The sequence below is a fragment of the Impatiens glandulifera genome, chromosome 6, assembly GCF_907164915.1.
Source record: "Impatiens glandulifera chromosome 6, dImpGla2.1, whole genome shotgun sequence".
NCBI classification, from domain to species: domain Eukaryota; kingdom Viridiplantae; phylum Streptophyta; class Magnoliopsida; order Ericales; family Balsaminaceae; genus Impatiens; species Impatiens glandulifera.
In genome coordinates, this window is record NC_061867.1 from 46,200,064 (window position 1) to 46,344,242 (window position 144,179).

General features: G+C 30.9%; 11 protein-coding genes across 15 annotated transcripts; 6 read left to right on the plus strand and 5 right to left on the minus strand.

Annotated features, from left to right (window-relative positions):
* Positions 1–23,906: 23,906 nt before the first annotated feature.
* Positions 23,907–34,912, plus strand: LOC124941748 (putative 3,4-dihydroxy-2-butanone kinase). Its single transcript, XM_047482101.1, has 20 exons — positions 23,907–24,107; positions 24,743–24,816; positions 24,891–24,954; positions 25,162–25,274; positions 25,379–25,426; positions 25,759–25,830; positions 25,957–26,046; positions 26,758–26,931; positions 27,471–27,554; positions 29,552–29,607; positions 31,061–31,191; positions 31,325–31,417; positions 31,539–31,600; positions 32,066–32,209; positions 32,302–32,345; positions 33,829–33,912; positions 33,985–34,058; positions 34,140–34,252; positions 34,349–34,444; positions 34,528–34,912. The coding sequence occupies exons 1-20, from the start codon at positions 24,068–24,070 to the stop codon at positions 34,648–34,650; spliced, it is 1,779 nt and encodes a 592-aa protein (XP_047338057.1). The 5' UTR covers positions 23,907–24,067; the 3' UTR covers positions 34,651–34,912.
* A 5,352-nt stretch (positions 34,913–40,264) lies between these two features.
* LOC124943690 (secreted RxLR effector protein 161-like) lies at positions 40,265–41,106 on the minus strand. The gene is made up of 2 exons (XM_047484166.1): positions 40,864–41,106; positions 40,265–40,639 (listed from the first exon to the last, which is right to left on the minus strand). Exons 1-2 carry the CDS (start codon positions 41,104–41,106, stop codon positions 40,265–40,267), a joined length of 618 nt encoding a protein of 205 aa, XP_047340122.1.
* Positions 41,107–49,279: 8,173 nt separating this feature from the next.
* On the plus strand, positions 49,280–59,287 carry LOC124942326 (DNA-directed RNA polymerase I subunit 2). Its single transcript, XM_047482805.1, has 27 exons — positions 49,280–49,545; positions 49,633–49,715; positions 49,801–49,920; positions 50,069–50,145; positions 51,189–51,252; positions 52,017–52,087; positions 52,164–52,241; positions 52,398–52,443; positions 52,617–52,797; positions 52,872–52,924; positions 53,021–53,094; positions 53,194–53,311; positions 53,925–54,012; positions 54,496–54,611; positions 54,899–55,026; positions 55,108–55,187; positions 55,643–55,884; positions 55,963–56,127; positions 56,222–56,386; positions 56,472–56,546; positions 56,873–56,976; positions 57,057–57,132; positions 57,476–57,604; positions 57,685–57,825; positions 57,962–58,174; positions 58,288–58,542; positions 58,621–59,287. Exons 1-27 carry the CDS (start codon positions 49,377–49,379, stop codon positions 59,041–59,043), a joined length of 3,534 nt encoding a protein of 1,177 aa, XP_047338761.1. The 5' UTR covers positions 49,280–49,376; the 3' UTR covers positions 59,044–59,287.
* Positions 59,288–59,936: 649 nt separating this feature from the next.
* On the plus strand, positions 59,937–61,619 carry LOC124942330. Of its 2 annotated transcripts, none has more exons than XM_047482813.1 (3): positions 59,937–60,165; positions 60,269–60,390; positions 61,159–61,619. In XM_047482813.1, the coding sequence occupies exons 2-3, from the start codon at positions 60,294–60,296 to the stop codon at positions 61,380–61,382; spliced, it is 321 nt and encodes a 106-aa protein (XP_047338769.1). In that variant the 5' UTR covers positions 59,937–60,165; positions 60,269–60,293; the 3' UTR covers positions 61,383–61,619. The 2 variants fall into 2 exon arrangements, with proteins under 2 accessions (XP_047338769.1, XP_047338768.1); XM_047482812.1 differs by having other exon boundaries at positions 59,937–60,123.
* A 1,505-nt stretch (positions 61,620–63,124) lies between these two features.
* Positions 63,125–73,967, minus strand: LOC124942327 (NADP-specific glutamate dehydrogenase). Of its 2 annotated transcripts, XM_047482806.1 has the most exons (16): positions 73,802–73,967; positions 73,154–73,696; positions 72,957–73,086; positions 72,673–72,874; positions 72,062–72,148; positions 71,890–71,949; positions 71,635–71,721; positions 71,189–71,260; positions 70,981–71,036; positions 70,427–70,512; positions 69,550–69,640; positions 69,304–69,461; positions 69,130–69,221; positions 67,704–67,766; positions 65,788–65,861; positions 63,125–63,618 (listed from the first exon to the last, which is right to left on the minus strand). In XM_047482806.1, the coding sequence occupies exons 1-16, from the start codon at positions 73,950–73,952 to the stop codon at positions 63,543–63,545; spliced, it is 2,028 nt and encodes a 675-aa protein (XP_047338762.1). In that variant the 5' UTR covers positions 73,953–73,967; the 3' UTR covers positions 63,125–63,542. The 2 variants fall into 2 exon arrangements, with proteins under 2 accessions (XP_047338762.1, XP_047338763.1); XM_047482807.1 differs by lacking the exon at positions 73,802–73,967 and having other exon boundaries at positions 73,154–73,786.
* A 6,681-nt stretch (positions 73,968–80,648) lies between these two features.
* On the plus strand, positions 80,649–93,299 carry LOC124942329 (transcription factor TGA2-like). Of its 3 annotated transcripts, none has more exons than XM_047482809.1 (10): positions 80,649–80,939; positions 81,257–81,401; positions 81,841–81,963; positions 82,042–82,110; positions 82,186–82,245; positions 83,364–83,441; positions 85,220–85,271; positions 85,359–85,630; positions 91,382–91,633; positions 92,893–93,299. In XM_047482809.1, the coding sequence occupies exons 3-10, from the start codon at positions 81,898–81,900 to the stop codon at positions 93,037–93,039; spliced, it is 996 nt and encodes a 331-aa protein (XP_047338765.1). In that variant the 5' UTR covers positions 80,649–80,939; positions 81,257–81,401; positions 81,841–81,897; the 3' UTR covers positions 93,040–93,299. The 3 variants fall into 3 exon arrangements, with proteins under 3 accessions (XP_047338765.1, XP_047338764.1, XP_047338766.1); XM_047482808.1 differs by having other exon boundaries at positions 81,300–81,401; XM_047482810.1 differs by lacking the exon at positions 81,257–81,401.
* Positions 93,300–96,139: 2,840 nt separating this feature from the next.
* On the minus strand, positions 96,140–97,359 carry LOC124943691 (60S ribosomal protein L23-like). The gene is made up of 5 exons (XM_047484167.1): positions 97,347–97,359; positions 97,028–97,257; positions 96,932–96,935; positions 96,316–96,357; positions 96,140–96,222 (listed from the first exon to the last, which is right to left on the minus strand). The coding sequence occupies exons 1-5, from the start codon at positions 97,357–97,359 to the stop codon at positions 96,140–96,142; spliced, it is 372 nt and encodes a 123-aa protein (XP_047340123.1).
* Positions 97,360–108,409: 11,050 nt separating this feature from the next.
* On the minus strand, positions 108,410–108,831 carry LOC124943692 (non-specific lipid-transfer protein 1-like). Its single transcript, XM_047484168.1, has 2 exons — positions 108,497–108,831; positions 108,410–108,419 (listed from the first exon to the last, which is right to left on the minus strand). Exons 1-2 carry the CDS (start codon positions 108,829–108,831, stop codon positions 108,410–108,412), a joined length of 345 nt encoding a protein of 114 aa, XP_047340124.1.
* Positions 108,832–117,443: 8,612 nt separating this feature from the next.
* Positions 117,444–126,805, plus strand: LOC124943693 (transcription factor TGA2.2-like). Its single transcript, XM_047484169.1, has 5 exons — positions 117,444–117,528; positions 124,819–124,869; positions 125,109–125,383; positions 126,133–126,360; positions 126,662–126,805. Exons 1-5 carry the CDS (start codon positions 117,444–117,446, stop codon positions 126,803–126,805), a joined length of 783 nt encoding a protein of 260 aa, XP_047340125.1.
* A 5,428-nt stretch (positions 126,806–132,233) lies between these two features.
* On the plus strand, positions 132,234–132,940 carry LOC124942372 (probable histone H2A.1). Its single transcript, XM_047482859.1, has 2 exons — positions 132,234–132,483; positions 132,566–132,940. The coding sequence occupies exons 1-2, from the start codon at positions 132,271–132,273 to the stop codon at positions 132,806–132,808; spliced, it is 456 nt and encodes a 151-aa protein (XP_047338815.1). The 5' UTR covers positions 132,234–132,270; the 3' UTR covers positions 132,809–132,940.
* A 2,516-nt stretch (positions 132,941–135,456) lies between these two features.
* On the minus strand, positions 135,457–136,149 carry LOC124942373 (probable histone H2A.1). The gene is made up of 2 exons (XM_047482860.1): positions 135,916–136,149; positions 135,457–135,833 (listed from the first exon to the last, which is right to left on the minus strand). The coding sequence occupies exons 1-2, from the start codon at positions 136,123–136,125 to the stop codon at positions 135,591–135,593; spliced, it is 453 nt and encodes a 150-aa protein (XP_047338816.1). The 5' UTR covers positions 136,126–136,149; the 3' UTR covers positions 135,457–135,590.
* Between the last annotated feature and the right edge of the window lie 8,030 nt (positions 136,150–144,179).

Below are 144,179 nucleotides of genomic sequence, written 5' to 3' on the forward strand. Positions count from 1 at the left end.
TTAATCAATATATTATTTAGAAAGAAAATAATCCAAAAAAAAGAACCCTAAAAATCAAGATCAAATAAGTTCATAGATGCTGTCCAAAATACCTAATAATCTAGCCAAATATAAAATTTGTTCATCTCAATCTCTCAAACATGTCTCTTCAACTTTCAATACTTAGTAGAAAAAATTCAACTTCAAGTTATCTCTTTAGAGTTGTCATAAATACAGAAAAGAGTACGGAAAAAGCAAAAGAAGCTCGGAGCCACCCCACCCCGGACAAGAGAATGTCAAGGTGGTCAAAAAATTCTATATCGAAGTCCTTAAGACAAATGAAAGTCACAACGAACACGTGAATGAGAACTAAATTGATCTCGATCCCACCAAGCTTGAAACTGAGGTCCTTCTCCCACTGATTAGGTTCGAAAAGCCCTGCGTCGACGTGGATGATAGCAAAAGCCAAAGCATCTCGAAAACGGTGAGGTCCGAAAACAAAGAAAGCCGCAACGTTGTCAAAGAAATCACCTCAAGGGAAACAACTCATACGTCCAACTCCAAACTCTAGTTCAAAAGAAAAAAAACAAGAGAAGCTAGCGAAGACAAAGAAATCGGTACTCTATCCGAAAATGTATCCCAAAAATACATAAGGGTGACAAGAAAGAATGAAAGAAAGAACAAGGCAAAGACAAAAGAGATGAGTCTGAGGAAATCAACCCCTGTTGTTTTGCTTTAGTTGATTGATTTCTAGTTTCAACCCTTATTCACTTGTGTATTTTGATTTCATGTCCGTGTACATTTCTTAGGCCAACTGTGAATTTCTCATGGTCATCGTGTGTTGATTTTGAGCAAACTGTTGTAAGGTCAATTTTAGCTTTAGACTCCCCCTTTCGGGTCTTTTTTAATTAATGGCGTAAGCCATTTCTCAAAAAAAAATACAGAGAAAATAATATTACATTCTTTCAAGATTACTCAAATATTCAAATTAAAATTTTAATCGAAACAAAAGTATATAACTTGCAAAGAGTCAACTAACTAAGAGGTTAGATAGTGGGTTATTTGAATAAAATTCAGACTATGAATTCAAATATTTGATAAAAGAGTGGATTATCTAGAATTATTTAGGTTAACATGATTAATTTGGTATTTTAGTTTTGAATAGAGGGTTTTGATTGTTGAATTGATAGATGATAAAAGATTATTGGGAAGAATATCATATTTATAACTTTTCTTGTAAATATTTTTTATATTTACCATCTAACTTAAAATATATCATTTTAATACTTAACTTTTAACATTATTGTCAAATTTACACTATAATAGACGGAATTTATAAATTCCGTTAATATTTTGACAGGTGGACAACACATAATATAATTAATTTGCCAAGTCAATATTCATTTTTTTTATTTTTAACAAAATTAAAAGTTATAATTTTATTAAAACAAACAGACCGTTAATTTCTCTTCTCTCTTAGTCTTTTCTTCCACTCTATCTGATGGAAATCCACCCAAACTTTAGTCTCTCATTTCAACCCCATCTGTTTCTAGTCAAACTTCACATTCTTGTTTCAGATTTCTTGATAATTGATGATGATTTGAGCAAATTCTTCTTATTCCTGGACATTCGCCACCATTTCTACTCAAACTTCACATTTCTGATTTAAGTTTTTACAATCGATGATTATGTTCACTGTTCTTTCTATTTCTGCGACGCCACTATTTCTATGCAAATTTACATCTGTTTCAGGTTTCTTGATAATTTATGATGATGTGAACTGGTTATGTTTCAGGTTTCTTGATGATTGATGATGATATGAAAATTTTTCTTTTTCTTCCTGTGATATCCGTCATTTTGCTCTGGGTGGCGTCTTGGGGATTCTGTTCGTCTGGAATCGCGACAGGCTGTTGTTCGTCCTCTAGAGTCGTGACCTGTTTGTATTCATTGAAAACGGGTTCTTCTACTTCTTGCATTTCAAATTATAGTGAGGTGGGATTTTGGTCCTATCATTTTATTCACTACAATTAGAATTATGGATTATATCCATCTTATTCGATGCTTTGATCTTGGATTCAGTAATTCTCTATTATGTGATTCTGATACTGAAATATAATAGATATTGTTACTATTCTCAGTAATTTTATATTCTGTGATTTTGATACTAAGATATAGTAGATGTTGTTACTATTCTGTTCTGAATTTGGATAACTGTTACTGTTTTCTGAAGTTGGCTGTATTACAACTTATTCTGATAATTCAATTCTAATCGTTAGCCCTTGTTGAAGTTGCATAACGATTGCTGTGTAATTATAGCCTTACCCGTTACCTGGTTGTTCAGGTTTCTTGATGATTGATGATGATGTGAATTGGTTCTTTATCTTCCCGTGATATTCATCCCAAGACTTCACCTTAGCTAGTCGTCAATATGGACAGTGAAAAAGAAAGGTATGTCTAGATTATTTTTACAAATTTTCTATTATAGAACCGTATGTAGATAGAGTTGAAAAAACAGTTATGTCTACACATTTGGATTTTAAACATTAATTTATGTTAACTTATAAATGTTTGTCCTTATTTGTATTTAGATACTATGAAGTAATCTCATTTCTATTATCATACTCTTATTAATTTGCATAATATCACAATGAACTGAATTTTCAAAGATTACAAAATACAATATTATCACATAATAAGGAAAGTTAAGATCTCGATAGAGATTAATAAGAGTAGGATAATATGTAGATTAATAGAAATGAGATTACTTAATAGTGTTCAATTGGTTAATTAATAAATATTTAACAGTTAGGATCGATCCTTATGTTATATGTTAAATATAGGAAACATTGATTGATAGTTGTCTTTTAAATAAATCTGGACTTTATACATTCATTATCGAGCTGAAAGGTTAATATGCAGACTCAATGAAGATAGAATAGTCTTTGTAGATAGAGTTAGATAGTGAAGAAGAAAATGCGTTCTTATTTGTATCTAGAGTTAAAGTTTTTAAATTAGAATATACTTTTATATACAATAAATTACAGAAAATTTTGGGATAAACAGTTACATTGTTTAGTCTATTTTTAGAAAGAAGAATTCAATATTATAGTCTATTTTTTAGGACACATTATTGTCTTTATCATTATAATTATTATGTTTGGGTATATATTGATATTTGAATTAAATGTATTTTTTTTCTAGTTGGAACGATTATAAATTAATTATACATCATGGAGGAACACTTCATGTTATGACTAATGAAGCCACCAAATATGTTAATGGATTCAAAGTAGTTATATTTAAAACTTATTTGGATACATTGTGTATATGGGATATAATCGACGTTGCTTCGAAGGCTGGATATAAAAGTATGGTCATTTTTGAATTATTTTATTGTATACCTGATCAAAATTTAACAACGGGGCTTAAAGAGATCAAAGATGACAAGGACATATTATCAATGTCTTCATATTTAGCTGACTATAAGAAGATTGAAATCTACATAGTGTTGGAATTTTTAAACTAATTCTATAAATTCCATTAATGAATGGAAATTAGAATGTGGGTAATAAAATTAAATCAAATTCACATGAAATTCAAACGTGAATTAAATGGTGAAATTTGATCCAAATGTTTGAATTAATTAATTTAAATTAATTAATTAAAATGCCTTGATGACCAATTAACAAAATGTTGTTAATTTATAGCGTGACTTACATGAGTTTGTTATTATTATTAATTGTTATGATAATTTAATATTATTATTAACATATTAAAAAAACCATGTAACGTGAGTATTGCAAAATAAATGTCTTTATTAATTTTGGCAAACAATTACCCTTCATTAAGAAGAAATATTAAGGCAAATGAAGAGGCAAACAATGCCAACCGTTGGATCAATTGATGATTTAATTAACTGTTTATTATTTCAACAATCTAAATAGTCATTCTATCCCACACCATCCAATGGACAAAAAATACACATCACTTCATCATTTTCTTTCTTTCTCACTCTAGAATTCCAAAAGTCTTCTTCTTGTTTTGTGAGTGTTCTTCGAGTTCTTCGCTCAATATTTTCCGTTGAAACCCGGTGATAGTTCAAGTACTTTATCAAGCTCGTTGTGTAGTGATTCCGGTGCTGAATCACTACTAGATTCGTTGTACCCTGGGAGACAGCCATCTGTGATAAGCTCTAGCATACGGGGAGACGGTGGAACTGTTTTAAGGGAAATGTGTCTAACACATGCCTCGAATCAACCATCAAATACGGTGATATTGTTCTTCGTATATCTTATTTTATTTTTATTTATTTGTAACATCGTATGTATATGTATTTTTTTGTTATTTCAAGACAAGATTTCTAACAATCTTAAAACAGTTCATGTGCTAAGTTATTTAGTAGCTTGTGCCATCGAAATTTTTGTCTTTGATGTTTCAGGAATATGAGTTATGATGTTATAAACCAGATGATCGATTATTTCGACAAGATAAAGTTGTTAATCTAAAGGAATAGAAAAATCTACAAAGATAAGTCTTTATTGTATATATATATATATATAATGTTAGTTATTATTAATATTATTTGTATGAAAGCTTACCTTTATAAGCTAATATTCTAAAGAAAAATGGTGTATATTTATTATACAAAAGTTTTCTAGAAAATAAATTAGAAAACAATAATTTATTTTATTTTTAAATAAATGTTTGTTGGTTATTAAAATTATTAATAATAATGAATAAAAATAAGAAAGTAACTAATATGTTAGCTTTCAATTTTTATAAAATTTATGGTGTTAAAATTAATTATAATTGAAACATATGGTTTCAGTTTTAAAATAATTAATTATAATATATGTACATTCTTAAATTAATTAAGCGTGATAATTAATAAGAATGTGATATGTTTTATTAACGAAATATAGTCTATTTATATATGTACATATAAATTGTCTTATATATTTACCGTTTGATTATGATACTAAGTTATCAATAATTTCTTGATAGAAATCAGACTAGTTAAAATGACTTTAGTCATTGATGTTGAAACCATTCAAATTTCTTGTGTAGAAATTATGAGATGAATGGGTAGCCAATAATTTCTTGGTAGAAATCAGAATTTTAAAATGACTCTATATGTTGGAGATGAATGAGGTCGATAATGATTTCTTATAAAAAAAAAACATGATTTGTCTAAATGACATTAATCATGAATGTTGAAATCATTATAATTTCTTATGTAGAAATTATGAAATGAATTGGGTATCCTAATGATTTCTTTTATAGAAATTATGTGATTCATAATGACAGAAAATGAAGGTCATATGTATAATGAGATTAAATAAGTTATTTGTTTTAGAACTTATTCTAATAATGCATTGAAGAGACAATTATGTAAGTCAAAATATTTTCGCAAGAATTATCTCGGTGAGAATGATCCGCCTAGATTTGTTTTGAGCATTGTCGCTTCACGTGGATTATCGTTCATAACACGATAATGTAATTACTTCGATTAAGACATGAGGTACGTTTGTAGTTATGTTTTATTTGATTATATTTCTAAGTGATTATTTATATATATCATGCATATTAGCTAATAATATGATGATTCATGTTAATGTTATTCATAATAAGTATGATTATCTAGAAATTTATATATGTATAAATTAAGATTTATTTCCTATCTATTTTTATTTTAATAGATAATTTTGAAATTTGTCACATGAGTTCTTTGATTCACAAAGATTTGTTATAGAATATTAAAGGTCACCTAATTAATTAAGAAACGAATAATTGATGACATGAATATTTATTTATATAATTAGGTAGTTTTATATTTGATTAAAGATAAATGATCAACATTCTAATTAAGTGTAATAATTAATATTCTAATTAATTATCATGTATTTTTTAAACGTATATTTAATGATAAATGAAATTGTATATATATTTGTTTAATAATATATGACATATTATTTATTTGATTACGTTTCTATGTTATTGACTATATATATTATAGTTGTTTTGTTGTGGTGACAAAAATTCATGAAGCAATAATATACAATATCATATATAGATATATTAATTTTGGTTTAATATAATATATTATGATATACATTGTTCAACGCATCATTAAGACTTACGTAATTTGATAATTTTGAAATCAAATAATTACAAGGAAAGTCTTGTTTGATTTGAGAATAATGTGGCAAACGTGCCGATATTATGGGATGCAAACGTGCAACCAGAAATAAATATTTGAGCGACTTCGGTCAAAGATGCTTGAAATATTATGATTTCTTTTGTAGAAATCATGTGATACGGTGAATATTTATTTGATTAAATATTCTAATTTCTTTTATAGAAATTAAGTGTTGAAATAAATATTTTAATTGATTAAATATTTTAATTTCTTATGTAGAGATTATGTGAAGAATGATTTATATATGAATAAACATTCGAATCTCTTGTATATAAATTATATTTTATTTAATTAAATATTTATGATATAGTTATCTTATTCATTGTATGATAAGTATAACAAAAGAAATTTGTAAAAGAATTGTGTGACAATTTCTTGATTAGAAAATCATTGATTTAAATCATATAAGTGTGTGATTTAAAAAAAAAATGGTACCAACACGAATGTGGGGGCAAATATTTTTATTGATTATAACACAAAAATAATTGTGTATATTATGATAAATAAAAAGATAATTTATTGTTAGAGAAATATGTTCTCTATAAAAGATAAAGTTGCGCAACTTTACAAAAAGAAAGAAAATAACAAGAAAATGTCTTGTTTATATTTGCTGAGTTGGTGTTCAAATCAATATCTTATATTTGAGGATTTTGAAATCAAGAAATGTGTCATATTTTGACATTATTTTCATAAAACTTTGAAGAACCAATGTCTTCAAAAAGATTTTATGAAATAAATGAAAAAGAAAGTTTATAAAGTCTTGATATGACTTATAACAAATTTTATAATAATGATATGAAAATTTGATCATACTTTTATTAAAAAGTGGATGTGACAATTATATATATCATGAAGACAATGAAAATTATTTCATTACGTGTCTTTTGTATGATATTTTTATCGTTGAAAATTACGATAAAAATGATTAAATCCATAAAGGATATGAATTGCACTAAACGAAATATCATGTTGTTATCAAATGATATATTGATATTATTAAATGAAAGACTTTACGTCTTAAAGTGAATATGTTTACACTTAGAAGTGCAACCTACGTATGGAAATCTTCTAAGAAATTTATGATGGATAGATTAAACGTTATAATCTATATTTTTGACTTATGTCGAAAAATAAAATATTTTTATGTAAAATATATAATCGTTTACACGAAGGCAGAATAGTTCAAAGACATTTTGTCTACTAGTTAGTCAAGTAAACAATATTTTCATAAAAAATTAAATGATAAGCATGTATGAATGACTATGCTTATTATTAGAAGATGTTCCAAGGTTAACTAAGAATGTACCAACATAAATTTCTAATTATTATGATAGTAATTAGAAATTGGAATTTCTAATTATTATGATAGTAATTAGAAATTGGACAAGCTTAGAGTCAGTGACAAGTCTAGACATACACGTCTTAGACATAATGTCATTATACTATACTCTCTAATGGAGTTATCAAATTTGACTATGTAAGTCAAAGATAACATTGTGGATCCACTAATCAGATTATTGAATAGAGAGATAGTTTGAAGTCTTTTGAGACATTAGCCTACTATAAGTTGGTATGAAGGAAAACCCAACCTATGCAGACTGGAGATCCCAAGAACTAGGCTCAATGGGACAACCTAATTGTACTGACTTGGAAAGTTATTGTTGAGGATTAATCCTATAACGAAACAATATATATTTTGACGAGGATAAGCATATCGCTTTTAATGATTCTTTGTGAGCAAAGAGATCATCTATGTGAGGGAGAAGTGGGGCCGCTTCGAAAGAATTGCACGGCTCAATTCTAGACCCTCTCACAAAACCAGGCGCGTGTTCCATGGCCAAAATAGACACATCCATGAGAGCTTGACATGTATCAGGGAGAATTCTATGTGAAAGTGTGTAATCGTTTACACAAAAGGCAGAATAGTTCAAGGACATCGAGTCTACTAATCAGCTAGTAAAGTTATATGCTTTCACAAGGGAAGGTTCAAAGGGTTACACCTACCTATCCTATGTAGAATTCAACTATTGAACCTTCACCGGGTTAATCTTTCAATTTCCATTAATGTGGGGGATTGTTGGAATTTTTAAACTAATTCTATAAATTTCATTAATGAATGGAAATTAGAATGTGGGTAATAAAATTAAATCAAATTCACATGAAATTCAAACGTGAATTAAATGGTGAAATTTGATCCAAATGTTTGAATTAATTAATTTAAATTAATTAATTAAAATGCCTTGATGACCAATTAACAAAATGTTGTTAATTTATAGCGTGACTTACATGAGTTTGTTATTATTATTAATTGTTATGATAATTTAATATTATTATTAACATATTAAAAAAACCATGTAACGTGAGTATTGCAAAATAAATGTCTTCATTAATTTTGGCAAACAATTACCCTTCATTAAGAAGAAATATTAAGGCAAATGAAGAGGCAAACAATGCCAACCGTTGGATCAATTGATGATTTAATTAACTGTTTATTATTTCAACAATCTAAATAGTCATTCTATCCCACACCATCCAATGGACAAAAAATACACATCACTTCATCATTTTCTTTCTTTCTCACTCTAGAATTCCAAAAGTCTTCTTCTTGTTTTGTGAGTGTTCTTCGAGTTCTTCGCTCAATATTTTCCGTTGAAACCCGGTGATAGTTCAGGTACTTTATCAAGCTCGTTGTGTAGTGATTCTGGTGCTGAATCACTACTAGATTCGTTGTACCCTGGGAGACAGCCATCTGTGATAAGCTCTAGCACACGGGGAGACGGTGGAACTGTTTTAAGGGAAATGTGTCTAACACATGCCTCGAATCAACCATCAAATACGGTGATATTGTTCTTCGTATATCTTATTTTATTTTTATTTATTTGTAACATCGTATGTATATATATTTTTCTGTTATTTCAAGACAAGATTTCTAACACATAGTTCATGAGCTAGAGAACCCGTTTTCAATGAATACAAACATGTCGCGACTCCAGAAGACGAACAACAGCCTGTCGCGATTCCAGATGAACATAATCCCCACGTCACCACCCAGAACGAAATGACGGATATCACAGGAAGAGAAAGAACAAGTTCATATCATCATCAATCATCAAGAAACCTGAAACAAAATCAGTTCACATCATCATAAATCATCAAGAAACCTGAAAACAGATGTGAAATTTGCATAGAAATAGTGGCGTCGCAGAAATAGCAAGAACTAGTGAACATAATCATCGATTGTCAAAAACCTAAATCAGAAATGTGAAGTTTGAGTAGAAATAGTGGTGAATGTCCGGGAATAAGAAGAATTTGCTCAAATCATCATCAATTATCAAGAAATCTGAAACAAGAATGTGAAGTTTGACTAGTAACGGATCGGATTGAAATGAGAGACTAAAGTTTGGGTGGATTTTCATTAGATAGAGTGGAAGAGAAGACTGAGAGAAGAGAAGTTAACAGTCTGTTTGTTTTAATAAAATTGTAATTTTTTATTTTGTTAAAAATAAAAAAAAATAGATATTGACGTGGCAAATTAATTATACTATGTGTTGTTCACCTGTCAAAATATTAACGGAATTTATAAATTCCGTCTATTATAGTGTAAATTTGACAACAATATTAAAGATTAAGTGTTAAAATGATATATTTTAAGTTAGATGATAAATATAAAAAATATTTACAAGGAAAGTTATAAATATAATATTCTTCCCAAATATTATTTGGAAGAAAAATGTCAATTTACTTAACATATATCAAACTATTTTAATATAATTTTTAAAAGGTTAAATTCACGTATTTGTTATAGTTACCTAATGTATTTTATGTAATGAGAATTAAACTTCATAATTTAAATAATAATGTGATCCAATTTAAAGTCAACTACATCTCTCATTTATTCACATCTCTAGCCTTCAATGTTCATATATTTATATTTGTCTCAATTATTTTCCAATTTTATACAAAATGATTATGGTTTTCTCATAATTAATAGAATAAAACTCTTTTATATTAGGAATTATTCTATTATAATTTTAAATCAACTCCGTTCTTTATCTAAATATTCGAGACAACAACTTCTGCCCGTTTGATTTGAAATTTTGAAGTTTAAGGATTGTTTGTTAATCATGTTATTAAATGCTCATATGTATGATTCTTAGTGTTTGACAACAATAGAACTTTAATGCTGTAAAATTTATTTATTTTACTGACAATATTAATTCAGTTTTTGGACCACAATCTTGGATCAATAATTGTAATATCTATAGTGTTTGATATATATTTTAAAAGTTATAAAGAATATAAAACATATTAGTTAATTATTAAATTATTTAATAAAAAAATTAACCTTAAATTATTTGAATAATTGAATCCAATTAATCCATATCAAACAAATCATTTGAATATGAAACATTTATTTTTACAGTAATTTAGATACTCGTTATATACCCAAAAATAATATATATATATATATATATATATATATATATATATATATATAAACAAAATTTTAAGACGTTAATCATTTTATAATATAATTTATTCTAAAAAACAATTTTAAATAATATAAATTAATAAAAATATAAATATTATACTAAATAGAATTATGATAGACATTTATATTATTATATGTGAATTTATTTACAGGATTCATGAGTTGGAGAAGAAAAATTTATAACATTGTAGACATTTTTTTTCTCAAAAAACTCATTTTGTTAAATCATTATATTCATAATGTAAACATCGCGTGTTAATTTTCAGACAAAAACATAACTTTAAACTTAAAAATTAAGTAAAACCCGAATTATTTGTCATTGTCGACCTCACAACCTTACTAAGGGACATTTTGCTCGACCACGTAGTCAACCTCTAACCCTTTTTGTCGTTTATTGTATTCTGAAGCTATAGGAAGATCTTTAGAGTTTGTAGAGAACTTCTTCACATGTTTGTAAGTTCAAAAACTTTATTTTAAAATAATTTTGATTTTCACTGATTGCTTTTCTCTCTCGAGTATTAGCTTTCGTAATTGTGAATTGATCGGTCATTGTCCTTGTCATTGTTCTTTTATAATACATTTATTAATTGATCATTTCTAATTATCTATTTGAGTATTCGTAAGAAATTAAAATTTAATTGGAATTATCTTTAGCCACTGACCGTTGTTCATGAGCTCCAACTCAAGAACAATGGCCTCAGTTATATATGATTCTATAAGTCTAACTGAATGGAGCCTTTAAAGATGATAGTTTGAAAGTTCGGGGTAAATAACTACAACAATAAAGTTGTATGAATTCATAAAGACTTCATGGATAAAAAAAATTAAAATTATTTTAAGAATTAAATAAATAATATTTTGACTAAGAATATTGTGAGAATGTTGTATAAACAAAATTTTCTAGTATACACACAAAATTTTCATTTTCATTGTTATAAACAAACAAAAGAGACGTATCATCTGATAAAGTATGTGTGTTATTAGTAGCAATCACCATGCGAACATTGATAGTATAATTGTGTCTATAAGTTGTCTTTAATTCATCTTCTTTCACAATAATCATTTTCATAACTTCTACATTCTTAATTTTTTGTGATGATTGAAGTAACTTAATTAACATCTTCTCCATCCATTATTCATATGATACATTTTCATATGGTATATATAGCTCACTTTTATTGACTAAATTGATAAAATGCTTGAATATTAGAGATATGGATTATAAAAAATATATCAAATTGAGAATAACCAAATATGATGCATGCTCAATGTGAAGAACTAAGCCTATGCACACACATATATCACTATATTAATGCACGACCAACTAATTAACTATGAGCAAAACTTTTCAATCGCATCTAACAATATTTTCAATGGAATCTTACATCATATTGAAAATTTGAGGAAACAAATAGATTCATTATAAAATAGAAGTATCACTAAAACACATATAGTTAATTCAAATTTGCACTCATATATACTACAATCACATTATCCCTTCAAATACATATAATTCATTAAAATTTACCCTCACATATACCACCAATACAATATATCTTCAAACATGTATAATTCATTCAAATGTGTATCCACATATACAACCATCACACTATCCCCTTAAACACATAATTCATTCAAATTTTCACCCTTAAATACTATCATCACACTGTTCCTTCAAACACATATAATTCATTCAAATTTGCACTCAATACCACCATCACACTATCGTCTCAAACACACAATTCATTCAAATTTGCACCCACATATACCACCATCACACTATCGTCTCAAACATATATAATTTATTCAAATTTGTACCCACATATACCACTATCACACTATCCCATCAAACACATATAATTTATTCAAAATTTTACCCATATATCCCCTCAAACACATATAATTTATTCAAATTTATACTCACATATACTATCATCACACTATCCTCTCAAACACTTATTCATATTTATACCTACATATACCACCATCGCATTATCTATTAAACAAATATAATTCACTCAAATTTGCATTTGCAAATATTCGAACTTTAGTCTTAAATATGTAAGGTGATCACTTTAACCATTAGACTACTTATGACTGATGAATTTTATTTATAATTGTATATATGCATATATAAAAAATATCGAAATTTTGATTTTTTTTTATAAAATTCACAAATAACATTTCACTCTTTATAAATAAGCTAAAAATATTTTCTAACTATAAAAACACTTTCACACGGCTCTTATCTCCCAAAAAAAATCAACCACCAATGTCAATCACACTTTTACACACCTCTCTTATCTCTCAGGAAACCAACCACCGACTTGAATCGACTTATTATCCCTCGACAAACTAACCACAAATTCCAATATTACTAGTCTTGTATTCATCGGTAAACCAATTACCAATCACAATCGACCTCTCAATCGATCTCTAATCTTGTGATTTTACAATTCTTTGTTACCGACATTTTTATCCCTTGGCAAATCAACCACCAATCCTAATATTAACAACTTTTTATTCCTCAACAAACCAACTATGAATCCAAATCATACTTTCACGCGCCTCTTATTACTCGGCAACCCAACCACCAATCTCAATCATACTTTCACACACCTTTTATCCCTCGGTAAACCAATCATCAATCTCAATCGACCTCTAATCTTGTCACCTCACAATCCTTTGTTACCGGTCTCTTATCCCTTGACAAACCATATCTCAATCACACTTTCACAAGTCTCTTATCCCTCGAAAAAACAATCATCAATCTTAAGCACACTTTTACACACTTCTTATCCCTCGGTAAACCAACCACCAATTTCAATCATATTTTCACACACCTCTTATCCATCGGCAAACCAACCACCAATCTCAATCACATTTTCAAACGCCTCTTATTCCTCGTAAAACCAACCACCAATCTCAATCATAGTTTCACACGCCTCTTATCTTTTAACAAACCAACCACTAATCTCAATCGACCTCTAATCTCATGACCTCATGATCCTTTATTACTGACCTCTTATCTCTTGACAATCAACATCGTAATCACACTTTCACACGTCTCTTATCCTTAGGAAAACAAACAATCAATCTTAATCGACATTAAACTCGTGATCTCATACTTTGGTCAATCAAATATTTTATTCATATTTTTTTAATCACTATTAATTGTTATCGGCCTATTATCCCTCGGTACACCACATCCAATCACACTTTCTTAAAAAGTTATACTTATTTTTTACAAGTTCAAAACATACATATAATATTTTTAATTTTATTTTTAACTATTTCAAATTTATGGACGGGTTAACCCACGATCCGATCCAAGTATTCATTTACTCTCACATATATATCCAAATTAATCACATATTTCAACCCGACAAACCAAGCAAATTTAAATTAAGCATTATTATATATATATATATTTATTAGTTAGTTAAAAAGTTGAACATATATTATTAAAAATATCTCACGTTAATTAAATTTGGTATTGAATTTAAAATATAAAGTTTTATTAGATTAGTTGGTTAAAAAGTTGCATTTATTTTTGTTAAGTTGGAAGTTCAAAACATACTTATAGTATTTTTAATTTTATTTTTAACCGTTTTCAAGTTTATGGGCAAATCAACTCATGATCCAATCGAAATATCAATTTACTCTCACATATATATTCAAATTAACCACATCTTTTGACTCGATAAATCAAACAAATTCAAATTAAACATATATATATATATATATATAAATCAAATGATTTAAAAACTATTATTTTATGACTATAACCAACACCATCACACTCATAATCATTCTAAAATTGTCAAAATATTTTTTTTTTATATTTTTATTTAATATTAAAAATGTGATTAATTAAAGAAACTTTTTTTAAAATAAAAAGTAGATGAAAAAAGTAATTATTTGATCGAGCTAAAAAAAAATTGATAAATCAACTTTTACTAATAAACATAATTGTTTTTTTTACAATATATATATATATATATATATATATATATTACTTAAAATCTAATAAAATTTAAGCTCACTCTATTTCTTAATTAAATTTTTTTTCATATATATTTCCTTACCATATATATATATATAAAATGCTATTTAAAAATTAAGCTCAGCATAATTATCAATTTGAATAAGTATTTTCTTTCTTTTCTCTCCTGTTATATATATATATATATATATATATATATATATATATATATATATATATATATATATATATATATTTCTCTCTTCTATTCTCTCTTTTTTTAATTAATTTATTTTCTTTACCATATATATATATATATTATTTTTCATCATAGTATAAATAATTTTTTAATTAATATAAAAATTAATTAATTAGTAATAAATATTAAATATAAAATATATATACATACACAAAATAATAAAACTATTTTAACAATCTCAAGTGGTTTAGTGGTTAAAGTATTCACATTCTTTGCTTAAGAGTAGGTTTCAAATCCCCAAACATGTAAATTTAGATTTTAAGAATGCATTCTTGACTATAATATATTGTGGTGCAACTTTTAAACAAAGGATACGAGATATCTGAAAGTGTGAGATTGAAATTAGTGGTTGGTTTGGTGAGCATTTAAAAGTGTGAGGTCTCGAGATGGAGGTCGGGTGGTGGGACGTGGTTTGTCGAGTGTGAGGTTAGAATTAGTGGTTGGTTTGGCGAGCATTTGAATGTGTTGGGTTGAAATTTTTAATTGATTTAAAAATAAATTAACAATTTTGATTTGATGATTGATGAAATAGTTTTTGGATAAAACTAAGTTCAATAATTGTTAGTCATATCAAATATATAAATATATATTTAGATATCAACATTTTAAGTGGTGTAGTGGTAAGCATGCTCGCCTGTCATACAAGTGACCTAGGTTTGAATCTCACCAGGTGCAGAATTAATAATTAAAATTTTGTTAATTTGCAGGCACAGCTGAAAGTCAACGCGGAGTTAGACCGATTTTATGAAAAACGTCTAATGTTAGACATGGGGGTCTAACTAGTGGAGTTAGACGTGCAGTCTAATGAATTCGGAATTAGACGTGCAGTCTAACTCGTGGAGTTAGACGTGCAGTCTAATGAATTCGGAATTAGACGTGCAGTCTAACACGTGGAGTTAGACGTGCAGTCTAATAGATCTCGGAATTAGACGTGCAGTCTAACTCAGTGGAGTTAGACGTGTAGTCTAATAGATTGTGAAAGTTAGACATAAGTCTAACTCCTTCAGACAAGTCTGGGGTAAAACCGGAATTAGACGTGCAGTCTAATGGTTATTGGATAATTAGACGTGTAGTTTAATTAAGTAAAAGTTAGATATAAGTCTAACTCCTTCAGATTAGTCTGAAGTGATTGTAATTAGACGTAAGTCTAATTCTATTAGACCAGGCGGTCTAATAGACTCTGTTATTATACGGGGATGTTTAAATTTCATTAGACTGGTTTTTATAATCCGTCTAACTGAAATACGTCTAATGCTCAACTTAAGCAGTATGTTTGAAACTAGCATCCGCCTACCCACGTGCTATAGCTGTACCCTATTCCTGCTCCACTTTCTAGTGAAGATCAGTACAACAGCTATATGCAATCAACCATCGAATGCACGTAAGAGAATTTTCATCATATTACTTGTTTTGCAGGTACATCTCTGATGGAATATTCGGTGCACTACCAGGTTGGTACGGCCACGTTCCATATGCATAATGCCTGCAGTACTTGTGTACTATGGGCGGCCTTCCAATGGATGCTTGCCACGTATCCAAAAGGAGGATTCGACCGTTGAAGCTTTTCAAGAATATATTGCTGCCTAAGGATGAAGATGAAGAGAAGCAGAAAATAAGACAGAATCTGAAGATTTCTCTCTCATTGAATCAATAGATTTCTAGAAGCTTGATTTCTTGAATCAACTTACTCTCTCTAGATATTTTATTCTCAAGTGTATTTTGTAAATCACTACGTGAAGTTGAGAGATAAGTTATTGGACTATTTGATAGTCATTAACAGTGTGTTGTAAGTTGAACAGAGGTTGTTCTGTTCAACAGAGTGTTAACTAGTCATCAAAGTATTTGATTAAAAAGCATAGTGAATCCTTCTGGTGGTTGGAAGAAGGGGTGACGTATGAGAGTTTGCTCCGAACATCCATAAAAAATCTGCTGTGTTATTTACATTTTGTCATCTTCTCCTTCTTTGGTTTTTAGCTTCAAACCTAAGCAAACGTTTCCGCACTTGAATCGTTCAAGAGTTTGCAAAGGTTTGTGAAGAATAGAAAGAGATATTAATCCCTAACAGGATTTCTATCAAACTGTTTATCCGAAGTCGTCAACAATAGTCTGACCACCGTCTCTATTAGTGCCGCCGATCCTATCAGAATGTGTGAGGTCACGAGATAGAGATTGGGTGGTGGGTGGATTATCGACCGAGTGGATAAAGAGTCGTATGAAAAAGTGTGAGTCACAAGATGAAAGTCAGCTAGTAAGTAATGGTTGGTTTGACGTTGGATAAGAGATCTATGATCAATTGAGGATTGGTTGTTGATTTGTTGAAGTGAGGGTAAAAGAGTGGTCGACTAAGATTGTTGAGTGGTTTATCGAGAGATAAAAATGCATATGAAAAAGTGTGAGTCACAAGATTATGGTAAGTGAGTGATTTGATGAGAGGATAAAAAGACATATAAGGAGATAAAGAGACATGAAAAAATGTGAGTTACAAGATGAGGGTTAGTTGGGGGTTAGTGGTTGAGTTTTGACGATGGATAAGAGGTGTGTGATCAATTGAGAAATTGGTTATTGATTTGTTAAAGTGAGAGTAAAAAAGAGTGGTGAGTGGTTTGTCGAGGGATAAAGAGACATATGAAAAAGTGTGAGTCACAAGATTATAATTAGTGAGTGGTTTGCCGAGAGGATAAAGAGACATATGAAAAATGTGAGTCACAAGATGAGAGTCAATTGAGGGATTAGTGGTTGAGTTTAACGAGAGATAAGAGGTGTGTCATCAATTGAGGTCGACTAAGATTGATGCGTGATTTGTCGAGAGGATAAAAGAGACATATAAAAAAGTGTGAATCACAATATAAGGGTCAATTGAAATGTTAAGTGAGTGTTAAGGGGATAAAATATATGTTAACATTAAAGTTTAGATTAAACTTAATTTTTACAAACTAAAACCAACACAAGATAAGGGTCAATTGAAATGTTAAGTGAGTGTCGATAGGATAATATATATATTAATATTAAGTTTATATTAAACTTAATTTTTATAAACTAAAACTAATTTTAAGTTAATTAGATTTAAATAATATTAATTTTATCTAAAATATTTATAAATAAATAATATTTTTATAAATTAATTTTAGCAATTAATTAATTAAATTATTATTAATTTCTTTACATGTCTTAAAAAATGATGAATAACAAGCCCAAAGAAACTGCGCAAATCTGGTTCCAATTGCGCAACATCCCTCCCCACATGTATAACCCTGAAGCATTAAGTCACTTTGCGAGCCTATTGGGGAGTCCACTCTACATGGACTCAACTATAGAAAAATGTGAGCATATGACTTATGCTAGGATGTGCATTGAGATACACCCGAGATCAAATCTTCCATACCAGATGACGGTAACAGACAGAAAAGGTGAACCCACAATTATGAGAATCTCATATGAGTGGGCCGAATAGATGCTTTGACTGTAATACATTCGAACATGTCTGTTACAAGTGCCCGAAAATAATTGAAGAAGAAAGGAAGAAGAAGATCGAGAAAGAGACAAAGACAGAGACAGAAAAGAAACAGAAAGAAGAACAAGAAATGTTGGAAAAGGAAAAGGTTGAGAATGAAAGACAGAAAATGGTTACTAAAGAATCAGTATTGAGTAAACAGAAGGATCAAGATAATGAAGGAAATTCAGAACATGGTTTTGAAGAACAGGGGAAGGAAGATAGAGTGGTAAGAGATTCAGAATCAAAGGCTGAGAATGAAGAGGTAACAAAGAAACTTGAACTGGAAGCAAGAATCAATACCGAAGAGGTTGTGGAAAGGGAAAGTGTGGGAGAAAGCAAGAAAGGGGAAGTGGGTGAAGGAAATGGGAAAGATAAAGAAGAGACAGCTGAATCGATTGAAACTGTACAATCTCCAATTCAAAAAAAAGTTAACCAGAGAAACACAAAAATCCCAAAACAAGAAGGTAAGAAAATTAAGGAAAATACAATTCCTTATAGCCCTGCTATATGGGAAAAACAGAAAGGAAGAAAAAGTAAAGGAAGGGGAAGTAAAGCTGGAACATCTTCTTTTCATTAATGAACTTAATGACATAGAATATTAGAGGGTTAAATGACCCCATAAAAAGAAGAGAAGTTAGAAGAATAGCAGAAAAGAATGAAATCACAGTATTTGGAATTATTGAAACAAAAGTCAGACAAAGTCAAATAGAGAATGTTGCCCAAGGTTGCTTTAAAGAAGAATGGGAATTTATTCATAACTCTGATGAGATTAAAAGTAGAATCTGGGTAGGATGGGATAAAAGAATGGTTGAAATCAAGAAAAATTTTGAAAGCAAGCAAGTTATTTTGACAGAGGTTATCAATCTGATGACAAGGGTAAAAATATTTTTTGCGGTAGTCTATGCAAGCAACTCTGGGACAGAGAGGAAGACACTTTGGAATGATTTAAGAAGAAGCATTACGGACGAAGAACCATGGGTTATTATGGGAGATTTTAACGTTACAAGATTCAAGAGTGAAAGAGAGCCTGAGACAGACATAACACAAGACATGCAGGATTTTAATGAATGCATTCGAGACATAAACTGCATTGAACCGTCTTTCTCAGGTAATATATTTTCATGGTCAACTACAAGAGGGGCAAACAACATGAGAAAGAGCAGAATTGATAGAGGCCTAGTGAATGAAAAATGGGTGGAATTTTACCCAAGAAGCCAAATTCAGGTTTTGCAACCAGGTATCTATGATCACTGCCCTTTGAAATTCTTTTGGGAAAAGGAGAAAAAACAGAAAAGACCCTTTAAGTTCTTCAACTTATGGATGAAAGATGAAGAATTTAATAAAATCCTTAATGAAACTTGGAACATCAGAATTAATGGAACAAAGATGTTTAGAGTTTGTGAGAAACTAAGATTACTGAAAGGGAAGCTGAATAAACTAGACCGGAAAAAATATAGTGGGATTTCTAAAAGAGTAGAGGAAGCCAGAACGAAACTAGAGGAAATACAAAGCAAGACACTAAGAGCCCCAAATCTACCTTATAACAGGGAAGAGGAAAAAGAGGCTCTTACGCGATTCAAAGACCTCTATTCTAAAGAGGAAAGTTTTGCTAAGCAAAAATCTAGAGAAAATTGGCTTTCATTAGGAGACAAGAATACTTCTTTCTTCTATAAAAAATGTTCATCAAGGAATTTCAGAAATCAGGTCCTAAGGCTCACAAACTCAAATGGAGATGTTTTACAGGGACAAAAGGCAGTTCATGAGGAAGCAATAAGTTTCTACAAAGAGTTGATTGGAATAGAAACTAGCACAATAATAGAGGACAACCGAAGATTGCTTCAACAGATTGTGCAAAGGAAAATCAGTAAAGAAAGTGGTAACAAATTGATTACAAGAGTCAGTATGGAAGAAGTTAGAAAAGTTGTGTTTTCGATGAAAGGGGATAAAAGCCCAGGGCCAGATGGTTTCAACGCGAACTTCTTCAAAGAAAACTGGGAAATAGTGGGTAAAGATGTAAGCGAAGGGGTTTTGGAATTCTTCCAAAACAGGAAAATGTTGAAGCAATGGAACGTCACAGTGTTGAATTTGATTCCTAAGAATTCAATTTAGGAAAAAATTCAGGACTTTCATCCTATTTCATGTTGCAATGTTATTTATAAAATATTTTAAAAAATTATTTCGCAACGTTTGAAAACAGTTATTGATAAACTTGTAGGATTAGGGCAATCAACATTCATTCCCAAACGCTCTATTTCCCATAACACCCTACTCATGCAAAGCTTATTGAATGGATATGGAAAGAAAAACATATCGCCACGTGTGGCTTTCAAAATTGACATTAAAAAAGCTTTTGACTCGATCAGATGGGGATCAATCCACGAATTCCTCCTTGCTGCAGGTTTTCCAATTATTTTCATTGATTGGATTATGCAATGTGTTTCCACTCCTCACTTTGTTGTGAGCGTGAATGGTATTCATGGAGGTTTTTTCAAGGGTGAAAGGGGAGTAAGGCAAGGAGACCATATATCTCCTTACCTATTCGTCTTAATAATGGAAATTCTTGATTGCATTTTAAAAATGCTTCTGAGAAGTCATCATTTCAAATTTCACCCGTACTGCAAAGAAGAAGCAATAACCCATATATGTTTTGCAGATGATCTATTTTTTGTGGCTTATGCAGATGTTGAATCTGTTAGTATAATCAAAGAAGCTCTAACAATCTTTTCGAGTATTACAAGTCTATACATCAATGAGGATAAAAGTCAGGCTTTCTATGGAGGGGTTAATGAAGAAAGGAAAGAAAACATTTTCAATATTATGGGAATCAAGGAAGGTGAACTACCGGTGAAATATCTTGGAGTACTCCTGTCATCAAAACAACTCCGATACAATCACTTTAGACAACTGGTAGAAAAGGTTAGAAATTCGTTTTTGGGTTGGGCTACGAAAAAACTGTCTTATGCAGGTAGAATCGAGCTCGTTAAAAGAGTCATTTTTGGAATTATTGGCCACTGGGCACAACAGATAGTCATCCCAAAGAAAGTAATGGATGAACTCGATAGAATCATGAGAGACTACATATGGGGAACACAAGGCAGATGAGGAAAAAAAGTCAAATGGGAGGATGTTTGCACTCCCATAAAAGAAGGAGGACTAGGAATAAAAAGTTGTGTTGAATGGAACAAAGCCCTCACCATCAAGAGCTTATGGGAGTTGGAGCAAAAAGCGGACTCCCTATGGGTCAAATGGGTGCATACAAGATTTATGAAAGAAGAGCAGAGTATCTGGACACAAGCATCAACGAAAGAATGACATGGTCATTGAAGAAAATCCTAAAAACAAGAAAAGATGTCTTTCAAATGGTGAAAACCACAATTGGAAATGGAAGAGGGGTACTATTCTGGCATGATCCTTGGCTGGATAATATTCCCATTATATTCAAAGAAGAAATGCAAGGAAACAGAGTTAGAAGAGAATACATCAAGTACTCATTTAGAGACGTATATGAAGGTAGATGTGATTCACTTTTGAGGCGTATTCCAGAAGGTGATAGAATCCTAAACCTAATGAGGCAGAAGCAACTCAATGAAAATAATGATGAAATAAGCTGGAAAACAGAAAGTAATGAGAAGTTTATTACAGGAAAGGCATGGGAAATGGTTAGAACAAGAGAACAGGAGGTAGATTGGCATAATGTGGTATGGTCACCAAAGATTATTCCTCGTCACCAATTTATTCTTTGGCTGGTATACAGGAAAAGGTTGACAACAAAAGACAGAATTCGAAAATATATAAACATTCCTGATATCAACTGTGTCCTATGTTCGGGAGTTGAGGAAAGCATAAACCATTTATTTGGGGAATGCTCTTTTGTAATACAAATCTGGAGGTTGTATGCTGCAAACATGAACATCATCAACTTTCCAAGAACATGGGAAGAAATCCAAGAGTGGATGAAGAATAAAGCAAAAGGAAGATCCTTCTATGTAAGTATGTTGAAATGCTACTTTGGAGCAGTAATCTACAATATCTGGAAAGAAATAAATTCAAGAACTCACAGTGGAAGAAGTAGAACCGCTGAAGATATTTGGAGAGATATAACTTCAGATGGAAATGCACTCATTCAATCCTGGAGAGGAATCGAAAGGAATGAAGAGAATAGAAAGCTCTGCCATATATGGGATATTTCGTTTGAGAATGTCACAAGTAGAATAAAAGTAAAAACGATGTAGGCGCTAATTGATTATTGTTATTGTCTGTAATTCAATTATTGTTTCATTGTCAAATCTAGAAATTGTCTAGATCTGTTCTTAAACTTTTGTATTTTTTTTTCCCTCTTTTGGGTTTTTTTAATGAAATGACACTAATCTGTTTTTCAAAAAAAAAATGATGAATATTTTCGTTTTTAGTTAATGATTTAAAATATTTAATTAAAAAGTCATTAATTAATTTAATTAATTTTAAAATTTATCATTTAAGGATAAATAATAAATTTAGAACTCTCATTCAAATAATTTGTCAAATTTATGTCTCTCATAATTTTTTTTTTATTATAATTATTTTATTCTTTTTTATATTTAATATTCTCATTAACTCTCCACTAACCCTCTTAATTTAGTATTAGTTTATTTATGTAATATATTTTTAGTAAGGAATAATATGTTTATACCTCTAATCTGAACTATTAAATAAAAAAAAAAAAGAGTTTAAGAAGAGTAATGAAAAAAAAATATTAGGATCATGTTGATGACATGTAAACAAGTTAGGTTAAATAAATAAAATGAAAAACAAACACTTGTACATAAATTAGCGACATCTCTTAATATTCTTAAATATAACAAAATATTATATTAAAAAATTTTAAAATCCTAAATTTGACCCCAAAAAAAATTTAATAATAAAAAAAATGAGAAGAATCCTAAATTTATCGTTTATCTTTAAATGATAAATTCTAAAATTAATTAAATATAAAATTAACTTTCATCTTTATTTTTAAACCTATAACCCACAACAATTCATAAAATAATATAATTATTTTAAAATTTTCAAATAATATATTATCAAACATAACAAATAAATATATTTTAATTGACAATTTAACTATTATGACAATAAATTTGATTAAATCAAGAATTTTTTTAATAAAATAATTTCAAATAATGCAAGAAAGTTTTTTATGTATGTTTTTTTTTTAATTTTAAATAATTAAATTCTTTGAAAAAACAATATCATATAGTACTATTTTGATTAATTTTTTATAATAATATAATAATATTTTAAATGATTCAAAATACTTTAAATATAAAATGAATTGTCTGAATTATTTGAATAAAATATTAGTAAAAGTAAAGTAAAAAATAATATATATATATATATCCATTGCCTAAATAAAGTAGTTTTTATTATTGACTAAATTGAAAATAATTTTTACCGTGTCATCAAGCTACAACCGGAGTTGACTAACCTTTAAAGCTATAAAATGAACATCTTGAAGCTTTCGAATCAAAGATTACCAAGAAAGCTAACTTCTCTCTCTCAGGTTTGTGTTCAAGTTCTTCGCCATAAGCCTTCGTCGCAGCGATTTTCTGCACCAGACGACGAACCTGCAACTCACTTTGCTTCATAGAGGAAACCATCGACTGCTCGATTCATCATCATCCATGTATTTTCAAGGAAAAAAACTCATCAACGACCCCAATGGTAACCGCACTAACACTCACTCGCTATTCTCTCCTTTTTCGCAGTCAACTTTGCATGTTTGGAATTCGATTCACTTGCATTTCATTTTTCTCACAAATGTGACCTTATCCGCTTTGATTGATTCAAATGAGACGAAAACTGAAGTTTATTTCTAATCTCTTATCTCATTTCTATATTTGATTGTATTTTTGTAGTCTATTGTGAGTCTGGAATACTATATGAATAGATGGAGATATACGGTAGAAATTTGTTTCGCGAGTTTATAATATTGATGTATTTGAAGTTTGATTAGAGAGAAAACTGAGCTTATTGCTAATCTCTTACCTCGTTTCTTCATTTCGATTATTATCTTATAGTCTAGTGCGAGTCAGGAATACTAGATGATGAACACAGAGGGAGATATGTTTTTGTGAATAGTTTTACGGTAGAAATTCATTTGAAGTTTGATTGGGAAGGAAACTGAAGTTTATCTGTAATCTGTTACCTCATTTATTCTTTCGATTATATTTGTATAGTCTATTGCGTGTTAGGAACACTAGATGAACAAATGGAGATATATTTATGTTAATGCATTTGAAGTTTGATTGGGAATTTGGGAAGATTCGTGACATAAATTATTTGATATAATTTTGCAGATGTAGTGACTGAGTTCATTGAAGGTCTTGTGGAAACTTATCCAGGATTACAGTATTTGGATGGATTTCCGGAGGTGCATTTTTTTTGATAGTCAAATTATATACATCTTCTTACTCTTCTCGTGACGTTTATTGGATTTCTATATAGGTTAAGGTTGTAGTACGTGCAGATATTTCACCTGGAAAATACGGCAAAGTTGCGGTTATATCAGGTTTGATTCCTTGAGAAGTGCTGTTGTCATTCCTCTGGACCATGTTCTTTGACAAATTTGCACTGTATTATTATAGATCCAATTTGTTTAATGTTAAACACTACTAACGAGTTGTTGATCCATAGGAAAAATCAATCAAGCAGTTTTCAAATGCATGAATCTGTTAACTTTGTTACTCGTATACTAATGTATATTTTACTGATACAGGTGGTGGAAGTGGCCATGAACCTGCTCATGCTGGATTTGTAGGAGAAGGAATGTTGACTGCAGCTATATGTGGAGATGTTTTTGCCTCTCCACCTGTTAACTCAATTCTAGCAGTATAGTTCTATCTCCAATTCTAATAACTGTAAAATCACACCAGTATTATCATTTCATAGCTCTTTTCTGTCTTTGATGGTTTGAGTAGTCTAATTTGTATTAGGGCATACGAGCGGTGACTGGACCCATGGGGTGCTTACTCATCGTCAAGGTAACACATTTAACTAGTTTATAGATAAATATGTTATTCACCTTTAGAATAATGGAGGAAGCTACGTTTTTTCTTTTCTTTCTGCATTCCTGTTCTTTTCCACAAAACAAAGTCTTATCCTTTGATAGATGGAGAAAATGCTGAGGGCTTGTGTATCAACCGAAATCTTCAGATGAAAAAGCTAGTTGGTTATCTGGCGCATCTTCAGTTTGATTTCATGCTGAATGTTGTGGTCTCTTACATCACTTTGGATGGAATGTCTTCTAGATGGTTTTCTTTGTCGGGTGGTTTATCTATATTTACTGATATATTTTGTAACTTGATATTGTCAGAATTACACTGGTGACCGCATGAATTTTGGCTTGGCAGCTGAACAAGCAAAAGCTGAAGGTTTCAAGATTGAGGTATGTTTTCAGTAAAGTTTCAAACAATTTATACAAATAAAAGGATGAATAATTCCACAATAAAAGTAAATAAGGAGAATGAGTAAACTTCAATTTTTTCTCTAAATGATTTTTTTCAACCTGTAGATGGTAATTGTTGGAGATGACTGTGCCTTACCACCACCTCGTGGTATTACTGGACGAAGAGGTTTAGCTGGCACCATTCTTGTTCACAAGGTTTGAAAACTCCTTTCTCTGTAGTTGATGAAGTACTAAAGATGGCTTGCTTTTCAATATTATATTTTTTCTTGTTACTGTGGCTCTATTCCTTGTCTATGTGACTGATATTTCATTAACTACTTCAGTAGATGTTTCCAGAATTCAGCCGGGCTTGATAAATCATATGGTTCTGAAATTTAGATTTCAAGTGGTTTTATACTTCTATAGTGGAATAATCTCTAACTTTTGCTTGTATAACTTACTGACTCTACCGTCATGTGTTTGTATGTAGGGGCAAAGTAATTATCACTGATATTCTGTTTTCTGTCATAGTTTAATTTTTCACTGTTTTTTTTTCTGTTTATGTTTCTTACTTCTTCATTATGTGAGGGCTTTAACAGAGAAGATATGGATTTCACTTGTTCCAGGGCTTTTGCCTTCATTTGCTGTAATTGTCATTATGATCTTTGCTGTTTTAGTATTAGAGTATTTTTGTGAAATGAAATTCCATTAGCCCCTCACAATAGTGATTAGGAAATTATTCCAAGAGTTTTCTTGAAAAACAATAGTGAAGATGTTTTAAAATAGATTCTACTTGAAATCACAAGATCTATATATAAATGCTCCCAAATATAGTCAGCATCCATTTAGAATTTAAGCAAGGGGAAATGGTTAATATGTATGATCCATCTTTAGATACATCTGGTGCTCTGTGAAAAAAAAAAACAGGTTGCTGGAGCTGCTGCAGCCTCTGGACTCTCTCTTAAAGATGTTGCTGCAGAAGCTCAACATGCATCTGAAATTGTTGGAACGATGGGTGTCGCATTGTCTGTTTGTACACTTCCCGGCCAGGCCACATCAGAACGTTTGGGGCCAGGAAAAATGGAGCTTGGTCTTGGAATTGTCAGTACAATCTTGAATTTATTTTTCCTTGGTTTCATGTTTGAAATAATTTTGTATATCAAGTAGACGATTGTTGGTTGATGTGACTTATTTGAGATTAATTTCAAATAACCCACTATCCAATTAACAATCTACTCATTAATCACATCATTCAAATGATCAACCAAAATACCCTCTATATTTAAAATAAATAAATTATTTTCATTATATATTTATACCCCTAATGTCTTTTTACCTAAATACCCCCAAACAACCTGATTTTTAATCATCTACTCAAACAATATTATTTGGAAATAACCACTTGGTTATTCATAAACTTTAGATCAAACAAGGCCTAAAGAAGGATAAACTTCTCAAACTTTTCAATTGATATTCATACATTATTTTCCCAGTTATATATGGTAGATGTAGTTCCTGCTACTTGGATAGTGCTTTATTCTTTAGAAGGATATCATCACTTCTCCATGTCTTTCATATATCAAGGATTGTTACTGAAGGCTCATGGCTTTCTTACATTTTGTTTTTTTGTCCTGGTGCAGCATGGTGAACCTGGTGTTGCAGTGACTGATCTTCAGCCAGTGGATTCTGTAGTTTCTCATGTTCTTAGGGAGATACTTACACAGGTATGCTAAAACAGATAATAGACAAATCTTTGGTCCATTTCTAGGTTCTGATATGATTATTTGTTAAGTTCTGAATAAGGTCAACAGGCTCTATATTGGTGCTTCTACTTTGATGGATTTGTACAAAAGCTTTTACTGTTACAGAAGAATGTAAGATTAGGTATCCAATGGTTGAAAATCTGATGTTTACCAAGTCCTTGCTTATCTTTGTTCTTATCATTTCCATTGAGCATACGTTATATAAGAAGATATTTTTCTAACCCATCCCAGGTATAGCTCAAGTGGAGAGAGTTTGGACTTGAGAGGTCGAGGTCTCTCAAGTTCGATTGCCACTGAAAGCACCTTGACTTAAGTTGGGGAAGATTTGTCGCTTACCCTGGTGGATTATACAAATATAGAGTAAATCTTTGCACAGTCTTCACACCTAGAGTAAGAATTATATTGTGCCATAAAGGAATAGTTATTAGCTCTGAAGAAGTCACTAAATTATGTTAAAACTTTTGGAGAAGATCGTGTGACACCTAGGAATTATGGATATACTCTTGGACCTCTAAACTATCAAAATCACTTCATCCTGGAAGAATTTAAAATATGCATATATATTGCTTCTGAAACATATACGAGATTTAATTATCTTGCTACTGGAAGTTCTATCCCCTAGAATTTCCTCCATATAATGTACCATTGTAAATTTAGGCTTTAGACTTGTCACATTTTCCCTCATCTCTCATAGTACACTTTCAAAGTAGTGATGATACACAAATGAATTAAAAGACTTTATATTTGTGATGTAAGACTTAGTACTGTACTATCTCATTATGTTTAATATGTTGTTTGGTAGGCTTGTACAATACAATTGTACCTCTGTATAAACTTGTACCTTGTCTTCTAAGTGGTATACAAGACTTTTCTTATACCACATACTTTTATTTCTAATTATACTCTTTATTATTCTGTGATACTGATAGATAAAATAAATTCACATTTACAAATATATCTATGATATTATAATTTTTTAAATTAAAATTATTTTAATTTTAGCTAAGCAAAACTATTTTATTTGAATATGATATTTTTGTTATTAACAAATGATATTTATAATAATCTAAATGGCAGTTTAATTAATTATTATCATTATATTAGTATCATCATGTTGTTATTATTATACTTCCAATAGTAAATAATGATAATACCTATTTATTATTATTTTACACCTTTATCAACATAATAATAATAATAATAATAACTATAGCTAGGCTAGAAGAGGGGATAGCTATAGTTCTCCTTTAATTCCCCAAAAATAATAACTATAGCTATATTATTTTATTATACAACTAATAATAATGACCTTAATTATTATTATTATTGCATAGTTAAGAAAATAGTAACAACAATATTGTTATTAAAATAAATTAAAGTATTAATAATAAGATTACAACTAATACCCCATACATCTTCTACATCCTACTAATCAAGACTGTAAGTTTACAAAATGTCATTGTTATGCATGTGCATATATCTTCTTTGAAAATGCTTCCATTTCCGTCGCACCATATGAGACGACTCTGTTCAGGTGTAGAGTAAATTATTTTCAAACTATCTGAAGATTATTCTATTTGAGGTACCTACTCAAGTTGCCTTTGACATATATAGTAAATTCTCTTTCAAGAAAGCATGATTATGATGGTAAATAATTTGATCATGAGAAATGCCTGAGCCAGCATGTCCATATGCTATTCATTTTTCTAGGTTTTTTCATGTCCTATTAGTGTTTTTTATATGGATAATATCCTATTGTCGCAAATGTTTTCTTGCTTAGTTACAAAATGACCTTGGAGAGTAATCTTAAATACACATCTTCTTAAACATGGTTTTCAAACAGCCTTACTCTAGCTCCTTATGAACCACAATCTTGGGCACCAATAGTATCTAATTCAGAGGTCTTAATGATGAACAATTATAACTCCTTTTCTTTATTTCTTTTTGTCATTTCACAGGAAACTGGCTATGTTCCTATAACTAGAGGCTGTAGAGTGGTGCTTCTGATCAATGGGTATGTACCCTGAATATATTTATCATGATATATCCATCTGATGAAGCTGCATGATTCCAGAAACGAGTCAGTCTGTAGAGGATTAGAAACATGAATTCTGATGGAGTGAATTATGATTATAAGCATTATCCTTGCTAAATTGACATATTCCCAATCCCAGGAATTTACCCTTGGGAGAAAAAAAGGGAAGGTTCTGCCAAGACACAAATCAAACTAATTGATCTCATCAAATTAAGTAGATTGTGAAAATGGAAGATTGAGAACTTGGTAAAGTTCTTTTCTTAAGAACACAATTATTAACAGTAGGGGACCTGATGCTTTGAGCTTTGGAAGATGTGATAATAATTATTCTAGCCACTATTACTACTTTGAATAGAGTATGTGCGACTGGCCTTCTTAGTATGAGGCTTTGGTCACAGTGTTCCCCAAAAAATATAATAAATGAATTGAATGGAAATTTAATAAAAAATAGGGGGAAATCTGGAAAATTCCAAACTATTAGTAGCAATATCTTTACCACCTGGATTTAAGATCATGTTGTGCATGACTCTTCTGATGCAAACCCTAAATTGGGTTTAAAGAATCTTGGAAGAGAAAGGGAAGATTGAGAGAATTAAGAGAGGGAGAGACTCAGAACTACTATTTTTATTAAAACTAAAATTTATCTGTAACTCGATCTTCTTTATTTATATGCTATTACAGTATTCAAACATTCCTTATTTGTGTAACATAATATGTCTAATTATCTACTTCCAGGTGCCAGTCACAAGTTTATTAAATGACTCTATGTCAACACCCTTCCTGATTCTCTTATATCTTAATTTGTAACCGTTTCTCAGCCCTTCATTCATAATACCCTAATTTGTATAATCTTTTTTGGCTAAGATGCATTTATCATTCTGTTAATTGGACATTTTATAATGTCTTGCTCCCATTTGTCTCATATGTAAAAACTAAGCAATGTTTTCTGAAAAAGTGTACAATCCTGTGAATATTGGACAATCTTGATACTGATCCTATCTGGAAACTAGTTTTTTTTTAAAAGGTAAACTTTTCATTAAAAAGAAAACGCAAGATACGTTTAATGAATTACAGATGGGAGAAGACTGAAGAGAAACAAAAACAAAAGAACAGAAGGAGAAAAAGAAGGCTAAATGCTAATAAGATCTGGAAACTAGTATTTTGTTCTTTTGTTGTTTTTTCCATTAAACATGCCCCTTGCTTATTTTTGTTAGCCTCAATCCTTTTCATTTGCAAGTTTCCAGTTAAGCATGCCTTTTAAATATCATTGCATTAAGTAGTTATCATTTATCATACCTTAATTTCAGAACTCTTATGTGTCAATGATGCTGCAATACACACCTACAAGGCCTAACACACCTATTATTTTCCCTTAATCTTCTTTTCATCATATGCATATATGATGCTTTATATGTTTTTCCTTGAATTGCAGATTGGGTGGCACTCCTATGATGGAATTGATGATAGCAGCTGGAAAAGCCGTTCCTAGATTGCAATTGGAGCATGGACTGGCTGTTGATAGGGTTTATACAGGGTCATTCATGACGTCACTTGATATGGCAGGTTTGTGCATTCTGCAAGAGTTTTTATTTTCGGTTAATGATGTAAGATTATTTCTCAGTTCTGAACGCACATTTACTAGCCTTTCTGAATTGACTTTTATAAAATGATGCATCTATTCTCATATTTTGAGCAGGGTTTTCAATTTCTGTGATGAAAGCTGATGAAGCTGTCTTGCTACGTTTAGATGCTCCAACTAAAGCTCCAAATTGGCCTGTTGGTGTTAATGGTTTGTGAATCTTAAAATATGTTCCTTTAGGTCATTTGTATCCTTGAAATGTTGGTATAGGTAATGTATTAGGAATTTTTTATTTTGAGGAATTGGACTTAAAAAATGTTCTTTTGTGCAGGTGATCGTCCATCTGCAAAAATTCCCCTTCCAGTTCCATCTTCCCCTGCAAAGAGTGATGAGGTATACCAAATGTCCCAGAAAAGAAATCTTGTTTGATGAAATTTTGATTAAACGACGAAAACATCCTTTGTATTTGATATTTTAAAATGTTGTAAAAAAATAAAGGTATTTTAGTTGATGATGGGATAAGGGGTTATTTGATTTAACCCTTCATCAAACAAACCCTAGGTGTCAAGGGGGTTTGTACATTATTCAGACACAGGTTTTTTAGGAGTTATTCATCTGGTTGGAAGGATTGAGAAGATGCACCCCACATTGTGGTTTAACGTCGTTCATTTGGTTTTGATGGAAAGTGAAGTGAGGAACATTATATTCGGTGAAAGAAAAACATCTTTTATACGACTAACGACGGTTTTACTTTACGTTTCCACCGTGCTTGCCAGTTCTGATGAAAACTTCCCTGAAAAACAACTATATCTTTAAGTGACAGTAGCTTTTATTTTTCCTCCTTCTGTCTCTGCTTAGGAATTAAGTCGACCCCAGCTGCTAACTCAACAAGGATGTGTCCTTGAATTTGCTATTGAAGCGGCAGCAACTGCAGTTATTAATCTGAAGGCAAACCTTAATGAATGGGATGCAAAAGTAGGCGATGGCGACTGCGGGTCAACTGTAAGCATCTGTAACAAACTATATAAAGTTTTTATGTCCCTTCTATGGCATAACAGTCTGCATTATTTTTCCTATTTGTTTCATTTGTACAGATGTTTAGAGGTGCATCTGCTATTCTGGAAGACATGAAAAAGTAGTAAGTTTTGTATTCTCTCTTTTTTTAATGCTTCGTTTTGTTACAGATGCTTATTTATCCATGTTAAGAAACTTAATTGTATCCGTCTTCTAAAATGATCCTGTCTTTGGGCCTAGCTGGAAATACTTTATGTTTCCGGATCTGAATCCTAATCCAGATGGGAAACAACCAACATATTTATGAATATGTGTCTCACTAACTTTTGTTCCAAACATGATCTCATCTGGATCCACCCCATATGAGATATTTGACATAGATAAGTGTTTCCAAATGGGGGTTCATAAACTGCTTTTATCAGCCTATATGAAACTGAGATCCATATGTTGATACCAAATACTAGTTTCTACAACCATAAATTATTGTATAGAATGATATCACCTTTATGTGATCAATTACTATCTGGATTTGTAGCCTGTGTTCAGTGTGGCTTAAGCCCAAAGTACCTTCTATAAAATAACAAGAAACACAAGTTGTTTTGCAACAGTTTGTCTTCTCTCATGGATCTGCTCAAAATGAACTAAGTTGTTTGTCTGGAGCTCAGTATTTGGTTGCAAACTTGTTTGAGTTTGTGCGGTTTGAAACAAGTTGGCATGCTTGAGTTTGGCTAATTTATAAAGCTTGTAAACAGACTGGACTGTGAGCTTTACTTGTTATTAACTTGACAAGATAATGGGAATAATATTTAAGATATACTGTTATTAGTTAAATTATCTTTTCATAATTTTTTTATATCTACATTTTCTGGATACAAACTATTAAGAGCTTGCTTGAGGAAGGGATTTTTCAATATTATTATTTTTTTGAAAAACCCGTTTGATAAGGGATATAAGATAACCCATTAAGGTAGCTCAAGTGACAAGACTAGTTCCTAAGAGACCAAAGATCACGAGTTCGATTCTCACTTAGAATACTTTAAGTTGAAGTGGAGGTCATTGTTAAAAAAAAGATATGAGATGATCGGGTTTTTTGTGAGTCCAATATGCCTTTTGAATATCCTATAAAAGAATTAAAAAAAATTAAGAAGGATATCTTAGTATTTTAGTGGATGATTTGATTGATGATGGGATAAGGGGCTATTTGGGAAAAAGACCTAATTTAGGGAAAAAGAACATATTTGTTCATGAGCCTTTTGAAATGGAGCAACTTTTCCCTCAAACTATTTAAAGGGACATAAACTTCTTAAATTGGGACTATATTAGCCCTATAGAGGATATTGTTGGATATTAAACTAAAACGTGAACACTTGATTTGCACATTTGCCTGATAATTGGCCCTTTAACTAGTTTAATGGTAAATATGCTCTATTTTAAATCGTTTCTTTGTTCCATTAATTTAGTTGTATCATCTACATCTGAAAAATTTACAAACTGTTGAACACAAGCTTACAAAATACCAATTGTTAGATTGATTCTTACTCGAAATATTACAAAATTTAGGTAATATGTTTTATTATTTTTAATGCGGCAACTCTTTTTTATGCCAGTTATCCCCTGAATGATGCTGCTGAAACAGTGAATGAAATTGGATCTTCCATCAGACGTGTTATGGGCGGAACAAGTGGAATAATGTAAAAGTTCATCTGATTTGTATTTTATACCTGATGTTGTTCATCAGCTTATTAATTTACTTTTGTTTACAGATACGATATATTTTCCAAGGCAGCTTATGCGAAGTTAAATGCAAATGGCGATTCAACTGTTACAGCATTACTATGTAAGCAAATAGTTGATAAACCACTCATTTCCTAACAATTGTCAAAATACCTTATTTCTTCAAGTTTATGCTGTTACTTAGGGGCCGAGGCACTTGAAGATGCAATTGCTGCTGTCAGTAAATATGGAGGAGCTAAAGCAGGCTACCGAACAATGCTAGATGCCCTTATCCCAGCTTCTGTGGTTCTTAAAGAGGTAATTTTTTCTTTCTTTCTTTTTCTTATCTTCTTTTAATTATTAATCTATTCTCGATTATTCTCCCTGCGTATTGAGTGTGTTTTTCTTATCCAGAGGCTTATTGCTGGAGATGATCCTATCGATGCTTTTGTTCTATCTGCTGAGGCAGCAGCTGCAGGAGCTGAATCAACTAAAGACATGCAAGCTCAGGTCAGTATAAAAGTGGAAAATCTTGACAAGATTATTTCATAAAATGTGAGATTATAATGGTAAGCATAATTATTGACATACAGGCGGGGAGATCGACATATGTTCCTGCGGATGTACTAGCGACTGTTCCAGATCCAGGTGCAATGGCTGCAGTTTCTTGGTACAAAGCAGCAGCACTTGCTGTGAAAGAGAAGTATCAAACTTAACTACTAATATGAACCATATAATAAATACATGTATACACACACATATAAAACTTACCCTATAATGAATATGCCAATTTCTCAAAACCATATTTGATAGAGCTTTCCACTTGTGCGAGCAGGTATGCTTGTACAATGGTGAGAGAGTGAATTTTATTATGCGAAACAAACACGAGTAGTTTTTTTGTTACCGTGTATGTGAAAGACTGAGTTATTCTAGGTATTTTGTTTTTACTGAAGTACATTGATGATGGAATTAGATGAATGAATGAATAGTTTTATATCCCTTTGCAGTCTATAAACAAAGGGATTGTAATTCATTCTTTATTATTTGTTTAAAAAAATTATTGTTTTTTTTATTCTTGATATAGAAATCAAAGGGGTTTACAAATTGTTTCCTTTGTTTTCTATGTATTAAACCTAAACAAAATGGAAAACTTAAAGCTCGGTTTCATCAATTTTCCTAAACTTTAACTCTTAGACTAACTGGATACCAACTCTTCATATTGTTGGAAATTAGATTAAACTTTGAATTATGAAATATTAAATTTTTAACTTGATAAATTCTTAAATTAGTTACACTTTTCTAATTTACAATTTCTATTATAAATTGTTTTGATTTTATATTATTTTATAAAATTAAAGTGAATTTTATATTTTTTATATTTATAAATTCAAAAAGTAAAAAATATTACTTATCTAAGTAAATGATGCATTAATTTTGTAATTATGATTTTATTCTTAATTTGTTTATTAAATTAATATAATAATAATAATATATAACAAATATATATATATATAATAATAATAATAATAATAATAATAATAATAATAATAATAATAATAATACTTAATTTCAAAGTGTTTAGTAAATTTGGATATATATTTGAGTGAAAATGGATACTTGGATCGTGGGTTGACCCGCCTAAAAACTTAAAACGGTCAAAAATAAAATTAAAAATTTTATAGGTATGTTTGAAACTTGCAATCTAATAAAATAAGCACAACATTTTAATGAACTAGGTTAATAAAATTTTATATTTAAAATTTAACACCAAATTTAATTAAACGCATGACATTCTTAACAATTCAAGTTCAATTTTTAACTAACTAATATATATATATATATATATAATAATAATAATAATAATAATAATAATAATAATAATAATAATAATAATGCTTAATTTCAAAGTGTCTAGATTTTCGGGTAAAGAGCTGTGATTAATTTGGATATATATGTGAAGAGTAAATGTATACTTGAGTCGGATTGTGAATTGACCCGCCCATAAATTTAAAACGGTTAAAAATAAAATAAATAAATGTTATATACATATGTTGAACTTAAAACCTAACAAAAATAAGTGCAACTTTTAACAAACTCTTTAATTCATCCAAATATATATATATATATATAATAAATTTTAATAGTGAAAAAAAGAATTCATCCAAATATATATATATATATATATATATATAATAAATTTTAATAGTGAAAAAAAGAGTTGAGTTAATTAGGAAAAGAATTGACACATTTTTTTATTTTTTATTTTAATAATAAATCTAAATAAATAAAATTTAAAATTTATTTAAAACAATAATAAAAAATTAACACTATTAATATAATTATTAATAATTCATTCATATATATATATATATAAAATAAACTTTAGTAAAAAAATAATAAATTTTAAATAAATATTTATTAAATATTTAAAAAAATACAACTATTATATATATATATTAATTGTTAGTCATATAAATTATATATGTATCAAAACTATAAATATAAATCAACAATTTTAAGTGATTTAGTGGTTGAAGTGTTAATGTTACATAATGGAGACCATGATTCAAATTTCGTTAGGCACAATTTTTAAACTATTAAAAAATATTGATGGTTAATATGTGAAATAAAAAAACGATGGTTTATTGAAGTGAGGAGATGGTTGGATGTGAATGATATTAGTTAAAATATGCGATAAAATTGGTGGGTTGGTAAATGACATTCACAAAATTAGAGATCAATTGAGATGGATGCATGATTAAAATATGCGATGAAATTGGTGGTTGGGTAATGACATTCACGATATGGTAGGAGATAGTTTGTTGTTTGTTGATTTGACCAAAGTGAAAATGTAAAGTCACAATATTATAGGTCAATTGAGGTGGATAAAAATATGGAATGAGATGGTTGATGAGTCGAAGTGAGTATGTCACACAATGAGAGGTCGACTAGATCAGTTGAGGTGGATAGAAATATGGAATGAGATGGTTGGATAGTCGAAGTGAGTATGCCACACGATGAGAGGTCGATTGAAGATTGATGTGCCAAAGTGAGGGTAAAAGAGATTGGTAATGTATCAAAATAAAGTTTAAGATCACGGTATGAGATGTCTAATTAAGGTGGATAAATGTGAAATGAGATGGGTTGGTCACTCGAAGTGAAGATAAATAAGTCGGGTTGTTTATAGTAAAATATGTGAGTAGATGGATTGTTTGACCAAAATGAAAGTAAGGTCTCGAAATGAGAGGTCAATTGAGATTAGTGGGATAAAAAATGTGGAATAAAATGGTTTTGGTTAATCAAGTTAGTAAGGTCACACTATGAGAGGTCGATTGGGGGATTGATAAGTCGAAGTGAGGGTAAAAGAGATTGGTAACGTTGGTGATGGTTGATTTGACCGAAATGAAATTGTATAAGGTCACACAATGTGAAAGGTTGGTTAAGGTGTGGATAAATGTGTAATGAGATGGTTAGTTATCTGAAGTGAGGATAAAAAAGTCAAGTTGTATATTGTAAAATATGTGAGGAGATGAGTCACGAGATAAGAGGTCAGTTGGGGATTGGTGACCAAAGTGAAGAGTAAAAGAGATTGATGATGTTGGAGATGGTTGATTTGACCGAAGTGAAATTGTAAGGTCTTATATGAGAGGTCGATTATTGTGGTGGATAAATGTGGAATGAAACTGGATTGTTAGCCGAATTGAGGATAAAGAATTGTAAAATATGTTAGGAGATGATTTGTTTGAAGAAGTGAAAGCAGGGTCTTGAGATGAGAGGTCGATTGTGAATTGATGGATAAATGTGGAATAAGATGGTTAATGAGTCAAAGTGAAAGTAATGTAACAAGATGAGAGATCAATTGTGGTGGATAAATATGGAATTAGATATATGGTTAACCGAAGTGAGGATAAGAATATCGGGTTGTATACTATAAAATATGTGAGAAAATGAGTTGTTTGATAAAGTGAAAGTAAGGTCTTCGAGAGAATATGGGCCGGTTGTGATTGGTGGATAAATATAGAATGAAATGATTTTTGATTAGTCGAAGTGAAATTAAGGTAAAGAGATAGAGGTTGATTGAGAAATAAATTGATATTGATGGTTAAAATATGCGAGAAAATTAGTTGTTTGACCGAAGTGAAAATTAAAGTCACGAGATGAGAAGTCCGATTTGAATTGATAGATAAATGTGAAATGAGATGGTTGGTCAGTCTAAGTACTTTAAGGTCACGAGATGAAAGGTCGATTGAACATTGATGGTCTAAAGTGAGAGTAAAAAAGAGATTGAAATGTTTGAAATTTTTGATTTGACCAAAGTGAAAGTGTAAGGTCATGAAATGAGAGGTTCATTAGGAAAAAAATATGTGATGAGATATGTAAAAAGATGAGTTGTTTTACCAAAATGAATAAAATGTGGAATGAGAGTGTTTTATTTTTTATTTAATATATTTTTCGTGTTATTAAGAATTTTAAACATTGAAATATATATTATTATATTTTTATTTATTAATTTTTTTTGTTTATATTTTTAATCGTGTTTCTAAAATTAAAATTTACAATTTTAAATAAACTCACGATTTTACAATATTACAAATGACCAATAATTTTAAATAAATTCTCGATTTATATCGTATTATTATAATCAATTACTGACCTAATAATTATTATTATTGTGTGATTTATTTTTATAAAAACTCATTCAAATATGGAATTTTTTTCAACATGATCTAACCAAAGATGATGATAAATGTCAAATTTAAAACTTTTATGATAAATTTGGTTAAATATAGAATTTTCCTAATTTTTTTTCATTTTAAAAACTCTCCTGGTAATATTTTCATATATTTAAGAGTCCAGGATAGCTTTTGTTAATTTATGTACAAATTTTGTTAAATTATTATTTTTTATTTATTTTTTTACTTAATATATTTTTTACAACTAATCATAATCTTCTTCAACATATTTCAACCTCACCTCCATCATCTCCAACTCTTTCTTTTTTTACTTTCTCTTACATGTGCTTCTCCACCGACCTCTTTTTACAACTTTTTTGATCGGAAGTAATTGTTTTTCAGATTTATTTTCCGTTCTTATTATTGTTCAAAGAAATATAAAACTAAATCTTATGATTGAAAATTAAAAGGAAAGATCAATAGAACTTTGTAATTTTTTTAAATATTCAATTATATAGGTCTATGTTAATAAGAAAAATGATGTTAAAATAGTAAGAATAGACAAATAATAAAGGAGAAGTGTTGGTAATAAGAGGGCAAAAAATATTTCTTTTTTGTTAATCTCAAATTGATTCTAGGGGTGTTCATCGGTCTTCAAATTTTTTGTTTTTTTTCGTCAATTCGAAAACCGGACCGAATTCGAATAAATTCTAATTAAACCGAACCGAATTTTATATTCGGTTTGAACTTCGAATAATTCAAATTCAAACCGAATTCAATTTTCTTTTATTTTAAACTCAAAATAAAATGTACCAACCAAGAATTGAACCCGGGGTCTATACCATGGTAGAGTACTATTCTACCACTAGACCACTAGTATTTTTTTTTAGTTTTTTCTTTTATTATAAATCTTAATTCAAAACATTATAGTTTGATTATTTTGAACTTATTCTTAAGTTAAGTTTGGAATAATAAATAATAAAAAATGAATTCGGTTTTCGGTTTGGTTTTCAAGTTGAAACCCAAACTCGAAAACCAATTCGAAAACCGTATTTGAATTCGAATTGGTTTGAAATTCGATTCGAAAACCGAAAATGAAATTCGAATTCGGTTTATTCGAATTCGGTGAATTCGAATTCGTTCGGATATTCGGTTCAGACCAAATATTGAACACCCATAATTGATTCTTACAAGTCTTTATAGAAAAACATTGATTTTTCATATGTTTGACTTTTCAAATAGCAAAATAAATTATTGTGCATATTGAATATGCCTGTCACCCAAATCTCTTGGTTATCTCACTCACCCCAAAACCATTATTATTATTCTAGGAATACTAAACATCAAAAATAAAACCAAAAAAACTATTAATTTAAGTTTATTCAACAATCTCCTCCTTAAACTTAAATAATATTCCCATATCTCATTCCAATCAATCTTTTACAACTCTCAGTAGTGTGGTCGGTAGTGGCTTGGTGAATATGTCAGTGGTTTGAGCTCGATTTTCAATATGCTCCAACTTCAACATTTCATTCTCTGACTCGTTCTCGGATTAAATGAAATCGGACGTCGATGTGCTTGCTCCTTCCTTGATTAACTAGTTCTTTTCCAACTCAATCGTCGACTTGTTATCAAATCAGATCACGGTCCCTTCATCTTAGATCACTCTTAAATGCCTTAGTAAATCTGAAATCCATACTGCATGACACACGCTCCAAGAGGCTGTCACATACTCTGCCTCACAGGTCCATAGAGTTACAATAGGCTGCTTATTTGACAACCAAGTTAAAGTCGCATTCTTGAGTAGGAATACATAACTCAAAGTATTTTTCCGGTCATTAACATCACCACACCAATCACTATCTGAGTAACCCATTAATCGATAGTCATCTGATTTTGAATAGAAAAGACCAAGTGAAAGGGTTCCTCGAACATATCTCATAATTTTCTTCAAGACATTCCAATGTGTATAACTTGGATCCTCCATGAATCTACTTGCTATCCAACACTCAACATTAGGTGGGGTCTCGTGCTTGTAAGATATCTTAAACTTTCGATTAAGCTTCGATATCTCCCTACATCAGCTCGTTCTCCTCCATCAAACTTTGAGAGTTTAATGCCTGGTTCCATTGGAGTGGAAATTGGGTTGTAGTCCTCCATTTTAAACTTCTTTAAAATTTCAAGCGCATACATTTCTTGGGATATCAAAATCCCTTCCTCCGACTACTTCACTTCTAGGCCAAGAAAATATTTTACCAGACCTAAGTCTGTCATCTCGAACTCCTTCTTCATTACCTCCTTGAACTCCTTAATTAGTTTTGCGTTGCTTCCGGTGAATATGAGGTCGTCGACATAAAGAGCGAATACCATCATATCATTTTCTGATTTTTTTGTGTACAAGACATGCTCGTACTCGTTTTTCTTGAAATACTCATCAATTCTCTCATTCCAAGCACGAGGAGCCTGCTTCGGCCTGTAGAGGAATTTTCTCAATCTCATCACCTTCTTCTCATTGTTTGACGTACACCTCCTCCTTCAACACTCCATTTACAAAGGCTGACTTCACATCCATTTGTAAAATCGGCCATTGGTTCTAAGTATCTAACGAGATCAGAAGTCAGATTGACTCCATTCTCGTGACAAGAGCAAAAGACTTCATCATAATCGATTCCCTCATTTTGTCTATAGCCCTTCTCCACAAGTCGAGCCTTACAACGCTCAACCTCTCCCTCAACATTCATCTTTTTTTGTACACCTATTTTACTCCAATTGGTCGAGCTCCTTCAAGAAGGTCAGTCAGCTCCCAGGTTTTGTTGGGTTTAATTGCCCCAATATCTTCATCCATAGTTGATCTCCATTTCTCGTCTTGTACAACTTTCTCAAAATTCAAATCTTCTAAGTCGGCTAGGAGACATACAACGTGAACTTCATTTGTAGTGTCACATATCTCCTACTGCTCTTGTCCATTCTCGTGACAAGAGCAAAGACTTCATCATAATCGATTCCCTCTTTTTTATCTATAGCCCTTCACCACAAGTCGAGCCTTATAACACTCAATCTCTCCCTCAACATTCATCTTTTTTTTGTACACCTATTTTACTCCAATTGGTCGAGCTCCTTCAAGAAGGTCAGTCAGCTCCCAGGTTTTGTTGGGTTCAATTGCCCTAATTTCTTCATCCATAACTGATCTCCATTTCTCTTCTTTTATAACTTTCTCAAAATTCAAATCTTTTAAGTCGGCTAGGAGACATACAACGTGAATTTCATTTGTAGTGTCATATATCTCCCGCTGCTCTTGTCCATTCTCGTGACAAGAGCAAAGACTTCATCATAATTGATTCCCTCCTTTTGTCTATAGCCCTTCACCACAAGTCGAGCCTTATAACGCTCAACCTCTCCCTCAACATTCATCTTTTTTTTGTACACCTATTTTACTCCAATTGGTCAAGCTCCTTCAAGAAGGTCAGTCAGCTCCCAGGTTTTGTTGGGTTTAATTGCCCCAATATCTTCATCCATAGTTGATCTCCATTTCTGGTCTTGTACAACTTTCTCAAAATTCAAATCTTCTAAGTCGGCTAGGATACATACAACGTGAACTTCATTTGTAGTGTCATATATCTCCCGCTGCTCTTGTCCATTCTCGTGACAAGAGCAAAGACTTCATCCTAATCAATTCCCTCCTTTTGTTTATAGCCCTTCACCATAAGTCGAGCCTTATAACGTTCAACCTCTCCCTCAACATTCATCTTTTTTTTGTACACCTATTTTACTCCAATTGGTCGAGCTCCTTCAAGAAGGTCAGTCAGCTCCCAAGTTTTGTTGGGTTCAATTGCCCCAATTTCTTCATCCATAATTGATCTCCATTTCTCGTCTTGTACAACTTTCTCAAAATTCAAATCTTCTAAGTCGGTTAGGAGACATACAACGTGAACTTAATTTGTAGTGTCATATATCTCCCGCTGACTTCTCATTCTAGGTTGTTGAGGCTTGAATTCATCTTCTGAAAGCTCGGTGGTTGTTGATATATGAGGCATAACAACCTTCGAACTTGTTTCTTCCTAAATTGGGTTACTCCAGTTCCATGCCATTGATTCTTCCACATGAACATCTCGACTGATCACCAATTTCTTGTTAATATGATCAAACAATTTATATGCCTTAGATTTTTCATCATACCCGATAAATATGTACTTATTGTTTTGATCTTCTAGTTTTGTCCTGTGTTGACTTGGTACTTCCCCATAGGCCACACTACTAAACACCTTAAGATAAAAGACATTCGGCTTCATACCATTCCAAATCTCTTGAGCAGTCTTATCTCCTATCTTTGCATGTGGACATCTATTTTGCATATACACTGCGCATTGCACCGCCTCTGTCCAAAACTTTTTCAGCATACTCTTTCCTTTCAACATAGATCGAATCATATTGAGAATAGTTCAGTTCTTTAGTTTCGCTACAATGTTTTGCTACAGAGAATATGACGCATTCAAGAAACGCTTGATCCCATGTTCCTCGTAGTATTTGTTAAACTCAACAGAAGTGAACTCACCTCCTCTATCAGATCAGACTACTTTGATGACTTTGCTTATTTTTTCTCCACCATCACTTTGAATTTCTTGAAGTTTTCGAACACTTCTGACTTCTCCTTTAGAAAATAAATCAACGCATTCCTCGAGAAATTATCGATTAAAGAGAGGAAATATCTCTTACCATTGAATAATTCTAGAGTTATCGGCCCACATAAATTAGTATGGATCAGTCCGAGTTGCTCCTTTACTCAGTATTCAGAACTGTTTGAGAAAGAAGTCCACGATTGCTTCCCAATCACACATTCTTCACAAAACTTTTTTCGAATTTAATAATAGGCAGTTCAAGCACCATTTTATTTTTCACGAGCTCGGTCAACCCCTAAAGTGAAGATGACTGAAGTGATAACGCCACTTCAAGGTTTTATCTTCCAGATCAAGTTGCATACATTTATCTTGAACTATTTTAAGCTTAAGTTTGTACATGTGGTTTTTCTTTATTTCTACATGGCCAATGAGCCTTTGAATTTATCCTTCAGTTGTAGTTCTCGGTCCTTCATTAGAGCCGAGTACCCTTTCTCCATCAACTGTCTTATGCTTAGTATGTTTCTTTTGAGATCAGGTACGTAGTAAACATCTCTAATCTCTCTGATTCCCCCATTTCTCTATTGATACCTAATCGTTCATCGACCTTTGACGACTACTTTTGAAGCATCGCCGAAAGAAATGGAACTGGACTCCATATTTGAGAGTATTTTGAATAACCTCTCGTTACCACACATGTGGTTACTTGCGCCAGTATCCAAGTATCAAAATGAGTTATCATAATAGCTTAGTTTGATCTCGGTTTCTGGAATTTTTGTCACCAACAATAATCCTTCATCTTTTTTCTCAACAAAGAAGTTTTTTGGTTCCATCTTTTTTTCTCAGATCTACAATCTTTAGAAATATGACCCAACTTTTCGTAGTTGTAGCATTTTATTGAGTAACAATCTATGGCAACATGCCCATACTTTCCACAGTTATAACTAGGGATGGCAATGGGGCGGTTCGGGGCGGGAATGCAATTATCATCCCCGCCCCGTTTTAATTTCGGGGATTTTTTTAATACCATCCCCGCCCCGTTCGGTTTTTTTCGGTTTCGGGGAATCCCGCGGGTCACCGTTAATAATTTTTATTTTAAAAAAATAAATAAATATTATACAATAAAATTATATAAACGGATTTTTTAATATAATATATATTGTAATATATTAAAATTTTATATTATTATAAAGAAATAATTTTAATACTCTTATAAAATATAGTAAATAAATAAATATATTGGTGATTTAATATATTTAATTATATTTATGGTATTCGGGCAGAATTGGGGTGAAAACGGGGTGAAATCGGGGCGGGTCGGAGCGGGGGACACAAATATCATCCTCGCCCCATCCTCGTTCGGTTTCGGGGAAAAACCGTCTCAAACGGGGCAATTCGGTTCAGTTTTCGCGGGGCGGTTTCAAATTGCCATCCTTAGTTATAACACTTAATATTGTTGTTTGTGTTTGTTTGGCCACCCCAAGCTTGACCTTGGCCATACCAGTTTTGTTGGCCGACTTGTTCACTTCTTCGTCCTTCTCTTCCTCTACCACCTAGGTCTTTGCCTCTAGTAATCTGAGCATAGAGAATTTTCTTCTCTTTTATTGTCGTCTTCGCTTGAAGAGCATGTTCAAGGGACTCCTCCTTCTTATTTTTCCTTCTCTTCTCATGCGCTTCCAGGGACCTAGTAAGATCTTTAATGGTGAGCGTTGATAGATCCTTGGATTCCTCTATTGCGCACACAATATTTTCAAAATTATTTGTTAATGACCTCAAAATCTTTTCAACAACTCGGTTTGATGAGAGACTCTCACAATTTCGATTCAGTTTGTTCACCACGGTCTCCACATGAGTAATGAACTCATATATACTCTTTTAGATTATTTTAGACTCTTTCATCCTCATGTTTTCCAAATCGCCCCTTAGGGTTTGAAGTCGAACTTCCTTCACCCGTTCGTCTCATTTGTTTGTTATTTCGAATGTATCACATGCTACTTTGAAAGATTTTGCGTCGGTTATCTTCTCAAAGTCAAATTCGTCGACAAATCGATATAATATATACAAAGTTGCCTTGTCTTTGCTCGAATGACCTTCAACGCGTTCAGCTGGGCATTTGAATACCCATCTGTGTTCGTTGATTCCTCATACCTAGTCTCGACCACATCCCAGTTATCTTGGAAGCTGAAAAGGGCATTCATCTACACCTTCTAGTTGTCGTAGTTGTCTCCTTTTGTCAACTTGGGTAGCGAGTTGTCATTGGTTAGACCTGCCATTTCCGTCAAGTGTTTACACTCAATACACACCTCACAAAGCTCTTGATCGCTCCTTTTTCTCTCTCGGTCAGCGCACACTGCGTCGTTCTCTTTTGAGGCTGACAGGTTCTCTCACACTCACCTCACACACAATGACTCTAATACCAATTTGTTGGTAACAAGTGGGCAAAAAAAAAATTATTGTTCATCTCAAATGGATTCTTACAAGTCTTCATAGGAAAGCATTGGTTTTTTATATGCTTGACTATTCAAATGACAAACTAAATTATTATGCATATTGAATAGGTATCCCACCCAAATCTCTTGGCTATCCACTCACTCCTAAAACCATTATTATTACTCTAGGAATACTAAACATCAAAAACAAAAAAAAACTATTAATTTAAGTTTATTCAACAAGAAGTAGGGTTAATGATCTATAGTTGTGTGGTTATGATAGAACCTTCTAAAATCCACTCATGACATGTTTGGGTAATACTTTGTCGCCATGGATAACGGAGACTTACCGTAGGTTCTGGTGTTGTCACCGGATAAACTCACTTCCGGTAATACTCTTTTCTGGTTTCTCGCTACGGACAAACAAATAGAATAGATTGAGAGAAAATGGATAGAGCATTCATAGTCTCTTATGAGAAAATTTCCGGTAAAAAGATCATCGATTACACCTCCTTTGCTCTGATATAAGCCTCTTTGTTAAGCTTGTAAAGATAATCATTCCCCTTCTAATCTTTAGATTCCCACGATGACACTATGACACTGCTTCTTATTTTTGTTCAGATCCATTCTAGTTAATTTGGGGGAAACTAAAAATGTGAAGTTGTTGGACTCAGTTTGTTGGATCGAAATAACTGCTTCTTATCTTTAGATTCCCACGATTATTGAGATTGAGATGTTGGTTAGAGTTTAAAAAAATATTAAATAAATAAAAATTGAATTAACACCGTTATTGACCGTTAAGGAAAAATATTAAATATAACAAAATATTATAAATAGAGTTCTTTAAATAAAAAAAATAGAAGAGTTCTAAATTTGACAAAATTTTATCACAAAAGTTCTAAATTTATCATTTATCCCATGAAAGATTATATCGATAGAAACTATCATCACAACTATGCGAAAGTTGTGTAGCTTTTTCTTTGTGTTTGGTGTTCTAAAGAATATCTCATTTTGGTGTTTTTTTTGTTTTAAATGTTATTTTTATCTTTAAATTAAAGCAAAATATATTTTTTAATATTGTATTGTCTTTTCCAGAAGTTGATAAAAGATAGAAGACATTATTTATTTTTTTCAATTATATTTCATAATTTATTTATTACTATTTCTTTGTTTTTGAAATCATTAAACTCTTATGGGAATTAAAGATTTAAACTAAAGTCATTATGAATATGAGCTTTTAGACCATACTTAACATTTGTTTTTCTTACAAATGTCCTACCATCTCCTCCTACATTTTATATTAAATTAATAAGAAAAAAAATCCATCACAATCCTTCATTTATAGAACACATCTAAATAAATATTGAATATTTCTCTCCTTCTAATTGTCCATTCTATAATGCATTGAATACTAGATTTGAGTTAGTATTATGTTGTTTCAATTAAGTATTTTGTTTAACCGAATTTTTATAATCCGAATATTCTCATGTGTATGTGGGTCGTTTGATACTTATACTCTCCGATTGTCTTGTTGATAATTTATTGAATCTGTGCCCGTTCCATTCTTAGCAAATGAGATAAAATTATTGAATTTTGAGTTATTTTGTTTTTTTTTTTCAATAAAAAAATGTCACTGAAATTGATCTTTTAGTTGAAGATCCTTTTACATGTATCTTCCCATTATTTTTTATGAGTTTCTTACTTTTTAACCATATATATATAGATCATCAACTATCACTTTGGAGAAATCTTTTGTAGTGTTGCTTAACAACCATTGGTTAAGAATAATTTTCACTGTCGTTCATAATATTAGGTAAAGATTATTTCAATATCGTTTTATTATTGACTATCACCTACATAGTCTGTCCTTGTACCCTCACTCTAAATATTATACACTAACCAACTCGTCATATTATTAACCAACACCTTTCCTCGTTTTGAACATTATGCACCAACTAACTCGTCATTAGTGACTACCATATATCCTCACTTTGAACATTTTTTCCCATCCGGCTTGTCATATTATCGACCATCACTTACCTACCTCACTTTGAATATTATGCACAATCAATTCGTCAATTTGTCGACCACCACATACCCTCACTTCGGATATTTTGTTAAATCTGACTCATCATTATCGACCAACTTCTAAAATTATAGCATTTTTAATTTTATTATTTAATTTTATCGTTTTTACTTTACGGGTGGGTCAATCCGCGACTTGACCCAATTATCTATTTATTCTCACATACATATTCAAATTAACCACGATTTTTGACCTACCAAAATGTTATTAGAAATTAATATAAAATTTTCAAAATTATATAAACGTAATGTAGTATATTTATCAAACTTTATGTTGAATTTAAAATATAAAACCTTATTAGCTTAGTTAAAATGTTGAACTTATATTGTTAGTAATGTCATATGTTCATCAAATTTTATGTTGAATTTAAAATATAAAGTCTTATTAGCCTAATAGTTAAAATGTTATACTTATCTTGTTAGGTTGTTATTTCGAGACATGTATATAGTATTTTTATTTTTATTTTTTTAACTTAACTGTTTCAAGTTTTTTTTAGCCGCTGGGTTCCATTTCTCCTTTGAAGTGCGACTAATTCCCGCGAATTAAATATATAACCCGTAAATACTTAACTATTTAACTAAACATAAAACTTATCGTCTGACAGACTCAAACTTAGGACCTCAAAGAGGCTGTGGATATTCACCTCTTGTTGCTGTTAGGCTAGAAAGACGAGATCAATTTCAAGTTTATGGACTGGTCAACCAACCGCGACTCGACCCAAATATTTATTTACTCTCACATAAATATTCAAATTAACCACAACTCTAGCCCCACTAAATTGAAAATAAACATCATTATATATATATATATATATATATTTATATCATTCTTTTTTTAATATTTTTTGGTTTTCATTCAAATACTAACTTAAATAATGTTTGACTCTATCACTTTCGTGTGAATTCCCTAATGGCGAATTAAAGGGCCTTATCTATTTCATCTCTCGAGCCCGAATAAAAACTCACTCCCCTTCGGAATTTATGTCTATTTTGACTCTATATATGTGGGCACCTGATATCTATGAGGGTTCACCCACCCCGGTTACAACATTCCTTTCTATTGCGCCTAAAATATCTATTTCTACTAATATTTTACGTCCTATTTATGATTCCTATGGAGCTACATTACAACTAATCTTCTTTTTTGCAGTATCATTGTTAACATCATAATTATTTTTTTTATAATTTTTTTCTATGATAATATATGAATTAAAAAAAATGAAAAATTGAAATGAATAGGCTGATTTTTTTAGTTATATTTATATTTATATTTATATTTATATTTATATTTATATTTATATTTATATTGTCTTTAATAGAATATTACATATATTAATATATACTTTTACCTTTTTTTTTCTATAAATAAAATATTATATATATATAAATATATACTTTTTTTTAATAAATAAATTATTATATACATCCTTGTATAAATAAATATATGTTTTTTTCCTAAAAATAATATATATAAATATATACTTCTCTTTTAAACAAAAACCCAAATTCCCCCCTCTCAACCCCTTAAACCCTAACCCATATATCTTTTTTCCATTACTCTTTCTTCCTGTGCCTCCAAGCGCGCGCAGTCACACTAAGGAAGAAGAAGAAGACGCAACTTGCCGACGAATTCTCTCTGAAGATGGCGGCAAAATCTTCTTCACCACAAGACTATGAGTCATTGAAGGAGCTTGTTAGACATCATATAGAGTCTTTTGACTACATGAGCCAATCTGGTGGATTAGAAAAGACGCTTCGGGAGATCAAACCAGTTGAAGTATACGACAGTTTTTCCAAGGAAAAGCTTAGAAATATCCTTTCTTTAATTCTTAGTTTTTATTTATTTCTGTCCAGGTCCAAATTCAGCTTGAGAAATTTTCCTTAACATTTAATCATACTCTTTTTTGGCGATCCTATGATATACCCACCTAGAAAGGAGCGAGCTTCTGGGTCATCTCATGATGCTTTATATCCCTTTGAAGTAAGTGTTTATTGCCAACTAGTTCTTATTTTGCTTCACTGTTTCTGAAAATTTTAATTAATTGCTTGCATTTCTTCTTCTACAGTGTAGACAAGCAAAAATTTCATATACAGGGAAGTTCACTGCTGATATTTTCTTTCAGTATGGTGATAGAGTTCCTATTAGAGAAAACTTTAATTTTGGACAGTTCCCCATAATGCTCAAGGTTAGTATATATATAGCATTGGATTGTTCTCTATGAGGATTTGTTAGTTTATGACCTGTGAATGTTCTAGAAATGATTACTTATGTTGTTTGATACTTTTGTGGGGTAACATTGCACCTTTTGATTTAATGAATTTGTTTTGCTGCAGTCAAAGCTTTGTCACTTGAGAGGCGCTGATAAGAAAAAGCTCCTTGCTTGCAAAGAAGAGTTATCGGAAGTGGGAGGGTAAATGAATATAAACTATCTTGATTTGATTTTATTGAATTTAATGCTTCCAGTTCCAGCTCATGAAATTCTTTTGATAGTGTATGAAAAACTAAAGGTTTCTGTGCACAGTGGGGAGATTTTAGCCTTCCTAACCTTAGTGTAAAGGCATAAGCAGTTTAGTTTGGATCACTTACTAGAATAAAAATCAGCATGTTCGGCCGTAACAGCTGTTATTAGCTTTATATTATAGTTAGAACTGATAGTTAAAATGGATAGAGCCAGTTTGTACTGTTATATTGATATCCCTTCATGACAGTTTGAATAGCATCTTGGTATATTGAAATGATAAAACTGGTACTTGTTATTTATTTGTATGAGTATTATATATAAAGCCTATGACATTTGGAAACTAAGGCCTCTTGAACATGTATCCCCAGTTGTAATATCACATTTTATTTTCAATGCTTGTGGATTTGAAAACTTATTTAGCTTGTTTGTAAGTAAATTATGATTAGTGAGAATTAATTTCCATTCATTATGATGTATGTGAGTGTTTTTTCAAGGGTAGTTGCTTTATTGAAAATCAGTTTTTTGTAGATGGTTGTAAGATGTGATAGAAAAATAAAGAATAGAAACAAAATAAGGAAAAACATCTTCTTCCTGAGATGTTAATTGAGTTTCTTGATATAATAGTTTGTATAGGTCTCTTCATGCCTATTTTTTTTTTTTGAAAAGGGTCAACTTTTATTAAAAAGAACGCAAGATGCGTTCAAACGTTACAAAAGGGAAGTAAAAAACTAAACAATAAATAAGAAAACAACATAAGAATTTTTAATGCCAATAAGGTCAAAAAATTCTCATCCTGTACAAGCCCCTTTTTCGGATTGAGGCGAACACATGTAACATTAATCCTTTGAGACTTTTCCCTTCGAAAACTCTTCTATTTCTTTATTTCTCTTCATGCCTATTTATATGTACACTAATCTTGCATGGACTATTTTATTTTATCAGAAGTAGATGCATGTAGTGTATGACTGTCTCTTATATTCTTTCTTCTATAGGTACTTCGTATTGAATGGCTTGGAAAGAGTTGTCCGACTCATAATTTTGCCAAAGAGAAATTATGTGAGTAAAGACTTCCCTTTCTATCTATATTTGTGCTAAACAAGTTTTGAATGAAAGTAAGCAATAAATCTGGGAAGGATGTCTGGAGTCATAAGCTGTATTTACAACCATAGCAGTAGAAATTATAATAAATATGAATTAGGCTTTAACTGGAGAAATGGTGGAGCTATTAGGCCCATTTGATTTCTTTACAAATTCAGATAATTATTTGCTTACCCAAATGTTAGAATACACACAATTAGATGGCCCTCCCTCCCCAAAAGTTTATCTTATATCAAGAGAATTGTTCTGCAGTTGGAAAAGATTTAAACTGTGAGAATGGGATTAATGTAATAGCTTTGGATCCCTATCAAATGCAAATAAATTTGGAGTCAGGTAGTTTCTCCAAATTTCAGAATATTAGTTACTAGGATTTACTTATACATGGTTGCTCAAACGGTAGAAGTGTTGAACTAAGAGTTTGAGGTCTCATGTTCAATTCCCACTAAGAACACCTTGATTTAAGTGGGGTCATGGGTGTGAGATGCTGTGATGACCTTCTTCATGGAAAAAACCGTCGTCCATATTTTGTTTTGCTAAGATCTTTTTTTGTAATGCAATACTTGATTTGTCGTTTAGAGAAACTTGATCTAAGAAATACGGCATGATTGATGGAGTGAACATGGATAACAATTATGGCAAATAAATGTTGAGCCCACTTAAATAAAGTTTTGTTGGAGTTGTGCATTTACAGATATTTTGGTTTAACAAATGTCTACTTACAGCCAATGAGTACAATTCGGAGCTCATTTCGTGAAAGACGTGAAGGTTATACTGATAAAGCTGTTATAATAAGGTTTTTCTCTTGCAAAATGTTCAGTTCTTACTAGGAGCTGTCTTTGTGAAGTTAGTTAATCTGTTAACAATGATAGGTGTGTACGAGAAGACCAATCTGCTGTAACACTGAAATTATATTATCTCAGTAATGGAAGTGCGAGGATTGGTTTCTGGTAAGCGTGTATCCTTGATGACTATCTTGCTCTATTTATGTATAAAACAGAATGACTAGAATTGCTCTTAAGGTTGTGCTAGCTAGTGGTTTGAGTAAAAAAAATGTGCTATTGTATAGTTAATGCTTTAAAGGTTTTACTCTATCATTCTTGTAGGATACAGGGGAGGGAGTTCTTGCTTCCCGTTGGAATTCTTCTTAAGGTAATGGACCTAACAGCTTCAGCTAGCAAAAAATGTTTCTTGGATTTATAACGAGAGCATGCAAAGTAATGGACTAATGCACACGTCTTGGATTTGATTCTTTGACAATTCTTCTTAGATCCTTGATGTTCTTTTGTTCATGTTAGAGTATTAAGCCCTTTGTTTACATGCAGGCCTTTGTTGATACGTCAGATCATGAAATCTATGTTAGTTTGACAAGTTGCTACGATGAGAAATATCAGGGGGAAAAGGGATCTGTTGGTACTCAGCTTGTGGGTGAAAGGGCAAAAATTATCCTTGACGAAGTGAGATACATGTCTCTCCTCACACGTTCCCAGTGTCTGCAGCATATTGGTACTAACAATTTGCATTTATCTTCACCGAGCTCTATTCATTGTTGCTTTAATTTGTAAATGTCTTCTTGTTAGGTGAATACTTTCAGTCTGTTATGGATGGACTGGAAAAAGAGAGTTACTCTACGGTGAGCTAGTCTTTGTAACTTTGATAAACAATTGTCTATTTCCCTTTGAAGAAATAAGACAGCTGAAGCTAATGCGTTATTACCCTTATTCTTTAGGTTGCTGAAATTGTTCTTAAAGACTACATATTTGTTCACCTTGAAAACAATCAAGATAAATTCAATCTTCTCATGTAAGCTTCCATTTTGTCATTCTTGCTGGCTAAATCCTGAACCATTAGTCTTATACATAAAATAACTGAATGGAGATTAACAGTGCCTCCTTCTTCCAGATTCATGCTACAGAAACTTTTTTCTCTTATAGACCACACTTCGCTGCAAGACAATGCTGATGCTATGCAAAATCAGGAGGTGTTACTCCCTGGTCATTTGATTACATTATATCTAAAGGTATTTGGACTTCATTACTTCTTCAACATTATTTTTGTTTTATAAGGTTTCTAATGACAAATGATTATTATTATTTTTTTTTTTGCAATTTGAAGTATTCTAAATTGAGAAATGTTTTTAAAATCCTCAAGAAAGCTTTCAGAGTATTTGTGGGAAACATGTGGTGGGGTTAACTTATTGACTCTTTTCTTTACTGGGCATGCTAAGAAGGTTTTGGTATCCACTGTGGAAAATAGAGAACAATTGATGACTTTCTTTTATAAATGATGTGTTTGTGTCATTTATAGCTCTTTTCTGTATCGCAATGACTGTTTCTAGCTGCTCCATAGATGAAAACAAAACATACTTCATATTTAAAAGATATCTTCATTTTTATTCCGTTGAATAAGGTATTTGACTTTTGATTACATATCTTTTTCCACTGGATTGTTTTTCCATGGAAGGGTGAGGTCGTATCATCTTGTGATTTATGTTTTTTTACATTAATTGTTTATTCGTAGAGGATCAAGAAAATTAATGTTGGCATTTAAATGTCTCACCTTGAGTTGACAATTTAATCAGATGATGTAAGTTGTGCTGACAAACATGGGCATACGGTTTTGTAATAATGCAGGAAAAGATGCAGGAATGGCTGTTAAAGGTTAGAGGGCTTCTTCAAGATGAAATTAATAATAAAAGCAAGAGTTTTGACATCACTAGCTGTAAGATACATCTGCTCTATTTCTATTAGTAATGTCATGTTTTTTGAACCATGTGGTTTGCTAATAATGCCGTTGTTTGACTGAGCACTAAATTGTTAACGATTATGATAATTAGTAATACGCGATCATGTCATATATTGAAAAATAGTCTTAAAAAAGACAAAGTGGAGGACACCTTTTCCATAAAAAAATATTATGAAACCCTTAATCTTTTGGATTTTTATATAAGTGTATCTGACACATCCTTAGTCATTGACATCTATGAAACCCTCATACCACCTGAACACTTTGGCTTTTCAGGCTGACATGGTCTTCCATTATTATAATTACTGTACCAATAGCAGAATAAACTATCAATCCAAAGGATTTTTCCAATTTGATCTTCAATTGAGTACAGACACATGTACATAGTTTTTTTGACATGCTTATTACTTTGTTAATCCAAAGGAAACAACATTCATGTTATCCCGTTTTTTATTGCAGTGGAAGATGTGAAGAAGGTGTTAGATAAAAATCCTACAAAGTCAATTGGTTTAGCTATTGAGAATATGTTGAAAACTGGAAAAATTGTTAGCAAATCTGGATTGGATTTACAGCAGGTATTTACATTGATGTGGTAATAGTAACTTGGATGATGAAGACATATTTGATACTTTAAGTTATTCATGTTTGATGCTTCTGTTCTTCTACCATGGTTTGCCTAATTCAACTCCTTTGCTTTGTTGACAATCTATTAGTTTTCCAATAATATAGAATCTGGAGATCTTATGTAAATTTGATTATTTTGATTGTTTGTTTGATTGATTGATATATGGGTTTTTTCCGATGATTCTGGGGTACCTTGATTCATGAACTGTGTCTAATGTCAGTTTTTACTTCTTTTCAGAGAGCTGGGTTTACAGTTATGGCAGAGAGGCTTAATTTTCTTCGTTTTATTTCTCATTTTCGGGCTGTTCATAGAGGAGCTGCATTTGCTGGACTGCGTACTACTAGTGTGAGGAAGTTGTTACCAGAGTATGTCTTGATTGATTTCCATAATGTACACCCACTCTTCAATGGTTCTGTTAAACTACATGTCTACTAATGAATTTGCAGATCCTGGGGTTTCCTTTGCCCAGTTAATACACCTGATGGAACTCCATGTGGGCTGCTCAACCACATGACTTCTTGTTGTTGTAAGTGTGTTTCTCCTGTTAATACTAAGTTTAATCTGAAAGAATTGTGTTGATGTTGTTATACTGCAAGCAACTAGAATGAAATATTATGAACCTTGCGAGGATGAGGATGAGTAGTTAAGGATAAATAATTGCTTTACAATTAAAGCTTATCCTTTAAGTTAGCTACTTACTTGAACTTCATAGATAATTATTTACAAAGCAAAATATCTTTCCATTTAGATTATTCTCTATTAGCTTGGACTAGCCAGTTACCATCCATTACATAAATAAATAGAGATACGCACCATAAGGACCACGGACTAAAGGCTTTTATCATTACTTTGTATATAAGCCTAGTTGTTTGGGTAGGAAAAGAATGGAATAGAATAATGTCTATGCTTTCTCATGTTCTCTAGGTCTCCTCTCCTCTCTATATTCTATAACTTATATTTAAACATGTTACATATTCTCAGGTATTACATCGTATTATGACTCTCAAGGAAAAGTTCGGGAATTCTTCAATATACGGAAGTCAATTCTCAGTGTCTTGATTGGAATTGGCATGTCACCCTTATCACCAAATCTTGTGCAAGTTGGTCTGCCAAAATTTATTTCAGTTCTTTTGGATGGCTCTGTTGTTGGATGCATTCCAGTTGATATTGCAGAGAAAGCTGTCAGTCATTTGCGGAAGTTAAAACTTTCACCCAATTCCATGGTTTGTCTTCTATGGCCTTTTTTTTCATTCTCCATTTTATTTATTTATTTCTGATTGACTTGATATAATATTTGGAAGATTCCTGAGGATCTGGAGGTGGGATATATCCCATTGAGCATGGGTGGAGCATATCCTGGGTTCTATCTATTCACTTCGCCCTCTAGGTTTGTTCGACCTGTAAGAAACATCTCTTTTCCTACCGAGCCAGGTTGTGACATCGAGCTTATTGGCCCCTTTGAGCAGGTGAAGTGTGGTTTTTAATCCTATATTCTAATGGTTTGTTTGATAAAATTGATAAGTGTTGAATCCTTAATTTAATTTATTACCTGAATATCAGGTTTATATGGAGATCAGGTGTGCTGATGGGGGTGATGGTGGGAGGAGAAATAACTCTCCTGCCACTCATGAAGAAATCCATCCAACGGGAATACTCAGTGTGGTTGGAAATCTCACTCCCTGGTCCGATCATAATCAGAGCCCACGAAACATGTACCAATGCCAGGTCTCTTTCCAACTGACTCCTTTCTTATAATCATTTTTGTTTGTTTCTTTTAGTATCTTTTGTTAAAATTTTCTAATTTTTGTAGATGGCAAAACAAACAATGGGTTTCTCTTCACAATCAATTAATTGCCGTGCAGACCAGAAACTATATCATCTTCAGGTCTGATTTTAAGCTTAGTTGTCCTATGAGGATTTCACAAGCTAACTTCTTGTATTTCATTGTTTTCTATCATAGTAAGACAATTACTCATTCTCTATGTAATTTCAAAATTGTTGAATATTTAAATGCTTTCTTCTGTCATTCATTTCTGTAATTTTGTTTATTATTGGCTCATGGATGAAATCCTATTAAGCCAGTTATGAATTAGGTTCTAAATCAACAATATTTCTACTTTCCTGTTTAGTATTTCTCTACTGTTTCTTTTCTTCATCTTCTCCTTTGTTCAACATATATATTTGCCTTATTCTTCTTTTCTAATTTTTCAGACACCTCAAAGTCCAATTGTTCGCACCAAGACTTATGAAAAATATAACGTAGATGAATTCCCACTGGGTACAAATGCAATTGTGGCAGTTTTGGCCTACTCAGGGTAAGACCTTTTTAACGGTTAACCTAGCATAAAGAGTTTATTTTATTTAGCCAATTCACTATATTCTTTTATTTGTCTAGATATGACATGGAGGATGCTATGCTCCTGAATAAGTCATCTGTGGAACGAGGGTTGTGTCATGGGCAAATATATCAGGTACATGGTTGGGCTTACTTTGTTAAAAACATGTCATATGGCATTTTATTTGTATCTAGTTATGAACCTCACAATTTAAATTGCACTTGATATCCCAATTTTCTTACACGAGGCTTTTGCCCAAATAATTTTAAATATTCTTACATGGGGGACACCAAAAGTATAATAACTTTTGGAAGGAGTGGAAATTAATATTGTGGGATTATGGAAACTGATGTTTATTATATTTCTTCTTGTCAATTTATATTCTTACTGCCTTTTGTTCGAACGCATTGTGATCACAGAACTATTTGTATTGTTACTTTATGTGCCAATAGTTTTCACTCAAGTTGCTTTTTTGCAGACTGAAACTATTGATTTAGCCGAATTCAGTGGAAAGAATGACCGCGCTCAGAAATATTTCAGACGAAGCAATTTGGACAAGTCTACTCATTCTGTGATAGATACAGATGGACTTCCATTTGTTGGCCAGGTATCTTTTGATTATATTTTTTTAATCTAAATATCTTTTGTTATTAATCATTTAAACTATTATTTTCTTTGGACACTCAGACAATATATCCCGGGGATCCATATTATAGCGTCTATAATGAGGTAACTGGTGAATCAAGAACATTTAAGTTAAAGGGTACGGAGCCAGTAATTGTTGACTACGTGTCTGTTGATGTGAAAAACAAGACACATTTACAGAAGGTAAGGAATGGGCTGTTTGCTCTTCTAGCAGCCATTTTTAGGTTTCTTTCTTTTCTCCTTTGCTAGAATCACTATTTCTTCTAAGACTGTTTGGAAGGACGATTGAATATCAAAATTCCATGACTCTGTTTCACAGGCTAATATACGTCTTCGGCGATCTAGAAACCCAATTATTGGTGATAAATTCAGTAGTAGACACGGGCAAAAAGGTGTTTGCTCTCAGTTGTGGGCAGACAGTGATATGCCATTTTCAGCAGTAACAGGAATGCGACCAGATCTTATAATCAATCCTCATGCATTTCCTTCTAGGATGACAATTGCAATGCTTTTGGAATCAATTGCTGCTAAGGTGTACTGTTTATGAAAAGACTCACTTTTAAAAAAAGAAAACTTATAATGATGAATTTGGTTTTCTTTTTCAGTTTATAGTCTGGTTCTTATAACCTTGTAATTTAACAACAGGGCGGTGCTTTAAATGGAAAATTTGTGGATGCAACACCATTTAATCATACATTGAAGAAGGGAAAGTGCGAGGGAGAATCTGAATCGAAGTCACTTGTTGATGAGCTTGGTTCCATATTAGGGTCTCGAGGATTTAGTTACTATGGTACAGAGGTCCTGTACAGTGGTGTATATGGAGAAGAACTAACATGCGAGATCTTTTTTGGACCTGTGTATTATCAGCGTCTTCGACACATGGTTTCAGACAAATATCAGGTAAAAACTGACTAAAATAACCCTTTTTTATTTTGATTGATTGAGAAAATAAATATATCCCAAATATTGCAATATCAGGTTCGATCTACTGGAACTTTTGACCAAGTGACTCGACAACCTATAAAGGGTCGTAAACGTGGAGGAGGTATTCGATTCGGGGAGATGGAAAGAGATTCTCTATTGGCTCACGGAGCAGCATATTTGTTACATGATAGGCTTCACGCATGTTCAGATCGTCACATAGCCGATGTTTGTACCATTTGTGGAAGCATTCTAACATCATCAATTGTTCATCAGCAAAAACGAGCGGTTAGGGAGATTGGTGGCTTACCTCCTGGTAGATCTCCGAAGAAGGTGGTTTGCGTTTCTTGTAAGACGAGCGAAGGAATGGAGGAAGTGGCGATGCCTTACGTTTTCAGATACTTGGCGGCTGAATTAGCTGCTATGAACATTAAAATGACACTACAAATTAGCAGTGGACCTGGAGGAGCAGGAGCTTGAGCTTTATAATGTAGAATCTGAGTATATTATTGTAATGACAATTTTGTCCCATTTTTCACATGGGAGAAAGAAATTTAACTTTTTTATTATATGGTTTTGGAGTCTATTTTGTCAAGATTACAATGGAAAATTGGAAAATTTTGAAGTATTTTTGCTTGGTGAAGTTTAAGAATTTGTTTGTACCATGATTAATTTAGTCTTTAGATATTGATTCATTTTATGTTATAGTGTAATTTTTGTTATATAAATTATTTTTTTATAATATATATATATATATATGTAATTTTGCACAATTGTAATAAGAAGTAAGTTTATTCCTTCTATGTCGCATGGTTGCAACCAAAAAATATGGGTTGTTTTTTCGGTGTTTCCTGATATTTTCGATGAAACCTTCTCGAAAAAGTATTTTAACAATGTTTTTCAGTGATATTATGTTGAGATATGAGTCGTGTTTTATTTGAGAAAAAATTTAGAATTTTTTTGATATTATTGACATTTAGTCTTTTATTTTTGTTTTCTTTCCCTCTCATTTTTCATTTACTAAATATTAATTAGAATTTTAAGTTTCTAATTAATATTTGAAGGTAAGGACTTAATAATTTTCACTAGGTTCACCTTTCATTTTTTAAAAAAGAAAATATCACTTACATATTTTATTATATATGCACCATTTTTTAATATTAATATAATTTTTTCTTCTTACAAAATATTTAGAAAGTATTTTATAATGTAAAAAAAACTAAAACTTTATAAAATAATTAGAATCTAATTTTCATTATCATGGGCATGCCAATTATAAAGGAATAATATTAATTATTTTTTTTTAAAAAATATTTATTATAAAATGTTATTTGAATATAATAATGACTAATTTAAAAATAACAAATATAAGAGAATGATAAAATTCCAAGCTTGATTTCCGAAAGCCTCAACCCTTGTCTGGCTCCTTGTTCACTGTTGGAAATCTCAAATCGTCTCTCAGATCTTCACTCATCACGCGTTTCTCCTCTCAAAACCTAGGCGATCGAGCGTTTCAACGATTCAAACCATCATCGAATTGATCTCTCTACCTCTATCAAGGTCAAAAATCACGACTTCTAATTTCTCTCCATTCAATTTCTGGTATAAATATATTAAATTTTCTGATTCAGTTGTTTTACTAAACATTTGACAGACTCTTGAGCTTTTACTTAATAATTTAAGCAATGGGTTGTCTTTATTACAGGTATTTATTTCCTTTGTTGTGAACTATGTCTGGTGTTATGGAGAAATTTGTTATTGCTTCTATGCTAATGTGGATGGTTCCAATTGCTATCTTATATTCTTTCAAGTATAATTTGGTTCCTGGTAAGTCTAATCTTTCTTTAGATTTCTATGATGTTTATAATTTTATGTCTTTTTTCTTACCAATTTCATGTTGATCATGAGCTGAAAAATCTGCATTTGTTAGATTAGTGAAACCAAAAAAAATGCATCTGTTGTAGTAACAGTTTTGATTGATGATTGTTTGGATTCAATTCAGTAACCCTAATCTTACTTTAGATTTCTATGATGTTTATAATTTGATGGGTTTTTTTACCAATTTCTTTTCATGTTGATCATGAGCTGAAAAATCTACATTTGTTAGATTAGTGAAACCACAAAACTTGCATCTTTTGTAGTAACTGTTTGATTGATGATTGTTTGGATTAAATTCAGTAACCCTAATCTTTCTTTAGATTTCTATGATGTTTATAATTTGATGGGTTTTTTTACCAATTTCTTTTCATGTTGATCATGAGCTGAAAAATCTACATTTGTTAGATTAATGAAACCACAAAACCTGCATCTGTTGTAGTAACTGTTTGATTGATGATTGTTTGGATTCAATTCAGTAACCCTAATCTTTCTTTAGATTTCTATGATGTCTATAGTTTGATGGGGTTTTTTACCAATTTCTTTTCATGTTGATCATGAGTTGAAAAAACTACATTTGTGAGATTTAATGAAACAATAAAAATCTGCATCTGTTGTAGTAACAGTTTTGATTGATGATTGTTTGGATTAAATTCAGTAACCCTTCATCAAAAAACCATTATTGTTGTTACTGATCATCAATGTTGATCCAAAACACAGGTATAACCGATATGTCTTCTTACTCGTTGACATTGTTAAGTGGGTTCGGGGCGGTTATATCAGTCAACATTATAATTGCATTCTACATTTATATGGCAATGAAGGAACCTTCAGAAAAGCATCAGCCAAGTGATGCATTTCTTGCACAAGCTAAAGCTAGCATGAGGCAGCTCAAGACAAATGAAACAGAGGATGCTGCAGAAGCTCGAGATAAACAAGAGTAAGCATTCTAAACGAGAGTTTTCTTTTGGTGCAGAAAATGACTTCTCAAATAACCGTATTAAGACACACATTTGCCATAGAAAATGAGGATGAGATGGAGTCGGGTTTAAATGGGTTGAGTTCTTATTAGGGTTTGTAAAACTAACACGGTTTGTTAATGGTGTTTTTGTTGATTTATTTGGATTAAGTGTTAATCCATCAATAATATATTGCATTTTGTGACACTCTGATTAGAGATATCCCACCCATCTTTGGATTCATAGAATTATTGAATTGGAATATAAATTACAATTACATAAGAATTGGTACAATTCAATAAGAAAAAAAAAATCTTTAGAAATTTGGTTAATCTCTTGTATTTTGTTACATGTGTTTTTAATTCTTCATTAATAATATTATTATTATTTTGAATTATAGAGAACTTACATCAAGATTTAACTATGTTAATTCTTCATTAATATTATTATATACAACAAATCACAAAATTAATCCAATACTTGAAAAACTTTAAAAAATTTGTAGACCCCAACTAATAACATGATATAAAACATGCCCAACATACAAAATAAAATAAGTTTAGGTATGTAAGGTGGGATTAAAGATTAAAAATCATACATAAATTTGAAATTTTAATTTTAATTCTAATTTTCTAAAGGATCAAACACTACTCAAGTTCAAATTTTCATTAAAAACACTCTGAATGAAAGGGGTATACAGTATTTCTTATTCTTAAAAAAAGTAAACTCTAATTTTACAAAGTAAAAAAATTTGAACCAAAACCCAATCAATCTAATTTGCTCCAAAAAAAATAAACCCTAATTTTAAGAATAAAATAACAATAGCCTAACTAATTTGAATCAAAGATCAATAGAATAATTCAACCAACTACCACAAACTCAAAATACAATATTGTGGTGTCAAAATTTTATTTTATTTATAGAAAAGTTGAAAGTGAAGAATTTTAATTTTTTTCAAAAATACACAAATAAAATATAAGAAAATGATAGGGAGTGATAGTTATATGTGAAGAAAGTTGACCGAAATAATGTGTCATTTTCTTATTTAATTAAAAATCTAATAGTAGAGAAAAATTTTAGATTTTTAATCCAATAAGGAGATAATATATCATTCCTGTCAAGAAAACTTTCTTGACCGATGATCCATACGAACTATAGATAGATAATACGAACTATAGATAGATAATAAAAATATCAACAAACAATTCCTTTGTCCTCCTAATTTGTAGGAATTATTCACTTCACAGTATATTCAAAATTAATAAATATCACTTGATCTAGCAGACAAGCACCAATGATTTCATATTCCCAATCATGGACACTGCAAATATGTAGGAAACCTAGGACATAAAATTTATTTACTTTTTAAAAAAAAACTATCTTTTGGAAAAAAAAAAAAAAAAAAAAAAAAAAAAAGTGAAAATAAAAAATACAATAAAGTTGTATTTTAATAAACTCAAGATAGTCTAGTACACATCTCCTTCTCGATTGATGTGAATGTTTGAAAAAAACTTTTAATTCTATCTACCCAAAACTATTTTCTTCCACTCAAATTTATAAACTTCAATTTTTAAACTCAAATAGTTAAATCTAGCTCGAACTCAAATTTATAAACTCGTTCGAGCTCGAGTTAATAAATACTTAATCGAGTGAAACTAACTTTAACTCGACTTGACTCATTTGAAGCCCTAGCTTAGGGCCAAATAAATAGAAAGTTATAACTTTAGGTGATGCCAGAGAATAAACTCTGATTTCAAAACAAACAAACAAAAAATGATAAAATCTTACATTTTTCTATTTATATTTCCAACATCAGTCCATCAATATCTCTTTATCAATAACATACATACATACTGATACATAATAAATATATATATATCAACATTTCTTCTTCTCCTAAAACATAAAAAGATAGACCAAAAGACAAACATATCCTAGAAATAGTACAAGTCAACCCATTTCACAATTCCTTGTTGTTAAGTTTAACAAAGAATTCCTGCCAACAATCCAGGAGACTGAATAGCTTTTTTTTTCCTTTTTTTTTCAATTTATACAATCGTCGTCACACTGTGATGATATATCGTCTTTTTTTTTCTCTTTCCACCTCCAAATGCATCATACAGTTTGCAAATACAAATATGAATGTTATACACATCCTTGTTCTGACATGCTTCCAGCAATAGCCATAAAGGCGGATATGGCTGCTCCATGCACCAACGCCCTGTTTCAAGGATAATAATAATAAGAAGAATCGGGAAATTTTCCATTAATCAACATATAATATAGCTGCACTTTTGTTTCTGAATCTAGTAGACACCATCAATGAATTTTTTTAATCTAGGCTAGACAAAATTCAGATACATTTCGTTACCAACCAAAATGTGATCCCATATGAATCTACACATGGATGATAAATATGATAGAAATGGCATTTCCAAATGCAGTCTTAATGTGTCTTGATTTATTTGAATAGCCAAGTCAACTTAGGAAATCACTTCTCTTTGAAGCCTAAATAATGACTTAATATCGTCTAAGAACACCTTAATTTAAGGAGGCCATGATGGCGGGGTTGTGCTAACTTCCTTCGGGAAATAAACTCTAGTCTCAAAGGAAAAATAATAATGGCTCCATATTTAAAAGAAACAAGGAAATAAAGATCAAATGACATTTGAGCTATTAAGGAAAACTCAACTCACCTAAGAACTTTAAATTATCTCAACTTTCTAATTAAATGTTGTTTGTGTTGTTGATCAAATACGAAGTTGAATAAAGAATATTTCGGTCATAGACGGGAGCTTCACCGAAGGCTTGGAAGAGAGGAGAACAATGGCTGTGGGTGACTGGTGAGTGGTGTCAGTTCAATTTGAAGAAATCAACCCAAATTTAGACGAGATGGTCAATTTAGTTAATTGAACAAATTCTATAAGCAAATTACAATTCAAAGCTTTTTGATGTATGCAGTGAGTTTCTTTAATACATTCTTGTAACGTGAATATTGCGTTATCCCGTTTTTCTGATTAAAAAATTAATTACTGACATTAATCTTTTTGCAAAAAGAAACATCAAATAATCTTTCAATAACAAAATAATATGGAGCTAAAGGAGATAGATTATGAGATCAATGACCTAGCAAAAGCAAATTATTTTGAATATCTTATCTCAATTATTTTGTCACTTTCGCGTGCACAGGGAAGGTTGGTTAGCCACTAACAGAAGTCTGTTTATGTTGTTTGACCTATCCGATGATGCTAAGTACGATAATGAGCAAGTGGAAACCTAGACAAGGTTGGCGAAAAGGTTGAAAGAAGTAAAGAGTCTAGGGCTGAAAGGGAGGCATATAATATTCACAGTAGGGTGAACTACTACAATAGGAAAAGGAACATTAGATCAGACCAGGATGCCCTAATAAAAGGTTTTTGAATACTAAAATTTGAGAAGGGTATTAAGATTTTTGTCGACCTTGAGCATTCACATTCATTCCTTTCCTTATTTCTTGTTTTTCTTTTTGAGGTCTTCCTTGGCACTTCAATGTTTTTCAAAGTTCTTTGATGGTGTTTGTAACTTATGACCAGTCAGGTCATAACAGTTAACCTTTTTTATTAGGTTTTCAGCATAATTTTGTGACCTCTTGTACTAAAGAAGTGTTATCCTTTCAAAAAATATTGTCACTTTTGGCAAATATGCTTCGTTGTTTTATTGTTCTTATTTCTTCCACTAACTAATACAACACTCTACATAGTTGAACCTCTATCAACATGGCAGGTAGACATTTATAAAATACAATCTAATTTTTTTAAGACCAGGATTTTTTACCCTCAAGAGGCTAGCATGGTATCCCATCACCGTGATCCTCACTTGAAGGTATTTCTTTTTAGTGAGAATCGAATCTGGAATAAGTTTAAGACTCTCATGACAAAATACAATGTAATTAGTTCCACCCTTTTAAGGTATTAGAAATTTTGGTTATAAATGTAAGTACCAGATAATCATATCTTACACATTTTAAAACGCGAGTTTACAAGCAAATAAAAGAAAATGAATGGCATAAAAAATCATGAGAAAATAAAAGGCAAGATTTTAATTACAATCTGAGACTTCAGTCTCTTAGTTCAAGACTCTCATGACAAAATAAAATATAATTAGTTCCACCCTTTAAGGTATTGGAAATTTTGGTTATAAATGCAAGTATCAGATAATCACAGCTTACACATTTTAAAACGCGAGTTTACAAACAAATAAAAGAAAATGAATGCCAACTAAGATCATGAGAAAATAAAAGGCAAGATTTCAATTGCGATAATAGACAGGTATGGAAAAGAAAGCATTTACACCAGGTAGAAGCAAGATTTAAATCATGATAGTAAGAACCGTGTACGGAACAAGAACTTACTCGGGACTTTCTTTCTGATAACCGAAGTCAGTTGCAGCCTTTATTGCTCTTTGGTAGGTCTGTTTCATTGCTTCCTGCGTAAACAACACATACCCATCATTCATGAGCAACACCTATATGCGGGCTTGAACTACATTACCATATGGTGACAATATCTCATGCACACATAGGCGGCCTCATCTGAAAACACTTTCTTAAACCTGTTTTGTATCTGGATTTGTCTTTAACTAAATTTAGTTTCCAAACGTTTTTATATCTGGAAGACTGGATCCAAATATAAAGAAGTAACAAGTGTTTCCAAATGGTGTGCAAAGGGAAAAAATATATGATCATAGAGAAAAACATGAAAAAATAAATGTGCAAGTATGAGAACCAAGACATGTGGCCATTTTAGACTAGGTTCAACCCTCATGACATAGTGAAGTCTCCTAGCTACCAACTGCAACAACTCTTAAGAGAAACAAACTTCAGAAGCTAGCGGTTGAAACACAAGATACAAAGAATATGTAACCCCACATCAAAATTCATTCTATAATGTGGCATCTAATCCCTACATCTTAAGCAATTGGCCCATTTGTTTTTGAGACCGTGATTTTTTCTCAAGGAAGAGGCTAGCACAACATGCCAGTGTCATGATCACCAACTTCAATCAAGCTGCTTTTAGTGAGAATCAAATCTTAGACCTTAGCCTCATAGTTCAAGACTCTTACCACTTGTATCGATTACTTAAGCAATTGGCCCCTAACAATGATCAACACACATGATTTGATCCAAAAGATATAGCTTCAACTTAAGTTCTTTTTTGGGGGAAAAAGCTTCAACCTAAGTTAATATACATTGAATAATTCTCAGAAAAAAATTCTCCACACATGGAGAATCAGACCATATCTAAGTGTTGTGCCATTGGACATTAACTGCATTTGATGTCTTACAGAAGAAAAAGTCATAAAAAAGTTGCTGATAAATACACATGATAGGCTACCTATAGTTGGAAATTGGAATTAAGTTGGGATATGCTAAAGTCTTAAAGTCCACCTAGTGCCTTGAGGTTTCATGCACAGAAGTGCCAGCAGTATAAGGCTGAACTTACTCTATACAGTAATCAACCCTGTAAGAGAAAAAAAAAACTATACAAAGACATGGAAACACCAATGGGCTACACCTGGTAATAAAAGCTGGACACTTGAATTTTATCATTATCCTAACAGACAATTATGTGAAATGGGATAGTTGGGGGCAGTACCTAATGTGAGCCACATACAATGTGACACCGTGGCCATTGAAGAAAACTAGGGGATGGTCATGGTTGTGGGGATCATGCATGCTAGCTTCCTCCAGGGAATAAACCCTGGTTTAAAAAAATAAAACTAGGGAATGGCCCTTAAATCAGTGAGGAAAAAACCCTCCATTTCAATTTTGTTCACTGATTGACTACCATGCAAGATTAACCTCTAAAGGGATTTCGCATTCCTAGTTACTACTTTTTCTTGAAGTACTTACCCCTGGATGTGGATATTATTATCGAGTCCTTTATTCTAGAGAATAGAATAATATTTTAGAGAATATAATAAAAGTGATCAATAATCCGCTAACATTTTTATCAGCATATTCTTTTGACTTCACATAAACTCATCCAGTTTAATCTCCAAGTGCGTATTCACAATGTCACATGCTATGTCATTCTTTCCAAGGACAGTACAAAAGAAAATAATGAATTATTGGCATGTAAGACCCAAACAATAGCCAGTTATGCGACGTGGAATATAACATAGTACAACTACACAGAAAAACAATAAAAACACCAGTGCATTCATTGGAAGAAATATCCAACAAAAAATCGATACAAGAAAGGTTTTGTTTCAGTAGTGGTAAACAGCCAGATAAATTAGTGAAGGGATACTCATGCAACACTTCACCTGTAATTTAGATTCAAATTCCTCAGGGGACCAATTAATTAGTTCAAGTTCTCCAGCAGCAACCTGTCATCAAGATACTAAAATTAATATGTAACTCAATAAAACCATGAGGGGACCACAAGAAGTGAGTATGTCAAGAAAACGAATAACTCATACCATCCTATCCTATTACATAGATTTGGCTAAAGTGATTAACAAATGTAAACATCAGATACCCTTAATTTTGGACAAGATTTTAAAAAAAAAGTATATTGATCTGTTTATACAACAAAAACCTTTGGTGTTATGGTTGATGATAACAGAGAAGAATTTTGAATTGAAACAACCAATTATCTTCTCAAATTATAACCCAACAAATAAAGACCATAGATAGGCATAATCGTATGCAAAATGTTTTTGGCACCCTTAAAAAATGTATCAAGCTTGAATGTAGTGAATGTAACAAAAAGTTGGAGAACTTGCCCCTCTTTGTAGGTTTCCTTGACAAAAATCCAGTAAGTAAGTTAGGGCCCTCATAGATTTGGATTACTTTATGAAAAAAATGAAGAAACACAAAGAAAGGAAGTCACATAATCACATCATATCCACTGAAAGGTATAACCATGATCCTACATTAAGTAAATAGATACAACAACAAATGCACAAATAGGATCAGAATTCCCATGCAATATATTATCACGAGGACTAAAGGTGGAGAATGATCAAGATATTTCTTTGTACAACTGCCTTGCTCTGCAAAGTGAAAGGGAATAGCTAATGATGTTTGCTTATTCTTTCTTACTCAGTTGAATAATCACATTGTTGTTGATTCTCTGTGTTATTCTCTTCAAAGTTTTATACAAGCGGCAGTGTACCATTTCAAGATTCAGAATGTTAATTAACTTCAGATTGTCCACAAGTGGTTAAATAAGTATTGTGGAAATATCAAACCTGGACTTTCCCAAATCCACCATATTTTTTCAAGATTGGATGGAATTGTTTTGTCATCCCAACAAAAGCTCATTTATGTTAATCTAGGAACTTGCCTAATCATTTATTTTGTTTCTTCTAGTATTGCCTATAAATTGTACTTCCCTTGTAATAGTTTTACAATCCAAATGTATGAAGAAAATCCTCTTCCCTACAAAATTCTACAGTTTTCAAAGGAAGGATGCATTCCAAACAACTTTCAATTTCCAAAATTCCAGTAAAAGACAATACATAGAAATCATACATCAGATACATATATGATGGGTATTCCCCCGGAACATATGTTTAGACTAAGGAAATATCAATGCTCGAGATGCAATGAGTAAAAGTTATGGTCATGTTTGTGGTAGTGGTGTATTTAGATGAAGGAAGCAAACTAAACACAACCCAATCTCATGCCTTTTGTTTAGAAGACTTCAAACATGCTTAATGAGAATAGAACAAGGATATTTCCTACCCCTCCACAGCCAGCCGCAATAGCAGGGGCAGTAAGAATATTAGCTTTTCTCAGAACATCAACTCCTTCAGGAGTACAGGGCATGTTTGAACCTGGAAAAATTATATCAAGATAGTTCAAAGGACTTCAAGAGAATGTACGAGATTTTAGAAAATAAATCATAGAAACCAATACCTTCTACCAGTAAACGACACCCGGAATTAACCAGACTAATGGCATCAGACTGATCAATTTCATTTTGTGAAGCACAAGGAAATGCAACATCACACCTTTCATTCCAAGGTTTTGCTTCATCATAATATTTAGAACGAGCATAAGTCTTTGAATAATCTCTGCAGATAATATTCAAGGTGAGAACCTAATAAGAGCCACTAAAGTCCATATGTAGTAATGGAATTAAGTAGAATGAAATTAACAAACCTCAAACTTCTTTGTTGAGCTTTAATATCTCTTAATAATGTCACTTTGGTGAAATCAAAACCATCCTCATCCACAAGGTACCCTTTCGAATCTGTGAATTAGCAAAGGCGTATGTTTACTAGATAAACTGCTTCTACAAACTGTACCGTGCTATAATCTGCTGCTAATTTTAAGAGATGCCCGCAAATTACAAAAACAGATAAGTAAATGCACGTCTTGTTATGACTAACTATATCGTATCTGTTTTTGTCCTAATTATGTGAATCATCTGCTGCCAAAGTGATCCAGACTGCAAACATGCCCACCACCGCATTAGAAACAAGCCTAGTCTAGAGAAGAAACGGCCAGAAATTCAAAGTGATATAACTGATGCATGACCAAAAGCCACCTTAAATATTTGTTACTAAATGAAGAAAAACTGATAAACAGAAATGAGAAAAACTAGTGAAGAATCTGTGCAGCTTATCCACAAAATGTCCCTGTAGCACCATATAAATCATGAGAAATTTACAATTTGAATTCCCTATTCTTCTTGAGCATGAAATAATAACCACTCAGAAAGAATTTCACAAAGAACTACAGATAATGGTGATGTGTAGCAGTTGAAAGAAAAAAAAAAGATACTACACAAAGTTCAAACATAGCCTATCAAAACAAGATGCCACATCCATCTGTATCTGGATTCCAACATTGTTTTATCCCATACATGCCTTCCAAAAAAAGATAAGGGTGCTCATTCTAAGAAAGAACATGCCTAAATAAAAGGTGGTCCCAGAGATATGGGAAGGCAAGGAACATGCAATTCATCTATAATATCTATAATGAAGCCCTTGACAATCAGAATCATGTTGGGATGTCATTGAGTAATTTAACATACCTGATACTGTAATGGGGATAGCACCAAAGGCAAGAAGCTTTTCTAAGACATGCAAAGCAATTTTTCCAGAACCACTAACAGCACATCTGCCCAAGTTACAAAAGTGTGCATATTAAAGAAAATCATTTTCAAGCATAAGAAATTATACTCAGATAACTTCCTCAAGTTTATTCAAATGAAGTAGCCCTAAATATAGATCACTTCCTAGACGTGTATGTTTATCATTATGTGGCCTCCCTAATCTGTATCTCTCAATATAAGAGAAAGGGGATGGCTCTACAGTACAAAGAATAGAAGCCGTAACATATATGTTCATGGGATTCTCAAATGTAGTTATCAGAAATACTATCACTCATTGAAAACGAAGGTAGATCTCTGGGTAGAAATATCAGAATTCTGCATTATGTAGTATGAAATGAATATGTAAATATTATTTTTGTACAGTATAGAATATGAATAAAAGATGCTTAAGGTTCCAGTAATTAGAGTGACAACAATTGTTAACTGTTGCAGTCCATACTGCTAACAAAAGTTCTAAAGATTGATTGACTGACCTTAGTCCTTTGAGTTCCTTATTCATATCAACAAGAATAAGCTGTGCAAAGAAAACCTGCATGTTTGATGTAGGCAAAATTAGGAAGCAATAAAACAAACACAGAAAGTACCAAGATCATCAACCCACTGAATAATCAATCATAAGTTCTGCGTTAATTGTCTAAATACAGGAGTAGATGTGGTCAAAGATAAATTTTCATTGCTTACAAGCCCATAGCCAGTAGCTTCAGTCCGAAGGCTTGCACCTGACCAAATTATCCTTGGCCCAGGAGAACTTCCCTGCTTGTGTGACACATGAAATGCATTGCAATGAGCTTCAATGGAATTGCTTCTGAAAATATACTACTCTTTGTCAATTAATATATATATACACAATAAAATAAGTAAATGCAATTGAAACTATTCAAAACCACATCCTTTATAAAGTGCAATGAAAACTTTTCAATTCACAACATGGTATGCTATTTGCGTGTTTCACTTGGGAATGATATTTTAACAGTCATGTGCAATGATGAAAAGTTTCAGCATATCTGCTTGAGACATTATGACATCCTACTTACATTTGAACCATAAACAAGAATAAGAAACATCACTTTTACTTATATATATACATATATGGATATTTTAGTAAAGTAAAATGCCACAGCTCATACCTGCACATGACTGACTAGACGGCGATACTGCCCAAACATATAACCCATTTCATGAGAACCAACACCCATGTCCTCAGAAGGAAGATCCTATAATTTCAGCAGTAAGTAGAAAGTTTAGTCTATACCAGTTTCTCATGAACATATAGAAGTAGAGGATAAAGCAAACAGGACAAAAGACTGAACTATCCGACATTGCATATCTATAAATTCCATAAGAATGAATAAATGGACAAGTATAAATATGTTTCCCATTACCTTATCAGGGCCAAAGTAGCGATGTAGCTCATCCATAAAACTCTGACAGAAACGCATGATCTGGACATATGGGTTTCAAAAAACAAATGATCAAGATTTTCAAAGCAGAAAGAACCAGATCACTCAGACAATTTCCCCAAAGAGAAAAAAACACAACATGGGAAGGGCTTGCCTCATTATCACTTTTCCCTTTTGGATCAAAATCACTCCCACCTGAAGCGCCTCCTAGTCGATATGAAGATAATGCACTCTTTAATGTCTGCAACACAACATCATCCTTTTAAAGTTAAAACATTTGGTGTGCTTCCCATTTCGAATTTAGCTCCACTAGGTCCTATGTAAAGCATGTAAATTATATGATCTAGAAAATGATTTGTATAGCAATTGAAGCAGAAAAAATCACACTATTATTTGACTCATATGATCCAAAAAATAATTTAATTATGATCTAACAAGTGGGTGTCAGCCTTCCATGTAAGTCATTCACTTGAAGTAGATAGTTTTTAATATTTATACTCAAGCATCAAAATAGGAATCTTCTCTAACAAGTGGGATAGGGTAGCAATATTGTCTCCTGCTTAAATAGCAACAGGCTAGCATGTGCATGGTGTGGATCGTATTTCTGATTACATCTTTTAGCTCTTAACCTTCTTACCAGAAGCCATTTACGAATAAAGCTTCACTGTGACAGATAACCATCCAACAAGCTGATAACTACCAAGCAAGAACAGTTTTACAGATTATTTCGCTAATAAATTACTAAAAGAAAGTGAAAAAGTATACCTGTTGGAAACCCAAGAATTTTGCAATGCTCAAGTTCATTGATGGATGAAACCGAAGTCCTCCCCTACAAGGGCCTAATGACTGGTTGAATTGAACACGGAAACCTCTGTTCACATGTGTCTCACCGCGATCATCAACCCAAGGGACTCGGAAAACAATCATTCTCTCAGGTTCTAACAATCTCTCCATCATGTTGACATAACTAGAACAATACTTGTAGATTTTAGAGAAATCTTTCTATAAGTGGAGAAAAGTCACATTAATTACAGAGTTTGATAACTCACATAGAATTCTTTGCAATTACTCTTTCCAAAGCATGAACCACTTCCTGTACAGATTGTATAAACTCAGCTTCATGAGGATCTCTCCTCAATAATGCTTCAACAATTGACCCAGCCGTTTTCGACATAAGAGCTGCGTTTAAAATAACCATCAGACAAGAAATGAAACATGTCAACTACAATCTTGAAGATTAAATCACCTTTAACATAAATAGGTTTGTCAACTACAATCTTGTCTTTGGAAGCCATTTGCAATCGAAGAGCCTCTTTATGTAACAAACTATTATTATGTTCTTCTAATGCACTCATCTGCATATTCCTACTACCTTCATTCCCATAAGGATTTCTCCTGTGCTTCCTACCATATTCTCTGCAAATAGAACAGAATATCCTAGCCGTACCTTCCTTCACATCAACATATGCCCATTTATAAGTATCAGCCCATTCTTCTCTCCATCTTTTAACCACTTTCTTCTTTCTCTTAATAGGATGAGCCATCTTTGATAATTCTTGATCTTCATTGGAGAGCTGAGAAACAATTAAGGTCTGTTTGCTATTATCATGTTCACTAGCAGAAGAATCACGAACTGGTGGATCTCCTATTAAAGGAGTACTACCAAATGTTGGGTCATCATCTCCTGGACCAATTTCTAGGTCGATTTCTTCTCCGAGTTCCCTGACAACCAGATGATGTCTTTGAGCTTGTTGAATTAAGTTCATACTATCCATCGTGGAATTCATCCCTAGTCCACCAGCCGGTAGTATCATTCAGCATAACAATTGAAGTCAATCCCAGTCAGGAAATTTGTTGATAAATTGCTAATTGATAATGAATCTGCCTCAAATACCTCTCGTCTTCAAGCTGCTACTGATTGAGCTGATTCGTCCTTCAATGGTAGTTTTCAATTTGAGTGAAGATTTAGAGATGAACGAAGAAACCCCATTAGACAAAGATGGTCTCTTGAGAGAATTTCCATTGACATGATTTTCCACTTTCATTACTTTCTCTCTCTTTATGATTGGTCGAGCTGCCGTTAAAGCTCCGTATGGTTTTTTTTTTTTTTTTTTTCAAACATCGTAAATTGTGTGCGGTTAGACAATTGTTTTTTTTATTATAGTTTTTTCCAAATAAAATAAGAACAAAAGACATTTATTTAGCATATATTTTAGAAATAAACACTTTATTTTTGTTTAAAAAATACATGTGTTAAATCTTTTAGGATTGACACTGACTTCGCAACTTTAAGTAATGGTGATTACAAAAGATTTATTTCGCTAAATTCGACATTTTTCTATTATTAGAAGTTACGATTTTAATGAAAATTAAAATCTTCTATATATATTAGTTAGGAAAATTAAGATAGGCTCGAAAAGATTTTTGAAAATAAGAAAACGACAAAAAAAAAAAATATATAATAATAGAAAAGGGTCAGCATTTTAGAAACCATTTTTTTAATCAAGTTGTCACGTCATTTTCTACGCAAACATTGGTCATTGTAAATTTGGCGGTAAATAAACGCATGTATTTTATTTTTATTTTTACAAATATTTTATACAATATAGGCTAATCAATTGTCTTTATCTTAAATATTGATTAACATTATATTTTTATTGAATTTAATAAAAGTTAATTTAATTATTTTAAATTAAGAAACTAACCAACCTCATATCAATTTAAGTATTCCTTTAATTGAAATGAACATGTCTTTGACCACTTTTCACTTATTTATTAAGATAAATAAAATGAACATTTTCTAAAGTATGGTTTTGACATTTTGTCATGAAAATTAAGAAAATTATTATTTTACGCAAAATATTTATTAACAATTAAATTTTAAAAATTATAAAAAATAAAATAAAATTATTTTATTTATGGAGAACTAGATAATATTGTCCTAATGACTTTATCTATGGATATAAAAACATTTTTTTTTACCTTATTATCACTTAAATGTTTTTATTTTATTTTATCAAAACTTTAAATTAAATATAAATATCATCACTGTCACCTCTTGCTTTTTAACAAATAATTAATTATAATAAAATAATACTTTTTTAATTATTTTTTTTATTAAAGTTATTTAAAAAATAATATTTTATCATTATCACATCACACTCATAATTACTTTTTAAAATTGACAAAATAAAAGTAATTTTATTTTTATTAAATATAAAAGATGTGATTAAATTAAATAAAAAAATGAAATTTAAATATATTTTTAACTACAACAAATTCTTTTATCAAAACTTTTCATTTTTTATAAAATATAACAAATAACTCAGTATAATTTTAAAATTTAAATTAAAAAAAAATCATATATAATAAGGATAATATAAAATAAATAAATAAAAATTGGAAGGTGAGCCATCAACTATATAGGTATCTCTACTATATATTTAAATACTGATATCACATATGCTACCACCTATAAATAATATTTATGATATACATAATTTTCGATCGGTGGTATTGATATTGTACTATTTATATAAAATAATAATAAAAAAATAGTTTGATACATAAGTAAATAATATTTTTGAGTGTATGAAATGAATTAAAAATATTACATAATAATTTGCATCACTGCTTATATCAATTTTCTTAACAGAAATAATGATTTTTTTTTTATAAAATAAAAGTAAGCTCAATATAGTTTTATAATTTAAATAAGTAAAAACAAAATCATATATAATAAGGATAATATGAAAATAAATAAATAAATAATTGAAAGGTGAACCACTAACTAACTATTAAATATGTTACCTAATCAAATGCAATCTCATTTAATTTTACTTTCTTATTTAAGAAAAAGATAATGGGATATGACATAAGCAATGTTATCCTTTTTCCAATTTAGTCCACTTTTTATTTTGTTTAATTTGTCTAAATATTTTATAGTCATTTACTTGATCCCTTTAATTTTATCTTTATTCAAATTTAACCCTAACATTTTCAATCTCTTTAATTTTGACCTTTAATTTTTGTACTTAATTCAATTTTACCATTTACTTACAAAAGATAAAACAAAAATAACCATAAAAAAAACCTTAAACTATACTTATGAAAAATAAAATAAAATACCAAAATACTTTAATTATGAGAAAGATTAACTAAATTATAATTATCATAATTCTTATTCAACAAGAGATCGATGTAGAAAGTATTATAAAAACATTAATCTCAATTTATGTTATCCGAGTTTTGGACAATATTATTTTGATCACTATCATATCTGAATTATAATTATAATCAAGAAAAACACTAATGTACAATAAAAGAAAATTAAAGTAATAATTAGATATAAAAAAACGACTTTTGATAAAACTATAGAATTTTTTTTTTATTAACTTCTATTAAATATGATTGATTTTGATTTTTGGAAAAAAAAATATTGTAACAAAATTTATTTAAAGTTATAATTGAAATTTGAATATTTCAAACAGGGTATTGTTTATTTTCCTTTGAAATCATCACATATCATATGCATACATTTTACGGCTAAGCTTATTTTTTTTGGTCAAATTATTATAATGTAAAGAGATTTTTTAATTTTGTTTTTTCATTTTTCAATCGCAATCAAACTTTTACATAGAAACTTCAATTTGTATTGTATAAATTTGGGTTTATGAAATAATAGTTAAAACAAATGAATAAAAAAGTCACACAATAATTTGCATTATTTCTAATATATTTTTTTATACCAACAAAGTTAGCTATAATATGTATCATCATCTAAAAAATATTAACATATAATTAAATCATGATGAATAACACAGTCTTATACAAAAAATAAAATAAAAAATAGTTTAAATGTTTTTTCAATAAAATTATAAATAGAACATATTGAAACAAAATACTAATTTCTAAAAAGTGATACTTTTGTGAATGAGAAATTTATGAGTAATTAAAAGATTTTGAAATATACATAATTTTAAAGAACTCCTAATATAAGTTAATAAGAAAGTTAGGATAAAAAATAAGATTTCATAACTTTTCAACTATTTGGCAACATCCTTGTTGTCGACGTAATGACAGACGAATCGGATATACGAACCCAATACTAGACTCGGAACCAGGATAACGTCTTGTCAAAAAAAATGATTAATAAATATATATTTCTTTAAAAGTAAAACAAAAGACAAACATGATATTAGATGGCTAAAGGATCCATAATATTTTTTTTGCTAAATATATTTCTTTCAAAATTAATATTTTTTTGGTATTAAGACATGGGATCCAAAATTTTATGTGCTTTCTTGTTTGAATTTTCTTTATCTACTAAAAATTAATAGATTCCATTCCAAAAGTGAGTCTATAATAAGGATGAATTTTTTATTTTTTTTTTAAATATCATTTTAATTCTCATTGTTTTTGTCGTGTTCACGTATTATATGTTTATTTTCATATATGTCTTCGAACAAATTTCATTCCTATTTTATGTTACAAACAACAATTTATTCAATAAATTTAAAATCTTTAAAATATTTGTCATAGTGTTAATAGGTTAATCATGTGAATATTTTAAACCAATTGAAAAGAGTTCTAGATAAATAATGTTTATGTCAATATTTTTTCAATAGAATTATGAATTCTCAAAATATGTCGATTCAAAAAATTTAGTTATTTTCAAAACCTTACTAATTCACTTACTTACCATTTAAACAAAAAAAAAAAACAATTTTTAAACAAGTGTTTTTATTTTTAAGATTTTATAAAAATATAACCATAGTTTCAATCATCTAATTATTTATTTTATATATTTAAATATCAAAATTATCATTTATTTAATTAAATTAAATTAATTTATTTTAAAAAATAAAAAAAAATCTTTGAATTTTAACCATAAAAAACTGATTTTCCAAAAATTTAATTAAACATGATTTTGTAAAAAAAAATGAATAAAAAAAAAATCTCATTAACCACTACATCAAATAAGTCAAAAGAGTCCGTCTTGCAAATTGACAAATAAAGACCCGCAACCAGATCCAGAATCCGCCAACCCGAAGGACATTTTTTAGATCCTTTTCCAAGTCTATTTTTCATCAAATATTAACAACTTTCTCACAAATATAAAACTTGTTTTTTGATATTTTAAATTATGTCATTAAAAAAAATAATTAGTAGGACAAAAAAAAATTAATATTGAATGTTTGAAAATATCTAGAACTCAAGTAGAACAAAAAAAATCTTATTAAATTTTAATATATATATAATTAAAATTTATTTTATAACTTATTTCATCTAAATTAATATTTTAATGAGATATTTTAAAAAATAAAATTTTAAAATAATTTGTTTTTGTTCCAACCTAGCTCCAATTTCAAATTAAGATTTTACAAATAAAGTTGAAAATATTAAAATAACTCATCAAAGAAGCTTCAAAATTATATAAAAAAAATGTATTAGAATGAATATTTGGATTCTCAGGTCGTTTTATATATATATATATATATATATATATATATATAATAATAAACTCAACAACACCACATTAATATAATCATTAATATAGTCATCAAATATATAATTCACTCGTTAGTATTTTCTCTTTTATCTCGTCCTCCCTCTTTTTTAATTAAATTTAGTTTTTCATTACAATATATATTATTATTTACAAAAATATTTATATTAATATTAATTCAAAATATAATTTTTTATTTTTTTAATTAAAAATACACCTAACTTTATAATTTATATACTTTCATAATTTTATATTTATTTGTTACCTTATATATATATATATTATTTTTTATTATTAATTTTATATAAATACATTTTTATCTTTTATCATCCATTTTTATCTTTATCATACATTTTTTATTTCATATATATATATATATATAATATTTTCTTTATAAATATAAATAATTTTTATGTTAATATAAAATTTTTAATAATAAATATTAAATACAAAATATATATACATACACAAAATAATAAAATTATTTTAACAATCATAAATAGTCTAATGGTTTAAGTGTTCACATCTCATGTTAAAGACTAGAGTTTGAATTTCAAAACATGCAAATTTATATTTTCAAGGTGGCGCAACTTTGGTTTGGCGAGCATTTGAAAGTCCGAGGTCACGAGATGGAGGTCGGATGATAGTTGATTGTCGGGTGTGAGGTCGGAATTAGTAGTTGGTATGACGATCATTTAAAAGTGTGAGGTCACGAGATGAATGTCAGGTGGTGAGTGGTTTGTCGAGTGTGAGGTCGAAATTAGTGATTGGTTTAGCTAGAATTTAAAAGTGTGTGAGGTCACGAGATGGAGGTCGGGTGGTGGATGATTTATCGAGTGTGAGGTTGGAATTAATTGTTGGTTTGATGAACATTTGAAAGTGTGAGGTCATGAGATGAATGTTGGGTGGTGGTTAGTGATTGGTTTGACGTTGAATAAGAGGTCTGTGATCAATTGTGATTGGAATTAATAGTTAGTTTGACGAACATTTGAAAGTGTGAGGTCATGAGATGAATGTCAGGTGGTGGTTAGTGGTTGGTTTGATGTTGAATAAGAGGTCTTTGATCAATTGAGATTGATTGTTGATTTGTTGAAGTGGAAGTAAAAAAGAGGTTGACTAAGATTTATGACTGGTTTGTCGAGGGATAGATGCATATGAAAAAGTGTGAGTCACAAGATGATGATCAATTGGAGGCTTAGTGATTAAGTTTGACGAAATATAAAAGGTGTTGTCATCAATTAATGTCAACTAAAATTGGTGGGTAGTTTGTCGAAAAGATAAAAAATGAATATGAAAAAGTTTGAGTCATAAGATGAGGGTCAATCGAGGGATTAAGTGAGTGCCAAATAGATAAAATAGATGTTAATATTATGTTTAAGATTAAACTTAATTTTATCTAAAATATTTATAAATAAATAATATTTTATATATATTCTTATCCGTGCAAATGCACACCTTCATACTAGTTTGAATAAACATAATAAAAATATATCACATCTTTCGACTCTTCTTCATTACATTACTCAATTCATTACAAAAAAATTAAAATACTTTATATTTTAAATTATTATTATAAATTAATACCTTTTAAACTTTTTTATTAAAAAAAATATTTATGTTATTTAAATAATCCAATCCCAAACCGTTATTAGTTAATTAAATTATTATAATATATATATTTTTAAATTTAAATTTTATAAAACAAAATTTAATTATTGAAGAGAAGATATAGGATGAGTTTTGTTTCAGTCTCCTTATAGTATATTTATAATCATCCTTTTATAATAATATTTTTTTTTCAAATTACACATCTTTTAATGTCAACCAAACCATTTTAAAAATTAAAAATATATATATCTCAAAAAGAACATTTATACATTTTAGAAAATTTTACAAAAGACTAAAATTAAGATACAAGACTATTTCATACAAACGAGGAGAGAATTTAAGAAAGAAAATGCGGGGAAGAGAATTTGAGAAAGAAAATGAGAGAAAAAAAGAGTGTAACTGCGTCACTTGCTGAAAAAATAAAGGATGATAAGAGAATAGAGAGAAAATTTATTAATTTTTCCAAAATTTATTAATTTTTCCAAATCAGATTATCACGTAATTCCCTCTCAAATTCTCTTTCCCAATAATTTTTCTTTATTAATTATATAAATATTAATTTTCTCTCTCTAAAATTTTAGTTAAAACCAAACAAGACTATATGATGTCAAACCCACTAAAACTTTACCCAACCAATATAAAAAAAATCGTCAGCAGTCATCGGAAAGTGGAGGATTTGCGCCAGGAAAAAGACGTCTAGAGATTGGCATGCATCTCCTTCAAACCTGACTCTCTTTCTCTCTCACATACACACAAACACACACAACAGAGGTCAGCAACTTTCAGGTACATATCAAAGTTCCTGGTCCTGTTCAGATTGGAACCTCGAAGATTTCTTGATTTACCCACTTCAGGAAGTAACTCTTTAAGCCTAAAGGAAGATGTGATTTGATCTTCTTGTTGCTTCCTCTTTAGGGTAATCTTTATCTCCACTCATTTGAGCTTTTATCAGTTGGGTTTATTCTCTTAATGCTCTAATTTGCTAATACAGCTTCAGCTTTCTACAGTAATTTACTGCATTTGTTGATTAAACATTCGGTTTTATTGTTGACATTGCGAGCTTCTTTTACTAAAGAGAACACTTTATAGATAGACCACTAAATAAATAGAAGATCTTCAAATTTGGAAAAAAATTGATTTGATTTGATAAATGAGTGTTTAATGTTTTTTTAGGGTTTTTCTTTTTATGTTTTGTTGCTGTAAAGTGTATAATCCCTTCCTTTTATGTATCAGTTGTCTTCCTGAGGTGAATTTGCTTTGTGGGTTTGCTTCTCAGGTTTCTTATCTTCTGTTTAGGAGATGGTGAATTTTGTCTTACTGATGGAAAAGTTCTCATGCTGCCAAATTTGGTTTACTCGTTACACATTTACAAGATTGTGTAAGTTGTTAATACATGTCATTTGCATGATGATGAGATTCGAATAATGAAATCAATACAACTGTTGAAACAGGCATGTGATAGTGTTTGATTCTTTGAGTTTTTGATAATAAGGAAGGGAATGGGTTGTGATATTTATAAGACTTGGAGGTTAATGAATTGAAATACTCAAATTATAAGATTGTAAACACAATCTTATCAAATCCAATTCATACTAATGTAATAGACTAATTGCTTGCTGATCATTAATTGATGTGGCATCCATTCCTACTTGTCTTCATTTGTTCCTGACCATTGGATCCGGGTCGATCCTACATTTCTTGGTAGCTTTAGCTTCCGTATCGTATCAAGGGTCGCTCCATCAGTTGGCTTTGATGACCAAAGGATGATTTGGTCTTTACTTATGTTATTTCTCTCATGTTTCTTATATGAAAAACAGAAGGTCGAGTTCATCAAAACCAAGATCAGGTTGGACTAGAAACCTTGTTTCAAACATATGGCAGATGCTAGTCCCAGGACTGATATCTCCACTGATGGTGATACTGATGATAAGAACATGAGGGTGAGCTATATATATTTTGATTATTTTTTTATTGTTGCCTTGAAATGAAACTAACAATGATACTCTGCTGTATATTAGTCTGAAAAAAGGGGTAATCTACTTCTCATGGCTGCTTCAGATTCCAGTGATAGAACTAGAGATCAGAAGGTAAATTTTTTTGGTTTGATGACATATATGTCTCCTGTTTGAATATTGATGATCACTGTTAATTCATCTTCGTAGACTCTTCGGAGGCTTGCTCAAAATCGTGAAGCTGCAAGAAAAAGTCGATTGCGCAAAAAAGTATGTCATTTTTGTTTTCCGTATTTTTTGTCAGCTATCATGATGACCCGCAGTTCTTGATGTTGGTTTCCCTTATTTCCGGGTGTTTGTTTTATCAGGGGTGAGAGGTTTCGCTTTATATTATTATTTTCTCCATTCATCTCCTCCTAAATACAATTTTTAAGGGCCTATCAGACGAAGACACATGGTCAAGAGATGTAAAACAATCAGAATAGGATAATTATGTTTATTCAAATTGTTTTGAATAACTAATCAAATGAAGTAATTATGTAGAAGATATCTGCTAATTGTGGGCTTATTGAATTTCTAATACCATCTGCTAAATATGGATTGGCCTAACAGGAAAGGTTAAACATTCATTCACATTGAATGCAAATTAGATTAACAAAGTTTAATTTTATTGAATTGCTAATTAGAAATGCCTTGTGTAGACTCATAGTTCAGTGGTAGAGCATAAGAACTCATGCCTACAAGATCATGAGTTTCAGTAATTTTCTCCTCGGTGACTTTAATATATTAAGAAGTAAAATTAATATATAATGGTGACGTTGTAAATATATGAGTTATAATTATATAATCGTTATTTATTTTTGTTCGGGGATCAAATTGGCTCGGTTCCATCAGGACAGATTGAATTTTCCATCCCTATAATATTTCTTTGAAGAGCTTATATTAGTGGATACACACAATTTTGCTGCAAGACTATCTTGATACAAATGAATAAAAATAATATTAAGGTAAATTAAAATTACTTTCCAAAATTCTCCTTTTCATTAGGAAGTTTATTTCCTTTCCATTTGTTCAAGAATAGGGAAGATGTGACTGAATTTTTGGTGAATCATCTCCTTTTCAATGTGTTCTAACATTTGCACTATTTTATACATATTTACAATTTCTTATCAACTGGCAAAATTAAATTCACAATTAGCTTATTTCGAAGCAGGTAAATTTACGATCTCTTGTTAACTTTATTTGGCATAAAATATGTTTTTTTTAGAAACAATATCATATTTAATTTGGATCAACAAAAAGAGGGTAAACGTATATTTTTGTGCTAACTGTCACTTAGTTATGCCTAAAACAAGATATTTTCTCTTTGTAAATGTTGTTTTTCATAGGCCTACGTCCAGCAGCTGGAGAGCAGCAGATTGAAATTCACCCAACTAGAACAAGAGCTACAGCGAGCAAGGCAGCAGGTTTGAAATGGACCTTTTGCTCACGCTAATCAGTTATCATTCACTTTATTTTTTTGCTAAAACAGTTGTGTTTGGAGGCATGTATGACTTCATATTGATTTTTTTTTCTCCTGGTAAAGATTATTCTGTTGTGTCGTCACATCAGTACCCAATGAGAAGTCCAAGTTAAAAATTGAGTAGGCTATTTAAGAAAAGGTTATCTTAAATATTAATTAGAAAATTATCTAAAAAGGACTTTTCCCTTTGTTGTGTATAAATAGGAAAAATAACTTCATCATTCATTCATTAAAATAGATAACAATTACGTGACAAAGAATCAAGAAAACAACTGGTTTCTTCCACTGTTCTCTTCTACCTCTTTTCTCTCAGTTTCTTATGTATGATTCTCAATTTGGTATCAAAGCATCAGGGTCCCACACGAATCCAATGGGTGAAGAAAATAATTCACCGGCCAATATCATTTAAAAAAAAATCGGTTCTTTGAGGATTAATCAACAGAACTACATGATTTGGATCACAACACTCGTTTTGACCCTCAATCCTTTCGGTTATCATAGGTCAATCCACTATGAAGTTTGTAGGTTTAGTGCCTGAACCTCGATTTTGCCTCTTTAGTTTGCTTTTTCTCATGGTTTGGTTCACTCTTTCCATAATTTTCTCAATGAACGTGCTTATCCTCATTTGCGATCTTGCCAAACTTCATAAGAGGTGATCTTGCATTATGAAGAAGCCCTTCTTTTTTTATGCGATTTACCCAATCTTCTTAGTGGGATATTCTTGACGGAAAATATGTCTTTAAACTCATACAGAAAATAGATGGCACTACTGATGTTACAAAGCTTGCCTTGTTGCCAAAAGGGTTCTATCAACAACGTGACATTGATTACATGAATATTTTTAGTACAATCGTCAAAATGAATATGATCTGCACCATTTTCTCCTTTTGGCCATTACTGATCACCATTCTTTGATCTCCAATTAGATATAAGTATTATTTCTTTACGTTACACTATATGAGAAGGTCTATTGAGCACAACCCCGATGATTTGTTCATTCAAAATATCTTGTTCATATCTGTCGACTTCTCAAAGCAATTTAGGTCTCGAGCAAGCTCGAGGAGCTTGACATGCTACTATACAAATTACACTTGTCTCTCTTTTTAATTCTATTTGATAGGTCACAAGTTATCTTCTTGTATATGCAGAAGAAATGACCCTATATGGAACTGATATTTTGCCAAAATCTAGTCACAGTCACAATCTAATTGAAAAAATGTTAAAATTGATGGTGAATGTTTTTGTTGGGTATTATGATCTAGATTATAGAGTTTTTTTAGCTAGATAACATGGGCATTCTTGAAGACACTGAACACGTTTTACTATATAACAATCAAGCGCATTTTGCAAGGAACATGGGCATTCTTGGTTTTGTTTGGTTTGAATAGAGTTAAAAGTAGATGTAGTTGTCCTATTGAAGCCCTCCACTAGTGGTTACTCATTAGGCAGCCGACGTCTGCAGTTTTTGTTGAAGAAATTTAGTGATAATGAATATTTTGTTATATTTTTGAACATTGGTTATATAATGAAATTATGCCTTAAATAAGATATAATTTAATGTGGTGTCTATAAATAGGCAAATGACTTCTTCATTATTCATTGAAATATACAAGAATTACATAATCAAGAAAACAAAATGCTTTCATCCCCTATTCTATTCTTCCTATTTTTTTTTTATCTGTTTTATGTGTATTATTGATCCTCAATTCTCCTGTCTTGTAGGGAATCTTTATATCAAGCTCCGGTGACCAAACTCATTCAACGACTGGAAATGGTAATTGTCATATATGATTTTAAGCGAAATCAAGAACCTTAAATGCATTAAATCAAAAACACTATCTGACAAAGTAATAATTTGCAGGGGCATTGACATTTGACATGGAGTATGCTCGATGGCTTGAAGAGCAAAATGGGCACATGAACGAGCTTAGATCAGCAGTAAATGCCCATGCAAGCGATGCAGAACTTCGTACTATTATTGATGGTATAATATCACACTACGATGATATTTTCAGGCTCAAGGCCAACGCAGCAAAAGCAGACGTTTTCCATATATTATCTGGCATGTGGACCACCCCTGCTGAGAGGTGTTTCTTGTGGCTGGGTGGCTTTCGTTCTTCAGAGCTTCTAAAGGTCAGGCAGTTATTAAGATGGTATATAATAATGTTTCATTATTTTATTCATTATAAATGTTATGTAGTGGTGTTGGTTGTGGGTTATTTGAATAACCTTTGTTCGGTTTGGGTTATGAAAATGGGTTATTTGGGTAAAAGACTTTTAATGAAAAAATACATTTTAAAATAGGAAATTTAAGATATTTTTGTATTTAAATAATCCCACCTGAACAAGTTCTAAGAGAACATCCCACTTCTTTGAGTTTAACAGAGCTTTCTTTAGCATAGGAATGACAATCTCAATCCTAAAAAATAGGATAATATTATTTTAACTAGTATATTTACAATCTCACTATTATACTTATATTTTCTTTTACTGTTTTGTTTATATATTATTTTTGTTTGAATAATAAATGTAATAATTTAAAGTTTTTAGATTTATCTACATTTTCGTAATAATATGAATATTTGATATATTTGTCAATTTCTGTTATAAAGAAATATCAATTGTAAACGAGGATCGGTGGAAATAAAAAAAATCCGCGGACAGGGGGAATTAACTATCCAACACATTTTTCACGATAACAAGTTAGCTAGGAAGAGTATAACTACGTGTAAATTCTTCATATTCGAGCACACTGGCGATATATTAATCGGATTATAGAATTTATAATTTTGACAAGATCTTTTTGGTGAGTTATTTATTCCTACACTTCTTATGTCTTAATGTTGAAATTGAGTTGATGGGTCAGGCCCAATTAAATAGGCCCAACTAACTAAAGTGTCAAAGGCTTAAGTTTGTTAAGTTAGTTAGAACAAGTTGTTTATATATATATATATGAGTAATTCACACAAGGTAGTTAGAGATTTTAGAGGTGTGAGTGATATATATAAAGAACGAGGTGTAACTGAAACGTTGAATTGTGATAGTGGAATCGAGTTCGTAACAGAGCTCGACGGAGACGTAGACCATTTTTTTTGGGTCGAACTCCGATATCAAATCTTGTGTTGTTTTATTGGTTTCTTGCTGTTATATTTCTTAGTTCTTTGATTGATTAGGAGGGAAATTCCCTACAGTGGTATCAGAGCTCGGTTTGGGCAAGATTAGAATCAATCTTGAAGAATCTTGAAGAATCTTGGAAAGGTCTTTAATGCTGGCTAGTGATACGGATAAGGAAGATTCCGGCTCAGGCGCAGAAAGAGACAAAGTGGACAAGGTTCAATATTATACAAGAAAGAGATCAACACAGAAAACGGCACCTTGGGAATTCCAGTGGCAGTCCATCTCAAGCATGAAGACTGACATTGACAAGTTCGATGGCAATGGAGATTTTCGCATTTGGCAGCGGAAAATCAGGGCTCTCTTGGCACAGCAGCATCTTCTGCGAACTCTAGAAGAACCAGTCTCGTGGCCAATGGAGATGAATAAAGATCAAAAGATCGAGATGACAGAGACAGCAATTGGTACAATCATTTTCCATCTCTCAGATTCTGTAATTCGGTTGATAGACAATGAGAAGACTCCGGCATCGATGTGGAGACGCCTAGACGAGCTGTTCCAATCCAAATCTTTGATTAACAAGATTTACTTGAAGGAAAGGCTGTTCAGTTACAAGATGATGCAAGAAAAGACTCTTACTCAAAATCTTGATGAGTTCTTGAAACTCAATATCGAGTTGGCAAACTCAGGCGAGAACGAAGCAATGAGCAATGAAAACCAGGCAATAATCATCCTCAACTCTCTTCCCGAATCCTACAAAGAAGTCCGTAATGCGATCAAATATGGACGAACAAGTATCACTCTTGAAGAGGTGATTTCGGCATTGAAGTCGAGAGAGTTGGAATTAAGGACAGAAAAGAAAGCGAGTTCAAATGGCGAGAATTACATGGCCAAAGGGCAACCTCGTACCAATAACAAATCGAAAGATAAGAAAAGCAAAACATCACAATCGGAATCTGCGGAAACAAGAAAATGCTATCATTGTGGAAAGGTTGGTCATCTTCGAAACCACTGCTATAGTTGGCTGAAAGATAACAAGAAAAAACAAGTGGAGACTAAAGAATCTGCGAATTATGGTGATGGCTATGACAGTGGAGAGGTCTTGATGGCGTCAATGGAAGATGGTAGAAGGGACTGGGTTCTTGATTCCGGTTGTACTTTCCACATGACGTACAGAAAAGATTGGATCTCTAATTTCCAGAAACTGAGTGGTTGCAAGGTGCTGATGGAAATAGCAATGCATGTCAAGTAGAAGGTATTGGAGATGTCAGCATAAAAATGTTCGATGGTGTTGTAAGGGTTCTGAAACAAGTCAGGTTTGTGCCTCAGCTGTCACGAAACCTCGTCTCTCTCGGGATTCTTGATGACTTAGGATACACAAATCAGATAGTGTCGGGGAAGATGAAGATAATGAAGGAAAACAGGTTAATGATGCAAGGTATCAAGCAAGAAGGTTTGTATCAGCTGATTGGTGAAACTGTGTCGAGACAGTCTGCACTTGTAGTTTCAGATGAAGACAAGAAGGCTACGATATGGCATCGGAGGCTCGGTCACATCAGTGAGAAGGGTTTGCAGATTCTCAGCGACAAGAATATATTAGGCTCAGATAGAGTCAAGGGTCTAAGCTTTTGCGAGCATTGCGTGTTAGGCAAACAGCATCGGCAGAAATTTAAGACCGGGGTTCACAAGTCTAAGGGCGTGTTGGAGTATGTCCATTCAGACTTATGGGGTCCTGAGAAAACATCGACGCATGGAGGTAACTCGTACTTCTTGTCAATCGTAGATGATTATTCTCGTAAAGTATGGGTTTATCTTCTGAAACACAAAAGTGATGCTTTTGAGAAGTTCAAAACATGGCAGACTTTGGTTGAGAATCTAACAGGTAGAAAATTAAAGATCCTAAGAACAGATAATGGGTTAGAGTTTTGCAACGAAGTGTTTGATAGTCATTGTCGTGAGCTAGGGGTTCAAAGACATAGAACAGTTCGATCCACACCCCAGCAAAACGGCGTTGCTGAGCGAATGAATCGGACTTTGTTAGATAAGTCTCGATGCATGCTTTTCGGGGCAGGTTTGTCCAAGTCTTTCTGGGGAGAAGCTGTAATGACAGCAGCATATTTGGTGAATCGATGTCCGTCGACAGCAATTGAGTTCAAAACTCCTGAAGAAATGTGGACAGGTAAACCTCCAGATTTGTCTCATCTTAGACCATTTGGATGTACAGCCTTCGCTCATCAAAAAGAAGGCAAATTAGAGCCAAGAAGTGTGAAGTGTGTGTTTCTTGGGTATCCTCAAGGAGTGAAAGGTTATAGGCTGTGGTTAAAACAGTCTGGTGGTTTTAAAACCATAAACAGCAGGGACGTAGTATTCAATGAAGAGGAGTTTGTGTGTCTCTCTCAGAATCAATCTAATCAATGTGACTTGGGTAAAAGCGAGCAGGGGACTGGTCAAGTGGAGATTAATGCAGGGGATCATGGTCAGGTGGAGCCATTGATTTCAGATCAAAACACTGAAATGGTTGCTGATAATCAGGAGGAATTTACTGGTACAGATGTTGAACCTGTTGTGGCACAAGACGAGGAAATTACAGCTCAGTCGGAAGTTAGTTATCAACTCGCAAGGGACAGGGAAAGGAGGCAACCAAAACCCATCCAGAGGTATGGGTTCTCAGTTTATACCGATATGTTGGCATATGCGTTTATGACAGCAGTTGAGTTAGACAAAACTGAGCCGGAAGATTTCAAAGAGGCTTTGAGTTCTAGTGATAGATCCAAGTGGATGGAAGCTATGAAGGAAGAAATGAATTCACTTTATAAGAATTCAACTTGGGAGATTGTTCCAAGGCCTGTCAAACAATCTGTAATCAAGTGCAGGTGGATCTATAAGATCAAGGAAGGTATTTCGATTCAAGAGGGGGTCAAGTACAAAGCAAGATTAGTTGCTAAAGGGTTCTCTCAAAAGGAAGGAGTGGACTATAATGAGATCTTCTCACCAGTTGTTAAGTACAAAACCATTCGGATAATGCTCTCGCTGGTAACTCAGTTCGATCTTGAGTTAGAACAGATGGATGTTAAGACTGCGTTTCTTCATGGAAATTTAGACGAAACCATCTACATGGAGCAACCAGAAGGGTTCAAAGTTCAGCAAGAGAAGAACATGGTGTGTTTGCTTAGGAAGTCATTGTATGGACTCAAACAATCACCAAGGCAGTGGTACTTACGGTTTGATGCGTTTATTACTCAACAAGGCTTTATGAGGAGTAGCTATGATACTTGTTTATACTTTAGAGGGAAGAATATACTTGAAGCTGATTATCTTCTGCTATATGTAGATGATATGCTACTAATCAGCAAAGAAGCTTCAAGTGTGAAGAAGTTGAAAATTGTTCTAAGTTTCGAGTTCGATATGAAGGACTTAGGCAAAGCTGCTAAGATTCTTGGGATAAGAATTAAGAGAGACAGGAAGAATGGTGTAATGACTCTCAGCCAGCAAGGGTATCTCGAGAAGGTGATTGACAAGTTCGAAATTCGAGGAGCCAAGCCAGCAAAGTTGCCGATCACGAATCAGTATCTGATGTCGTCTGTGAACTCGGCAAAAACCAGGTCAGATCAGACTTACATGGAAAAGATTCCGTATTCAAGTGCAGTTGGGTCTGTGATGTACTCAATGGTCTGTACCAGGCCAGACTTGGCACATGCGATTAGTGTCTTGAGCAGGTTTATGGCGAGTCCAGGCCGTGAACATTGGCTCGCAATGAAGTGGTTACTAAGATACATAGCCTCGACTACTAATGTGGGGATATGTTACAAGAAAAGAAGTGGAGCAGAGGTTAGTGTAATTGGTTACGTGGACTCAGACTATGCAGGAGATAAAGACTCAAGGAAATCAACTTCGGCTTTCTATTTTTTGGTGAACGGTAACTGTATCAGTTGGAAGAGCCAGTTGCAATCAGTAGTGGCCTTATCAACAACAGAAGCCGAATATATCGCAGCAACTGAAGCTGTAAAGGAAGCAATGTGGATTCAAGGTCTGCTGCAAGATTTGAAGGTATTCGAAGGACCTGCGACGGTGTTCACAGATAGCCAAAGTGCACTACACTTGTGCAAGAATCCCGTGTTCCATGACAGAACAAAACACGTGGATATCAAGCACCATTTCATTCGAGAGAAGATAGCACAAGGGGTGGTTTCAATCAACAAGGTTGGAACAGAAGATAACCCGGCTGATGTTGAAACCAAGGTACTACCTCTAAGTAAATTCAGGCATTGTTTGGATTTGCTTAGAGTTCAAGAGATTTAGTGCAATGAAGGCTTCGAGCAATGAAGTGATGAACATATTCGATTTCACTAGAACAAGAGAAGGACCCTTCAACCCAAGGTGGAGATTGTTGAAATTGAGTTGATGGGTCAGGCCCAATTAAATAGGCCCAACTAACTAAAGTGTCAAAGGCTTAAGTTTGTTAAGTTTGTTAAGTTAGTTAGAACAAGTTGTTTATATATATATATATGAGTAATTCACACAAGGTAGTTAGAGATTTTAGAGGTGTGAGTGATATATATAAAGAACGAGGTGTAACTGAAACGTTGAATTGTGATAGTGGAATCGAGTTCGTAACAGAGCTCGACGGAGACGTAGACCATTTTTTTTGGGTCGAACTCCGATATCAAATCTTGTGTTGTTTTATTGGTTTCTTGCTGTTATATTTCTTAGTTCTTTGATTGATTAGGAGGGAAATTCCCTACACTTAACAAGAATGTTGCAATTTTTCAGCTTCTGGTGAGCCAAATAGAGCCTTTGACAGAACAGCAACTGGCTTCATTAAGGAACTTGCAGCATACTTCTCAGCAGGCAGAGGATGCACTTTCTCAAGGAATGGACGCTTTGCAACAGTCTTTAGCAGAGACATTGTCTGGTGGACCTTCTGGCTCCTCCTCTGGTTCAGCTGGGAATGTTGCAAACTATATGGGTCAAATGGCTATGGCCATGGGGAAACTAGGAACACTTGAAGGATTTATACGTCAGGTAATTGTTTTTCGTTCTTATTATAATACTTGAATTTCAATATTACATGGTTCTTTATGCATTTCCTATTTGCTTATGTTTTGATTCCCGTATTTGAAGTTTTACTTGTTCTGTCCATTGTGAAATAAGTTTTTCAACATATTCACTAAACTGAAAGAGAGAAACCCAAACATGCCTTAGTAACTATTCATTACCAAAGTTAGTTAATTTCAGTTTTGGGTAATTGTTTGAGGTTAGTTAATTTTGTATATATTAGCATATTGTGATTGTTATTGAGATGGTGATGGAACTTATCAATAAATATACAAAGGTTAAGTAGCCATTAATGCAAGGCTCACAAATTAAAATTCTTGTTCCTGAAGATGACGAACATAATTTGTGAGCCTTACATTAATTTGTGGTCATATTTGGTTACTCCTGTTTTTGCACGTGGATTCGGATTTGCTTAAGAAATTGCCAATGATTTTTTGGATACAGATCTAGATATGTTTGGTAGGAACATGTAGCTAATTGGTTACACCGGAATTTATGCCAATTTCTAGCAACTCTTGTGGATGATCCAATCATTTGTTTATCATGATTGGACATTATTCAAGACATTTTTTTGACCCCTCACCAAACTCAATAGTAACGTTCCTTCTGTCTCCTTTAGACGGATTTGGGCAAGACTAAGTTCAAACACATCCCCTCTTCTAGCCTAGCGGCAAAAGGAGGTGGATACCTCAGGTCCCCCAGCCTCTCTGAGGTCCTGGGTTTGAGCCCGTAGACAGCAAGTTTCGCTTGTCTGGTTAAATTGGTTGAGTAGATTTGCGGACTATGTGCTTAACCTGCGGGGATTAGTTGCACAGAAGCGGAACCCGTTTTAAAAAAATAAAATAAAAATTCAAATACACAGTGGAGCCCATTTGGAAACTCTTTCTGGTGATAAATATGATTATGGGTTTATACGAGGAAACTGTAAAAATTTGCTTTGAAACATAATTTTTGTAAAATATCTTATTCATGTGTTAATTTAGATGACATAGTGATCTGAAACATAATATAATTAGACATATATTCATAAATTTGATGACATGCCCAGCTCCAACTCCATAAATTGTTTTCAAATTTTCTAGGTTTTATTTTTTACAACTTTTTAGATTTGTTTGCCAAATAAATTTATGTTAATCTAATTGCAAAACCTTCAGCTGTTTGTCTGTCTATTATCCATAAATTGTTTTGTCAAATAAATGTACTAATGAGGTCTTAAATTTGGCTAGGGTGACAACCTAAGGCAGCAAACCCTCCAACAAATGCATCGGATTTTGACAACTCGACAGTCTGCCCGTGCTCTACTTGCCATGCACGATTATTTCTCCCGACTTCGCGCTCTAAGTTCCCTTTGGCTAGCGCGTCCAAGGGAGTGAAAATGCGTTTTAGTATTGCCAACTGACCAACCTAGTTGGAATGTAGTTTCCATAATTTTATCTTGTTTCTAGTGTTGTATAAAAACAGAAATACCTAATAGAGAGAAGAATTATCAAATTATTTGGAGAAACTATTGAAACTTGTGTTAGTATATTATATTCAACAATGTGGTTTTATGATGGATTGATATGTATATAGAGTACAAGAAACTAAAAACTTACTCATTCCTAAATACATGGAAATTGTATCTCTAATATTTGTGTGTACCAATTACATTGAGGAAAGTATAATTTTATAGGGACAGTGTCTATTCCTGAAACAACTTTCAGATATTACTTCATTCTAATTTTTTTTTGAATTTGTATTGAACTAGAAAACATTTTTAATTAAGTTATATTTAACAACATTATCTCGAGGAATATCTTTTTTACCTCTTGTCAATTTTTTTTATCACAAAGCATTTTTATCATTGTTACATTTAATACAAACCAAAGAGTATAGAGGGGAAATTTGATAAAATGGCCCTCATAAGATGTCTAATTCTAAAAAAGGCCCACGGTAGATAAAATTGGCAAAAATGGCCTTTTTGCCCTGTAAAAAGTCTGTAATACCCTCGCCCGCCTGTTTTACCGCTCAATTACGAGAAATGTATTTCTCGCATTTGGTATTTCTCGCATTTGGTATATATATATTGAGATTCAGACATTTGTAAAATATATGAAAACGGCTAGGGTTTCGAATCGATCTACAATAAACTACGAAAGAACAATCTCCAATGGAGGACGTGATCGCGATGCATTCATCTCTAGATATCAGATTAACACACATACATGACGACGACTCAAGACAAGAACGGCTTATCATCGGAGGCTCCACTTGCCCCGTCACCGTCGAACGCAATGTTCGCTCCGACCTCGACACCACACTTCCAAAGCCTTGTATTCTCTAGCTAGATCTTGTTCTTTCAAATTATTAAATCTTTGAGATTGGGTCTTTCATCAAATATGCAGACTTGGCTAGATAGGTCAACTGGGTTTGAAGGAAATGGTTGGTATTATATGAGATTATAAATTCGAATCCCTAAAGTTGGATCTTTCCTCTTTGTGATTAATTGAGTTTTTTCGTTTCTTCTTTAGTTCTAAGGGTTTTCGTCTTATGTATACAGGATAAAATGAATCACCAAAGATGCTATAACAGCAGACAAGAAACGAATCCGAGAGATACACTGCCGGAAAAGGTGGATGTAAGTATCGAGATGTTTCTTAGGTTGCTGGTTGTTGGATTTCTACAAAAGTAAATTTGATTGTCTTACATATACTTCAGATATTCATACTCTTGTGTTTATTCTGCCAATTAATCACAGGCCTACTGAAAATGTTGATCTTGATAATGTAGAACAAGCTTCATTGAATACACAATTGTCATCTTCTAATATTGGATTTAAGTTTCTCCAAAAGATGGGTTGGAAAGGAAAAGGTCTTGGGAAGGATGAACAAGGTAAATAAACATCAATTCTCCTATTGAAGTAGATTGATTATAATATGTTATAGCAAGGTTTTATGGGTGAACTGGCTCTCAACATAGACACGAAAATTGAACATTTCTTCAGAAACTTCATTGTTTGTGCATCTGTAATGTTTCTCTATCAAATAATTGGATAGTAAATTATTTTTTCGGTTTATATTAAGGAATAATTGAGCCAATAAGGTCTGATATGCGGGATGCAAAATTGGGAGTTGGAAAATAGGAAGAGAATGATTTTTATACTGCTGAAGAAAATATCCAAAGGAAGAAACTTGACGTGGAGTTAGAGGAGACAGAGGAGATTGCTAAGAAACGAGAGGTATGCTTTTTACAATTTGTATGTGTGCATACCCGGATAATTGGAGCTTGATGCTTGCTTTTTTTTTTTTACAAAACCAACATTTATTAGCAGAAGGTAGCACATATTTCTTTTATATGTGTGTCTTTTGAGGGGAATTGATATCATCAAGTTTGGAAGGTCTTGAGAATTTCGTACAATTTTTATTACCTGGTTGTTTGTTTCTACTGCCAAGGTCCAAGAATCTGCAAAACAAGCTAAGCCAAAAAGGGAGGCAATTGTTTTTCCTTGTTACTTCTGTTAGGACTCTTGTCATTGTTGTTTCCTAATTAGGAAGTTTCTTATGTTGGCCAGATTTCGAACAGTAGCTCGACAAAGAAGAAGGCAAAGATTCCAATAGCTTTAGTTTTCGGGAATGATAGTGATGAATAACAGTGAAATATGTTTGTTGGGTTGAACCAGAATCTGTTTAAGTTTGTAAACTATTACTGTCTTTATGTCTCTCTTTTGCATCATCTTTAAGCAAACACTACGCCAATTACAGTTTATTTATGGAGTTTTTACAGTCAGATTGTTGAGTGAAAATTACAGTTTATTTGTGGAGTTTTACAGTTAGTTTCTATCCAAATGTTTATTATTTTTATTGCTAAACCCATTATATTATGAAGGCCGCAGGCTGAAAAATATCTATTTTGAAATACTTTTATGAATATGAAAACCGAAATCAGATGATAATTGACAAATCGTTGTCTGGTGTCATATGGAGTACAAATTTATAAGCATTTTTCATCATAAAACATGCACAATCTCTTAAAGTGATAGCTAAAATATCCTTTATAAAAGATACAGATTTTTCTTTATTTCATGTCAATCCGACAGACTCATGCTTCAACAACTATAATCTTAATGGAATCATGTCAATAAGAGGCTAACTATGGAGAAATTAAGAGGCTAACTATGGGCCTTGATAAGAACACAAAAACTCCTTGCGACTTTTGCTTTGTCCTATAAAAATTGTTGACATTATATATGTTGGTATTAGATATAAACTTTTTAACCATCTGCTTTATTTATTTCACATTTTCTTGACTAGATGTTTTACATATTTGAATAGCATGTTTGGTATGACCCAACATTGAAAGCACTCACATACATCAACATTCATAAATATGTTATGCGTATCACAAGAATTGAAAGGGTATATGATTCTAATATCAGTTGTGAATCAAAAACAAAATTGAAAAGTTTTTTAAAAGCAAAAGAGTCCCTCGGCTTTATCAGACAATAGCATTGGCAGCACTTGCAATTATGGGCCATAAATCAACACATTCCTTCCCAATTGGACCAGTAATGGCAAAACCTGGTTTTTTTACCATCAAACAAATAATGGTGAGTGAATGAATGAGGCCTAAAGATGATATAGTAATTTAACACATTTTGAGACATTTTTTACCTTTCATTTCTCCCTTAGGATTCACTATCACACCAGCATTATCTGCATAGTAACAACATATTTATCAATCAAGATATTTACATATTACAATCAACAAATTTCATATATAAAAAAAATTGTGTTGTGATTGTTCAAAATGGAGAAGACCAAGAAGTAGGTAAGACTTTGAACGCAAATAAGTGAGTATAGTGTTTCTAAATACATCATTAATCATACCATAAACTCTATTCATTATTTCTAATACTCTTTCTTTAATATCTTAGTGGGTATATACAATACCCAAATACCCTTGAAAACCAATACTAAAGAAAAACTATTTCTAAATCCTTAACATTGAGAGTTTGTCATACAAAAGTGAATTACAGTGAAAAAGGGGGTTAAAGGCATTGTGATGATGAAGTGAGACATGACAATCAATCAAAAAGTCAAATTGTACACTAACTAAATGACACTTTGATTGTCAAAACAGATATCTGATTATGATGAGCTTTATTTGGTTAAGTTATTTACTTGTAGAAATGTGCATGCTTTTCAAATTGTTTGATTTGCCCTAGTTGTAATCAAATAAGGGATTGTATCAATCAGATTGTGAAAAATGTGGGTTCTTCAGTCTAACTGTTCTAGTAAAGAATTGGTTAAACAAGTAACAAGTTATAACACAAAACAAAATCAGAATCTACTAAATCACCTTCAAAATACACCTTCAAAATACATGAACACTCCATCCTTTCGGCCAGGGCTTGCGTTGTCTAACAATGACAGTAGGCATAACCTTCTTTCTCAAATCAGGTTTCACTTTCTTCACCGTCGCCATAACCATATCTCCCACACAAGCAGACGCCAATCGATTAAAACGACCATTGATCCCCTTCACTGATATGATGTAGAGATTCTTCGCGCCGGTATTGTCGGCACAATTGACCGTAGCCGCCACAGGAAGACCTAAAACACGTTGTTTTTCAACATTGAATTACTATCAAGTATCAAACATGTAGTTAATAGAGAATTGTATAGAAGATGAAAACACTAACCTCGCTTCGACATTTTGGCAGCTTCAGAATACAAGGACAATGTGAAATTAGGGTTTTAGAGTATTTATATGAGAACCCTAAATTTAGGGTTTGTGGCCGGAGAATATTACCAAATACGAGAAATACCAAAGGCGAGAAATACCAAATGCGAGAAATACATTTCTCGTAATTGAATACCAAATGCGAGAAATACATTTCTCGTAATTGAGCACCAAATGCGAGAAATACCAAATGCGAGAAATACATTTCTCGTAGTTGAGCAGTAAAACAGGCGCGCGGAGGGTATTACAGACTTTTCACAGGGCAAAAATGCTCTTTTTGCCAACTTTATCAACCGTGGGCCTTTTTTGGAATTAGACTACTTATGAGGACCATTTCATCAAATTTCTCGTATAGAGAGTATATATGTATATTAAAAGAAATTAATTTTCAATTATGAGTTATATATCAAAAATTAAAATACAAAATTAAAACAACTAAACACAAATCTAGATATTAAATAATATGATATATTTACAATAATTAAATTATTAATGAATAATATCTAACAATATTGTAATTTTTTCATAATGACTCCAAATATCTGTCACGATAATTCGATAAGCGATGATGTAAAGTAAGTTTAACTGACCAATTAAACGGTGTCGAAAGAATCTCTACCAGATATTCTAAGCTGAAGTAAATATTGTTCTTAACCGAGTTTTATAAGTAACGCAGAAAAAAGTTATGTCAAATGATAACCGATCATTTACCTATATAGTAAAAATAAAAATAAAAAATTAGAAACTCATAAAAATAATGAGATAATATCTATAAAAGAACCTTCTAACTAAAAAATATGTTTCACTCACTCCTTATGGAAAAATAAAAATCAATTTTAGATTAGGTAATTTAATTTCTTTTATAGTTAAAAGGGACAACAACAACGTACTCGAAAAATATCACTGAGACAATCAGATAATATGAGTAACAAACGTCCCACAAATCGTTGAAAATATTATTCGGATTAAAAATTCGGGACGAAAAATTCGACTCCACTAAAAAAGATAACTAATCAAATAAAACATAACAACTCAAATATGAGTGATGAAAATAAAAATGAGTTATCCTCTCATGCTAAAAAATCATCGAAAAATGGTCCCAAAAAAATAACTTTTCAATTTATATTTGAAATTATTTTTTAAAAGAGAAACATTGTGTTATGTAAATGTTATTTTTTTTATTAATCACTGCAAGAAACTTATCCCGGTTACAAAATTAGTTTAAACTGAGAAAGTTAGTTTAAGGAAAAATAATATTGTAATCTAATTGTCCAAGTTATAATATTTGATTAAAAACATTATGATTTAAGTAAGGTCATGACATTGGTATGGTATTTATTCTGTTAGCAATTTTCTTTCAATCCTTTTATTAAACTAGTACAAAAACTGTTTTTTAACAAATATTAATAATGGTCTTATATATCCGTTACACACTATAAAATAAGATTTGTGCACAAAGCCACAAACTAATAAACAGCAAAATAGAAAAATTGTCATACTATAAGGAGGAGGCTCTATTTAGTTTCTTTCAAAAATAACATTTTTATTATATTTATAATTCTGATGAAAAACTTAATTTTTTTCATTTGGTAAGAAAGTTGTTAATTAGGTTAGGGTAATAATATATATATATAAGTTTGAAATATATGGTTATACATTATTTTATTTTAAATTATTCTTTATATTTATTTTGATTGAACTTATATACCATAATATCTAAAATATTATAAAATCATTAATTTGTGTTGAAAATATACACAAATTTCTCTTACATGATATATCAATTTTTTTAAAGTATTACAAAACTTTCACCTTTGTATTGAGATAATTGTTGGGTTTTACAACAACAAAACCACCTATCTTCTTAGAAATCAACCTGTAACAAATCAGTTTCCAAATCGTCTATGACGAACAACAAATTTATCAAAGAAACTGAAATAACACAAAATAATAACAACACAATATACGTGGTTCAACCAAAATCGACTTACGTCCACGGGAATGATAAGTTTCACTAAATCAAAGAAATGTTAATAGTAAAAACTTACATATCCTACTCTCAAATAAAAAAAGTGATTACACTAGGACTGATTGTAATACTCCACAATCAAAAGCTCCCACAACCTCTCTATCTGGATCAACCAAAGAACAAAAAAGAAACCAGAAAATTCTAAATTTGTTCACTCTCTCTCAACCTTATTGTGTCTATAGAGAAAAAATATCAAAAAATATATTTATACTTTAACCCGTTTACATAACATAAAACCTTGACCTGTTTACTTACCCTAAAGTTAAAACCTGCCCACAATGGCAATGAACACCTCAATAATTCTCCCCCTTCTAAGCCATTGGAGAATGTTGCTATAAACATTCATCATCGTGATTCCCCTGCCATAACCATTCCGGCTTTGGCAAAACATATATCATGCTTGCCCATTGGCAAGCCCTTTGTCATCATATTTGACCCGTTCTCATCCGTATGCACTTTCTCCAAATATAACTCATTCTTCTTGAGCACTTCACTAATTCAATGATACCTTCTTTTGATGTGTTTTGAACGTGAATGTAAACTTAGATTCTTGCTCACATGTATAACACTTTGTGAGTCACTAAACAACACAAACATGTCTTGTGCTATACCCGTTTCCTTCAATAATTTCTTCATCTATCTCATTTCCTTACCACATTCAGTAATGGAAATATATTCAGCTTCTATAGTAGACAAAACAACACATTTTTGTAGACGAGACTACTATGATACAACTCCTCATCTAAAGGTAAACAGATACCCTGAAGTTGATCTCATTGTGTCGATATCACCACTCATATCTGAAATAGAAAACCCTTCAACATGTGGATTTCCAGTACCATAACACAAAGCATACTTGGAGGTCCCTCGAAGATATCTTATTAGCCATTTAACCGTTCATAGTGTGTCTTACCAAGATTTGAAAGGAAACGACTAACTACTCCAACCGCGTGAGTTATATCCGGTCTTGTGTAGACAATTGCTGAAACATATGAAATTTTACACATTTCTTGTATTCCTCTTCATCCTTGGGAGACATTGTCTTGTTTATTTTCAAGCGTGTAGCCAATGAACAAGTAACTGACTTTGTCTTGTCCATACAGAACCTTTTTAAAATCTTCTCAATATCTCTCTATTGAGACAACCATAGCATTTTCTTCACCCAATAACGAATGACCTGCCTTTCAAGAATTTGTCTTGCTGGAACCAAGTCTTTCATCTAAAAAAGCTTGGCCAAATCATTTTTCAACTTGGAAATCTTGAGTTTGACTCTCCCTACAATCAGCATGTCATCAACATATATGAGAAGTATAATAAAATTATTAGAAGAAAACTTTTGTACAAAGACGCATTAATCTATAAATGTCTTCATGTACCCATGGATGGTCATGAACGACTCAAACTTAAGATACCACTGCCTTGGTGCTTGCTTCAAACCGTACCGACTTTTGACAAGTTTGCACACCTTATTTTCCTCACCTTTCTTATTATAACCTCTAGGTTGCTCCATATAAATATCTTCATCCAAATCACCGTAGAAAAATGCAGTCTTGACATAAAGCTATTCAACCTCAAGATCCATAAAAGCATCTAGACCTAACACCACCCGAATGGAAGTTATCTTTACTACTGGTGAGAAAATCTCATCATAATCGATTCCATGTATTTGACCAAAACCTTTCACAACCATCCTAGCCTTGTATCTTGGCTTGCTATCATCTCCCTCTTACTTGATCTTATACACCCATTTATTTTGTAATACTTTTATGTTCTTTGGTCTTTCCACTAGTCCATATGTGCCATTTTCAACAATGACTTCATCTCTTCATCAATGTCAGCGAGCCATTCTTCTTTGTGAGCATCCTCAAGAGCCTCCTTATAGCATACATGCTCCCCACAATTAGTTAAAAGGACATACTCTATAGTCGAGTACTTAAAACTTGATCTTTTATCCCTAGTAGACCTCCTAAGTACCTCTGTTTGTTGATTCTGTTGATTTCCATCTTCATGTTGAACTTCAAAGTCAGCATGAATATTATCATCAATATCAAATTCAGTATCATTTCCATGACCTACAACTTGACCCTAAGGAATATCATCATCACTATTCGAGTCCGAAGCTATATGTGACCTTGTCTTCTCAACATCATTAGACATCTCAAGACTAGGAAGATCACGTGTGTGCGCATCAAACTTGTCACCATCTTCAAAATTCTCAATAGTCTAATATTCAAAGAATATCATATCTTGACTTTTCAAAACCTTCTTGTTAACTAGGTCATAACACTTGTATCCCCACTTTTCATCACCATAACCCAAAATATGCATTGCTTGGTTTTTGCATCTAGCTTAGACCTCTCATCTTTTGGAACATGCACAAAGGCTCTACAACCAAAAACACGTAAATAATCATAACTGACTTCTTTAATTGACTAGGCGCTTTCTGCACACTTATTATTCAATGGCTTGAAGAGAGAACAATTTATCATATATACTATAGTGCTCATGGCTTTAGCCCATAAATGTTTAGCCAACCTAGCATGGGAGATCATACTTCTCATCCGTTCTAACATTGTTATTTTCATCCTCTATGCCACTGCATTTTGTTGTGGAGTCTTGGGTACAGTCTGTTCATGTCGAATACATTACTCTTTGCAATAATCATCAAATGAGCCTATGTACTCTCCCTCATTAACTGATCGCACCCTCATTAGTTTTTTGCCCATCTCTCTTTCAACTAGCTTGTGAAAGACCTCGAACCTCGCTGCAACCTTATCCTTAGACTTTATAGCATATGCCTAACCTTCCTAGATACATCGTCTATGAATGTTACAAAATTAGAAGCACCATCTATGTATTTAATCTTCATAGGACCACAAACATCTGTATGAACCAGCTTAAAGACATTCTTTTTCAGTTCTACCTTCGACTTATTGAAGGAGACTCTGTTCTGCTTACCCTTTAAGCAATTCTCACAACTTTCAAGATGAACATCCTTAAAATTCTCATTTCTCTTGATCAAAACATTTAGTCATTTTTTTACTAATGTGACCTAATCTCTTGTGCCGCAACTCACAGGATGAGTCCATCACAACAGTATATGATGTATCATAGACAATTTCCAAATTTGTCTTGTATAAGGAACAATTTGTTATCTCGTGCAACAACCAAGGAACCCTTGCTTAGCTTCCATGATCCACCACTAAAAACATTATGGTGGCCTCCCTCATCGAGCCTACTAGAGGAAATCAAATTTATTCTCAAATCAAGAACATGTCTTACATATCTTAATGTCAGGAAACAACCCATTTTTGTCTCGTAACTAACATCACTAAGACCAATCTTGGACACGCCACTGTTACCCATGCGAACCTCACCATAATCACCAGCTTTGTAGGACTGGAAGTAACATTTGTGTAGAGCAATATGGAATGAGGCACCTGTGCAACAATCCATGTTGTTTAATTTGAATACGTGCTAAGATAGAAGTCTTGACAGTTAGAAGCATATATTAGTTCACCATTCGAAGCATAAGCAAATGTATTTGCATTTTGTTCTTTCTTTTCTCTAGGCTTCACTGTAACCTTTGTTTTATCCTTTTTAAATTTTCAGCACTTGTTTTTACAATGACCCATTTGTCACAATAATGACAAGCACCGTCTTTCTTTGGAGCTCTAGACTTTCTAGACTTGCCCCTACTCGAACCATTTCTATTATCCTTTGATCTTCCTCTATCAGTCACCAACATATCAAACTTAGAGGATTTATCCCCCTTTCGATTATTCTCATCAAGTAAGGAACTGGCTTCCATGTTGATTTTACCATTTGATGATGAGTTGTTGAGAGTGATAATAAGTGTCTCCTAACTTGTAGGAAAAGAAGGACTAAAAGTGCTCGAACTTCATCATCAAAATTTATCTTCATACTACTCAGCTAATTCAAAATATTTTAAAATTCATTCAAGTGTTTAGCAATTGATTTATTATCAATGAACTTCAGGTTCACCAACCTTCGTACCAGTGCTGCTTTATTCCTAGCTGACCTTCCGGTGTAGAGAGCTTCAAGTTTGCTCCACACACCATACAACGTAGTCTCGTTCTCAACATGGTGCACAAAATTTACACTAACCCACGAACAAATAAAACTACACGCCTTTCTATATGTCTTTTTTAATTTAGTCTCTTTTGTACTCTCAAGTCTAACACCCTCATTTTCAATTGTTTCATTCAAATCATCTGAAACTAACAAATCACTAATTATCAGTTTCTATTTCCTATAGTTTGTACCATTCAGACTCACCATATCAAGTCTAGATTTCCCCATTATTATAGTCTTAACAACTAACAAAAATCCTAGTAAAGAAACTAGTTGATTTCCTATTTGAATTTTGTCGACTAACTAGCAGAGCACTCTGCTCCAATGTTAAAACAGGTAACCAATCAATACTAGTTGATACCACTGTTGGGTTTTGCAACAACAAAACTATGAATCTTCTTAAAAATCAAACATGTGACAATTCAGTTTCCAAATCGTCTATGACGAATAACAGATTTATCAAAAGCACTAAAATAACACAAAACAATAACAACACAATATACGTAATTCGGTCAAAATTGACCTACGTCCATAGGAGGGATAAGTTTCACTAAATTAAAGAAATGTCAATAGTAGAAATTTATATACCCTGCTCTCAAATGAAAGAAGTTTTTACATTAGGATTGATTTGAATACTCCACAATCAAAAGCTCCCCCAACCTCTCTCTCTAGAACAGCCAAAGAATAAAGAAGAAACCAGAAAATCCTAAATTCGTTCACTCTCTCTCAACCTTACTGTGTCTATAAAGAAAAAAATACCAAAAAGTGTCACTACAACAAAAATGACTTTCGGCGACGCTTAAAAAGACTTCTGCCAACCTTTAAAAGCGTCGCCAAAAATATTACCGACACTTATTCTTGCGTCGCCAGAAGCAGGGTGGGCACAAGTTTTTACCACGCTTATTTAAGCGTCGGTACAAGCGTTGCCGAAAGGCGAAAGTTTTAACGACGCTTATTTAAGCGTTGGCAAAATTAAAAAACTAGCAGAGCACTCTACTCCAACGTTAAAACTAGGTAACCAATCAATACTAGTTGATACCACTGTTGGGTTTTGCAACAACAAAACTATGAATCTTCTTAAAAATCAAACCTGTGACAATTCAGTTTCCAAATCGTCTATGACGAATAACAGATTTATCAAAAGAACTAAAATAACACAAAACAATAACAACACAATATACGTAATTCGGTCAAAATTGACCTACGTCCATAGGAGGGATAAGTTTCACTAAATTAAAGAAATGTCAATAGTAGAAATTTACATACCCTGCTCTCAAATGAAAAAGTGTTTACATTAGGATTGATTTGAATACTCCACAATATTCCCCCAACCTCTCTCTCTAGATCAGCCAAATAATAAAGAAGAAACCAGAAAACCCTAAATCTGTTCACTCTCTCTCAACCTTACTGTGTCTGTAAAAAAAAAAATACCAAAAAGTGCATGTATTTATACTCTAGCCCGTTTTCATAATAGAAAATCCTAACTCGTTATTTATCCGGAAGTTAAAACCCGCCCGCAATGGCAATGAACACCTCAAAAATAATTTCTTCAATTTCATTCTCAAACGACGATACATATGTTTTGTTCCATTTCCAGACAACATTGTTGCAGACTAAGGCGTCGACGAGGTTGTTACTCATTCGTCTCCTCCATATTTAAATATTATGTATTTGTATTGTGACTTCAAAATTATCTTTAAAAAATAAAGAATATTAAAGTTAAAGGAGATAATTTATTTTGATAGTCATATAGTTAAAATGTAAATAATATGATAAAAATTACGAAATATAAAGTATGATAGTGTAATACAAGACCCGTAATATATTTGAATGTACCGACTAGACATGACTTACATCAAAATGAAGTTATTCCTTCGTGAGAATGAATATAATTTGATTTGAAAAAAAAATGAGTTTATTAGTAAAATATGTTGTAATCAAAATCTGAGAAACACAACATTGTTGGAACATTAATTGATCAATAATTTTAAATTAATTATCAATAATATGGTTAAATTTTTTATCATAGAATGAAAATTGTTTAAATTTGTAATTAGATTTTTAGTTTTGTAGTGTATAAAATAGTTTAATTATTTTAAACAAAAATAAATGTACAATAAGCAATTTCAAATAAAAATTAATGTATAAAGGACAAATTCATACAAAATTATATAGAGATATTTAAAACATAGTTAATGTAGGTGAAACATTATATCTATTACCCTTATGTTGAGAGTAAAATCCTAATTTAAAATTATGTACAATTTTACACGTGATTAGTTTTATAATTATTTAGATAATCTAATTCAAATGCCCTAATATATTATCTTGAAAAATAGTTGAAAGCATTTTCACATATTTTTTAAACAAGTTGAACATCAATATTATATTTATAATTTTTTTTAAGTCACAACATTATTACGGTTATTTAAATAAAATCTATTAATATATAATAAAAAATATTTAAAATATATATAAGATATTTTAATAAAAATTTTTTTTGTTAATGATGTGAATTATTGAGAAGATAGATTGAATGAGGTTTGATTTTAGTTGCATTTAAAGAAATGACAAGCTCTAAGATTTTTGTCATTTATATTGTGAAAAGTATAATTTTTTTTTTTAAATTTATATTTATGTTATTTATAATTAATTATTATAAAAAAAATAGTTTAATTTATAATTTTATTGGAGTGTTTGGTATGAAGTATAAAGGGTATAACACTATTGGTATATCAATATTATAAATTATATCAATAGTGTTTTAATAGGGTGTTTTTATTAGAATTTTACTATTAGTATAAAATATATCTCTATATTATAACTAGGGTTGTAAATGAATTAAATAATTTTGATTCGATTCGGTATTTGTATTCAAATTTTGATATTCGTATTCGTAATTTTGTGATTCGAATTCGAATAAAAATATTCGATTCGATTCGACTAATAAACGAATACGAATACAAAATCAAGATATTCGATTCGATATTTGCTAATATTCGATTAAATATTCGATTATATATATATATACTGTTTTATTAATTTTAATTTTATAAATATTATTTATTCTAAAACCTTAATACATATATATATTTCTTCGGTTGAAAACTTGAAACTCACATTTAGTCATTTTGCTGATAATCACTCAAAACCTATGTTTTAAAAAAAATCGAATCGAATACTCGAATCGGAGAATAATACGAATATCAATTTCAAATCGAATACGAATCACATTAATTATTCGAAAAAAATTCGAATACGAATATTCGAATAGTTTCACGAATACGAATCGAATACAGTAATATTCGCTTCGATTCGATTCGTTTACAACCCTAATTATAACTTATATTTGGTATAAAATTGTAACTAGTCCTCCTAGGTACAATACTTTTCTTATATCATTTAATTTTTAATTTTTCATTATAATCTTTATTAATATTATATATAACTTATTATTATATAATATATTAAATATATTTTATTTAGTTTTAATATTATTATTATATTTAATTATTTTTAATATATATTTTTAAATAATTCAATATTTTAATTAAAAAACATTTATTTATTTTTATAATGATAATTTTATTAATTATTAATTTATATATTTTCTTATATTATAAATAATAATTTTATTTTATTACAATTATTAATAATATTTAAATTAAATAAACATAATTTATCGTTTATATTATAATTAATTTTTTTATATGTTAATTAAATTTATATTAATTATTAAATAATAGTACAATAATTTATAATAATAAAAAATATTATTTATAATATAAATAAATATAAAATAATAATAATAATTAAAATTTTAAATTAATATCTATACAACTTATACTATATACCAAACACAAAATTATAAATCACAACTTATACAATTTCTTATAATTTATACTAAATATCACTAACCTATACAATTTATATTACCCTATATTATTTATACCTCATTATAATTTATATATTTATACAACTTTTAATGTATTATAACCAAAAAAAATAAAAAAAATATTTTAATATTCTAATTAATGAATTAAATGATATGATTATAAAAATGAAATTAACAAACTTAAATAAAATAAGGCCAATTTTTATAGAAATAAATCTGCTTGTCAACCTTCTCTATTTCAAATTTAAATTTTACATTTTTATATGAAAAAATTAAAGTAGAGTAGAATTATGTGATTTTTTCAGTTAAAAAAGAGATAGAAAGAAAATATGAAGTGTCCCTCCATGTGAGCATGGATCCCATTTGATTAATTGATACCCAATAAATTGATATCATAGTTAATGTATGACTTTCTCATAATTTGTTGTTAATAATTAGAATAATTAATTGAAAACTTTAATTTTTTTTTAATTTAAAATAATTAAATATCATTTCATCTCACATCCCATGAATCAAATAACTTATTTTATTAATTAAAATATCTTTAATTTAAAAAATAATAATTTATATTATTATTATTATCACCTTTTAAATCTTTTAACTAAAAAAAATACAATTCTCAATTTATCAAAATCACCACAATTTTAAAATTGTTTTTTAAAATAATACAGTTTTATAATTAATTAAGATATTATAATCAAAACACTGCATTATATATATAATTGCATAATGAATATCTCATTAAAGTCTCAAAAGCATGCATGCATCATATATATGAATATATGAAGCTGTTAGCTATTACATTAATAGTAAATGAGAAAGTCCACAAATCTTTTATTCTCAAAATAACAATAAGAAAATTATTACATTAATAGTAAATGAGAAAGTCCACAAATCTTTTATTCTCAAAATAACAATAGGAAAATTAGATAACTTTGCGCCGTCATAATTGGTTGTGAAGACCTACCGGCATGCACCCCGCAATGTTCCTGGATCGATCCGCTTAAGTCACCCTGAAAGAACAAATTAATTAAGTAACAAATTGTGTATGTATATATAAGTAGAGGGTATAGGTAGATGGAGAGCTGACTTGGTGCAGTCTGTGGAGGGGGAGATTGTGTATGGAATATGAACACCGCATTTGTCTGGAATTTCGGCGGCGTGGGAGAAAGAGGTGGAGCCTGCGAGTGTTTTAAGACACTCGCAAGTTGCCTGACGGTCGGAGGTAGTGGCGGCAGCGTTATTGAGGCCTTTAACTCCTTCCAGCAAGCAGTTGGCGGGGCAACCCCCGCCATTCATTGCGTAGGCAAGGCAAGGAGATATGTAACCTGTCACGTCACCACATGTTATGGTTGCTTGTGCATGAGGTGCACTCAGTACCATGCACATCACCATCAGACAAACAATTCCTGATGACCTACCCATCTGAAAATTTGATTCTAATATCTTGCTTTGATTAATTTGTTGAGTAATTCTTATCATGTCCTTGCAAACCATTCCATTTATATACTCACAAAAATATTGGACATTTAGTTGTGTCCTTAGTCCTTGCCACGTGAAATGCCTCACTCAAAATGCAATAATGTATTTCTCTGTTTTTAATTTTATTATTAACTTATCACACCTTAATAATAACTTTGATTCTATGATCTATACTTGGGTTCCTATAAATAAATAAACCATAAAAATAGTTCATTTTTCTAAAAAAAATAATGAAATTTAAAAGGACATTAGATATTCAATATGAGATTTTTTAATTTAAGACTCTTACTATTTAAATTACTATAAATAATTTTGTTTCTTAATTCATATTTATTGTTTTTCGTTTAAATGAAAAAAAATTATAATTAATTGTTCTAAGAATAAATAGATTTAGTTATTAGTTTTACTAATTAACTAGTGAATATTAATGAGTAAAGAAAAAGAGAGTTAGAAATTAGAGGGGATTGAACATAATGTATGGAAAAAACTTATTTGGAGGGTTTGAACTTAATATAATAAAAACTAAATTAAAAAAATGCATTAGGAGAGAATTCAAAACAAAATATACATTATTTATCTTAAAAGACACTGTAATATTCGGGACTCATCCATGAGTGAATTGTGGGTTAAGAAAATATATCATTTTTCTATATCACATTTGTTTTTCGCTGATGACACGCTCTGCATAGTTCATGCTACTTACATGAATTTTAAACACCTTTGGGATATTTTATGGGTATTCGGTGCATGTTTCGATCTTCGAGTGAATCTTAATAAGTCAAATATCTTTTTCTTAGATCCTGTTTAAAATAGAAGAATGATGATGTTGAAAAACGTGTTAGAGTTTAGAATTGGTGATCTTCCCTCAACCTACCTCGGTTTGCCATTGGGTGCTAAATTACGATTCAATATCTCTTGGGACTCGATTATCACTAAAATGAAATGTAAACTATCTAGATGAAATAGTAAAATAATCTCAAAAGGGGTCGGTTAATCCTCATTAAGAGTGTGTTGTCATCTATACTCATATACATGATGTCATTATTCATTCTTCCCAAGAGTGTACTAGTGAAAATGAAGAGAATAATGTGTAAATTTTTGTGGGGATCCTCTAACTCATCGTTTTTTTTCATTTAGTTAATTGGGATAAGGTTAAATGTTTTAAAGATTAAGGAGGTTTGGATATTTGAGATCTTATTTTTTTTTTAATAAGACTCTTCTATCAAAATGGTGTTATAGATTTACAACGAAATCGAATAGTCTTTGGGAATCGGTGATCAAATGTAAGTATGATTATGATTGATCTAGTTGGTTCACAAAAATATCTAATTATCAAGCGGGGTGTAACATTTAGAGGAGATTTATTCTATGTGGAAATTCGATCAGTTTTTGGAACGACAGTTGGTGTAGTGTCAAAAGTCTAGCTACATCGTATTTGAGTTAATTCTATTGTTATATATAGAAGTGTTACAGTCATGGACATGTGTGATCCTCGATCTAGTGGTTTCATTAGCCGAATTAGATATAGAAGGAGATTAAACATTATGGAGAGTTCATCTCATAATATAATTTTATTTTTGGTAGGACGCAAAGAAGTGTCCCCTTCTGAATAAGATGTTACGCATTGACAAGACATTGATAGTTTTCATGCGGGGAATTGTTACAAGTTGTTCGCTAAAATGAGTTCAGATATTTTTTGTTGGAAAAAACTTTGGGAGTCAAAGATTCCATCAATGAAATTCTTACGGATGATATGTGCATGAAAAAATGTTGTATTATGGTTAGTCGTTGTCGTATGTGTCACGAGGAGGTTGAATCAACAACTTTTGCGCTGTCGAGATGTGTCTAGTATCTGGAGTCCTTTGTGAAGTATCACTGGGATTCATTGGGTGATACCCGAGTCTTTGGTTAGTTGTTGGGAAATTTGGATTGATGCGACTAATATGGCAGACCTAAATAATTGGGTTATCATCCAAATTATTTTTTGGTGGACTATCTGGTTGGAGAGAAATCGCCGAACTTTCACTAATCGTAGTCGTCCGATGCGTATCATTCATAATGATACTTTCTGAGATTAATTCTAGAAAACCGATAGAGTTCGTTGAAGAGTTAATCGTTCCTCTCGAAGATTTACGAACTCGATAATCTATTAACTAACGTTTTTTATTTTCTATTTATTTTTATTTTATATTCATGTGATGTTTTTATGGTTGTAGTCCATATTTATAATATACATGTACATTTTAAAAAAAAACATTATACTATTATATGATTTAAAAGATTTAGATGCATAAAATTTAATATGTAATAAAAAAAATGGATTTGACATAAGCCTATTACTAATGACTATTTAGACTTCAGCTAATTTCTATCCTGAGTTAAAAAAAAATATTTTTGTACTATTAGAGCTGGTATGATCTTGGTTTTATTATTTTTATTTTATTAATGGATTTTTTAATTTGTTTTTATCGCATTATTTAATTTATTAACTAAAATATTAAATTTATTTTATATTTTTATTAAATTAAAATTTTATTTTGTAATTTATCTTAAATAATTTTCTAAAAAACTCATTTTTTATAAAACAATATTTTTAATAAAAAATCAAATAAGCTATTAAGAAACAGTGTTATGTTAAGATTTTCCACGTAATTAATTATAAAGGTGGCGATTAGTTGGCGGTTGCGTTAATATTTGTGAACGACTTAAAAATAATAATAAAAGCGAGTAGCAGGATCCTGGGTCTTGATTGGTTTGTTGTTTATTCCATATAATAATAATAATAATAATAATAATAATAATAATAATAATAATAATAATAATAATAATGTTTAATTTGAATGTATTGGGTCGGGATGTGGTTATATATATTTGGATCGAATCGTTTCCACCTAAAAATTTGAACGGTTAAAAATAAAATAAAAAATTATATAAGTATATATTTTGAACGTACACCCTAACCAAAAAAATAAAATTATTTAACCAACTAAGTTAATAAGACTTTATATTTTAAATTCTAATCTTTATATTTTTTGTTTTGACTAAAATAAATAAGAAAAATATAATGAAAACTATTTTATTGTATAAAAGCAAAGTAATCAATTTGTTACATATTAATAAAAAAATGAAAATAAAACTACAATAAAATAAAAATAACACTTAAAGATAAAAATCACCTACCCGTAAAATACCTAATCACTCAGGAAAATACTAGATTGGAATCAAATGTCTCTTCACAAATAATGAGAAACCAAAATGTTTAATTATTATATATATATATATATATATATATGTGTGTGTTTTAGTGATGCAATTATAATATTAGTTTGTTTAATAATGTGATTTTTTAAAAACAATTTTATATTATTATTTTTCAAAGTAAAATAGAAGTGATCACAAATTTTTATAGTATATATTTTTTCATTATTTAGACCGAGCACATGTATTGCCCCACTTCATTTAATAGAAAATTTATATGAGATTTCTATTTCTTTTTTACTTTAAAATTACTGTCATTTAAATTATTATAAGTATAATTAATTATTTATTTACATTTATGTTATTTAATTACCTATTTTAATTTACAATATCAAAAATATAATTAATTATTCTAAAATTAAATAAATTCAGTTAAAGTTTTTGCTTAAGGAATAATGAAATGTAATTCGGTCCCTGCTGCCTAAAAGTGAGTCAACCTACAATAATATTAATTATATATTATATTATTAATTTTATCTATTCATTATCTCTTTCAATATTTTATATATATATATATTAGATAAATTGTTAAAATTTTCCTAATAATTAATACAGGTGGCTATTGGTTGGCAGTTGTGTTAATATTTAATGGTGCTCCTTTCAATGTTTACATTCTTCTTAGTTTATTTTCTTATTATTTATATATAACAATGCTTAATTTTCAAAATGTCTGGATTTTTGGGTTAAGAGCTATGATTCATTTGAATATATATGTGAGAGGAAATAGATACTTGGGTCGGATTGTGAGTTGACCCGCCTATAAACTTCAAACGATTAAAAATAAAATTTAAAATTATAAATATTATATTTCGAACTCGTAACCTAACAAAAACAAATACAACTCTTTAACCAACTAGGCTAATAAGACTTTATATTTTAAATTCAACACCAAATTTGATGAACGCGGTACGTTTTAACAATATAAGTTCAACTTTTTAACTAACTAGTCTCTCTATATATATAATGATGCTTAATTTTCAAAGTGTCTGAATTGTCGGGTCGAGAGATGTGGTTAATTTGGATATATATGTGAGAGTAAATGGATACTTGAGTCGGATTGTGGGTTGACCCGCCCAAAAACTTAAAACGGTTAAAAATAAAACAAAAAATGCTATATGTATGTTTCGAACTCGCAACCTAACAAAAACAAGTACAACCCTTTAACTAACTAGGCTAATAAGACTTTATATTTTAAATTCAACACAAAATTTGATGAATGCAAGACGTTTTAACAATATAAGTTCAACTTTTTAACTAACTAATATATATATATATATATAAATATATATATATATATATAATGATGCTTAATTTTTAAAGTGTCCGGGTGTCAGGTCGAGAGTTGTGTTAATTTGGATATATATGTGAGAGTAAATTAAAAATGCTATCACATTTTTATCGTAATTTTTTCCTTGGTCTTTATATCATTACTCGTCCAAATGCACGGACTACCTGCTAGTTTTACTAATTACTTTTATTTAATTTAAATACATTTTAATATTTCTTAACTAGCATATTAATCATAAACAATTTACTTTTTTTTAACAATAAAATTTATATTTATGGCAAGAATGTTTAAATTATTTATTCAAAAGTAATAGTAAGCCCAAAAATAATAATTAATATTGATTGTAATGTATGTAGGACTAACCAATACCTAAATCCATTAATGAATTTTGGTCTATGATTAAATATTGTTAGACCTAATCATAATTTCGAATAAATATTAAAAACAATTATATTAGAATAACAAAAATAATAATTTCAATTAAATTTGAGATATGTAATCCCAAAAAAACCCTTTGTTCGGTTTTCGTGGAAAAACTCGAGGTTTGAGAATTTTCAACATCGGTTTGCGTATCATAAATTTTCTTTATAAAATAAAACATTATTTTAAAAGACTATTAAATGATCCCCTATAACTTTTGAAATTAATGAAAGATAATTAATTTGTGGTTCAATTTTAAATAATTTGAGTATTTGCGATAATCAAATCACAATTTGATTTTTTAGAAATTCGTTGTTTTAAATTAATTAAAAATAATTAATTTAAAAGATTATTTATTTGAAACAAAGTCACCAATTGATTTTTGAAAATCAATAAAAGTAGAATACGTCTACAAACGTATTGACCAAAGTTTTTTTTAGTTCGTAGTTTGGTGATACTCGGAAAGGGCTTACGAGCTTCATCTTCCGTACTCGTTTTAATAACGGTATCTACTTATAAATTTGACTTTTAAAAATCGGTTGTATTACATTTTATTTTAAATAATTATTCTTCACGTCCTAGGAATGCATATGATTTAACGTTGTTTAAATTATTGTAACAACAATATTTATTAGAGAAAGTTCAACTTATTACCAATGTGTGAGCTGTGAAATATTTTTCTTCCCATTCTAAATCTTTTGTAAATGGAAGGTTTTCATGATTTGGATTTCTCTCTTTGACATATTAATGCAGAACACATAAAATTGATCACTACATAAAATTGGGAAGAAGTTCTGTAAAGTCTCATTCGAAGATGCATGTGAGCCGTCTTTAAGTATTCAGATGATATGTTAAAATATTGGATGGGTTACTTACAATGTTAGTCTTCTTTAAGTCTTCCGTTGATATATTGAATATTCTCATTTCATCTTTAAGTGTAGCAAAAATAATTTGGGCTCATATATGCACTCTACAAATTAACGTCACAATAAGACCATCAGATTAAAAAAAATAATAAACAACCATGAAAAGAACATCAGATATAAAAAAAAAAAGCTTACAGAAGAGGCTATAGAGAAGAAAATTATTTTTATGGGAACCCACATAGCATTGATTTTTCATTGAAAGAAAATGAAATTTGCTGATGGTAGTATGCTATGTCCTGAATAATACTTATTTACTAGAAAAAAATGGAAGAAAATACATTATAAATACTATGAAGAGTTCTAAGGGTGTTACATTTCCAATTCATTTAAAAAAATTAACTCCATTATGATTCTATATGGGTCTTCTATGTTGACATTTTCAAAGTAAATTGAATATTTGTCCGTTCTGGTTATCATATAGGGATATTGAAGGGCCTTCGGAAGTTTCATCTTCCTCTTAGTTTTTTTTGCTTGGCCCTAGTTCTGACCATTTTTTTTGCTTAGTGTTATTCTTTTACTTCACCACAAAACACCACCATTTACAGAAGATTTTGTACTACAACCTTCACTTGGGGTCCCGTTTCTCTAACCACCACTTCGGGTGTCTTTGTAAATAATTTATGGAGGGCATCCATGAGATATTTGTCTTTGCACATATCAGCGTATAAGACTTGAATGTAGGACTTGCACATAGGCCTTATGTCCCATTTTTTATGCTAAATTGCTTACACCTTCCAACACTTACGTGTGATTGTTTTAATAATAGATGTAGCAATCAGCATGAATGCATCACTAACAAGCTTCCATGGCCCTATGTCAACCTCATCCTCATCCTCTACGATATGTAGTATTGCCTTCTAATGCGCTACATTTTTAGGCTTTGCAATCTTAGTGGTTGTCACTGTCTCATGTTAAGGCACTCCCTCATATCTCTTTGTCTCATGCATCTCATATTTCCTTGTCTCATGTAAAGACACCTCCTCGTCATATGGCATATGTTGAGTGTTTAAAAGTGGAGGTAGATGTGAAAGGCGTCTAACATCGCTCCCAAGTCTGAATCCTCCATGTACCAATTCTTTGTCCAACTTTTTTTTCATTCTACTGTCATTCCAACATGACAATATCGAAAATCGTTGTTCGTGAAGTATTTGGAGTTCAGGGTTGTAGACCCTACACAAGTAGAACAATTGAAAATATATATTTAATTTGTTAGAAACATTTGTATTTGAATAAACCACCAAAATAAAATATTGATGACAAAGATTATTTACAAGAAGAAATGTATGCGGTCCATGGAAATGACTTTTTTCGTTATTCTTCCACTTATCGCATGAATTAACTAATCACTTAAGTACGAATTTGCATCAATTAAAATTTTGGCTATTTTCAACATTAAAAATAAATTTGAGAATCTTAAACCTACATGTACAAAAATAGATTTGAGGATTATTAACAATGCATAAAAGTGTATAAGAATGAATGATGCTTTGAAATGTAAGTTTTAGGATTAACTATATACCTAGAATGTTGACTCTTACGTGGTCCATAGAAAGCTACTGAAAACATATAATACAAAATCCATCTTAAAATGATTGTCAATTGTTCTATTCTCCAAGATTTTCTCTTGCATTTCGGTCATTTTAGGAGAGCCACTGTTATGTATAATTTCCCATTTAATCCTTCACTCCATCAACTTCATATAGTGCTTGGGGCATCGAGTCTCGTTTCCCATAGACTCTACAATCTCTATATTCTCTCTAGAGATGCCCAATACGTACTGAACATCATCTTCTTCTATTTTTACTGCATCGTTACTTCGTAGGATTATCGCACACCTACTAAAGTCAAATGATCTAACAAGGTATCGAGAGAGTTCACTAGGGCATTTAGAAAGACGAAGTGATATAAGACCTCCGAAGTTTATGGCCTACACAGCCTCTTTTTTTTCATTAGTTAGTCGTTCAATAAGATTTCAAAGGCCCATCGATGAGGTCCTAGTCAAAAACATATTGTGGCAAGATTTTTTTCTTTTTTGGGAGGGTTCAACTGTAGTTGTAGCTACACTCTCTGTAGTTGATGTAGCTAATGTCTCTTTTTGGGCATTCTTTTTATATTCTCTAAGACTTTGTTTAGTTGTAAGTATAACAATGTAGATATATGATAATAATATGTATAGTAAAGTTATTGAGTTGTTTGGTTATAAAGTTTATATCTACAGTATTTATAATAAGTATAAATTACACCTCAAATGCTGTATAAAATTATAACTAATAGGAGTAGGCATAAATTTTACTAATTTTTACTTTACATATTTAACCTTAGATATAAATTATCTTTCTCAATAAACATTTTTATTTTATCTCTCTTCAAACTTTATCCATGTAATAGTTTGGTCTTCGAAAGTTATTCCAAGGCAACATTTCATACTATGGTAAGTGTTTAGTGGGAGATTGAATACGAGGAATCGGATTAGATTAAGAAATATGTGGATATCCCGGATAAAAGTTGTCTATTGTGTGAAGGAAACGAAGAGTACATCAGTCATCTATTAGGGGGCTTCCCATTTTCTAGTTCGATTTGGGGTATGTTTTCCTCAACTATGGGTATTTCTATGTTTGTGAGGGAGTGAATTGATATTAAAGAAATTGCTCTTGTTAAGGAAAATGGCAATCAATTCCCAGCAAGCGTATATAAGTGTGGATTTGCTTCAATCATCTATCATTTATGGGTTGAAAGAAATGCAAGAGTGTATGCAAGGGTTAGAAGAAATATGGACGAAGTTTGGAAGGATATTATGTTTGATTGTGGCTCCCTTATGAAAATGTGGGGGCAAATTCCCACAAACGAGTGAAATTGGAGCTTTTGCCAAGGTAGGAAAATCCCATACGATGAAGTCACGCAATCGCACATTTTAAGGCAAGATAAAAGATTGATAGTTTTGTAATAATGTCATAAACGTGTAGTTTTGTATGCTTGTATTTCAATTATGTATTTTTCTTTTAAATCAAGTCTAGGTTTTTCTAGCTTGATACGAACAAGTCATGTCAGTTTTTTCCCTTTTGTGGAATTTTTAATAAAATGACGATAAGTTGTTTTTCCAAAAAAATAATATTTATTAATTTCTTTTTCTTCAACCTAATATGCAAATATAAGATGAACATCTCAGAAATTCAATCTCAAGATCAATCCTAAATCGAACGAAGAAGAGGTGGTGGTGGTGGTGGTTGGACGTCTTCATCTTCAACCTAATCAAACACATATACAGTAGTGGTGAACGAAGTAAAGTTTTTGAAACCTAATCTGAGAACGAATTTGAAAAATAATAGTTTTCTATCAGCGTCAATACTCCTAACATCATCAAGTAAGCATGTTTTTACAATATTTCTTTATATAGTGAATATTAAATGAAATAGAATATTCTTTTATTTGCTCAGAAATTAGATATTTATAAAATTTTACAATACAAGTTTGATATATTTGATTTGAGTTAAGTTTTACCCATACACCATTCAAAAAGACTGATTCATAAAAGAACACAGGATGTTGAACTTTAGTATTACTATATAAGTATTTATAAATAGATGATCATCTTTATATGAGTAATTGATCTTTATAGGAGTAACTGGAAATATATATATATGTAATGATAACTATATTATCCAACTATGTGTAATAGTTAACTTTAGTATTACATCTCCAACTATGTGTAATAGATGTTGATCTTCATAAGAATAACTAAAAATATATGTGTAACTATATGATCTTTATAAGAGTAACTGAAAATATGTGTAATGATAACTACAATTACCGTCTCCAACTATGTGTAACTACAATCTCCAATTATGTGTAATAGATAACTTTAGTATTACCGACTCGAACGTGTAATAGATGTTAATCTTTATAGGAGTAACTGAAAATATATTATAAACTATAAGATTTTTATAGGACTGTATAATTTTTATAGGAGTAACTTATGATCTTTATGAAGTAACTATATAATTTTTATAAGAGTAACTATATGATCTTTGTAATAGTAACTAAAATATATGTGTATTGATAACTACAACTACTTTTAACAATGTGTAACTGCAGTCTCCAATTATATGTAATAGATAATTTTAGTATTACATTCTCCAATTATATATAATAGATAACTTTAATATTATAGTATCTAATTATGTGTAATAGATGCTAATCTTTATAGATAACTTTAGTATCACGTTATTTTTTTAATAATATTAGTTTTTAATTCTGACTAATAGATGGATGCTAGTGATGTTGAATATGACAATGATAAAGTAGTTGATTATGACAATAATAATAGAATGTGTATAGTTTTTGAAACTATAAAAATGAACATGAATTTTGTTGTTTGCTAAACATGGTTATGATATTTGTCTATGAGATATATCAATCTACATTTCATTGTATTCATCCATCTATCATTCTTGCACAACTTAGAACAACCATAATAAATAGGATAACAAAATACAACGATACTACATGTATTAACTTGTTAAGAATGGATAAAAAAAACTTTCCTTCTTTATGCAACCTTATATCTCACTCTAAAAGTGTGTCTCTAGAAGAAAAAATAGCTACATTTCTCTATATTCTAGCTCATCGCATTAAGATAAGGAATGTTTTATTTCCATTCTTTTGTTTCGGATGGACTACTAGTAAATATGTACATGAAGTATTGAAAATCCTTATATGTCTTCAAGCTGATATTCTTAAAAAGCCAGCGCCTTTGCAAAATTCTCATACAAATGAAAGGTGGAAATGGTTTAAGGTAAATAAAAATGTTTCATTCTCAACAAAAGACATCATGAAAGTTTTTAATGATTTTGTATACATTAAATAAAATTGTTTAGGAGCTCTAAATGGAACATATATTTATGTAAATGTGGGTGAAGATATGAAAGTAAGGTATAAAAATCAAAAATGACAAATTACAACAAATATGCTTGGAATTTGCTCTCATGATATGATGTTCATCTATGTGTTACCTGCTTGGGAATGTTTTTTTTGCTAATAGTAAAGTTCTAAGAGATGTAACTAATATAAATTGTGGTTTAAAAATTTCTCGAGGTAATATATATATATATATATATATATGACTATATGCTACTACAAAAATTTAATAGAAATATTAATCGATAGCTACATTTACACATGTTATTATTACTTAATAGATGCAAGATACACAAACGGAGATGGCTTTTTAACACCGTTTAAAGGTTATAAGTATCATTTAGAATCTTGGAGTATTGGACGATCACCTTCTAATTTTGAAGAATTTTTCAGCATGAAGCATTTTGCTGCAAGAAATGTTATAGAAATGTCATTTAGTTTGCTCAAACTTAGATGGACGGTACTAAGAAATCCTATTTTTTTATCCAATTAAGACACAATGTCACTTAATTATTTCATGTTGTCTATTACATAATTATATAAGAAGAGAAATGTCAATAGATCATATGGAAGAATTACTAACCGAAGAACTTCTACAACACTTGAATCCTCAAATTGGATATAATAAGTACCATAGAGACATCTGATGATTGGGCACAATGGAGAATTAAGTTAGCCAAGACAATGTTTCTTAAAGAAAAACTAAGAAGAAGTCGTGGGAGTATAATATAGATATTTATGTGTAATTTTTATATTTGAATGTTGTAACTTGAAATTTTGTTTTGTTTAATACTATGTGTTTTGATTGTAGTAGAAAAATTATATTCTATTTTGTTTAATACTATCTGTTTTTGTTATGTTTCATATTATCTTTTATGTTATGAATTCTTAGGTATGGATAGTCAAGATGATGATCCACATGCTCATCAAATTAATAAAAGAGGGAAAGGGAAGATTAGTAAAATAAGTTGGACGAACAAAAAACAACAAGTTCTTATTTGAGCATTAAAAGATATTGTAAGCTTAGGAATGAAGACATATAACACATTTCAATTAGGATATTTAAATGTTTTGTACGACAAAATGGTAGTTGCGTTTCCTAGTACTGACATACGCCCTACGCCACATATTGACTAAAAAATTAAGGTTTGGAAAAGAATATACACTACTATTGAACAAATGCGTACTTTATCAGGATTTAGATGGAATGATATAGACAAAAGCATTACTTGTGATGCTGATGTTGTTTGAGATCACATGTAAAGGTAAATTATTTTTAGTCAATATTGCATTTAATTTTTTTAGTGTAGTTTTATATTTTATAAATTTTATTTTAACTAAGGTGATCCTAATGCACATGGACTGAGAGACAAAACTCTTCCATTTTATGAGGATTAGGGTATTGTGTTTGGAAAAGATAGAGCGACTAAAGAATTTGATGAAGGGCCTACAGAAGCAATGATAACAGTGGATAATGAAGTTAGAAATGATGATATGGAGCATCAAGATGCTAAAAAAGAACCTCTAATGGGATCAGTAATACAAGAACTAGTAATGTGGAAGAAGGAAGAAAAGATAAAATAAGTAAATTTGATCATATGATGGCATATATGAAGGTGTCACAATGAGATAATATTGTACAAAGGCATAAGAGAATTTAACTGTATTAGTTTCTAAACAAAGTTACCACCATGATTTATCAACGAAAAGAGTGTAAGTATGTGAAATGATTTAATGCCGACAGGTTATTGTTCATCGAAAGACTTTCTCATTTGACTAGTTAAGAAATAATAGAGTTGCAATACTTATTTTTAATAGTAAAGTATAACATGTCACTTTTATACTTGCAAAATATGCACTGTTGTATATTTTTTAGACCATTAGGTCATATTTTTTTGGGGGAAAACGAATTAATCATGTAGCCCTCAAACACACATAACCATTTAACCAGACACAGAATTTGTCGTATGACGGGCTTGAACTCAGGACCTTAGGGATGAGAATATCCACATTTTATTGTCGCTAGGCTAAAAGAAGGGATAACAAATAGGTCATATTATATAGACATGTAGGCATATATAATATTTTGATAATTATATAGTTTGTGGAACTTACAAATCATGTTATCAAGTTTAAATATAATATAATGTATCTATTTTATATAAAGAATTGTGTACAATAAAATGAAGTTTATAGATATGTGAATGTGATATTGTTTTCTAACCATATGAAAATGAGATAATTAATTTGGTGTAACATATTTGCGTTTAATGATGGAGGAAGAATATGACCCATAACTGTCACATGATTAACCACATCCAAGCATTTCTTTGTCCATTAATTTTTCATCCTTCACCTTATCAGTTGGTCATTTTGGTCTAGGAATGATAAAAGATACAGATGAAACAACCCATTGTCGTTTACCGTTTGTGGTCATTTTTGTTCATTGTGACATAATCAATCAATGACATGTGGACTATATTTTTCTTATCATTTCTAAAACACACATGATGCGATAATTATCTAATAATTCTGTTATGATGCCACTTGATTTATGTAATCATATAATATTATTGTTATTTTAAAATATTCATATGATAATTAAATATTATTTTTATTAATTTAAATATAATTAATAATAAAAACTAAAATAAGATCAATATTAAATAATAATTAAAATAGTTTATATAAATGTAAGGGTAAAAGAGTCTTTTACTCTTTTTATTATATTTCTTATACCACCAACAAAACAAAAAATTATAAAACATATACAATTTATACATCTTTCATACTTCTAATCAAACACATGTAATCTATATAATTTATATATCTTAATACCCCATATAACTTATATCTCCTTACAGCTTGTATCCATATAAATAATATTACGTACCAAACGATATCTAAAAAAACAAATAAATGAACTGCGCTAAATGTATTTGAACTTAAAAATAAGTGTATGTGATAAAAATATGTAAATTTGAATGTTATTGGTGACAGTTCAGGAGAAAATTGTCCCAAAAGTGTTTATATTCGGGATGTTTATGTTCCGAAAGTGTTCATATTCGGGACGGTTATGTCCCAAAAGTGTTCATCTTCATGATGTTATGTCCTGAATATGAACAATTTCGATAGAAAACATCCCGAAAATGTTAATATTCGGGACATAAACGTCTTGAATATGAATACTTTCGGGAAATTTTAATCTCAAATATGCACATTTTCACTAGCTCCAACCAAAAATCTATTAAAAACTTAATTGCGAAACCCTAATCGCAAAACACTTATCACTAAACCATAATTGCTAAATAAAATCATCCCAGAGATATACATTTTCGAGACACATCCAAATAAGAGCAGATCATGCATGTAGGAATATTCGGGATTTTACATTTGAGTCTTTTCGATAGACTTGGTGAATGCAGTTTTACCCTCCTAAAACGAAGAGACATAGGAGACTTACCATTTTGAACGAAAAAGAAACGAACAAAAAACGAAGAGAAGTGAAAATGAAGAGTAAAAACAAAAACGAAAATGAAGAGAAGAAACGAAAACAAACAGAAAATAATAGAAAGAAGAGACTTGAAGACTTACCTTTTCAAACTTTTAAGCTGCTGAAGAATGAAAAGACGTCGAAGAAATAGTTGGAATTGTTGATTGAATAAGAAGGAAAAAGACGTTGAATAAATAGTTTGAATCATTGATTGAAGCAGAAGGAAGAAGAAGATGTTGAATAAGAGGTTTTGCCGAATAAATAGTTTGAAAGGAAGAAATCAATCGCCAAAAACGAAGAGATGGAGCTGAAGAGACGTCGAAGAAGGTATTAAAGAAAATAGAGTGAAAGAATGAAGGAAAATAAAGACAAAATATAAAAAAATATATATATATAATATCTTTTTTTTAAATGGTTGACGTGGGGCGACGTCATGATATGCCACGTCGAATTCGTGGTCTTGCTTTCATTGCCTCTATCATTTTTCTTTTCAAAAAGAGATAAAAAAATTAAATTTAAAAATAAATAAATTAAGATATAAAGAGAAATAACGTTGTAAAGCACAATGATTAAAACTATTTTTAATTATTATTTTAAAATATTTAAAAATATATAAGTTGAAATATTTATAAAATTAGTATATTATAATATTAAGTTTTTATATATTTTATATATTATTTTAAAAAAAAATATTTATTTTTTATTATATTAACAAGATGTGACATATCGTGCTAAAATAAAAGATGTAAAAGCATGTAAAGGCCGAACTTAATCATTTAAATAAGATATTTTAGATTATATTAATATTTGATTAATTTAATTTAAGTTCCCAAACTTTCCAAATAATATTATATAGTATCTTCCATGCATGTCTTATACTTTTTTTCCATAAATTAAGTCATAGTTATGATAAATACTTCTAATTAATAAAGTTAAATTTTTATATATAATAACTTATTTAATTTTTCAGTAAAAAATTATAAAACCTTTTTGTTTATGATTTATAAATAAAAAGACCTAAAATAATGTATTTGTTCCAAATGCTCAATCACAGTATAACACTATTGAATTGGGGATAACTTGCATAATTAGAGCACACTATATATATATTGAAAAATTTTAGTGAAGATGAATATATTATTTTGTCACATTTTTTAACATTATGCCTTAAATAAGATATAATTTAATATGGTGTCTATAAATAGGCAAAATAATTTCTTCATTATTTATTGAGAGAGAAGAGTTAAATAATTAAGAAAATAAAAAGTTTTCATCCATATATTTTTCACGATACATATGTTCGTAATGTTATTATTACGAAGTTTTCCTGAAATTCATTCTGAAAAGTCTGTTGTCTAGAAGTTAATCGTTCTTTCTTTATGACTTACGAGTTCGATAACATAACGAGTAACGATTTTATTTTTTTTTATCTCTTTCCATCCTTAATTCTCAGGGCTTATTTAACCAAATTATGACTTAAATAAGCAAAATGACTTCTTCATTATTTATTGAAAGAGACAAGAATTACATAATCAAGAAAACAAAAAGCTTTCATCTCTTGTTCTCTTCTTCTTCTTCTTCTTTATCTCTTTTCTGTTTATTATTGATCCTCAATTCTCAGGTCTCTTAAGCAATCTTTATATCAAGCTCCGGTGACCAATCTCATTCAACTAGTAGAAATGGTATTTAAACTCTTCATTATTCATTGAAAGAAACAAGAATTACATAATCAAGAAAACAAAATACTTTCATCCCCTTTTCTCTTCATCATCTTTATTTCTTTATGTGTATTTTGTAGAGAATCGTTATATCAAACTCCAGTGACCAATCTCATTCAACAAATGGAAATGGTAGCGATTAAAATCAAGAACCTTAAATGCATTAAATCAAGAACTCTATCTAACAAAGTAATAATTTGCAGGGGCACCATTAACGTTTGACATGGAATATGCTCGATGGCTTGAAGAGCAAAATGTGCACATGAATGATCTTAGATCAGCAGTAAATGTCTATACAAGTGATGCAGAAGTTCAAAGTGTTATTAATGATGTAATAGCACACTACAATGATATTTTCAGGCTCAAAGCCAACGCAACAAAAGTAGACGTTTTACATATATTATCTGGCATGTGGACCACCCCTGCTGAGAGGTGTTTCTTGTGGTTGGGTGGCTTTCGTTCTTCAGAGCTTCTAAAGGTTAGACAGTTATAATAAGATGGTAGTAAGATGGTATATAATGTTGATTTCGATTATTGATTCTTTTAAGAAGTCTTAAGGGTTGTATTTCAACGCTTACAAACAACTCTTTTAAATGAGTAGATTATGTCAAAAATCCTAAACTACTTATAGATACAAGTTGAAGTCCACTAATAATTAAATAAACTATAATTACATAAAACTATAAAAATAGTCGTTGACAATCAATTCTTAGACTCACATTTATGTGTGTTATATAGTGGGGTTAGTTATGTGTTATTTGAATAACCATTGTTTGGTTTGGGTTATGGAAAATGAGTTTAAATTTATGTAATTTTTGTAATAATATGAATATTTGATATATTTGTCAATTTTTGTTAGAAAGAATATTAATTGGAATTGGTATAGTGTAAACGGTACCTCGTGAGGAAGATGAATGAAAATAGAGAAAACCCGCAAAATGGTGGAATAACTATCCTTCACATTAAATAAACGGTGGTATAATCAAAGATCAAATTTCTCATTTGAATCAGACTGTTAATGCTGTAGTTTTTGTATGTTTTCTATTTTTTACTCATTTGTTTTAATCAAAATTAGGATTTGTGATTCTCTCCCACTTTTGAGTTTTTTAATAAAATGACATTAAGTCGTTTTATTTTAAAAAAATATCCTACCACATGTATAACTAGATGTAATTCTTCTTATTCGAGCATTCTTCAATTTTAATTTAGAAATTTTCAATTTTTCAGATTCTGGTGAAGCGAATAGAGTCTTTGACAGAACATCAACGGGCTTCATTAAGGAATTTGCAGGATACTTCTCAGCAGGCAGAAGATACACTTTCTGACGGAATGGACGCTTTGCAACGATCTTTAGCACAGACATTGTCTGGTTCATCTGGGAATGTTGCAAACTATATGGGTCAAATGGCTATGGCCATAAGGAAGCTAGGAGCACTTGAAGAATTTATACATCAGGTAATTGTTTTTCATTCTTATGATGCTGTCTTATACGACATCTTAACCTAACTTAATTAGATATATATTCATAATTTGTCCATGCGTATTCTCTTTCAAATTCATATTCAGACTCAACTCCAACTCAATAAACTGTGTTTTCAAATTTGTCAAGGTTTTTATTTATTATGATTTTTTAAATTGTTTTGTCAAATAAATTGATGTTAATCTAGTTGCAAAACCATTATTGTTTGTCTATTATCCATATGTGATATGTTGTTTTGTCAAATAAATGTACTAATGGTGTCTTAAATTTGGTTAGGGTGACAACCTAAGGCAGCAAACCCTCCAACAAATGCATTGGATTTTAACTACTCGACAATCCGCTCATGCTCTACTTGCCATGCACGATTATTTCACCCATCTTCGCGCTCTAAGTTCCTTTTGGCTAGCGCGACCAAGATAGTGAAAATGCGTTTTAGTATTGCTAGCTGACCAACCTAGTTGGAATGTAGTTTCCATAATTTTATTTTGTTTCAAGTGTTTATAAAAACAGAAATACATAATAGAGAGAAGAATTATCAAATGATTTGGAGAAAATATTGAAACTTGAGTTAGTATATTATAATTCAACAATTTGGTTTTATGATGGATTGTATATAGAGCACAAGAAACTAAAAACTCATTCCTAAATACATGGAAATTGTATCTCTAATACTTGTGTAAAATTTGGTTGAAAAATAGTTGAAAGCATTTTCACATTCTTTTGAAAATGATGAATTTTCATTCAATCGAAATAAATATCAATATTATATTTATAAAAAAAATTATAAGTCACAACATTATTACTATCATTTAAATAAATAACAATCAAACATTAAATAAATATATTGCAAAAATGTTATATATTTTGTCCACCTTAAATTTGTTCCTTTATAATTAACTATACTATGAAATCTTCTATTCTATATGACTAATTTATAATAACAATTTTATAAACTTTTATTTTTGCACTATGTTGGTACTAATTAACAATATGATGCTTCTTTTTATTTTTTACATTTATCCTAGTAGGTTAAATGAGTTTTTTGTTATTCCTTAAACTAGATACCTAGTATTATGTATAATAAACTATCAAATTTAAAATATGGTTAATTAACTAACTCTTAATTAAGGAAGTTTTAATAATTAATATTTATAGAAATAAATTGAGTATCATCTTAATTTGTGATTTGGTATTATTATATTTAAGAAATTTGTAATATTATTTATAGAAAAAAAAAGTAATTAATTTCAACCTATATATATAATTGTTAGATTGTAAATTGAGAAGAAAGAAAAATCATATTGGAGAAGCACCAAGTAAGAATTAAGGTACGATGATAATAAATGGGTTCCAATTAACTCTTTATTTCCTTTTAATACTGTACGTATTTATATTTCTCTAGTTAAGACTTAGGATATGGATATATATTGATTTTTATGAACATGAAAATATTAGAGTAATTTATTTGAAAATATGTGTTTTAATTAATGTATTGAAACTCACATGTTTATTATTGTTTTTCTAAAAAACTACAAACTCATCTCGAGAAGTCATTTGATGTTGATGAATGTAATCTGATTTCTTCAATGCCTCATAGAATTAAATCAATAAAATCACAACAGTATTATTGATAACTATTAGAATAGAGAAAAAGAATGTATGGGATGATATATTGAATTTTATAAATTATGTTTAATATATAAACCTTAGGTTATAATATCTTATAGATATATTATTATACATTATTGTTATAATGTATAAAATAATGAAAATGTAAAGTGAGACTAGTGATAGTTTGATTAATGTATAAATAGAGGATCACAAGGCAACATTGAAACTGTTTATCCAGTTTTACTTCTTTTAAGGCACTGCGAACAATTAAAATGTCGAAAAAGAGGAAACAAGTGACAATGAAAGGGATGCAATTAAAGTTACTTTGTTTAATTGAGACTATGATTTTGAGGACTAATTTGGTGTGCCTCAATGTTAGGTACAAAAAAAAGGAAGAAATATATGTGCGATTGTTTGTTTGATTCAAAAAGACATTAAATCACATAATGGTGAATATGTCAATCAAATCGTATTATTATGCAATTGTCAACTAAATTGTTACGAGATCATATAATGTTGTAGATGTCAAAGATATTACGTGATCTTTACCTTAAATGTGAATTCTAAAAGCCTATATATATAAATTGTAAACGAGAAGAGTGATGTGAGACTAAAACCTAAAACAAACAGAGAGAGTTAGAGTTTGTAATCTCTATTATAACTCTATTAAATCGATTCTCCGAAAGCAATGCGTAGAACATTTTTGGTCCGAAACTGGGTAAAACTCTTGTATTTTTATTTCGTTCTTTCTTACTTTTACGCTATTGTTTTGCATTCCGCTATGGTTGTTATTATTTTGATTAATCACCACAAACTAGTATTAGAGCCAAGTTGGGCTAAGGCAGTCGTGGTTCGATTTTTTGGTGAGTTTTTTTTCTTGATTCGGTGAATTGTTTTGAAGATTTAAGATGGGATCATCTTCTAGGGTTGATATCGAGAAGTTTGATGGGACGAAGGACTTTGGATTGTAGAAGATGAAGATGAGAGCACACTTAAGCAACATGGGAGTTGCTAAAGCACTCGAGGGGGAATCGCAATTATCGGTCTCGATGGACGCGGAGAAAAAGATGGAGGTGTTGGAACGGGCCTATAACACCTTGATTTTTAGTCTTAGTGATAAGGTGATGCGAGAGGTTGTTAGTGTCACGACGACAATAGATGTGTGACTTCAGTTGGAGTATTTGTATATGACTAAGACATTATATATCGTCTCAGATCTACATCAAGTAGCGATTCTTCAAGTTTAGAATGGCTGAGGGGAAGGACTTGTAAACGCATCTCGACAATTATGTCAAGATTCTCCTTAATTTGGAAAACATCGAGAACAAATACAAGGATGGGGATAAGGCGTTGATGTTTTTGAGTTCTTTACCAAAGTCGTATGAGACGTTTCAATGTTGAGGGTAAGCTCCTCCCTCCCATGATCTTCATTCTTCTTATCCTCAATAATGTGATGAGTGCGTTGAGATAGAAGGACCAAAATAAGAAGAATGAAGATAAAAATGTAAGTGGAGATGGATTTTTGGTTCGAGGGAGAACCGAGAGGAGAGACAATAAAAACAAGAAGAAGAGGCGTTTAAAGTCTCTCGGGAAGAAATCTACTAAGGTCTACAACTGTGACAAGGAGGGGCACTTTAAGCGAGATTGTCCAGATTTAAGTAATGACAGGAATAAGAGAGGAGAAGCAGCGGTTGCTTAACAGGTAAAAAATGGGTACGAAAGTGTGGACGTTCTCGCCGTCTCCTCTAATCAGTCCGACAAGCGTTGGATTATGGATTCCGGGTGTTCGTTCTATATGACACTTAAAAAGAGTTAGTTTGAGACATATGAGAAGATTTCGGTGGGTGAGATTTTGTTGGGTAACAACAAGTCTTGCAGTGTGATGGAAATCGAAATAGTGCGTTTGAAGACGCATGATGGAATCGAGAGGGTATTGATAGATGTAGGACACGTCTCCGACCTTGGGAGTAATTTAATCTCTCTCGGTTCACTAAACTAACTTGGTTTTGCATGGAAGGGTGAGAAGAACGTATTGATGGTCACAAAGGGTTCGCTAGTGATAATGAGAGGTGTGCGAGAGAAGAGTATTTATGTCTTTCAATGCAACACTTTGGTTGGTGATATAGCGACAATGGTGGAGCCTCGATATATATCGTCCACGAGTCTATGGCATAAGAGATTGGGGCACGTGAGCGAGAGGGGTTTGAAGGAGCTGAGTAAGAGAGGCTATTTTGGCAAGGAGAAACTTGATAATTTGGAGTTTTGCAAGAAGTGTATATACTGTAAAGCTACAAGGGTGACGTTTGGATGGTTGGTTGAGGTGACTCAGGAGACACTCAGTTATGTTCACTCAGACTTATAGGAGAGGCGAGGAATGTAACTCCAGGTGGAGGTTGGTACTTTATCACATTCATTAATGATTGTTCGCATGAGATTTGGGTATACATTTTGAAGCACAAGAATGAGACATTTGCTAAGTTCAAGGTGTAGAAGAAGATGATAGAGACTCAAACCGGAAAGAAGGTTATAAAGCTCTAAATAGATAATGTTTTGGAGTACCTAAACGAGAAGTTCAATTAGTTTATCAAGGAATAATGGATTGTTCGTCACTAAATTGTCCGACAAACACCGCAACAGAATGGCTTGGCGGAGCGAATGAACATAACGTTACTTGAGCGTGTCTAGTGTATGTTGTTTGAGGTCTGTCTACTGAAGCGGTTTTTTGGTGAGACGGTTAACATTGTGGCTTATCTTATTAATCGTTGTCCATCGACGGCATTAGAATGCAAGACACTGGAAGCAATTTGGAATAGAGCTCCTCCAAAACTCGACAACTTGAAAGTGTTTGGATGTGTGACTTACATGCACCAACGGGATGAAAAGCTTGATCTAAAGCGAAGAAGTGTATGTTTGTTGGATACTCTAAGGGAGTAAGATGGTTGAAAACTGTTTTACAAGAACGAGGAGATGAACAAGTGCATCATTAGCCATGGCGTGCTCTTTAGCAAAACCGAGTCATGGAGGAGATCATGGCAAAAATAAGTGATTGCAAGTAGAGGTAGGACAATGCCTACTAAATGGAGATGGGTTTTTAATGCAATCAAGATTGAAAGTCACTCAAGTGGAGAATTGTGTTGTGATGCTAATTTTCATTATAGGGTATAGGTTGCTTTGTGCTATGGTTTTATGTTATAGGAATCCTAGAACAAGATGTTAACGCAATTAAGATCTAAAAAATAAAATCAGACTTACATCTTTTCTAAAAAAAATATACAAAGACAAGTGGAATGCATGACTTATTTCATTTATTGATGATTGTTCCTTATTATTAATTAAAATTTGACTTTATAAACAAAATAAAATGATTATTATTATTATTTTTTTTTTTGTTATAGATGAATTATTTTTAAAGATAAATGTGCAGTTAAAACGGTAAAATTATAAAAATTGATGAAATACAATTAATAAATAACATTTTAAATATTTTAATAAAAATAATAATTTAAATATATATATATATATAATAATGAGTCTAAATATAAATAAATAAATTTTAAAAAATAAAAAATTAAATTGAACTCAAATAGTAAATTCTAATACTAAGTGGAACTTTTTCTCAACCTATAAATCTAATAATTATATATATAGGTTCAAGTTAATTACTATTTTTTTTATAAATAACATTCTTAATAAAAGATATAAGCAAATCACAATAATATTACACCTTTTTAAAATTAACGACAACTAACTATATTTTTATTATCCATTATAACACATAATATATAAATAAAGCTATAAAATTTATAAAATAAAGTATGAAAGTGTTAGTTTTTGATAATTAAATTTGTAATATGTATTACGTTAACATTAATAAATATTTTTCTTTTTAACTAGTTTTTATAATTTATGAATAAAGTATTATTATAAATTAAATTATAATATTATTTAATAATTTATTAAATATCTTCGAAATATTTGTAATCTATTAGTCATTAACAAGAATAGATTAGAAATAAATAAAAAATATAGGGCAAAATAAAAGTTTATAAGATTGTTAATATAAGCTCAGTACTATTTCCTCATTGGTCCACAAGCCTTTACACGGATCGATAGTAAACACTATCCACTGTCGGATGATGAGATATTATCTACGGTCCAGAACCCATCTCCCGCTCCCCCGCAAAAGTATCAATCTTTACACTGCCCCCAATATATAAACAGAAACCCATAAAATAAAATGAATAGCATTTGATCTTGATTGCAAAGTAAAAGAGATGGAAACCACCACCGGAATAGCAAAGAAGGGCGCCGGAGGAAGAAAGGGAGGTGATTCAAGGAAGAAATCGGTGACTAAGTCCATAAAGGCCGGTCTTCAATTCCCCGTCGGTCGTGTTGGTCGTTACTTGAAGAAGGGAAGATATGCTCAACGAGTTGGGTCCGGAGCTCCGGTGTACTTGGCCGCAGTTCTTGAGTATCTGGCAGCTGAGGTATATTCTCGATCTAAATCTCTGGATCTAGTATCTGTTTTATGGGTTTGATTTGAATTTGTGTATTCTGTTATGGGTTTAGGTTCTTGAGTTAGCTGGTAATGCAGCGAGGGATAACAAGAAGAATAGGATCATTCCAAGGCATCTTCTGCTTGCGGTGAGGAATGATGTTGAATTGGGGAGGTTGCTATCTGGAGTTACCATTGCTCACGGCGGTGTTCTGCCAAATATTAACCCTGTTCTTTTGCCCAAGAAGAATGACAAGGCATTGAATGAAGGGAAATCTCCATCCAAGGCAACCAAATCTCCCAAGAAATCAGCTTAGATTACCCTGTTCTTGTATAATCGGTTTATGTTTACGGTATATTGATGGAAAATCTAGATAAATAGGGCAGCGGCCAGTCTATTGTAATTCATAATTACTTAATTAGAAAAATGTGTTTTTAATTTTATTCCAGCCTTCATTACTATTTTAAATTTCTATCAATTATATTATTATATACATAATTATTATTTAAAATTAAAAAAATATATATATTTATATATAATTTAGTTATTAAACCATTTTAACTATAATGTACATAATAATTGATAATTTTTGTTAATAAAATTTATTTGTAGTTTCATTATTTCAAACTAATTTAATTAAACTGTTATAAATTTCTCTCAATCGAACTCCTTACATTATTTTCTTAAATGAAGTCGTTTTTGTTTCATGTAGTTAAATCTGTTATTAAATGAAGTCCTTTCTCCTAATATGTTTCGTTCTTATAATGAACTTTGTTTGTTTTTGTTTTAAGTATTTTTGTTGGTTTCATATTTACTTAAATGGAGTCTTCTCTTTGTTTTAGTTTCATGTATTTAAATGAAGTCTTTTCTTCCAACTTTATGCAGCAATATATTATACATGTAGTCATTTTGGTTATGTTATTTTAGCCCAATTTAGATTTTCAAATGAAATGGGTACCAATTTATATTTAAAAAAAGAAGAAAAATATTAAACTCTTGAGAAATTGCCCAAGATTAAAAGTCCTTTTTCTGACATAAAAAATTAAATTAAAACAGTCATGTTCTTATTACCTAAATAAGAAATATTTTTAACCCAATAAACAAATTCATTAACATTCCCCCACAAAATAAACTATCATCTATTTGAACACATTAATCTTGATTTTGTTACTGTTTGAATAACAAAACCAGCTAAACACATTGATCATCTTGGATGACATAAACACTCTTTAATTTAAAGAATCTTATTTTTGCATAAATCAATTCAATTGGTCTTGAAGATATAACATGAAATTAAATGTAATATCTACATGCAAATGGAAAGAAGACTTTAACTACCAAAAATAGACAAACCCTAACCCTGAATTAAACGATAAAGAAGTAAATTCAAGAGCTAGTAAACTTAGTAACCATAACCTTTCAGACACAGGATGTTTGGCAAGTTCACGAGTAAGAACAAGTCTTTCAGCAGTTTGAATCTGGCGAGAAGTCGTTGTAGGCTTCTTGTTGTATCGAGCTAGTTTAAATTCTTCTCGGCCTTGGGCGCCATCGATGAAATTGGCAAGTACGATTTTGAGAATAATTTAGGTAGTCAATTTTATTGGTAAAAGATCGAATCATGATTTATTTATATTGGTTGAGAAAAATCTTATTGGTTAATAGACTCGAACTTGAATAAATGACATGTTTATGTATTACTTAGTCCATTCTAATTCTTACGTTTATTAGACCCTTTAAAATTAATTATAATTTCAATTTTTAAATTTGATAAACCCTTTAATATTAGAAATTAGAATTAGAATTTTAATGAAATTTAATTTAATATAATTTTATTATTCTCAATTCTATTCTTTATAGTTCGAAATTCTAATTTCAAATTTTATTTTATATTTTTTCAAACAAAATAACTTATTATTTTATTATTTAAAATACGATTAAAGTTTTTAATGTTTTTTTAATTTAGGATATTAAAATATCGAATTGTGTTTTTTTTAATTTAGTAGGTTAATATTTTGAATTGATATATATTTTTTAAAATTAAGAAGTTAACATGTTTAATCGATATATTTTTAATAAAAATCGAAACTTAAATTTTTTTTTTGACACTTTAGTTATTATAATGGGTTGTGTCAAAATAATATTTTTATAAATTAAATAATATATATAAAAATTATTTTATTATATTTTTTTTCATTTTGGTCAACTAGCCGTGGAAGATTTTACTAGAGGAGTGCTCTTGGTATAGTAAATAGTGTTTATCAGTGGTTAACCGAATCATCCTATAAAAATGAAACGGTTATCAGTTATCTATAATATCAAATAAATCATTTTCATCTTTTAAAAATTAAAAAAATTTACCATAATAATTCTCCTATTCAACTGCTTCGACCTATTTTTTGACGTGCTTCTAAACCTGAATTTGTTATTCTTATTTTCTTCCTTTGGGTGCGAATAGAACCTTTTATTATATTTCTTCAAAATCAAAATTGTTGTGAATCCGCGAAATAGCAACAGAGTTTTTCCAAACATTTGTAATTTGTGGTCTAATTAAACATCTTGCTTTGCTTTGCTTTGACCATATGAATTGCGAAGAATAAAATTCAGTGATTAACACGACATCATCAAATGATACCAGTCTTGAATTTAAATTACAACTTGTACTTTTTTTCAAATACAGGAATTCGATTGTAAATTTGAACCAATTCCTACATGGATGAACATTAGCACAATTAAAATTCATGGGTTAAGAAAACATTGGCTTTCTAGAATCTTTTGTTCATATCTCGTCAAAAGCTATTCGATAATGTCTTTTTTGGTAGACTTCCCCCCGCTAATTCGAGTGAACATTCAAATATTTGTTTTAAAAAACAAATAACAATTATGTATATTATAGTTAATGGTTAAAATCTAAATAATTTTAAATAACAATTATGTATATAATAATATAATTGACAGGATGAAAAATAATAAAGAAGGATGGAATAAAATTTAAAACATTTTTTTTTTCTAATTAAATAATTAGGAATTACAATAAACTGGCCGCTGCCCTATTTGTAATATACTGTAAACAAAAACCAATTATACAAGAACAGGGTAATCTAAGCTGATTTCTTGGGTGATTTGGTTGCCTTTGCTGGAGATTTCCCTTCATTCAATGGCTTGTCATTCTTCTTGGGCAAAAGAACCGGGTTAATATTTGGCAGAACGCCGCCGTGAGCAATGGTAACTCCAGATAGCAACCTCCCCAATTCCACATCATTCCTCACCGCAAGCAGAAGATGCCTTGGAATGATTCTGTTCTTCTTGTTATCCCTCGCTGCATTACCAGCTAACTCAAGAACCTAAACCCATAACAGAATACACAAATTCAAATCAAACCCATAAAACAGATACTAGATCGAGAGATTTAGATCGATAATATACCTCAGCTGCCAGATATTCAAGAACTGCGGCCAAGTACACCGGAGCTCCAGACCCAACTCGTTGAGCATATCTTCCCTTCTTCAAGTAACGACCAACACGACCGACGGGGAATTGAAGACCGGCCTTTATGGACTTAGTCACCGATTTCTTCCTTGAATCACCTCCCTTTCTTCCTCCGGCGCCCTTCTTTGCTATTCCAGTGGTTTCCATCTCTTTTACTTTGTAATGAAGATCAAATGCTATTCATTTTATTTTATGGGTTTCTGTTTATATATTGGGGGGAAGTGTAAAGATTGATACTATTGTTGGGGGAGCGGGAGATGGGTTCTGGACCGTAGATAAGATCTCATCAGACATTGGATAGTGTTTATTATCGATCCGTGTAAATTTTTGTGGACCAATGAGGAAAGAGTACTGAGCTTATATTAACAATCTTATAAACTTTTATTTTGACCTATATTTTTAATATTTTTTCATTTCTCGTCCATTATTGTTAATTCTGTTATGGTTAATAGATTACAAATATTTCTAGTCATATTTTAAAATCTATTAAATAATATTACAATTTAATTTACAATTATACTTTATCATAAATTACACAACTAGTTGCGAAAAATTATTTATTAGTGTTAACGTTATATATATATTACAAATTTAATTATAAAAATTAGCATTGTTACTTCTTATTTTATTTTACAGCTTTCAGCATTATTTACATATTGTGTTAAAATGGATAATAAAAATATTGTTTGTTGCTAAATTTATAATTATTAACCGTTAATTTTAGGAAGGTGTAATATTATTGTGATTTGCTTATATTTTTTTATTAAATATTAGCACGACAAATATTAAATTTGATTTAATTAAGAAATTATATATTTTAAATAATTTCATAACAATGATTTACATTCTTAAAATGGATCAAATCAGTAATAAGATGTTAGTTTTTATTTTTTTAATTTAAAAACTAAAATAAATGGTTAATTTTTAGACTATATTTTTCTTTTACTATTTTTTTTTTTATTTTCACTCTTATTTACTTCCATTAAGTTTTTATCGGTTAACAAATCTCAGTTCATTGAGAAAACCACTCCATATTTGCATTGGTTGTCTTCAAATAATACATCATTATATATATGATTATCTTACATATATATTGATACTTAGGACAACTGTTTTTAGTATATTTTTATAGACCAGATTAATTACAAGAAATCCAAAAACAAAATCATTGTTAGATCACAATATTTAAAAATATTTATAATAATTATTTTTTAAACTATTTATAAATATATAAATTGAAATATGTTATAAAATTAACATGTTATAAATTTTATTTTTTAAACATTCTATATGTATTTTAAAAATTAAAAACACTTAATTTTCTAATAGTTAAGCACTACACGTCGTGTCACATTGTACTAAAATAGAAAGTAATAACAATAAAATAAAAAAGCAAAAATATATAAAGGTAAGTAAATAATCAGTTATTGGAACCTAATTCAATTAAAGTAAAACTAAACAATTTAAATAAGATATTTTGGATTATCCTCATTTCAGTTTAGTTTTTGTCTAAACTAAAATTTGAATTTCTCAAACTTGCCAAACAAATATATAAAATTTAGTATCTTTTATGTCTTATTATTTTTCATAGATTAAGTCTCTAGTTATAATAATTATATATATATATATATATATATATATATATATATATATATATATATATATATATATATATATATATTAACTTATTTATATTTTTGGTAAAATATTTTATTACTTTCTTTCTATCTTATTTATAATTTATTTATAAAAAGTAAATTTAATATTTTCAACTCACTTGAATTTTTTTTCTTCTAAAATACTTAAATAAAGATTCTGAACCTTAAACATACCTAATATAGTTGAAATCAAATAAGTTCAAATTGAAATAATGTTATCTCAACCACCAGATTTTATGCTTGATAATAGTTAATATTAGTGCTTAATCCTTTTAAAAAGATCTTTTACCTCCACAACACATTGCTATATGGTATGAGTTCGTAGCTTCCTAATATATTCTAGATAAAATGTTGTACTATTAGTTTCTTTTAAAATTAAACTAAGTCATTATTTTTTGTTAAGTATAATTAAGAGGGTTGGACAAAATTCGTTAGATTTGTTTTTAAATGATATTGATTATATATATATATATATATATATATATATATATATATATATATATATATATATATATATATATATTATAATCCATCAAATTCATATAAAGTATCACTTCTTAACTTGTAACTGTTCTATGTTTTTTTTTCTTTCTAAATAATAATAAACAATACATTCTTAACACCACCACATTATTTAAAATTTACATTATTAACTCTAAATAATAAAAATACTAATATATATAAGTTGTACATAATTTATTTGCAAATAATACATATAATAAACAAACTAAAATATATATGAATATAATTTATTTTAAATAAAAAATATAAATAAATATTTGAAAATAAATTATTAAAGTATGTCATATTTTTATTAAATTTTATGTATTCTTTTATTACTTAAATAAAATATTAAATATAATGTAAAAAATAAATTTATCTAATTAAAAATTATTAAATGTAAAAAATTAATATGTTAGTAACAAAGTTTGAGTAGAATAAATCCTCCATTTTTTATATACATAAATAATTTAGATGGCTCTAAATTAAAAAAGAATCCAAATATTATATTTAGATTAAAAAAATAAAGAAAAGATTAGGATGGATGTAATGAAAATAAATGAAAAGGAATAATAGGTTGCTAGTGTGATTTAAAAAACTAATTACACAAATATCGTGGGGAAGGCAAGAGATGATCAATAACTTTGAAAAACAGAAAAGGAGAGACTTGTCAGTATGAAAGATAAAAAAGTTACAACAAATAAAAAAGACTACAACTATAAAAATAAAAATAATGAAACGTAATCACGTAACTTAAATGAGCGTAACCGTAGATTAATAGTGATGTAACATAAATTAATATAAACCAAAAACAATATATTAAAAGTAAATTGTTACAAATATCTACCTTGCCTTAGTATCACCCAACAAGAAAAGCTTGACCAGGCTACTTCAAACTGTCAACATTTAGCAAAGTCAAATAATAGGTGAATTTGTTAAGTGAGACCGACTTTGTGAACATGTCAACAAAATTATGACGAGTGTTGATCTTCTTTAACTTGATTCTCCTCTCAGTACAAAAAAAAAAGATAACGAACATCAATATGTTTAGATAACAAGATCAATAATTAATTCTTTCAACCATATACGTACCCTTCTTGGCTGCTTCCGTTAGCGCCATATACCCTAATACAAATATAAAAATATTGTGACAATATTTTGGAGACTATTTGTCATGATATTAGTGTTGACATAGTTGAGACATATTTAAATGGTGTAGTCGAACACTTTATAAAGATGAAGTTTTTTTTTTGAGAGAATCGATTTCAATCTTATTTCTATATAAGCTTCAACTATGTTAACACCAATATCTTGGCAAAGAGTTTTTTAAATATTATTACAATATTTTCCTAATTGTATTAACATAATAAAATATTAATTTTTTTTTTTGTATTAATCTTATAATTTACTAAAAGATATAATCATTTTATTTAAAGTTATTCAACCTGTCAAATATCTTATTTTAATGATGATTTATATGATAAAATAAAATAATAATTTAATTAGACATATATTTATAAATTGTTTATTGACCCTCTTCCAAATTCATACACATACGTACCCACATCTATAAATTGTTTTCAACTCTGTCAAATTTTTATTTATTACGACTTTTTAGATTGTTATGTCAAATAAATTAATGTTAATCTAATTGCAAATGGTTTGTCTATTATCATAGGTTGTTTGTCAAATAAATGTCCTAATGGTGTCTTAAATTTGGTTTGGCTGGCAACCTAAGGCAGCAAACCCTCCAACAAGTTCATCGGATTTGGACAACTCGATAATTTTCTCATGCTCTACTTTCCATGCACAATTATTTCTCCTGGCTTCGCATTCTAAGTTCCCTTTAGCTAGCGCCCAAGGGAGTGAAATTGATTTTTAGTATTTTCAGCTAACCAGCCTAGTTGAAAGTAGTGTTCATATATTTATTTTGTTTCTAGTCTTGTATAAAAACATAAATACCTAATAGAGAGAAGAATTATCAAATTATTTGGAGAAAATATTGAAGCTTGTGTTAGTATATTTTATTCAACAATGTGATTTTATGATGGATTGATATTTCATTGAGAAAAGTATAATTTTATAAGGATAATATCTATATTTTAAACTTTTAGTTAAGTTGGGTTTCTATATTTAAAATAAACCATGACCCGTCACATATAATTCAAAAAAAAATGTTGAATATAATAAAAAGAATCTAAATACGTTTAAAAAAATGATAAACTTAACGAAAAAATCAACGAAAGCAAGTTCACGAATCAACGTGGCATGCCATGTGGGTAGGAGAGATTTTTTTTTTAAAATGTCCCAAAACGTTCATTTCGGGTTTTGAAACGCACGTGAGTAGGAGAGAGAAAATTAAAAATATCTCGAAACGGCCATTTTGAGTCCCGAAATGGGCATTTCGGGACGTGGGGACAACCTGAAAGCCACGTCATATTCTTAGACTTATTTTCGTTAATTTTTTCGTTAAATTTATCATTCCTTGTATGTTTAATACTTTTAGCGTATGTAGGGTTTCATTCTACCATAGTATATATCTATCAGTTTTAACTCTTTAATTTTTAATAAATTATAAATCAATTTTCATAAAAGACTCATTTTTTTATTAACTGTCTCTAGTTTTATGAAACTATGAAAATGAATAAAATAAAGAAGATAGTTTTATATAATTGTAACCGATTAAGAAATTATGAAGATATTATTTTAGTGATTATTATTATTTTGTTTTTAATATAATAATTTCATTTAAATGTAAATTAATATAATAATTTCATTTAAAAAGTAGTTGAGATTTAATATAATATTTGTTAATATTCTTCTTGTTCCTTTGATAAATTTCTGAATAATATAAAATAAAGAAGATAGTTTTATATAATTGTAACAGATTAAGAAATTATGAAGATATTATTTTAGTGATTATTATTATTTTATTTTTAATATAATAATTTCATTTAAAAAGTAGTTGAGATTTAATATAATATTTGTTAATATTCTTCTTGTTCCTTTGATAAATTTCTGAATAATATAATTTCATTTAAAAAGTAGTTGAGATTTAATATAATATTTGTTAATATTCTTCTTGTTCCTTTGATAAATTTCTGAATAATATAATTTGTTAATATTGTTACGGGCTGCTCATCAAAAACATCGGTCCTAAAATATTTTATGCATCCGTCTCTCGGCCCAAGTGTGCATATGGGCCAGTTTATGTTTTTTATGGAATAATTCTGTTTTGTTTACTTTCTCTTTTATCTTTCTTGAAACCGAATTCTGTTATGTTGGAAGTAGTTGTAACCGAATACTTTTGGGTAAACCAACCTCTTTAAATGGTGATGCCCACCCCACTTTTTGGGGCTATGAATTGAATATTTTGGAACTTGGTGTTTAAGTTATCTCTCGTCCCTCCTCCCCCTTCTTGGACCGCTAGGTGTGATCTAGTGGTATTTCTCTCCTCCCCTTCGGCTCTTCTCTCCCTAACCTCGAATTCTCCTCTAATTCTATGTCCGCTGCGCTAGAGTGTTGAATTCCATTATCAAGAACCCGTTTCTTGAATTAAAGAACTTGAAAGGCTCGGTCATAATTTAAAAGTCTAACATCTTGGTATCAGAGTTGGCCGATTCTCAACATGGTAGAAACTCGCCAACAATCGGAAATGGATGCGCTCAAGGCCCTGATTGAAAACTTGTCCCAGCAAACAGCAGCAATGCAAGCTGCCATAGACCGTAGATTTGATGTGGCTGAAGAAAGAATGGCGGCCCTTGAGAGCGGGGCATCTGGAAACGTGCAAGAACCCCGCCACAGACCCTATGATGATAATTCTTGCCACGGTCCTTCACCATTTAGGCCCCCGCACCTTGGCCAGAACCGCGATCAACACTATGCTCCTCCTACTCGGTCGATTTTCCTCGGTTTGATGGGTCCGATGTCGAGGGCTGGCTAATTTCTGCCGAGCAATTTTTCAGAGTGGACAAAACTAAGGATGCCACTAAATTAGAAATCGCCCCCATTCATTTTTCTGGAGAAGCAAGAATGTGGTACGGGTCATATCTTCAAAACCGAAATCATATGGAAGCCTTATCTTGGGATGTGTTCAAAAGAGACCTTATGACTTAATTCGGGTCATCTATACATGATACACCAATGAGACAGCTAATGAATTTAAAACAGGTTAGGTCGGTTCAAGAATATAACCTCCGGTACATGTCGATCTCTCAAAAGTTATTACATATGCCAAGGGACTACGTCATTGATTGTTATTTGTCCGGTCTAAGGGAAGAGATTGCGAACTGCATCAGGTTGCGATTTCCAGATTCTTTAAACGAAGCAATGTCCATGGCTAAAGTCCAAGAAGCAACATATCGGTCATTAATGAGCAGTGGTAACTTGTACAGCGCTGAAGCATCATTGCTGCCCACGCCATCCAATATCAACACAGCCGGGCCGAGCACCAATACTGAATTCAAGAATTCATCATATGGGTCCTCTTCAAATGCAAACCAGGGCCATGTTAAGCAATTAGAATCAGCCTCAATGGATGAAAAGCGAAAGAAGGGTCTATGCTATTCTTGCAATGAAAAATGGCAACCAAACCATAGGTGTAAATCAAAGTTATTCATGGTTTCGGCCAATCAAGAAGATCAAGAACCTGACCAAGAACCTGTTTTGGATGATTACCTTCATTGCTCGGCTCAAGGGATGAACCAGCCATATCCTTACATGCCCTGACCGGGTCTAAAGCCTTCCAAACGCTCCAGATTCTTGGCAAAGTTGGGAACCTGCCGGTGGTGATCTTGATCGATACAGGCAGCACCCATAATTTTATCAATAGCAGAATTTTGGAGAAAATAGACCACAAAAGCATAGCAACCCAGGTACAATCGGTTAGAGTGGTTGATGGATCTAATGTTTTATGTTCTAGTGTTTGTAAGGACTTGAAGTGGTCGATGGAAGGCAATGAATACCAAACAGAAATGAAGGTAATTTCCATGGATGGTTATGATATTGTGTTGGGAATTGAATGGTTGATTACCCTAGGCCCGTCTTCTTGGGACTTTGAAAAGCTGACCCTATCCTATGATAAGCAAGACAGAACCACGGTCCTTAAAGGGATTCCTCGGTCGCAGGCCAGTTTGATGCATGGAAATCAGTTGGAAAAGACCTTAGATGAATATATTGTTGCTACCAAAATGCAAGTAAAGAGTAAGCCCGAAGGCCAAACTGTTTCACTAGCTGCAATGACCTTGGAAGATATTCCTAATGATATAATTAGAAGCTATGGCTCGTTCGATGCTGCTATTATGCTGGTTCGGGAAAAAGACTTGGCCTGGATTTTTGAGCCAAGTATGGAGTTTAATCGAAGTTGGAAGAAATTATTTTTGCACCAGGCGCTGGGGACATTGCAGCAACCAAGGCCAGCTCTAAACACTGAAAAACTCGACCTTGGGTGCACAGAAATTCCAGAAAGGGGCGGAGTGGCAAGCGACCCGGCAACGCAAAGGACCGCAAGGACCCGGCCAGTTCCACTACTGAAGCGATTCTGCCGAAAGTTTTTTGTGAAAATACGGTCTTATGCCGCGACCTTTGCTGAATGTGCCGAAGCCCGACCGAAGAGCAATAGTTTTGAAGTTGAAGATGCATATTAGAGGCTGACCAGTCCGCGTTCTTTTCGTCGAGGGCGACGAACTTCGAAGGGGGGATTATGTTACGGGCTGCTCATCAAAAACCTCGGTCCTAAAATATTTTATGCATCCGTCTCTCGGCCCAAGTGTGCATATGGGCCAGTTTATGTTTTTTATGGAATAATTCTGTTTTGTTTACTTTCTCTTTTATCTTTCTTGAAACCGAATTCTGTTATGTTGGAAGTAGTTGTAACCGAATACTTTTGGGTAAACCAACCTCTTTAAATGGTGATGCCCACCCCATTTTTTGGGGCTATGAATTGAATATTTTGGAACTTGGTGTTTAAGTTATCTCTCGTCCCTCCTCCCCCTTCTTGGACCGCTAGGTGTGATCTAGTGGTATTTCTCTCCTCCCCTTCGG

Coding starts and splice junctions, on each gene's coding strand:
- LOC124941748 (XM_047482101.1), top strand. CDS start 24,068: ATGTATTTTCAAGGAAAAAAACTCATCAACGACCCCAATG. Junction 32,346..33,828: donor CTGGAAGACATGAAAAAGTA/GTAAGTTTTGTA, acceptor TTTTTATGCCAG/TTATCCCCTGAATGATGCTG. Junction 34,059..34,139: donor AACTGTTACAGCATTACTAT/GTAAGCAAATAG, acceptor GCTGTTACTTAG/GGGCCGAGGCACTTGAAGAT.
- LOC124943690 (XM_047484166.1), bottom strand. CDS start 41,106: ATGAGATTGAGAAAATTCCTCTACAGGCCGAAGCAGGCTCCTCGTGCT. Junction 40,640..40,863: donor AGATGACAGACTTAGGTCTG/GTAAAATATTTT, acceptor ATATCTTACAAG/CACGAGACCCCACCTAATGT.
- LOC124942326 (XM_047482805.1), top strand. CDS start 49,377: ATGGCGGCAAAATCTTCTTCACCACAAGACTATGAGTCATTGAAGGAG. Junction 49,921..50,068: donor AGTTCCCCATAATGCTCAAG/GTTAGTATATAT, acceptor GTTTTGCTGCAG/TCAAAGCTTTGTCACTTGAG. Junction 58,543..58,620: donor TGGTTTCAGACAAATATCAG/GTAAAAACTGAC, acceptor TTGCAATATCAG/GTTCGATCTACTGGAACTTT.
- LOC124942330 (XM_047482813.1), top strand. CDS start 60,294: ATGTCTGGTGTTATGGAGAAATTTGTTATTGCTTCTATGCTAATGTGG. Junction 60,391..61,158: donor CAAGTATAATTTGGTTCCTG/GTAAGTCTAATC, acceptor TCCAAAACACAG/GTATAACCGATATGTCTTCT.
- LOC124942327 (XM_047482806.1), bottom strand. CDS start 73,952: ATGAAAGTGGAAAATCATGTCAATGGAAATTCTCTCAAGAGACCATCT. Junction 73,697..73,801: donor TAGCAGCTTGAAGACGAGAG/GTATTTGAGGCA, acceptor CTGGTGGACTAG/GGATGAATTCCACGATGGAT. Junction 72,149..72,672: donor AATTCTTGGGTTTCCAACAG/GTATACTTTTTC, acceptor GTTGTGTTGCAG/ACATTAAAGAGTGCATTATC.
- LOC124942329 (XM_047482809.1), top strand. CDS start 81,898: ATGGCAGATGCTAGTCCCAGGACTGATATCTCCACTGATGGTGATACT. Junction 82,111..82,185: donor ATAGAACTAGAGATCAGAAG/GTAAATTTTTTT, acceptor TCATCTTCGTAG/ACTCTTCGGAGGCTTGCTCA. Junction 85,272..85,358: donor TCATTCAACGACTGGAAATG/GTAATTGTCATA, acceptor AATAATTTGCAG/GGGCATTGACATTTGACATG.
- LOC124943691 (XM_047484167.1), bottom strand. Junction 96,223..96,315: donor TCCTAAGGGAGAAATGAAAG/GTAAAAAATGTC, acceptor TAAAAAAACCAG/GTTTTGCCATTACTGGTCCA.
- LOC124943692 (XM_047484168.1), bottom strand. CDS start 108,831: ATGGGTAGGTCATCAGGAATTGTTTGTCTGATGGTGATGTGCATGGTA.
- LOC124943693 (XM_047484169.1), top strand. CDS start 117,444: ATGGCAATCAATTCCCAGCAAGCGTATATAAGTGTGGATTTGCTTCAA. Junction 124,870..125,108: donor TCATTCAACTAGTAGAAATG/GTATTTAAACTC, acceptor AATAATTTGCAG/GGGCACCATTAACGTTTGAC. Junction 126,361..126,661: donor TTGAAGAATTTATACATCAG/GTAATTGTTTTT, acceptor AAATTTGGTTAG/GGTGACAACCTAAGGCAGCA.
- LOC124942372 (XM_047482859.1), top strand. CDS start 132,271: ATGGAAACCACCACCGGAATAGCAAAGAAGGGCGCCGGAGGAAGAAAG. Junction 132,484..132,565: donor TTGAGTATCTGGCAGCTGAG/GTATATTCTCGA, acceptor TTATGGGTTTAG/GTTCTTGAGTTAGCTGGTAA.
- LOC124942373 (XM_047482860.1), bottom strand. CDS start 136,125: ATGGAAACCACTGGAATAGCAAAGAAGGGCGCCGGAGGAAGAAAGGGA. Junction 135,834..135,915: donor TTGAATATCTGGCAGCTGAG/GTATATTATCGA, acceptor TTATGGGTTTAG/GTTCTTGAGTTAGCTGGTAA.